General features: G+C 41.4%; 4 protein-coding genes and 1 long non-coding RNA gene across 9 annotated transcripts; 2 read left to right on the forward strand and 3 right to left on the reverse strand.

Annotated features, from left to right (window-relative positions):
- Positions 1-17932: 17932 nt before the first annotated feature.
- On the reverse strand, positions 17933-23219 carry LOC115164505 (uncharacterized). The gene is made up of 4 exons (XR_003869938.1): positions 22895-23219; positions 22670-22772; positions 21326-21957; positions 17933-18688 (listed from the first exon to the last, which is right to left on the reverse strand). It is a non-coding gene; the product is annotated as an uncharacterized LOC115164505 (long non-coding RNA).
- Positions 23220-24553: 1334 nt separating this feature from the next.
- On the forward strand, positions 24554-27257 carry zgc:153044 (dual specificity protein phosphatase family protein). 2 transcript variants are annotated; one of them, XM_029717053.1, is made up of 2 exons: positions 24554-24610; positions 26461-27257. In XM_029717053.1, exon 2 carries the CDS (start codon positions 26540-26542, stop codon positions 27080-27082), a length of 543 nt encoding a protein of 180 aa, XP_029572913.1. In that variant the 5' UTR covers positions 24554-24610; positions 26461-26539; the 3' UTR covers positions 27083-27257. The 2 variants fall into 2 exon arrangements, with proteins under 2 accessions (XP_029572913.1, XP_029572914.1); XM_029717054.1 differs by having other exon boundaries at positions 24560-24636.
- Positions 27258-27368: 111 nt separating this feature from the next.
- On the reverse strand, positions 27369-36866 carry LOC115164506 (accumulation-associated protein). Of its 2 annotated transcripts, none has more exons than XM_029717052.1 (4): positions 36665-36866; positions 31225-31811; positions 30096-30179; positions 27369-29908 (listed from the first exon to the last, which is right to left on the reverse strand). In XM_029717052.1, the coding sequence occupies exons 1-4, from the start codon at positions 36711-36713 to the stop codon at positions 29906-29908; spliced, it is 723 nt and encodes a 240-aa protein (XP_029572912.1). In that variant the 5' UTR covers positions 36714-36866; the 3' UTR covers positions 27369-29905. The 2 variants fall into 2 exon arrangements, with proteins under 2 accessions (XP_029572912.1, XP_029572911.1); XM_029717051.1 differs by having other exon boundaries at positions 27369-29911.
- A 7722-nt stretch (positions 36867-44588) lies between these two features.
- Positions 44589-91146, reverse strand: LOC115164508 (transcription factor 7-like 1-A). Of its 3 annotated transcripts, none has more exons than XM_029717056.1 (12): positions 90220-91143; positions 89969-90041; positions 89725-89852; positions 65229-65312; positions 50372-50507; positions 50073-50175; positions 48946-49029; positions 47145-47291; positions 46730-46889; positions 46504-46611; positions 46222-46273; positions 44589-45520 (listed from the first exon to the last, which is right to left on the reverse strand). In XM_029717056.1, exons 1-12 carry the CDS (start codon positions 90403-90405, stop codon positions 45033-45035), a joined length of 1749 nt encoding a protein of 582 aa, XP_029572916.1. In that variant the 5' UTR covers positions 90406-91143; the 3' UTR covers positions 44589-45032. The 3 variants fall into 3 exon arrangements, with proteins under 3 accessions (XP_029572916.1, XP_029572915.1, XP_029572917.1); XM_029717055.1 differs by having other exon boundaries at positions 46730-46892; XM_029717057.1 differs by lacking the exon at positions 44589-45520 and adding an exon at positions 45527-45982 and having other exon boundaries at positions 46730-46892; positions 90220-91146.
- Positions 91147-111310: 20164 nt separating this feature from the next.
- Positions 111311-122581, forward strand: ube2d4 (ubiquitin-conjugating enzyme E2D 4 (putative)). The gene is made up of 7 exons (XM_029717058.1): positions 111311-111562; positions 117458-117521; positions 117744-117775; positions 117884-117961; positions 118060-118165; positions 119383-119476; positions 119706-122581. The coding sequence occupies exons 1-7, from the start codon at positions 111539-111541 to the stop codon at positions 119749-119751; spliced, it is 444 nt and encodes a 147-aa protein (XP_029572918.1). The 5' UTR covers positions 111311-111538; the 3' UTR covers positions 119752-122581.
- Positions 122582-127245: the final 4664 nt, after the last annotated feature.

Here is a 127245-nt window from a genome sequence, read left to right on the forward strand (position 1 = left end):
CATGTTGCGTTTATATTTTTGTTCATTGTAAATGGAATTACATGTTTTATGTTCCCCCAGTTTATGGTCCCCCAGTTTTCAAATCAGCTTGTATGCTTCATTTACTATATGATACATTTTAAAGCTTTCCAGAGCATAACTATTACATTATTTTAGAAAAACCTAAACTCAAATCCTGTTCCCAGCAGCGGACTGAAATGTGACCTGATTCTGTGTGTTTATTTGAGTGTGTTAGCTAGTACAGTATATGTGCTTCATTTGAGAGTGTGGAAGTGTATGTGTGTATATTTTCCAGTCTCCCAGAGTGACCCATCAATAACACTGGAGCAAGATCATTACTTTTAATGTTGTGCCATGGTATTAAACCCTGTGTATTAAACCATAGACGCTTCATCATAACGTTGTTGAGACTTAGTGTACTCCTGGGTTTTTCAGGTGAGTTACAACCTGTAATGTAAAACATGTTTTGTTAAACAGCCTTGGCACAGAAACAGATACATGGACATGTGTTTATTGGCTGTTTTAGAGCACTGAGTAATGCTGCTATTTAGGGTGGTTTTGAGAATGCACCAGGGAGGATTTTATGCAATTTACCCACACTTTGCCCTCCTTCCCCCTCCCCCTAGAGGTGAATTGGGGGTAAATTTGAAATACTAGGCCAACCCCATTACCCCCTTTATTCCCCTTTCCTAGTGCCTGAGGTAGATAGATACACACGCTCAAAAACACATATGTGCTTATTCAAAACCACAGTGAACGGGGTTTCTTCCTCTCAGTCCAGTATGGAAAAGACTACAGGACACAGTCTGGGAATTGTAGGTTTCCTGGTTGTCTGATATGTTCACCAAAGTGTTAGATAGATAAACATACAGCTGATAGACATACTTGCAATCAAGACATTGGCTAAAACATTCCTACAAGCTCCCAATCACAACTGCACACAGCCTCGCACGCGCACCCTCACTGATTCAGGGAGAGCCATCACTATTCAGCCCTTGAAATGTCTTCGATCAGATTTACTATTTTAAACTGTGCATGGCCAGGCACTGTCACAATGATTAGAGCACTGTGGAAATACATATTTCCCAAGCTTAGCTTCTCTCTCCTCCCTCACCATCTTTTACAGCTTAGAGACAAATTCTGTTTGAAGCAATCTGCTGCTATTCCAGCACACAGTATCTCTGGTTATTCCAGGGAACTCCCTACTTTAGTGTTGAAGAGGAGAGGAGCATACAAAGGACAGAACTAAAAAAGTAAAAGAATTGGTCAAATCATTCTAAAACATTCTTGCAAGAGGAGTTAATTTAGACCAAGCAAAAAAAGAAATCTAGCCAACCTACTTTTCCATCTGTCTCTCTCCTTTGTCTCCCCCTTACACCAGATATATACAGCACTGCTCTCCAATTAATTTAATCTTTATAAATTTAGAAGAAATGTTTATTTACAATGATAGCTTGCAATATGACAGTGAATCCCTAAAAAGTCATGCTTACTGTGCAAAATAAACAAGAAACTCTACTTGATGAATATGAATTCGCGTGCTTACATAAATGCGAAACAGTATTGAAAATGATATCTTGTAAGCCCTTGAGTTACCACTTGATATGGTAATGAATAAAGGTGTAACGTGTAAATTCTTTCCTGGCCTGTTCTGTGAAGGGGTCCTGTGTGTTTTGACTCTGTGTGCTGAGCTCTGTGGTAAATGAAAAGTGACCCGTGAAGACCCTGGGCCCGGCCTCGCCGCTCCTACCTATGGAAACCCCTCATCTGGATCACATTGGGCTCAAATGGAAAGCATTTTTCTGATACGGCGAGAGGGGAGAGGGGAGGTGGGAGTAGGGGAGAGGGGAGGTGGGAGTAGGGGTCTATCGGGAGGTGGGAGGTGGGAGTAGGGAGGTGGGAGTAGGGGAGGTGGGAGTAGGGGGGTGGGAGAGGGGAGGTAGGAGAGGGGAGGTGGGAGTAGGGAGGTGGGAGTAGGGGAGGTGGGAGTAGGGGGGTGGGAGAGGGGAGGTAGGAGAGGGGAGGTGGGAGTAGGGAGGTGGGAGAGGGGAGGTGGGAGAGGGGAGGTAGGAGAGGGGAGGTGGGAGTAGGGAGGTGGGAGAGGGGAAATGGGAGTAGGGAGGTGGGAGAGGGGAGGTGGGAGTAGGTAGGTGGGAGAGGGGAGGTGGAGGTGGGGGCTGGGAGTAGGGAGGTGGGAGTAGGGAGGTGGGAGTAGGGGAGGTAGGAGGTGGGAGGTGGGAGTAGGGAGGTGGGAGTAGGGAGGTGGGAGGTGGGAGTAGGGAGGTGGGAGGTGGGAGTAGGGAGGTGGGAGTAGGGGAGATGGGAGTAGGGAGGTGGGAGGTGGGAGTAGGGAGGTGGGAGTAGGGGAGGTGGGAGTAGGGGTCTATCGGGAGGGAGCAGGGTGGGGGCACTGCTGTTTCTACTCAAGCCTGTCTCTATGTGTATCAATGTGCAATACAATATCTTGGGCTCTTTCTCTATCTCACACACACACACACACACACACACACACACACACACACACACACACACACACACACACACACACACACACACACACACACACACACACACACACCATGTTCTCAGTATGGAGAATGAGAGACAGGTGTGTCCTTAAACTCAGTTAACATCTGAAATGGTGTGCAAGTTTCAATGTTCTAATTACCCGAAGCAAATAAATGACCAAGTAAGAAAATAATACGGAGTGGCTGTGGATCAGACTATTCCTGGACCTTTCTTCCTGACAACTAAAGGGCCAAGAGGGCCTGCGCATGTGCAGATATAAGTAGCACAAACGTCTCTGTGGACAAATGGATACTGGTTACCATTGTACAAATGGTGGCTGCATAGCTTTATCATCAGAGAGAGTCTCTCAGTCTCAGAGAAATGCAGACAGCTGACATTTTGACCATGGTTTCCATGGCAACAAGGATGTGAGGAAGAAGTGTATTCCAGGTAAACTTTTTTTGTGAGCACTCCTGAACTGTTTTTCATTAATCGTCTCACAATGTGTATTATTACCAGTCAGAAAAGTCAGAGTATGAAAGAATCATTATCATCTACGTCATTTAATGGTCACAATTATGTGTGTGTGTGTGTGGTTTTGCTATCCTTGTGGGGATCAGAAGTCCTCACAAGGGATTGTAAAACAAGGAAAATTCGTACAACTGGGGACATTTCGTCGGTCCCCAAAAGGAAAAAGGCTATTTTAGGCCAGTGTGTGTGTGTGTATAGTTGTTTTCCTACCTTATCAGGACCCCAATGTCCTAACAATTAACCCGAATGTCCTGACAACGTAGAACTTTTTGTTCTGACAACTTTTTTCATGTCCTGAATTTGTTAAAATGCTATTTTAAGCTTAAGGGTTAGGTTTAGGGTTTCGGGTCAAGGTTAGGGTTTTTGGGGTTAGGGTTAAGGGAACATTTTATTTTTAATGGTCAAACATTTTTACTTCCAAAAAAGTCCTGAAATGTAATTAAAAGAAATCTGCGTGTGAGATCTGCTATTATGACTTGTATAGCCATTTAAGGCCATGCGATTGCATATAATATTAGTCCTAAACATCCCAGGTGGGAGGCATTACTGCAACAATTGTAACTTAGTCCAGGATAAACACATATGTTTAAAGTGGAATAAATGACTCCTATAATGTGATTGAAAATTCTGAGTAAAATAGAGCTTTCTTACATCATAATAGTGTACAAATTCACATATATCCCCAAAGTACATGCAGTGCTGGTTCAGAATGGTATTGCCCAATCATAATATATGATATCACTTCAAAGGGGCAGTCCGCATTTTAAACAAAGTGTTTCTCCACCACTGTTTTGGTAAAAAGCTGAGGGATGGGGCTGGAGAAATGTAACCACTCTCAAAATCCTAGACAGACCTGTGGATGCAAGGACTGACCATCTATGATATGAAAAGTATAGTCTTAACCATGTTGAGGCTATACAGTGTTTGGATAGCCTTGATATATTGGGGGTTCTGATGGGGTACATGAGTTGAACTAAGCTCATGAGGCATTTGTAACTTATATTCTTCAAGAATCATTGGGTACATATAACTCAATTATGTAATTTATTTAAGTCCATGTAGCAACTGCATATTTCCCCTTGACGTGCCATCTATGGAAAGTGTGTTCAATATCAAATTACAGTACTATCATCCTTATCAGCAGTGGTGCAGACCTTGGCCTGGTATGTGTATAGGGACGGATGGGAGGGCATATTGGTCCAGGAGAACAGCATAGTCTTATTTTGGCCTAATACCTAACCTGGTTGACACACCTGATGCCATGAGCTAAACCAAGCACAATCATACCTTTATCACCAAGCTGTTGAACAATCACAACCAGAAGAGGAATCTAAGCAGGCGAGGCTTCATTTGCAGACAGCAGCAACACTGTCTTACGTGGGGCGTTACTGCCCCCTGCCGTTAAACCCTAGGAATAAAATATGATAACACAACATGGAGGGAAGGTGGGGGGGACATTGGACACAAACGTATTGTAAGGTGCTACTCATATACAGTACTAGTCAACAGTTTAAACAAACTTACTCATTCCAGGGATTCTATATTTTTGCTATTTTCTACATTGCAGAATAACTGTGAAGACATCAAAACAATGAAATAACACATATGGAATCATGTAGTAACCCAAAAAGTGTTAAATCAAAATATTTTTTATATTTGAGATTCTTCAAAGTAGACACCCTTTGCCTTGATGACAACTTTGCACACTCTTGGCATTCTCTCAACCAGCTTCATGAGGTAGTCACCTGGAACGCATTTCAATTAACAGGTGTGCCTTGTTAAACGTTAATTTGTGGAATTTGTGGAATTTATTTTGTTCGTAATGAGTTTGAGCCAAATAGTTGTATTGTGACAAGGTAGGGTGGTATACAGAAAATAGCCCCTTTTTGGTAAAAGACCCGAGTCCATATTATGGCAAGAACAGCTCAAATAAGCTAAGAGAAATTACATTCCATCATTACTTTAAGACATGAAGGTCAGACAATATGGAAAATTCCAAGAACTTTGAAAGTTCCTTCAAGTGCAGTTGCAAAAACCATGAAGCACTATGATGAAACTGGCTCTCATGAGGACCACCACAGGAAAAGAAGATCCAGAGTTACACTACTGTTCAAAAGTTTGGGGTCACTTAGAAATGCCCTTGTTTTTTAAAGAAAAGCACATTTTTTGTCCATTCAAATTACATCAAATTGATCAGAAATACAGTGTAGACATTGTTAATGTTGTAAATGACTATTGAAGCTGGAAACGGCTGATTTTTAATGGAATATCTACATAGGTGTACAGAGGCCCATTATCAGCAACCATCACTCCTGTGTTCCAATGGCACGTTGTGTTAGCTAATCCAAGTTTATTATTTTAAAAGGCTAACTGATTATTAGAAAACCCTTATGCAATTATGTTAGCACAGCTGAAAATTGTTTTTCTGATTAAAGAAGCAATAAAACTGGCCTTCTTTAGACTAGTTGAGTGTCTGGAGCGTCAGCATTTGTGGGTTCAATTACAGGCTCAAAATGGCCAGAAACAAATAACTTTCTTCTGAAACTCGTCAGTCTATTCTTGTTCTGAGAAATGAAGGCTATTCCATCAACTTTTCAGAGACTGCGTGAATCATGCCTTCATGGTCTAATTGCTGCAAAGAAACCACTACTAAAGGACACCAATAAGAAGAAGGGACTTGCTTGGGCCAAGAAACACGAGCAATGGACATTAGACCACCAGAAATCTGTCCTTTGGTCTGATGAGTCCAAATTTGAGATTTTTAGTTCCAACCGCCGTGTCTTTGTGAGACGCAGAGTAGGTGAACGAATGATCTCCACATGTGTGGTTCTTACCGTGAAGCATGGAGGAGGAGGTGTGATGGTGCTTTGCTGGTAACACTGTCAGTGATTTATTTAGAATTCAAGGCACACTTAACCAGCATGGCTACCACAGCATTCTGCAGCAATACACCATCCCATCTGGTTTGTGCTTAGAGGGACGATCATTTGTTTTCCAACAGAACAATGACCCAACACACCTCCAGGCTGTGTAAGGGCTATTTGACCCAAAAGGAGAGTGATGGAGTGCTGCATCAGATGACCTGGCCTCCACAATCACCCAACCTCAACCCAATTGAGATGGTTTGGGATGAGTTGGACCACAGAGTGAAGGAAAAGCTGCCAACAAGTGCTCAGCATTTTCTTTTTGTAAATTCCAGCCCCCGTCCCTGAAGGAGGCCTTTTGCATTTGGTAGGCTGTCATTGTAAATAAGAATTTGTTCTTAACTGACTTGCCTAGTTAAATAAAGGTTAAATAAAATTTTTAAAAAACTCCATCAAGACTGTTGGAAAATAATTCCAGGTGAAGCTGTTTGCGAGAATACCAAGGGTGTGCAAAGCTGTCATCAAGGCAAAGGGTGGCTACTTTGAAGAATCTAAAATATAAATATATTTTGATTTGTTTAACACTTTTTCGGTTACTACATGATTCCATGTGTTATTTCATAGTTTTGATGTCTTCACTATTATTCTACAATGTAGAAAATAGTAAAAATAAATCCTTGAATGAGAAGGTGTCCAAACTTTTGACTGGTACTGTACATATTCCCTGATTTATTTATACTATAAGTAATTCAACCAGATGATGTCACACAAAAATGCCACTCTGATAGCAACTTTATACTATTACCCAATTCATAGGACACAAGATAATATTTCATTTCACTTCACAGGACACAAGATATTTAATTTATTGTGGACATTTTGACCATTATAACATGTTACAAATATTATACTTATGTTAACATTTGGACAATCCGATGTCTTGAAAGTATGCTTTCTTGAATTGATAAGACAAATGTTTCCTCCAATTCAAACATTGGACAGGAAATTGTTGTTGAAGTGCTCTCCACAGTTTGAGGAGGTTTGTTAAGCACAGGTGTTTTTCAGCATTGTGAATATTAAGGGCTCTGCATGTGTCAAATACACTGTGGTAGTAATCACACGCCGCTATGATTACTGCAATTAGAAGACCAAACACATAGCCCCAGTCACCTGTCTGTCACTCTACAGAGGCAGGCTGGGGTGGGGTGGGTGGCATAGGGGAGCAGTGACTGGCTGGCTGAGTGAAAGCTGCCTACTGCAGACAGAATGAGAGAGCCTCCATGGGAGCCTTTCACACACTGGAGTACAGAGTGATAACGCAGTACGGTTGAGTGGCAACCTGCTGTTCTCACAGAGCGATAATATACATACAGAAAGATCATTCTTGGACTTAAAATTGGTCCAAGAAACACCAGGCCTAGAGAATGTTTAGCCGTTTTCTAAAAATAAATACCGTAGCGCTAAAACACAAGACAAAGAGGCGCTTTTCAAAATGTGTGACAGTTTATTCCACAGAGAAAAGGACATGGGAAATGTGTTTCATCAATTCAGTATTCAGTAATGCCAGTACATAAAGGACAGAGAAGCCAAGGAAGTAAGACCTCTTCTACACTGTGGTGGTCACTGATTTGTTAGGTTGGTCATCCTTAACTCCTATGACTGAGCTATTCTGAAAAATTGCTTCATACAGTAGTTTGATCAATTTCATAGTCAAGCTTTGACAGTTGTTTCGTTATCATAAAATGTGGTCTCATTTTTTGGCTAAATCCCTTGTAAATAGGGGATGAGGACAACATCGCTATGCCATAATGTTACTCAGCAGAAAACTGATAGATAAACGTTCTCATTAACACTCAGACACAGACAATCACCTCGTCATGCACACAGTTTGAGAATAAATGTACACACATGCATGCCCACACATGCACGCGGACACACACACCAAAGTGAGGTGATGGTTTGCTGAACCAAAACCTCAAAACCTTATAACTCTGAGCACATGATTTCAGTTTGTTTGTTAGATAATTAATAGGTTCGTTTTTTGTTAGATAATTAGTTAATTAGTAGGTTTGTTTGCTAGAGTTAATTAGTAGGTTAGTTAGATAATCAGTAGGTTAGTTAGTTTGTTAGATAATCAGTAGGTTAGTTAGTTAGTTTGTTTGTTTGTTTGTTTGTTTGTTTGTTTGTTTGTTTGTTTGTTTGTTTGTTTGTTTGTTAGATAATCAGTAGGTTAGTTAGTTAGATAATCAGTAGGTTAGTTTGTTAGATAATCAGTAGGTTAGTTTGTTAGATAATCAGTAGGTTAGTTAGTTTGTTAGATAATCAGTAGGTTAGTTAGTTTGTTAGATAATCAGTAGGTTAGTTAGTTTGTTAGATAATCAGTAGGTTAGTTAGCTTGTTAGATAATCAGTAGGTTAGTTTGTTAGATAATCAGTAGGTTAGTTTGTTAGATAATTAGTAGGTTAGTTAGTTTGTTAGATAATCAGTAGGTTAGTTAGTTAGATAATCAGTAGGTTAGTTAGTTAGATAATCAGTAGGTTAGTTAGTTTGTTAGATAATCAGTAGGTTAGTTAGTTTGTTAGATAATCAGTAGGTTAGTTAGTTTGTTAGATAATCAGTAGGTTAGTTAGTTTGTTAGATAATCAGTAGGTTAGTTAGCTTGTTAGATAATCAGTAGGTTAGTTAGTTAGATAATCAGTAGGTTAGTTAGTTTGTTAGATAATCAGTAGGTTAGTAAGCTTGTTAGATAATCAGTAGGTTAGTTTGTTAGATAATCAGTAGGTTAGTTTGTTAGATAATTAGTAGGTTAGTTAGTTTGTTAGATAATCAGTAGGTTAGTTAGTTAGATAATCAGTAGGTTAGTTAGTTAGATAATCAGTAGGTTAGTTAGTTTGTTAGATAATCAGTAGGTTAGTTAGCTTGTTAGATAATCAGTAGGTTAGTTTGTTAGTTAGATAATCAGTAGGTTAGTTAGTTAGTTAGATAATCAGTAGGTTAGTTAGTTTGTCTGTTTGTTAGATAATCAGTAGGTTAGTTATTTAGATAATCAGTAGGTTACTTTGTTAGATAATCAGTAGGTTAGTTAGTTAGATAATCAGTAGGTTAGTTAGTTTGTTAGATAATCAGTAGGTTAGTTAGTTAGATAATTAGTAGGTTAGTTAGTTTGTTAGATAATCAGTAGGTTAGTTAGTTTGTTAGATAATCAGTAGGTTAGTTTGTTAGATAATTAGTAGGTTAGTTAGCTTGTTAGATAATCAGTAGGTTAGTTTGTTAGATAATCAGTAGGTTAGTTTGTTAGATAATCAGTAGGTTAGTTAGCTTGTTAGATAATCAGTAGGTTAGTTTGTTAGATAATCAGTAGGTTAGTTTGTTAGATAATCAGTAGGTTAGTTAGCTTGTTAGATAATCAGTAGGTTAGTTTGTTAGATAATCAGTAGGCTAGTTTGTTAGATAATCAGTAGGTTAGTTAGCTTGTTAGATAATCAGTAGGTTAGTTAGCTTGTTAGATAATCAGTAGATTAGTTAGTTTGTTAGATAATCAGTAGGTTAGTTAGTTTGTTAGATAATCAGTAGGTTAGTTAGTTTGTTAGATAATCAGTAGGTTAGTTAGTTAGATAATCAGTAGGTTAGTTAATTTGTTAGATAATTAGTAGGTTAGTTAGTTAGATAATCAGTAGGTTGGTTAGTTAGTTAGTTAGTTAGTTAGTTAGTTAGTTAGTTAGTTAGATAATCAGTAGGTTAGTTAGTTAGATAATCAGTAGGTTAGTTAGTTAGATAATCAGTAGGTTAGTTAGTTAGATAATTAGTAGGTTAGTTAGTTAGATAATCAGTAGGTTAGTTAGTTAGATAGATAATCAGTAGGTTAGTTAGCTTGTTAGATAATCAGTAGGTTAGTTAGCTAGTTAGTTAGATAATCAGTAGGTTAGTTAGTTTGTTAGATAATCAGTAGGTTAGTTAGTTAGATAATCATTAGGTTAGTTAATTTGTTAGATAATTAGTAGGTTAGTTAGTTAGATAATCAGTAGGTTAGTTAGTTAGTTAGTTAGTTAGTTAGTTAGATAATCAGTAGGTTAGTTAGTTAGATAATCAGTAGGTTAGTTAGTTAGATAATCAGTAGGTTAGTTAGTTAGATAATCAGTAGGTTAGTTAGTTAGATAATCAGTAGGTTAGTTAGCTAGTTAGTTAGATAATCAGTAGGTTAGTTAGTTAGTTAGTTAGTTAGTTAGTTAGATAATCAGTAGGTTAGTTAGTTAGATAATCAGTAGGTTAGTTAGTTAGATAATCAGTAGGTTAGTTAGCTTGTTAGATAATCAGTAGGTTAGTTAGCTAGTTAGTTAGATAATCAGTAGGTTAGTTAGTTTGTTAGATAATCAGTAGGTTAGTTAGTTAGATAATCAGTAGGTTAGTTAATTTGTTAGATAATTAGTAGGTTAGTTAGTTAGATAATCAGTAGGTTAGTTAGTTAGTTAGTTAGTTAGTTAGTTAGTTAGTTAGTTAGTTAGATAATCAGTAGGTTAGTTAGTTAGATAATCAGTAGGTTAGTTAATTAGATAATTAGTAGGTTAGTTAGTTAGATAATCAGTAGGTTAGTTAGTTAGATAATCAGTAGGTTAGTTAGCTTGTTAGATAATCAGTAGGTTAGTTAGCTAGTTAGTTAGATAATCAGTAGGTTAGTTAGTTAGTTAGATAATCAGTAGGTTAGTTAGTTAGTTAGATAATCAGTAGGTTAGTTAGTTAGTTAGATAATCAGTAGGTTAGTTAGTTAGTTTGTTAGATAATTAGTAGGTTAGTTTGTTAGTTAGATAATCAGTAGGTTAGTTAGTTTGTTAGATAATTAGTAGGTTAGTTCGTTAGTTAGATAATCAGTAGGTTAGTCCGTTAGTTAGATAATCAGTAGGTTAGTTAGTTAGATAATTAGTAGGTTAGTTAGTTAGTTAGATAATTAGTAGGTTAGTTAGTTAGTTAGATAATTAGTAGGTTAGTTCGTTAGTTAGATTGTGGGGAGCTGTCATGTCCCAATAGAGCGATTCCATGCCAGCGGAAACTATTTTTTCTATCTCAGATTGTTCTGGCAATTCTCACAGAAACTTCATTGGGAGACGGATGTTTGACATGCTTTTTACATTTGTATCATCATTTTTTGTTGCTGTTGAAAATCATGATGAAAGTAGCTATTTTAGATCCTTTTTAGACCTTACATGCCTCCTGTAAGACCCCTTGAACAGTACATGACACAGACATTTTGGTGTCATTATTCTTCTTATAGTGTACTGTAAAATATGTATGTCTTGGTTCTGAAATAAAACCTTTCACAACTATTAATATGAATACCTAAAAACTACCTTTTTAGAATTTGTTTCATTTTAAGACATATTGTTTGGAACAATATACTTTACTACAGGAATCATCAACTAGATTCAGCTGTGGGCTGATTTTACTTGAGAGGATGGTCGGAACATAATTACAAATCATTTGTAGACTGCAAATTGACCGTAAGAAACCTAAACGGATATAATATTTGACTAAAACAATAATTTCAAACCTTGCTTATATTTGTATACGATTACCTGTCTCTCTTATGTGTGGGAATACATTTCCTAAATGAAAACTCACTTGGAGCTGATTTCCTGGTGTTTTTGCAGTATTTTATGTACAACAATGAAAATTCCAATAAAATAAAAAAAAGTAGGGGGCCAAATAATACCACCAGTGGGCCTAATTCGGCCCATGGGCCACCAGTTGGGGAACCCTGCTCTACAAGTAAATCAAATTTCCAGAGTGGACTCTGCTAATTCTGAAGGTATGGTCAATTTTATGAGCATCACTAACACAGTGAATGGGAAAAAGGAAACTCTGTCGGTGACCTAAAGGAGGACTGGAATTGTTTAGTGACCTATGTCAATATCTATGTATAAAAATGGATCATATCATTAAAAGTACGATAGAAGCCACTCTGGAAATTCGACATGGTTTGAAGAGTATATTGTTACAATGTCTAAAAATAAGCCAGACTCCAGCTACCCAAGTCATAGACTGTTCTCTCCGCTAACGCACAGCAAGTGGTACCGGAGCGCCAAGTCTGGGACCAAAAGGCTCCTGAACAGCTTCTACCCCTAAGCCATAAGACTGCTGAACAGTTAATAAACTGTCTACCCTGACTATTCGCATTGAGACCCTTTTTATTTGTGCTGACTCTCTTGCACCGGCACTATGCAGACTCACTGGACTCCACCCACACTGACACTTCAACACACACAGACTACATACACTCACACACGCATATTGATGTCACACACTCACACTTTCACATACGCTGCTGCTACTCTGTTTATTATCCATCCTGATTGTCTAGTCACGTTTAACCTACCTACAGTTGAAGTCGGAAGTAAAATTAGGTTGGAGTCATTAAAACTCATTTTTCAACCACTCCACAAATTTCTTGTTAACAAACTACAGTTTTGGCAAGTCGGTTAGGACATCTACTTTGTGCATGACACAAGTCATTTTTCCATCAATTGTTTACAGACAGATTATTTCACTTATAATTCCCTGCATCACAATTCCAGTGAGTCAGAAGTTTACATACACTAAGCTGACTGTGCCTTTAAACAGCTTGGAATATTCCAGAAAATGATGTCATGGCTTTCGAAGCTTCTGATAGGCTAATTGACATAATTTGAGTCAATTGGAGGTGTACCTGTGGATGTATTTCAAGGGCTACCTTCAAACTCAGTGCCTCTTTGCTTGACATCATGGGAAAATCAAAAGAAATCAGCCAAGACCTCAGAAAAAAAATTGTAGACCTCCACAAGTCTGGTTCATCCTTGGGAGCAATTTCCAAATGCCTGGAGGTACCACGTTCATCTGTACAAACAATAGTACACAAGTATAAACACCATGGGACCACGCAGCCATCATACCGCTCAGGAAGAAGACGCGTTCTGTCTCCTAGAGATTAATGTAATTTGGTGCAAAAAGTGCAAATCAATCCCAGAACAACAGCAAAGGACCTTGTGAAGATGCTGGAGGAAACAGGTACAAAAGTATCTATATCCACAGTAAAACGAGTCCTATATCAACATAACCTGAAAGGCCGCTCAGCAAGGAAGAAGCCACTGCTCCAAAACCGCCATAAAAAAGCCAGACTATGGTTTGCAACTGCACATGGGGACAAAAGATCGTACTTTTTGGAGAAATGTCCTGTGGTCTGATGAAACAAAAATGGAACTGTTCGGCCATAATGACCATCGTTATGTTTGGAGGAAAAGGGGGGATGCTTGCAAGCCGAAAAACACCATCCCAACCGTGAAGCACAGCATCATGTTGTGGGGATGCTTTGCTGCAGGAGAGACTGGTGCACTTCACAAAATGGATGGCTTCATGAGGAAGGAAAAGTATGTGGATATATTGAAGCAACATCTCAAGACATCAGTCAGGAAGTTAAAGCTTGGTGGCAAATGGATCTTCCAAATGGACAATGACCCCAAGCATCTTGCAAATGACCCCAAATGGATCTTCCAAATGGACAATGACCCCCATTTCACATTCTTAAAATAAAGTGGTGATCCTAACTGACCTAAGATAGGGAATTTTTACTAGGATTAAATGTCAGCAATTGTGAAAAACTGAGTTTAAATGTATTTGGCTAAGGTGTATGTAAACTTCCGACTTCAACTGTACATGTACATATTGCCTCAATTACCTCATATCCCTGCAAATTGACTCGGTACCGGTACTCCTTGTATATAGTTTTGTTATTTTGTGTGACTATTTCCTTTTTTGCAAATGTTTCTTACTTTTTACCTCTGCATTGTTGGGAAAGGACTCGTAAGTAAGCATTTCAAGGTAAAGTCTACACCTGTTGTATTCACCGCATGTGACAAATAAAAAACATTTGATTTTATTTGACTAAGATATCTGTATCATGTACGGTTCACAGATCATACGTCTTACAGGAGGCATGTATAGGTCTAAAAAAAAAGGCTTAAAATGGCTACTTTCATCATGATTCTCTCAAACAGTTTGTGATACAAATAAAAGCATTTCAAACATCCTTCCTCCCAATGAAGTTTCTATGTGAGAATTGCAAGAACAATCTGAGATAACAAAAATATTTTCTGCTCCCACTGGCGTGGGATCGCCCAATAGTTAGTGTTCTCACTCCATTTCAGGAGGTTAGTAAAATGTCATACGATCAAGGACACAAGGATGTCTATCCTCATGATGACTCAGGAAGTAAAGACAATATACTGCATGGCCTACTAGATGCTGTTTGATCTCACCAAGGGGCAGGGTGGAGTGGGTGACAGGATTAAAAGAGTCACATATGAAAAAAATACTATAGTATACTATGCTCTAAATACTGTAGTATTACTGTATTTATATACTATCGTATTCAGTGTAGTGTTTTTACGGAAGTATATTATAGTTTTCACTGTAGTGTTTTTGCAGAAGTATACTGTAGTATTTACTGTAGTGTTTTTGCAGAAGTATACTGTAGTATTCACTGCGGTGTTTTTGCAGACATCACTCATATACTATAGTATTCACTGTAGTTTTTGCAGAAGTATACTATAGGTTTTCACTATAGTGTTTTTGTGAACATAACTCTAGTATACTGTAGTAAAGCTTACTACAGTATAAATACTGAAAATATTACTATAGTAAAAACAATAGCATATAATATAGTAATTAGTGTCGTTTTTATGGATATTGCTCTAGTATTTACTATGAGGTTTTTTTGTAGTATTTTTTGTACTTTTTACCCCTTTTTCTCCCCAATTTTGTGACATCCAATTGGTACTTACAATCTTGACCCCTCGCTGCAAACTCACGTTTGGACTCGGGAGAGGCTCATAGAAATGGAGCATTTCACCTTGAGGAAACCTGCTGGGCAAAAATAGCAAATGTTCCATAACCTGTAGGTAGGTAGATAGAACTGGAGTCTGATCAGATAGTTCAGAGCATCTGTTCTTTTTTATAATCTGTAGGGAAGACAATATATGGTCTATACGTGGCATGTAGGTATCTCACTCATAGTTAGCACAAATTGAGATATGGGGGCAATGATGAAATAAGCACCAAATATTCATACTTGAGTAAAACTAAAGATACCTGAAAAGAAATGACAAGTAAAAATGAAAGTCACCCAGTAAAATACTACTTGAGTAAAAGTCTAAAAGTATTTGATTTTAAATGTACTTTAGTATCAAAAGTAAAATAAAAAATATTGTAAAATTCCAGATGGCACAATTTTCTTTTTTTTCTTTTTTATTTACAGATCGCCAGGGGCACACTACAACCCTCAGACGTAATTTACAAATTAAGCATGTGTTTAGTGAGTCCGCCAGATCAGAGGCAGTAGGGATGACCAGGGATGTTCTCTTGATAAGTTTGTGAAATAGACAATTCTCCTGTCCTGCTAAGCATTCAAAATATAACGAGTACTTTTGAGTGTCAGGGAAAATGTAAGGAGTAAAAAGTACATTATTTTCTTTAGGAATGTAGTGGAGTAAAAGTAAAAGTAGTCAAAAATATAAATAGTAAAATAAAGTACAGATACCCAAAAAAACTACTTAAGTAGTACTTTCAACTATTTTTACTTAAGTACATTACACCACTGTATGGGGGATGGGAATGTGAAGCATACGCAAATTAAAATAATCTAGTATAACTATAGTTTTAAAAAACTGTTTTTGTGGACATTACTGTGGTATTTACTAATGTTTTTTTCAGATAATGCTGTATTATTTAATCTAGTATTATACAGTATACAATAAAAATATATAGTAAGCACTACACATGATCGAGGGATACTACGGTGTGTAGTATAGTATTCTACAGTATACAAAAAAATTATATAGTTAGCAGTACACGATAGAGGGATATTACAATGTGAAGTGTAGTATTCGCCAGTATACTACACAATCCAATAGTAAGCACTACACAGTCAAGAGATACTACAGTGTGTAGTATAGTATTCCACAGGATACTACAGTGTGTAGTATAATATTCCACAGTATACTACAAAAGTATATAGTAAGCACTACACAATCAAGGGATACTACAGTGTGCAGTATACTATTCTACATTTTTACATTTTAGACATTTAGCAGACACTCTTATCAAGAGCGACTTACAGGAGCAATTAGGGTTAAGTGCCTTGCTCAAGGGCACATCGGCAGATGTTTCACCTTGTCGGCTCAGGGATTCGAACCAGTGTCTTTTCGGTTACTGTATACCGTTATAGTATAACACAAAATGATATAGTAATTCTACACATGATCCAGGGATACTACAGAGTGTACTATAATATTCTATAGTAAAATGTAGCATTGTTTTATGTGGGAAGATACAGTATGTTAGTAAAAGCAATGAATCAATGGCCAAATTGTTAGGCCTCATATGGGGTGGTTAGTATACCAGTCACCACTCAGTTAGTAGTAAAGCAGGAAAGGGTTGCTATTTCCTTTGGTTTATCTTATAAGATAATACACACCAGTGTCTATGCAGACTGCAAACCAAGCACTGAGCTGCAACACCTTTTGGAGGTTGGCCACACAATGGACAGAGGGACAAAATGTTGTCAGCCATTATTTCTTAAGATAGAATACTACAGCTTTAATGAAATACAATTATTTAGCTTTAATTAAATACAATTCTCTAGCTTTAATGAAATACAATTCTTTAGCATAGTTACTGTACGATTTGTAATATATATATATTTTAAATCAATCGTCACCCTGAGCAGAAGTGTGTGGTCAACCTAGGTGCGCTTTTTCTTTAAATCTATTGGTTGATCCAGTTTTCCATCCCAGATCCTGGAATCACTCACCATTGTGCATTAGGGGGCCAAAAGTAACATGTCTCAAGCAACATATCACACTTAAGGTTATAACAGATTGATAAATACATAGTTCTTGTATATGATTTTGGGTGATCTGTGTCTGGCGGGAGAAGGGTTTCAGGAAAATGTGAGAGGACTCTGTCTCAGACTCAGGGCACAAAGCAAAGGGTTAGTCAGTGTGTTAGAAATCACAAGTCCAGCCAACATCATCCATAGTACAGTTGAGTATTAGTAACAATAGGTCTGTTAGCAGACGTTAGTACTGTTAGGTATTAGAGAGGTATTGTTAGTGTATTTATTAAGGAATGCCAAGAGAGCTGTTGACAGTTGGGGGTTTGGTTTCAGAGTGTAAGAATATTAATGACAGTAACAGCCCCACTCTTAAACACACAATGTACACCCCCCCTCCCCCCCACACACCCACACCCCCCCACACACACATCCACCCACCCACACACACACACCCCACCCACACCCCCCCACACACATATTCACCCACACACACACACACACACACACCCCACACACACACACCCACACACACACAGGTTTTAACAGACCATTAGGTTTTAACCAGGGAGAGTCAGACAAGGCACTTCTCCAGTGCTTGGGTTTCAGTTTGGTTGATTAGTGAATGTTAGACTGTTAGTCCAGGTTAGTAAACCAGGATTACCCCAGTGTTGGTTAGTTCTTTACGACTCCAGCTAAGGTTACTCAGAGTTACCAGTACATGCAGCAATCACAAGACAAACCAGGCCTCAGGAAACCATCTAAAAACTAGGGCGGTAAGATTGAGAGACACCTCCAACACAAACACAGCTACACACACTGACACAACTGTAACATCCTCAACACTCCTGTAACGTTAGGGTAGACTAATGTTACCAAACCAGCCGCACAGGCTTGTCATGGGTATGCCCCCTGCTAGCTTGGTTAGGAGCACATCATTGAAATGAACAGCAAGGCCATCTCAGCAGACTCAATCTTGTTAGTCATGTTAGACGTCCGAGATAGGAGGAGGTGAGTAAGGCGTTAAAGTGTTGCCAAGGTTACAGAGAAGAGAAAGGACAGTGCTGACAGCATGAGGAGAAGCAGGCATCAGAGAAAGGTGTTAGTCAACTGCAGTGTCAGTGCTTTGATCAGCTGAACAGTGTGGAAGGGGGATCAGAACGTGTTAGAGTTATTTTACAAAGGAGGGGAGAGAAAGCATCCCTCAGTTAAACAGTATTTCAGGGAGGGAAATGCAAAGCACCAAAGCGTCAGACACACAACACTACAACCCCACCCCTTATGAGTCTCTCTTATGGCATGAAATGTGGTCCTATCCAATAAAGTCCTGAACAATGTGGCATAAAAGACTACAAGTAGCCCTTTGCTGCAGTCAAATTACCAAATCACCCTCTAGTGGACTCATGGGTGGAATGTTATTCATATCTTTCATCATTAATAAACATTATTTCAAAAACCCGCCGAGAATTCTGTGTTTCTATGGTTTTGTAATGTTTCAGTCTTCTTTGATGTATATAAACTGTAATATTGGGATGCAAACTCACAATTGAATACATTTCAAATGTATATCTGATATGGTACAGGTCTTTTTTCAAGCCCATAACCATGTGTGTGAGGTGTATACTCTTGTTTCATAGCAGATTTGTTTAAGACAACCAAGAAACACTGTGACTGATTTAGCTCATTACAGTAAAAGGTTAAAGGGGAACCAGCAATGTGCCAATGACACTTCCATTTTAAGTAGGCTAAGTAAAATATCCAAATAATCACAGCAAGGTGATACACTTCTAACACATATTGATAGCTAAAGAAGTGTGGCTGTGCCCCATCAGCAGTGGGTGAATGCCAATGTTGTGCCCCTTTCTCAGTGGGTGAAAGCCATAGGTCCCAGTTCCCGTCCCAGTTCGGTAAGGATGAACCGCGTTGACAACTGCAGGGGGAATGACATGACAACACAGTCACTGAGTTCTGTTCTACACAACACAGTAAGATGTGTAGAAAACTGAGCAGCAGAGAAAGATGAGGATGATGAACTGAGTAGTAGACTGTTTGACAGGCTCTGAGAAATAGTCATTGTGGCAGTTGTACTGAGGACACCTCAACTAAGACAAATGAAGGGAGCAGAGAAGCAGGCATTGGTTCAGGCTGACATGGTGCTATGGTGAAGAGGACAACAGACATTTAGTCTGCACTTTACTGTTTCAGTCTGCACATGAAATGTCACTCATTTTGTCACAAACTTCAAGTCATAAGCAAGAGGGCTTGTGTGTGTGCAATCAGGTTTTTGCCAATGGGCAGGATTCTAAGAATTACTACAGTTCCAGGACATATGTATACCTTGGTAAACCATATATGTAGGCTACCCTTCCAAATGCAGCCGCTATTTCTCTCTAGCTCTTGGTTGACCTGACCCAACCAAACATTTTATAGGCCGATCTGGCATACGTCAGACATTAAAACTCATCAGCCATGAAAGCAGATTAGATTCATCTGATTAAGTTATGGTTCTGCTTTCAGGTTGTTTTGTTCTCCGCCTTTTTTCTCTGGCAGTATAGGTTGACTGCACTGTTAAAATGCGGTGGATTTACAGTTGAATTCGGGAATGTTACATTCACCTTAGCCAAATACATTTAAACTCAGTTTTTCACAATTGCTGACATTTAATACTAGTAGAAATTCCCTGTCTTAGGTCAGTTACGATCACCACTTTATTTTAAGAATGTGAAATGTCAGATTAATAGTAGAGAGAATGATTTATTTCAGCTTTTATTTCTTTCATCACATTCCCAGTTGGTCAGAAGTTTACATACACTCAATTAGTTTTGGTAGCATTGCCTTTAAATTGTTTAACTTGGGTCAAACGTTTTGGGTAGCCTTTCACAAGCTTCCCACAATAAGTTGGGTGAATTTTGGCAAATTCCTCTTGACAGAGCTGGTGTAACTGAGTCAGGTTTATAGGCCTCCTTGCTCGCACATGCTTTTCTGCCCACAAATTTTCTATAGGATTGAGGTCAGGGCTTTCTGATGGCCACTCCAATACCTTGACTTTGTTGTCCTTAAGCCATTTTGCTACAACTTTGGATGTATGCTTGGAGTCATTGTCCTTTTGGAAGACCCATTTGCGACCAAGCTTAAACTTCCTGACTGATGTCTTGAGATGTTGCTTCAATATATCTATAGAATTTTCCATCCACACACTTTTCCTACCTCATGATGCCATCTTTTTTGTGAAGTGCACCAGTCTCTCCTGCAGCAAATCACCCCCACAACATGATGCTGCCACCCACGTGCTTCACGGTTGGGATGGTGTTCTTCGGCTTGCAAGCCTCCCCCTTTTTCCTCCAAACATAACGACGATCATAATGGCCAAACAGTTCCATTTTTGTTTCATCAGACTAGAGGACATTTCTCCAAGAAGTACGATCTTTTGTCCCCATGTGCAGTTGCAAATCATAGTCTGGCTTTTTTATGGCCGTTTTGGAGCAGTGGCTTCTTCCTTGCTGAGCGGCCTTTCAGGTTATGTTGATATAGGACTTGTTTTACTGTGGTTATAGATACTTTTGTACCTGTTTCCTCCAGCATCTTCACAAGGTCCTTTGCTGTTGTTCTGGGATTGATTTGCACTTTTTGCACCAAAGTACTTTCATCTCTAGGAGACACAACGCGTCTCCTTCCTGAGCAGTATGACGGCTGTGTGGTCCTGTGGTGTTTATACTTGCATACTATTGTTTGTACAGATGAACGTGGTACCTTCAGGCGTTTGGAAATTGCTCCCAAATATGAACCAGACTTGTGGAGGTCTACAATTTATTTTCTGGGGTCTTGGCTGATTTCTTTTGATTTTCCCATGATGTCAAGCAAAGAGGCACAGAGTTTGAAGGTAGGACTTGAAATACATCCACAGGTACACCTCCAATTGTTTCAAATTATGTCAATTAGCCTATCAGAAGCTTCTAAAGCCATTACATCATTTTCTGGAATTTTCCAAGCTGTTTAAAGGCACAGTCAACTTAGTGTATGTAAACTTCTGACCCACCGGAATTGTGATACAGTTAATTATAAGTGAAATAATCTGTCTGTAAAAAATTGTTGGAAAAATGACTTGTGTCATGCACAAAGTAGATGTCCTAACCAACTTGCCAAAACTATAGTTTATTAACAATAAATTTGTGGAGTGGTTGAAAAACAAGTTTTAATGACTCCAACCTAAGTGTATGTAAACTTCCGACTTCAACTGTATAAACACACTAAACTAATCCCTTACTTTCTGCCTCACCCTCCCTTTCATATACCCCCTCTCTCAGCACGAGGAGATACTGTACAGCAGTACCTCAATGGTAGCACTGTTCTTTGTGTGAGTATAAGGCCCTTGAACCAGTGTGTAACGAGATGTCTCATTGCTCAAACGCCTAACAAAGCCTCAGTCATATCTAGAGAACAGAGAAAACAGTCTACCTCAGTGTCGGTTACCAGTTGGTCTCCTTAACAAGGTCATTTAGCAAAAAATAGTGCCTTCTTAGTCAATGACTTCAATGGAAATCTACATTAGCTTGATAAATAGTGTTACCTGTTTAAAAACAGCTTTGTTGACAGCCTTGTCAGTCAGGACATGTTGTTGACTCGTCTAAATAGGCTCTGAGGGCTGGCACCATCCCAGCATCTTCCTCAGGATATATCTGGAGATAAACACAGAGCAGAGAGCAGCAGAAAGTGGAACGCAACCCCCTGGAACACCTGTCCCCAAAACCCTACCAAGGACATGCTGGTTGACTACTGCCAATAGATACTATGAACTGCAGTAGGCCAATATACTAAATTAATCTGCAAAATCACCAAGAATCATAGGCGTTGAGGAACAGTATCTAATGGACCTGAATAACCTTTTTTTTGTAACTTATTTGACATTTTTTACCTTGAACTAACCTAATTTAAATGAATAACTTGTTACGGCAGCTCCCCTAATACCAACAATAGTCAATAAAAAATATCAAGGAATGGAGCACACAAGACAAAATGACCATCAATAACGGCTGTTAAACCTCTGCCTTTACAAGAACCCCCTCCACAGTATGAGGATATACTGGACACATACCCATTTGTCTCTCCCAACTCCTGTATTCACCAGTCAGTCAGGGACACCAGGGAACCCCAGTCATCATGGGGACTTGCATCCCGCCAGCTGGGCTGTGGGTTTGGCCACTGTATACAGAGGGCATCCATTAGCCAGCAGCACTATTTAAACAGCAGCAGTGGAGGTGGACAGGGTGAGATAAGAACTGTTTGTAATAAAACTAGATTGATGCACACTACCCCTACATCATCACATGCTGATGCCATAGAGGGGCTGCAAGAATAAATGTCTGCCCAAAGAAAAATACATGTTGATTATTCCTATCCTATGATTACATTTTTAAACTCCATCGTGGAACAGCAGATTGCCAAAACGGACAAGGCATAGGATGCTGTGGTGGCTCACTCACACTCACTGCGCTGTTGCTGCATTCAAATGTCTCAATTATTAATGTAGGGTTAGACTAGTTGGTCCTGCGGAGCTTTGTGTGTGCGTGTCTGCTTGTATTTGGCGTTTGCCTTTAAACTTCACTGAAATGAGTATTGAAAGAGTATTTAGCTCTTATAAATCTGTCGAGCTACACGAGCGCATCATAAAACATCATTTCAAAATGTACCTCGCAATGACGATTTGTCAAACCGAGCTTGAATGATTAAACACCATACATTATGATTGTTTTACTCATCTTATTTATACCCTATGTTCTCATACGCGTGATGTAAATGCGACAACAATTGTATGTCTGAGGCTACGGTCTTGGAAGCTAATCACATATTAAAATGTTGAATGAAATGTCATGTTATTAAACGAATATCAGAAAATCGGTCAGTGGACTCCTACCTTTTGCAATTATGTAAGTTTGACCACCAGTCCAACATGCACCAGTCTCGCAGCATCTGTGTCAGAAAGGGTGCGATGAAGCGCTCGAGCTGTGTCCGATCCTCTTCGGGTAGGATGAGAGATGTGCAAAATTATCACTCATATAGTGTTGATATACTAAATTAAAAGCGAATCCTTACCAATTGTTTTGTGATGCGCAGTGCACAAAAACCTATTCCAACTTACCCATGCATCGATCTCCTCTAAAATGAAGACGTGCTGTGGAGTGCGTCACGTTGCTTGAGCAGAGGTCTGGCGAGCAGCTGCCTTTGATGGGCGGTTAAAAGAGAGTAAATAAAAAGACAGAAGCCTGGACAAAGGAGTGTTTGGATGGCATGAGGAATTAACCAGTATGCAGATGTCTATTTTGTATGCAAGCGCGTGTAGGCTACGGACTCCAGCTGCCATAAATATACGTCCTATTGTTACTGCAAACTCGTGACAGAATGCCCGTAGGTCTCCTCCACCATCTGCGTCCCCTCTGTAATCGAAACGTGTCTGTATGCGCTGTCACAACCTTTTCAAATGGGCTACAACAACAACATAATCTCTGCGGTGAGATAGAATAGAATAGAATAGAATGAAGCATACTGTAAATACGGGGCCTATCCTATGCCACAATGTAAACCCAGTGTCCAGTTTGGTAAAAAAAAATAATAATAATGAAATGATCACATTAATAGCCTTGCCTGCACAGCGCCATGGAGAAATTAAATATAAGCACACTCCTGTCTGTGACCCCCTATAACCTAATCTAAATAAGAGCTTAATCTCATACAGAAAGCAATTATATGCACATATACACACACACACACACACTACCAGTCAAAAGTTTGGACACATCTACTAATTCCAGGGTTTTTCTTTATTTTTTACTATTTTCTACATTGTAGAATAATAGTGAAGACATCAACACTATGAAATAACACATATGGAATCATGTAGTAATCCAAAAAAAGTGTTTTGGAAGAATCTGAAGAATCTTATATTTGAGATTCTTCAAAGTTGCCTTGATGACAGCTTTGCACACTCTTGGCATTCTCTCAACCAGCTTCATGAGGTAGTCACCTGGAATACATTTCAATTAACAGGTGTGCCTTGTTAAAAGTTAATTTGTGGAATTTCTTTCCTTCTTAATGTGTTTGAGCCAGTCAGTTGTGTTATGACAAGGTAGGGGTGGTATACAGAAGTTAGCCCTATTTGGTAAAACCAAGTCCATATTATGGTAAGAACAGTTCAAATAAGCAAAGAGAAATAACAGTACATCATTACTTTAAGACATGAAGGTCAGTCAATATGGAAAGTTTCAAGAACTTTGCAAGTTTCTTCAAGTGCAGTTGCAAAAACCATCAAGCGCTATGATGAAACTGGCTCTCATGAGTACCGCCACAGGAAAGGAAGACCCAGAGTTACCTCTGCTGCAGAGGATAAATCCAAGTCAAAAGGCAAAGAGTGGCTACTAAACACTTTTTTGGTTACTACATGATTCCATATGTGTTATTTCATAGTTGTGATGTCTTCACTATTATTCTACAATGGAGAAAATAGTAAAAATAAAGAAAAACCCTTGAATGAGTGGGTGTGACCAAACTTTTGACTGGTACTGTATATACATATACACACATATCAACTGTTGCTACCAAACTTAACTATTGCTAATACTGTACAATTGAAACACTTGCCCCCCCCAATCCCCCCTTCCCTGATACATGTGTAAATATTATACTATAAATTGGACCTTCCTGTATTATACATGATCTACTTCATTCATCGCACACACAACACTTTGTAATTTGGGTGAACTATCCCTTTAAAAGAAACGCGTTGTATGATGTGGTCACTTCGGGATTCCGTAGCTGAGGAAAATAAACAGACGTCACTTTGCTTCTTCCTGAAAAGAATGTGAGCTCGCGCACTGAATTGGGGTGGTTTGTATTTATTTGTTCAATGTTTATAATTGGTAAAGGATATTTTGGTATAACTATTGAACTATTTTAATAAACCGAGAGCTATGATCAAGTTGCTGTTGATTAGCCGCTTCCTAGCAACTGGCTGGCTATGTTAGCTGCATGGAGATATTTTTCCATCCCCCCGGCGGCTCCCCATTTAAAGCTCGTTAAAGGGGCAACCGACGCCCTTGCAATTGAATGAAGCATGTTTTATGCAGAGCCGGTCGCCACGTGTGTGTGTATAGTTCCAGTTGGACGCAGATGACAAACGACGTAAAAAGGAATCGCGCAGTCAGCCGTTCGGTTGGGGCTAGAGATTCTGGCTACGTTCCAGGCAGTTAGCTAAATATTTCAGACTCGTTGCACAAATTATTACGAGGTCAGTCATACAGAGAGCTGATCATACATTTTGTTAGTATTTGGGATGCAAGGTCAGGGGATTTGTTTATTAGTGATTCTGCTCAGCCCAATCCCCTCGAACATGGTGATAAAATAATCAGTTAAAGCTAATTTCCTGAAATTCTACACTTGCCATGTTAATGTTATCTGAGATGAGTGACTAAATCAATGGGGGTCCCAAGCCCGGTCGGTATTCGGCCATAATTACTTCAAGTTTAGATAGATGGCTAGACTAATTTACCAATCTAAAATATTGTTGAGTGACTGACATAAGACCATAACCACATCTCGAAATTACACCTTGTGTAGTCTACTATTTTAACTCAAAAATAAGTTGAGACACCGACTGAGTTCCTAAATATTGTTTAAAAAGTCGCAACATATATACTTCAAGGCCGACTTACACAGCTCTAGCACAATATCAGCTCTAGTGCCCCAAAGCCTGTTTTAGCATGGGCAGTGCCAATGAAGACTTGTCAAAGGGATCAGCCAATGAATTATACTCCTGAATAAACATTCCATAACTGAAGACTGCAGTAAATCAGCAACCTTGTCTTTTATACCTGTTCAGACAACACACTTCAGGTGGCAGTAAACACCCTTGACTACTTTAAAAATGGAAAAAGCCCTCAATGGTGCTGCTCATTTTAAGGCACAGCTGCAAAGAAAGGCCCCCAATATGGTAGGCCTACCTGTGATGTTCAACACCTGGCATGTATTCATTACGCCATTTCTGTTGCAAAAAGTTTCTTAAACGAAACGGTGAGGGGTCTACCTGAATTTACAAGCTGCGTGACGAATGGCGCTTTGTCTCCGATCTGCAGTTGCACTCAGCTCAACGCTAGGATTGCTGTGGAGTAAGTTTGAGGGGTGAATGTAGCACATGGGGATGTTCACATGCACTGCTGAATAACTAGCTTTTTGCGTGGCACAACTGGCAAGACACTTCGGGCAAGCGGTCACATGTGCTAACAAGGCAGAGGTCCTGGTTTCGAGCCTTGGCGTGAGCCTAATCAGGAGTAGGCGGTACTTGCTAAGCAGGCAGCGTGATGTCCGCTACATATGGCCATGACACTTATTTACTTCCCTTCAATAATTTGAAAGGAAATGACTGGTCTAAGAAATCTAGTGGAAACTTCCCCTTGCCCAGCCCATTTGTGTGTTCCAAATGGCACCCTATTAGCTGCCTTTTATAGGTAGCTACTTTTGACAGGAGCCTTATGGGCCTTGATCAAAGTAGTGCACTATATAGGGAGATTTGTGGAAGATGGAACCCATGTCTCCACCAAGCCAATGCTTTTAGATTTGTGTTAAGTAGTCTGCAGGTGCTTGGAATGCAGACAGATTATTCTATCAATTCATGTGTAGTTGCCTAACAAGTGTCTTTCTCCCATCTATTTTAAGTGTCATCTTGTCTGCCAGTCAGCTATCCATGGTCCACACACAACACTGCCTACGTACTTCCTTTGGTTAACCTGTTTCCATGCATCAATCTGGTGAACAGAGACTTGCAGGTTTGTGTCAAGTTACCGAACACCTTTTCCTCAGCAACGGCAGAGCTGCAAATGATAAGGCTGTCATATCTCGTTTCAACATCACCTGCATCATCAATGCCACACAAAACATCACAAACACTTCCACTGCAGAGGTGGAATATGTCCATATTCCTGTTACAGACTCTCCATCTTCTCCTCTGAGCGACTTCTTTGATGAGGTAGCGGATAAAATCCAGCTCGTTGGGGAGCAGTGTGGACGCACATTGGTTCACTGCAATGCAGGTGTGAGTCGCTCAGCTACGTTATGCTTGGTGTATCTAATGAAGTACCATGGAATTACACTTTTGGAGGCCCACAAAAAGGTCAAATCTTGTCGACCTATTATTAGACCAAACAGTGGATTCTGGAAGCAACTCATCCAGTATGAACGCAAGCTCCGTGGTTGTGCCACGGTCACAATGATCACGTCCCCCGTGGGTGAAATACCTGACATTTATGAAGAGGAGACCAAAGATATGCTTCCTCTTTAACATGCACTGTTTGTTAAAATGATTGTCAACCCCATTGTAAAAATGCATTAGTACTCTTGTTTTATATCCAGTATGTTGAGTTGGAAGTGGTCCTCTCAAATGTATTTGTAAACTTTGATTCAGAAATAAAAATGTTGTAGTACAATGTCACTTTACGATTTACAACTAAACATAAGGTTTGTCTGTTTTGTAAAGGCTACAACTTCAATAGTGTCATCCAGGGTAAGAAGTGTCCACAGGTAGAAAAGTTTAAAAAATAAAATAAATACATTCAAATGACAATGAATATTGTTAAATACATTTTATTAATTTCAACTCCCACCGAAAAAGAAAAACATTTGCATTGTTGTGTGACAGTGACCAAACCACAGCAAGTATAGTATAAAATGTCATTTCTAATCCAATTTATCTTAAATTGGTCCCGCATACAAAAAGGATCTGTGCAAAATGACTACTTCCATTTGCCATATACTCAACTATTGACTATTGAAAAGCACATTGTACGGAAAGATCTCTAGGAAACAAGGCCCTGGGAAGAAATATAGTGATCATTTAGGACGCAGGCACAGGAGACAAATATACACTGGCTCAGTCTTAAAAATATTATCCAATAGATATTCTTCAATCTTCTACATTCCTCGGAATGTTAATCAATACTCTTAATTTTGTCAAAACGTCTACCCTACCTACAGCCCTCAAAGGACAACTTTGTTGAGACCATGAAGTTTGGGACAGATCAGCTATTTTTGGGTCCCGAGTGGCGCAGCGGTCTAAGGCACTGCATCTCAGTGCAAGAGGCATCACTACAGTCCCTGGTTTGAATCCAGGCTGCATCACATCCGGCCCTGATTGGGAGTCCCATAGGGCGGTGCACAATTGGCCCAGGTCATCCGGGTTTGGCCGGTGTAGGCCGTCATTTTAAATAAGAATTTGTTCTTAACTGACTTGCCTAGTTAAATAAAGGTAAAATAAAAAAATAATTTTGTCCCTCTTTAGGAAGAACATAAATTACATAATGCCACCCTTCACATGCTAGATAGCTCAAATCCTGGGCATGAATTTTAGCACTTACCAAGCCCGCCACATTCAGGCACTACCCTACCCAGGCCCAATTACTTTGCCAAATTTAAAGGCCCAGCCCTGCACGAAACCAGAAATAACTTCCTCACTTAGTAAATCCATTAGCTGCTCCTCTCTGTCCATCTCTCGCTCCCTGCGCGCAAGCAGCACGCTCTGCATGCGCTATGCTCATGGTGGCTCAGTCTGTGTAACCACAGCAACGGCTCCGTTTGGGCTGCTCTGCTCAATGACGAGACATGCGAGAAGTGTTAAAGCCATTGATCCGGCAATGTCGTCAACCAATCATGTCAATGCAGAGCTATACAAAGCTATAGGGAGCCCTCCGCATTGATACAAAATCTGGGAGGCGATGCGGCCTCCGCAAGACACCGGATGAGCCGCAGCTGCATCACACCCTCTGTACAGAGCCTCCGGAGGCCGCATGTAACAATGCTGGGAGCGCCGTACAGCTCCACATTGACATGATTGGTTGATGGTAGGTGGGGGCGGTACATCCCGTATAAACACAAACACACTTCCTTGACAACAACTCTGCTCTGCTCCTCAAGAAGTATGAATGCCCTGACTTCTGCAGAGACCACATCGCAGTAAATGCTCTACGGCCAATTCAGATGCCAGATTAACCATACATCGGCTTTTAGCTACTTTTTGTCACTCTAAACTTCTACAAAACTCAAGGAACATTATTTGTGAAATAAGCTCTCCTGTTATATTTGAAGCTCTTCTGACACCATGTTATGATCTTAGATATGACTGTACGGAGCAGAAAAGCACAAGCAAATGGCTCAGCTTCAAAATGTTACTGATCAATTTAGTGATACCCGAGCCCTGCCCGTACCCTAGTTATTGATGGGGGAAAAAACAGCCGATTCAAATAATCAAAGCTTGATGATGAGTTGGGGGGGGGGGATAGGACAGAGTTTGGGAAACCCTGATCTAATCGAATGCTAGACAGTCAGAGAGCATCAAAAATTACCAAATTGATGGATATGGGAATATTTCTTTCTGATTCTGACAGCTAGGAAACATAACATTTTACGTGTGGCCCTCCGGACCTTGTGAAGATAATGCTTTTGACACCCCTGCTCTAATATATTTGGAACTTAGGCCTAGGTTAACTTCAGTATCATTCCTCCACATGTATTATCAGTCACACAATCACTTTCACTGTTTTCCACTTACTCCACTCCAACCAACACAACACAACTAAAACGTCCCTTTCCTCTGCCATCTCAGAAGGGATTAAGCTAAAAAGAAAATACAACACTCCAAAACATACAAGAAGTACATTTACATTCATCTGGCCAACATTGTGGTCATCATAGCAGGTGTCCAACTACTGTTCAATAGTACTTGCAAACACTAAGGGACCAGTTGGAATCCTCACAATATAACAACTTCTTCTGTGACAAAAAAAATCCTCCTGAGTCAGTACATCAAGGTATTATATCAGTCAGATGGACGGACTGACTGAGAACACAAAGGACTCCCCAAAGTAGCACAATAACACAGGAGTGCAAACAAGCATGCTCATCTTTCTCAGCAACAGTATCCTCTGCATAGTCATGCAATAAGCATCCAAAGACAAACATCTATTAAGTAATACCCATTTGTTGAAAAAAAAAAATCTATATTGATTAAACCAAGCAAGTCTTCTTTCACCAGGAATCAGTTTGGTGCCTTATTTCATCTTAACACCTATATCCAGTTTTCTGGCAATGACTTCATGACAGTGATGCACCTTCACTACTGAAGAAAATAAACAAAATTAGTGCCAGACAGGGAAAGAACATACAATCTGCTTCTGAAACCCTGCAACACACATAGGGAGCGTCATATCTTTATTCAGAACCCTCCATGTATGGACAGAGCAATAAATAAAACAATAAAAGGGGATTGAATTGACTATGGAATCCATATTTTTCATACTTACATTCTGTTCCAGCTTGGTGTACTCTGCGCCTTTGGGCCGACGTCCCGATCTCGACCTCTTTCCCTCGACGCAATAGGCAATGATCTGACAAAAACAGACAATAATAGGCCTGTGTCACAACTTGTTTCATTGACTGTTCTCTTACATGTTTTTAGCGAACACATTCATATCACTAGTGTCTTGGATGTGCTTGTTCTGGAGGTATCTTTTTATGGACTAATTCATATACTGAATTAAAATATAAAAACGCAACATGCAACAATTTCCAAGATTTGACTGAGTTACAGTTCATATAAGGAAATCAGTAAATTGAAATACATTAATTAGGCCCTAATCTATGGATTTCACATGACTGGGCAGGAGAGCAGCCATTGGCCCACTCACTCGGGACTCAGGCCCAGCCACTGGGGAGCCAGGCCCAGCCAATCATAATTAATTTTCCCCCACAAAAGGGCATTATTACAGACAGAAATACTTCTCAGTTTTATCAGCTGCAGGTGGCTGGTCTCATAATACTGCAGGTGAAGGAGCCGGATGTGGAGGTCCTGGGCTGGGGTGGTTACACATGGTCTGTGGTTGTGAGGCCGATTGGACGTATGGCGGCTTATGGTAGAGAAACATTCAATTCTCTGGCAACAGCTCTGGTGGACATTCCTGCAGTCAGCATTCCAATTGCGAGCTCCCTCAAAATTGAGACATCTGTGGCATTGTGTTGTGTGACAACACTGCACATTTTAGAGTGGCCTTTTATTGTCCCCAGCACAAGGTGCACCTGTGTAATTATCATGCTGTTTAATAAGCTTCTTGATAATCCATCCACCTGACAGGTGTGGCATATCTTGGCAAAGGAGAAACACTCACTAACTGGGATGTATACAAATTTGTGCACAACATTTGAGAGAAATGTGCTTTTTGTGCATATGGAACATTTCTTGGATATTTTATTTCAGTTCATGAAACATGGGACCAACACTTTACAGGTTGCGTTTATATTTTTGTTCAGTATAATAATGAATGTATTTTATATAGCGCTTTTCATTACATAGAGAATCTCAAAGATGCTCATTATGACCCAGATTATGACCAAGAATCAAAAGCTGTAATGTGTAAATCGATATTAGCCAAGTACCTTCCGCTTGTTGTGGTAGCTAATGTAGAGCACTGCCACCAACACAGCTGTACACACAAGATAAGCAAAGAAGTGACTGCTCTCTGCCTCATCACGTGTGCCGTGGGTTTCCTTTCCAGCCGGGTCTCCTGGTGCCGTTTCCTTTCCAGCCGGGTCTCCTGGTGCCGTTTCCTTTCCAGCCGGGTCTCCTGGTGCCGTTTCCTTTCCAGCCGGGTCTCCTGGTGCCGTTTCCTTTCCAGCCGGGTCTCCTGGTGCCGTTTCCTTTCCAGCCGGGTCTCCTGGTGTCGTTTCCTTTCCAGCCGGGTCTCCTGGTGCCGTTTCCTTTCCAGCCGGGTCTCCTGGTGCCGTTTCGTTTCCAGCCGGGTCTCCTGGTGCCGTTTCCTTTCCAACCAGGTCTACTGGTGCCGATGTCGTTTCCTTTTCAGGAGAGTCTACTGGTGCCGTTGTCATTTCCTTTCCAGCAGATACTCCTGCTTCTGGTTTATTTCCAATAGATACTCCTGGTGCTGACATGTCCTTTGCAGAAATGATCTGTGCTGGCATATCGCTTACACGTAGAGAATTTGGTGACAGATCCTTTGATTCTCCTTGAAGAGCAGATAGATTATAGATTTAACAGATTAAATGAACATTTTGAGCTGATTTCAAATGTTTTGAAAAACAATTTGCTGAACTGCCTAGTGAAAACTAAACTGACTGCAGCACTTATTTATAGTAAAACCTGGAGCGCCCCCAGGAAGAAATCTGCAGCAGAGTACAGTGTTTAAACCAAAATGTGAATAAAAAAACTAATGTGGCACTGGCAGTATAGTGTCTGATTTAGCTAGCTCCCTCCATTCAACAATTATTTGATCAGATTAAATAGCCAGTTCAGTATAACATTAGGACACTAGCAAATCTAGCTTTCAAAAACCCTTCTCCGCAGGGTTTTCAGCTGTTAGCGTTGCCCACGGTTGCCTGTGTGTGAACTACAATTCAGACGCTGTGATTTAACGTTTAGAAACATCAAAAATCACCACTTGCGAAACATGCGCTGATATGCCCCTTATCTTTCATATCAGCAAGAAAGATACTTTCAAATAAAAAAAATAAACACTTCATGTAGCAGTTTTGTACAGATCCACAAGCTGTGTGTGCCTCCAGTTGACAAACACTTCCTCCCCAGTTACGCTTACACACAGGTGTTCGGAGCGCGCTAGATAGTACAGGTGAGCACCTCTCGTGAATCGCAGACTACTGCCTTGCCCCTACCAAGTCTCTCAGAGAGCCCTCTGTTGTCACCTGTTGCTGACGAAACTCTGAGGGTAACTTCCAGAGAATGGCAGGGATCAATAAACCCATGACACACTCGTGACTTAAATGATGCAATTCATGTTCCACTTTTAAAATCATAAAACGAGCATGAAACTCAAATGAACAAATATCCTGTCGTTTTACAAAATATAAAACTCAGTAACAGTTAAACATTTAATTTGGGAGGTATTTATCTTTTACATGTGTCAAGTCTCGACATCAGACAAAAAAATGCGTGTGTCATAATTAGGCACGACCTCTCCATTATTTTGCATCAAGTAGTACAAACTCATGGGATTCCACTTTACTAAGAAGCCGGCAGCGTTGCAGGCTCAGTCAAAGTTCATACCGGAGGGGCTAATTAGTCCTTGCACCCTTAATAATTTCCGCGCCCTCAGCTTTCGCAGATGCCTGAGTGAATGTGCAAATGGAGGGGCGAGGGTGATTTGGGATTCAGCCACCGTCTTCAGTCTGTCCGCAGTAAACAAGCACTGTAACATGATATGGCCAGTGTGGGAACAAAACCCTATAAAAAGGGGCAACCTGAGTGGCGCAGCGGTCTAAGGTACTGCATCACAGTGCTAGAGGCGTCACTAGACCCAGGTTCGTTCCCGGATTGTATCACAACCGGCCGTGATCGGAGTCCCATAGGTCGGCGCACAAATGGCCCAGGGTCATCCGGGTTAGGGGAGGGCTTTACCTGGCTCACCGCGCTCTAGCAACTCCTTGTGCGGGCCGGGCGCCTGTAGGCTGACCTTGGTCGTCAGTTGAACGGTGTTTCCTCCAACACATTGGTGTGGCTGGCTTCCGGGTTAACCGGGCAGATGTTAAGAAGCGTGGCTTGGCGTGTTTCGGAGGACGCATGGCTCGATCTTCGCCTCCCAAGCCTGTTGGGGATTTGCAGTGATAAGACAAGATCGAAATTGGGGCAAAAAAAGGGGGTAAAATACAAAAACATATAGATATAATACAAAAATATATAAAATGACGTAATAATTTTTGCTTTTTCAAAATTGTTGATTTGAAAGATACATTCCTTAATGTTTCCAAAACCGTACCGCAAGCGATGCGTTTTAACGTTCAGAAGGAGCGTCTGGGCTGTTAACAAATTTACACTGGACAGAAGAGACTACAGATGGGTTAGCTGACATCACAAAAAAGATGTGCGCTTCCATCGGACAGAAGTCAGCGTGTTGTTATTCTGGTTGGCCAGATTTCTAGCAAGAATGACAAGAAACTGTCATGTGGGAAATCGTAAATTGCTCGTTTCAGCTCGTTATTGATATCATGTCTTGTTTTGAGGTGTTTTGACTGATTCTATGTCAAAGCTAATATGGCTAAAATTCGCTAGCTTGCTAACTAACAACTGTGACAATGTATTTTAGAGGCGTGCTCATTGTGCAAATGTATTTATGTTTTCAATAAATATTGGAGAGGAAATATAGCTTACATGTTGTCAACAATCTAAAGGTGTGTTTGTAAATTCACTCTGTAGAGCCAGAGTGCGCTCTGGGCGTTCGTAAATTCAGAGTGTTGTCAGATTGTCCATTCATAAATTCTGTGTTTCGCTTTAAGAGAGCACACTGGATGCTCTGGCTGAGGAGTCGGGTTGATCGAGGGTTCTAACCTCACAACAGCAGTCAAGCACCCAAGCTAACTGGTTAGTTAGCTACCTTGCTACCTACCTACTTCCAGACAAATGAGAGAACACCTCACTCTGGCCATTTTACTACCCCTAGCAGAGGTGGTTCATGTTATCTACAGCGTTGGTGACTAACTGTGTTGCTAACAACAATAGAATTACTTTTTTTGCCAGTGTTTACTCACACCAGCCATATTCAACAGGTGTTGTAAATTCATCAGTTATTCTACGCTCTGGCACACTCAAGTAGGCTGGACACATTAAATGTTTAACAATGCTTTTTTCTAATAAAAAGTAGTTCATTGCATCCGCGGTGAAGCTCAGTTTCATAATATTACCATATATCCCAGCTGCCTGCCATAGTTTTGAAGTAATCACGAAAAAAAACAGGCCTTATTTTAGGGCATTTTTCACCCTGCCAGCTCCTATTAGTTCTATTGAGCACTGTGGCACCAACTCGCCTTCCGAACGTTCTAATCCAATTTTGTTGTACTATGTAACAATGGCAGCGTCGCTATAGTTGGCAATGGAGACCTGCTCACGTTGTTTATAGTTCAAATGTAAACGAAAAATTACTCATGTTACTCTGAGGTCGGAAATATAGGTATGTCTGTCTATTTTGCCAAATATCTCGTAATGTGTATATTTTGATTTTAATTAATTGGACACCATTTTAATCATGAGAATCTCCTCTCTAATTATGTGAGGCTGGGCAGTGTATCTCGTTGTCATCAAACGCTAGACCAGAAATAGTCAGAAGTTGCAATTTTTTTCCCTACTTCCTCGTTATGCAGACATCAGCACACTTGGCACCATTGAGGTGCGGATGTTTACTTTCTACACAAGTTGTTATTTTTCAGTTTCATCCTAAGAACAGATTGTAGTGGTAAAATAAAAAGGGATACATGTTTTGGTGCCATTTAGGCTAAATGGAATTCTAAGCTTCACTCCAGTCAAAACAGGCCCTGCGAACGTTCCATTCCATTCATTTGCTATGGGCTCGCACTAGTGTTCCAGCTTAGCCAACGTTCTAAAGCCGTTTTTCAGCCGTGGGTGAATTTTGACTTATTCTATTGTCCAGCCTAACTCAAGCTTCATGTCCAGCAGATGCGTTCGACTTTTTGCGTTCCTGCGGAAGTCACGCCTCGATCACCCCAACAGCGATTTTACATTTTGGTACACCAGAAGTACATTGATTTTCAATGGAACGTTACGTTTGCCTTGCATTGCAGAAGCAGTTGTTCCGTGTGGTGCATACGTTGTATTTATCAAACATATGCATCAAACGGCTTGACAGAAACGGTAGAAGGTAAATGTTGAACTTTTGTTGCACACATATCCAGATGATGCTGTGTACCACTTTGCGTAATGATACTGTCAGTGTGATCAAGGCGTCATTCATTGTCAATGGAGCAGTCAGCAACGCTACGTTTGGGGGCGGTGTATTCCGTGTACCGCATGCATTCAATCTTTTCAACTTGTGCGCTGCATGACTTTGCGGTGGTACAAACGCATGATCATAAAAGTTCCCATGGCGGAGGTGACACCATACAGAGGCCAAATGATGATGACTATTGTGTAGTTAGAGAAGAGACCGGCTGAACGACTGGAAAGTTGTCTCAGGTAAGAATGACAGACAATTCATCATTACTACACTTGGGTAGTGCGCCCTATTGGCTAGTGTTCAGGAAACCAGCAAACAGAATGGTGTGCAAAATTAATTACGCACAGAACTGTCCTGTGCACTATTTAGCCTGCCATCATGCAGGACAAGCTAGTGATTTGAAATCAGTACTCTGAACAACCAGTTTAATTTTATTATATCTCTAGTGATGAGTGACAAGAATAGAAACAAACTAGATGAATTGTTGCATTGCACCCTTCTGTTTACCAGCCTGTTGGTAGCTCTACCAGCATAAAAAAAAACTGTAGGTGAATTGGATAACAACTTTCATCTGTTCTAATTATTAGTTTTGGTCGAACAGGGCGAAAATTATTTCATCCATGTTTCAAACCGCTCTGAAGCCTTGTGAAGCACATATGCAGCAAGTACAGACATCTGGCAAAAACATACAACAACACGCATGTGCCTCTGGTGGGCATACGGCATCAGACGAGAGTGCTCTGAAATTGAAGTAGATAGCCAGAGTCAATTTAAGAACGCACCCTAAACTAACCCAGTCTGTTTGGCCCCAACCAGTGTTTGGGGTAGCAAAACTATGTCATTGGCCCACGTCATTGGGGTAGCTAGCTAACGTTAGCTAGCTGTGTCATGTTCCAATATCCCTCAGATCAAATCGATTATCTAACGTATAGCTAGTCTCGGTACACAAAACACATAAAAACAAAGATTGGCTGCTCAAAGTTATTGTAACGTTACTTGAGGTAAAACATTTGTTTAAGTAACGTTATATAGGAGGTATGGAATGCACCTGGTCTAAGATTAGCAGATTGAGCGCTAAATTAGCTAGCTATCTTTTTTAAATATTTGACAAAAACTCTCACCTCTGACACCACCAGACAAATAAACCAGGACGATAAATATAGTTCTCATTGTAGCTTTGAGGCAACACAAACCTAGTCAGATATAAGAAATTACTACGGAAAGATTTCCCAATAATGCCTGGCTCACAGGTGATGACTCAAATCCTGATATGAACACTTCCTCCTTCTACTGTTCATGTCTGCCAAAACCAAGAGTGTAATCCGGTGTAATCATTAGTCCAAACAGTTCCGTTTTGCGAGTAAAACGACAGTTTCTATTGGACAAATTCAGCTAGATCCCGCCCGTTTCTTTCCGTTTGCTTCCGTCTAAGAAACGTTTTGCAACAGAATAGGCGTAATGAATACACCTCTGATTTTACGTCACAGATTGAATCATTGTCAAATAAAACTGAGATGATAAACTCACGATTTCCAAAATCCGATTTTTGTACATTAACAGTTGTCTATGCAACAATGTGATGTGCGTTCACACAACTCCAATCGCTCCAAAATGTCGATTTTTTTTTGTCGGCCAATTGCAATATTTAAAGGATTCCAGCAGAGATCAGTACAGGCCTACTGATGATGTGATGAACCTTGAAGTTGATCACCAGTATCACAGAATATCACATTAAACCATATTTTCCAGTATGTCTTAGAAGTGGTTTATATTTATACCGGTCTGTTTAGACGCCTATATATACAGATTCATATTACATTTGTGATACATTTCCAATCAGCATAGGCCTGCTAGCTACTAGAGCCTGTCACAATCTGTATAGGAGAAAGGCCAGTTTGCAGCTAAGGTCTAATGGGAGATGTTTACAGACCAAAATGCTACCTGGTCTCAGAGCATTTCGTATTATTCTGTATGTAAATCCGAGACACTCCATTTAGTATGATATGTTACATCTGGTATGGTTACATAAGACAGATGTTTACTTGGTCAGGGTGGGTGGGTGGATGGGTGGATGGCTGGCTGGCTGGCTGGCTGGGTGGGTGTATGACGCAAACATCTAGTAACCCAAAAGTTGTGAATTCAAATTTCATCACAAACAACTTTCCCAACTACTTTTTAGGTACTTTGCAAGTACTTAGCAAGTTAGCTAACCCTAACCTTAACCCTTTTAGCTAACCCTTCACTTTTATTTTTTTTCATGTAACCTTTATTTAACTAGGCAAGTCAGTTAAGAACAAATTATTATTTACAATGGCGGCCTACCCCGGGCAAACCTGAACGACACTGGACCAATTGTGCTTTCTATGGTACTCCCAATCACAGCCGGATGTGATACAGCCTGGATTCAAACCAGGGACTGTAGTGACACCTCTTGCACTGAGATGCAGTGCCTTAGACTGCTGCATCACTCGGGAGCCCAAAACCTAACCCTACCCCTAACCCTTTAGCCTAACTCCTAAATGTAACCCTAACCACTAACCCTACACCCTAGCTAACGTTAACAAGCAAGCTAACATTAGCCACCTAGCTAGAATTCGTAACATACCATACATTGAACAAATTCGTAACATATTGTACAAATCTATACTGATGAAAAATATAAACGCAACATGCGTATAAGGAAATCAGTCAATTTAAATAAATTAGGCCCTATATCTATAGAGTTCACATGACTGGGAATACGGATATGCATCTGTTAGCATCAGATACCTTAAAAAAAGGTAGGGGTGTGGATCAGAAAAACAGTAAGCATCTGGTGTGACCACCATTTGCCTCATGCTGTTGATTTTGGCATGTGGAATGTTGTCCCACTCCTCTCCAATGGCTGTGCATTAGTTGCTGGATTTTGGTGGGAACTGGAACACGCTGTTGTACACGTTGATCCTGAACAACCCAAACATGTGTAATGGTTGACATATTTGGTGAGCATGCAGGCCATGGAAGAACTGGTACATTTTCAGCTTCCAGGAATTGTGTAAAGATCCTTGTGACATGGGGCCTTGGATTATCATGCTGAAACATGAGGTGATGGCAGCGGATGAATGGCACAACAATGGGCCTCAGGATCTCATCACGGTATCTCTGTGCATTCAAATTGCCATTGATAAAATGCAATTGTGTTCGATGTCCGTAGCTTATGCCTGCCTGCCTGCCCATACCATAACCCCACCACCACCATGGGGCACCCTGTTCACAACGTTGACATCAGCAAACCGTTTGCCCACACGATGCCATACACGTGGTCTGCAGTTGTGAGGCCGATTGGACGTACTGCCAAATTCCATAAAATGATGTTGGAGGCGGCTTATGATAGAAAAATAAACATTCAATCATCTGACAGCTCTGGTGGACATTTCTGAAGTCAGCATGCCAACTGCACGTTTCCTGAAAACTTGAGATATCTGTGGCATTGTATTGTATGACAAAACTGCACATTTTAGAGTAGCCTTTTATTGTCCCCAGCACAAGGTGCACCTGTGTAATGATCACGCTGTTTAATCAGCTTCTTGATATGCCACCCCTGTCAGGTGGATGGATTATCTTGGCAAAGGAGAAATGCTCACTAACAGGGATGTAAACAAATTTGTGCACAAAATATGAGAGAAGCTTTTTGTGTGTATTAAACATTTCTGGGATCTTTTATTTCAGCTCATGAAACATGGGACCAACATTTCACATGTTGCATTTATATTTTTGTTCAGTGTATATCAAGTTTTGCAAATTCCTAACATATAACACAAATTGTAATTCGTAACATATCATACAATTTAATACATAGAAATGTAAATATCATACTAAATGGAGTGTCCCGGATTTACGTACAGAATAAAACGAAATGTGTTGAGATCAGGTTGAACAATGTTGTTGGTTCAAATCCCATAAGGAGCATTTTTTGATCCTTCAAGGTGGTTTGGTTTAAGAAATCCATTGTTTTTATTAAGTAAAGGTTTCTTATGTATTTTGTCAGCAGAGCCTAGCGGTTGGAGTGTTGGGCCAGTGAACGAAAACTTGCTAGTTGCGTGAAATAGGACAAATATAATTATTATTTTATGGTGTCATATTAAATTACATTGGGATCCATGCCGATCTTACTGTGAAGACATTCATATACAAATGCAGAGAGATTCAGTGGGGTCTGACTACTACCGTGGAGCTGTTTGTCAATTTGTGCGATAAAAAGCTCTAGATCCTCCTAGGCATAGCAAAATAAACATATTTCAATATGTGCAAAAGCCTTGAGATATTCCTCCTTACGGAATCATCAATAAAATGCAACTTGTTTGAGCACATGACCTAAGATTGTGGGAGTCATAATCATCCAAATGTTGATGAGAGGTATTTTACATCTCAGCTGGAAACGAGAGACCTGTGGATTCTTGTCATGAGTGTGTCTTCATTATGGTGTTTGACATTTAGAAAGTTGGATCATCTATCTCATTCTTGAGTTACATTTGCATTCCCTTCTTTAAGGTCAAATGGGTATGAATAATACATTAAGCAGGGGGTTCTTAAGCTCACAGCAAGTGGTACCTGTCTTCATAGAGGTGCCAGCTGAGTCTTGTCAAACTGGGGGGAAACAATCAATTAATATCACGTTGAGAAAGCAGGGTAGAAGCAAACACACTGGAACCTTCCAGACACTTCCAACATCCTGATATCTATCGATATGAGCACCAAGATAATGATGGCAAAGGAAAAAGCAGGCGTGATTGTATAAGTACAGAAATAATTACATATTTGAACCCATATTTGAACCCTGTATGCATGTATTACTTTAGTTGATAATCTGGTAGACTCTTTACGTTCTGTCTGTAGACAATAGCATAATTGAAATTTGAGATAAGCAGCACTACATTTATTTTTTGCAGCCCGACCCCTCCTAGACAGTCCATGTAGAATGTGGATTACTTACTCATTCTGACTGTTATTATGGCTCATATATCAAATCAAATCAAATTTTATTTGTCACATGCGCCGAATACAACAGGTGTAGACCTTACAGTGAAATGCTTACTTACAAGCCATTAACCAACAATGCAGTTTTAAGAAAATACAACAACAAAAAGTAAGAGATAAGAATAACAAATAATTAAAGAGCAGCAGTAAATAACAATAGCGGGGCTATATACAGGGGGTGCCGGTACAGAGTCAATGTGTCAATGTGCTAGCCAGACCTGAATATTGTAGCCTATAAGCCACTACTAGGATTGTATATCCTTTTGACAGCATGCTACCTGCATATAATAACAGGATGTTAGTGTCTCCTGAATGCCAATCTGAATGGATCCTTCTCTATAATCCAATAGTATTATTTATTTAATTCAAGAATGAACCACTGATATTCTAACCTGAGAGGAATCGTATTAACTTCTCTGTCTAATGGGGTTCTTATTTGGGTCTCTACAGTGGAGACTTGTCTATGCAATGTCTCCATGTCATGCATTTGAAATATCAAAGGGTTAACCTGGAATGAATTTGAGATCAAAGGAGGGCCCAAAAAAGAACCTTGACAAGAGACTGCAAGAAATTAATGATCAAAATTAACATGTATTAAATCTGACCTCGTGCACATGGCAGATATCTTGTAGAGGCAACCAAATACAATACTTATTATTGGATAAACAGTGACAAGTAAGGGCTAGGGATGCACACTTACAATGGGTGACAATAACCCCCCCCCCCTTTGAATAAATATACAGTACCAATATCTGTTATTTTCAAATGGGATCAGGAAAATGTATATAGGTAGAATGCTATTGCTACATTTTTAGTTACATCATAAGATTTAATTGTCACTCTATTATAGTTAATCAACGAGGGGCTAACGATTCAGACTCTACAATGTTGTGCAAATAAAACCTAAAATACTAATATCAAGAAAAATAAATTCAGTTTCTAGCCTATATGTATGAAGCAACAAATAGGATAGCATTTGTTCAAATATGTATTTTATACATTGCAGCTACATACACTACATGACCAAAAGTATATGGACAGCTGCTTGTCGAACATCTCATTCCAAAATCATGGGCATTAATATGGAGTTGATCCCCCCCTTTGCTGCTAAAACAGCCTCCACTCTCCTGGGAAGGCTTTCCGCTAAATGTTGGAATATTGCTGCGGGGATTCAGCCACAAGAGCATTAGTGAGGTTGAGCACTGATGTTGGGCAATTAGGCCTGGCTCACAGTCAGTGTTACAATTCATCCCAAAGGTGTTGGATGGGGTTGAGTTCAGGGCTCTGTGTAGGCCAGTCAAGTTCTTCCACACCAATCTCGGCAAACCATTTCTGTATGTGCACGGGGGCAATGTCATACTGAAACAGAAGGCCTTCCCCAAACTGTTCCCACAAAAAAAAAGATTTCTCTTCACTGAAACTAAGGGGCCTAGCCTAAACCATGGAAAACAGCCCCAGACCATTATTCCTCCTCCACCAAACTTTACAGTTGGCAGTAGGCATTCGGGCAGGTAGCATTCTCCTGGCATCCGCCAAACCCAGATTCGCCTGTCGGAATGCCAAATAGTGAAGCGTGATTCATCACTCCAGAGAACGCGTTTCCACTGTTCCAGAGTCCAAAGGCGATGAGCTTTACACCACTCTAGCAGACGCTGGGCATTGCTCATGGTGATCTTAGACTAGTGTGTGGCTGCTCGGCCAAGGAACACATTTCATGAAGCTCCCGACGAACTGTTCTTGTGTTGACGTTGCTTCCAGAGGCAGTTTGGAACTCAGTAGTGAGTGCTGCAACCGAGGACACACAATTTTTACGCGCTACTCGCTGGTCCCTTTCTGTGACTTTGTGTGGCCTACCACTTCGCGGCTGAGCCGTTGTTGCACCTTGACGTTTTCACTTCACAATAACAGCACGTTCAGTTGAACTGGGCAGTTTTAGCAGGGCAGAAATGTGACGAACTGACTTGTTGGAAAGGTGGCATCCTATGACAGTTCCATGTTGAAAGTCACTGAGCTCTTCAGTATGGGCCATTCTACTGCCAATGTTTGTCCATGGAGATTGCATGGCTGTGTGCTCGATTTTATACACCTGTCAGCAATGGGTGTGGCTGAAGTAGCCGAATCCACTAATTTAAAGGGGTGTCCACATACCTTTTGTATATATAGTGTATGAAACAAGGTACATCTAATACTATTGCCTCATCACAAATTGTGCACCTGTATTCCTATGATAATTTTGAAACAAGAATGCAGTGATGGATATTGACTGAAATTCATTGACATTGCTTGACGCAGCCATGTTTTGAAGCAGCATTAAATGGCTTGAAGCCAACCTGGAATAGCCAGCATATTTTAAATCATTCACCTGGAATCTCTCAGTTTTATGTGTTACTGACTATAGAAAATGCAACATTACAATAGATGTATAGCCTTGAGGAGACAGTTTTATCAGCTGTTTTTGACAACTCATTACCTGTCATTTCAGTGATGGATTGGAGAAGTAGCTGAGGGTAGGCAGGCATGGCACCAGAGACCACAGCCTCTGCCTGTGGTGAAGTAAGACAGAGGAAAACAAGGAGAGACTAATAATTAGTTAAAACATTGCTGGGAGACTGACATCTCAGTATCTCACCGCAGGGCAAAAATGGAAACAAATCCTCTGTGTGCACACGTCCGTCAGTCTGTCGTTCGCAGTTCAGGCCATAAAGAACCCAGTCTGAGAGAGAGCGAGACACCCTCGTCTGAGGGCATTGTCCTACAGCTGTGTTGAGGAAATGGTTCAAGTTATCGATTATGGACAACACTAATGAATGAAAGCTATTGGTATTGGTTGCATACATATAGAATTAGAATAAAACTCATCATTTTGTGTACAGAGCCATATTATTTTACTCTGTTCCATCAGAACTAGGCTAATCTGTATGTTCATAGCCTCTCAATCAGAGCTGATAAGGATGCTGAGCATGGTAAGCAAATGAGTGTGCATGTTGTCAACCATTGTTAGTGTTACACAGGAGGGGATACCCTGGGGAAACCAACGAGGAGTGGATTTGGGACAGGAAGGCTGGTCAGTCTCCTACCATCTGGATGTTGCAGGAATACAATGACTAATTGCTTACTTCTTCTATTTGATTTTTAGAATACCCAAACTACCAATTATCTCAATGGCAATCTAACTGTAGCTCTCCTCTCTCTCTTCTTTGTGCGAAGTGTGGGTAAGGACAAGGTAAGGTCTAAAACATAGTCACAGGGCGAAGGAACTTCAATGTGCTCGTCCAGGCTAGTACCACAGCTAGAGGCTAATTGGACCATCCCTGGCACTGGTCCTCATCTCCAAAGCCACCAACAACTGTAACCTACCTTGTGTATTTTTGACTAACTGAATAGCCTAATGAGGTCCCAGGAGCTACATCCCATTACCTCAGAGTTAATTAAGCCTCAGCACTGTGCCAAATGGTGAATAAAGATGCAGTAAAACTGTGCGAGGGAAAGGGGTTTGGTGTGCTGGGGAGGAGGCTGACCTGCATGTTTGTCGTTGTTATGGAACTCTACATTCCAGGATGTCTTTTTATTTGTATTTATATTTGGCTTAAAATGTTGTTACCTTGGCACAGGTTCTCATTTTCCAGCGTGGTTAGCCTAAATTCACCCTATTAAAGATCAACTATTGAATCTTCCCCCACTATCGTCATGATATATTTATTATCCACAACTAAAGTGCCCAAAATACAACATAGCTGTTACTAACCGATGAATGACCACTTCCAATATTTATCTTGAAGAACTTCATAGTGTCTCCATCAGTTGTTGCTAAGTTTTAACTCCCAGCAAATAGGCTCCTTCCAACTTAGCATCTGCACCTGTATTTACATCTACCCGGTTTGAATCTGTAGGAAATGTGTACATTGCTTCAAAATTCATATAATGTGACAATTATGTTATTGATTCTTATTCAAATGAATGTGCACGATCAGAGAGTGATGAAAATAACACTCGTCTTGCAGAGTGCATGGAAGAAAAGAGAAGCAGGCATTTATAAGAAACAATCTCAAAGGTTTATTTAACATGTCAAAAGGAAGGTCACACACTTGGGAATTTAAAAGGGATTGTTGAAATTACTGAAATAATTGACAAACTATGAATTAAACTCAATACTAACATTAAATCAGGTTTTGGTTAAAAGGAGAGGGTGTTTTTTCTTTTCCTTGTTTTTTCTTAAAGAAACATTTTATACATGGGTTATTTTATACAACTGGTTCATTGGATAAATGCATCAAAAAGAGAAACCAGTTCTGTAGTAAACTTTACAAAAAAATACATTTTGTTTCAATGAGAGTAGAAAAGGACGGGATCAAATATTGACCAATAATATTTCTTCCTTTTCATCATTTAAAAAAAGTTGTTCTAATATCTATTTTTTGAAAAGTAAAAGCAATATACAGCACAATAAAAGAGAAAGGAATTGCTTTTGTAGATTTAGTCAGACGATTTGGTTACCAAGGAGAGGGGCTGTGACTGGAACAGGGCATGATGGGAATGCAGGGCTGCTTGATGGAAAGGAGAGGGCGGGGAGAGCATCGAGTGGTGTAGGGAGCTGAATGGGATTGGCCGAGAGAAAATTGGTGCAGAGTGGCTGGAGTGGCTGCCTGAAGTACCAATAGGGATAGATATGCTTGGGTGGGACGAGGAGGAAGAGGAAGAGGATGAAGATGACGAAGAAGAAGCCGATCCAGAGGGCTTGCCAGTTAGGAAATGATGGTGCAGGCGTCCCTCTGGTTTGGTGGTGAGGGACAGGGGCTGGGCCTGCTCTGAGTGGGTGGCGGCGGGCGCAGCCGGGGAGGCCAGAGCTGCAGAGGGTGTGGCTGGAGAATCCAGCATGCTGCCGTGAGACGAGGCAGGGCTGTCACACATCTTCTCTGAGGGTAGGTACTGGACACACTGATTCTTGTTCCTGATTGAGAAGTCTGGGTAAACAAAAGGAAGGGGCTTCGTCAATATTGCTGTTAAAGAAGCCGACAATCGTGTCCTTCAACAGTGCCCGTTCTCTTGTACACATGATAGTTGGCCAAAAAATACAAAACATTCACAGACAATGTACAGAACATGGAAAATCAAAAGGTCTGGGACAAACGGATAAACTTTGAATTAATGTATAAAAAAAGGTGAAGTTGCTGAAGTGAAATGAACAACAAAATAGTATATGCTTTTATAAATAAAACAAATCAGGCGGAAAAAAGTCTGTGCTCATATAAACAAAGTCGATGACACGTTAAATGCCTGCATGTAAATGAGGTTTGAGTGTTGTGCTGCAACAGACCAAACCACTGCGGGTGGAGTGGAGAGCAGTGGCCTGCAGTTCAGCCACACTGGTTCATAACAGCAGACATACCTGCCACAACGTCACTATTAGCACTGAACCTCATATGCTGCTTGTCAAAGTATAGAGGGAAGAGAGGAGTTAGTAAAGAAGGAAAAAAACTGAAGTCAAAAACATAAAAAGGTGTTATTTTGCATATTGCATGTTGTATTGGACCACTGCCAAGTCACATGACCAGCAAAGTGAAGCTTGAGGTACTATTTCACACAGGCCTATAGATGGAGTTCTTTCTGCCCTAAACCGAGAAGAACGGTCCAAGAGAAGGACAGAGAGAAAGGGGCCCCTTACCCTCTGGTGTTGAGTCTGGCTTATTATCTCTCTTCCTCTTTTTCCGCTTTCCCTGAGCAGATAAACAAAACAATGTATTTAGAAAAAAACTGGTCTCTATCCAAGTGACAGCAACATGCTTCATCACTACCTCATACAACTTCAGTGTATGAGAACAACAGTACAGTTATTATTACAGATACAGTATTGAATCATTTTCAAACCAAGTGGAAATGAGGGGGCGCTTAAGCAACCCACATTTCCCTCATTGTTAAAAGATCCATGGAAAGATGTCCTACTCACATAGTTATCTCGTGCTGACCAGCCTGGGTAGAGTTGGGAGTGGAGTTGCCTCTCCTTCCTTGCCAGCTCATAGTATTTCGCTTGCTCTTCTCTCGATAGTGAGTGCCACTGTGAACACAAACATGACAAAAGTCAGAGAACTAGTCGAAGCATGTACAGAATTTACATCCACAAACACATTCCAAAACTGTTGTGTTTGTGTGGTCAGGCATTGTGCTGTGCTCACCCTTCGGCCCAGTATCTGGTTGATGGCAGCGCTCTCCTTCAGGGTGCACTCAGCCACCACCTTGGCCCTCATCTCCTTCATGTACAGCATGAAGGCATTCAGAGGCTTCTTGATGTGGGGCTTTTTGTCCTCCTCCTTCTTCGCCGGGCCAGGAGACTTCCTGCTGAGACAACAAAACACACATTCAAATGTCACTTAAAATAGTCCTTTTGTGTGAGGTCTGATTCCCTTCCAGAAGACGTGGCTGACCCATTACAAAGAGTCAGGATATTCTTGAATCCTGGCCCTTTAAATGGAATTATGAATAGAGACTGGATACTCAGTAAATAATCCATTTGAATAAGATCAGAGTATAAAGAGTTTATATGTTTGGCTATAAGTAAATGTGAAGAATCTGTTAGTTAATGGTCCTTACGAATGCATAGAGGGGCTCATGTGGTCATGACTGTTGGGCTCCTGCTTGATGGCTGGTGATACGATAGCAGGATGAGGGATGCCAGTCTGGTGCATGCCGTGGGGGTGGTGGGGCATCATGTGGGGGGAGAAACGGCTGGACACCAAGCTGGAAAACAACAAAGACAAACACCTGTTAAACTTTCACAGGCACTTTCTGTCTGCCCTGTCAAGTCAACTTCGACCGCTTTGACTGTCTGTCTGGAGTCTAGACTAAAGTAATGTCCAAAATTAGCTACATATTTTTTTTTTTTTTCTTCTTCAAATAAAGGCTCAAAAGCCCCTTTATCCGACCATGCCTGGAGAAAAGTGGAGTGTGTGGTAACCATGGTGACCAAGGGGCCCTGACACCTGAAACCACTTTCCTCCCTGTGTTTCAAACCATGGAGGGACTTCCACAGCTACCAGAACAGAACATTCAGATAACTGTCGGAAAATGAGAGTGGTGCTAACACAACACAATGGTACATTGTACATGACAAAGGGGGATATTAAGGTCTGTGCTCCTCTGCCACGCATTCCTGTTAAATACATGATTGAATGGAAAATCCTTTAACGCTTCATAAAAATCTCATAACATTTAAGACAGATATGGTCCATGATTTACTATAGCCTTGTACTGTAAGTTTGTGAGTGTGCACAGACGCTTTCCTTGCTTCACTTCCCCAGAGTCAGGTGAACTTGTGGATGACATTTTTATGTCTCTGCGTCCAGTATGAAGTTTGAGGTTGTTTTGCAAGCTGTTCCCATAGACTTCCAATCATTGCGATAATGCTAGTTAGCAATTGCGCTAACGGTAGTTAGCAACTTCCATCAAACTGCACCCAGATAAAAATGGTATCCACAAGTTTATCTGACTCCAAGGAAGTAGATAAAGGGCTTCATTGCCAACATTCCAAAGTATCCCTATAACAGTAACAAGTCAAACTGAGGATAACCCAATAGGGTAAATTTGATGAAAATAATCTCTCCAATATTTTTTGACTCAAACTATAATATCATACGTAAGAGGGGCCTCTTCAACCATTACCAACCCAGCAGCCCAAAAAAACAATGTGGAAAAGAAAAATATAAAAAACATGAAAAGTCAAGCCGACATTTTGCTACATACTGTTTGAGATACAGTACATAAAGTCATATATTTATGACGAAACTGTCAAATATTACCTGACACACGTATCAAGTCTTGTTCAAGGGGGGCGGATGGTAAGACAAACTTTGTAACAATGTGGCAGGAACTGAGAGTACTATTGATCCCATTGAGACCCTGATGAATATTTCATCCCATACTAGCACCGGAAGGCTCGCTACAAATCTTTCACATTTTGACAGTGGGGCAGAGTTAAATCAGATGGGAGTTGTCGGTTCAGATTAGCTTTGATTTGTCCTAATCGATCCTTAGCCCTTTCATCTTTGTGTGTGTGTGTAGCAGAGTAACTCAGAACATTGGCCTGAGTGAGAAAAGACAGTGCCGTCTACGGGGTAGGGTTTTGAATGCCAATAGTCTGTTCGCTTTCTCTTTGGATGGAAGGCTGATCTCATCTTTAGAAGACTTAGCCCCCACATTCCTTTGTAGTCCCTACCCCACTGGCTGTCCATGGTTGGATACCCCTGTCCTAATACTGTTAAACTAATTAGCAATGACAAGATCAGAAACATGACTACAGAGTGTAATGTAACCACTAGATATTGAATGTCTCAATTTTTAGGGAGGGTTAGGGGTTGGTGAGACTGGGTGACAAAAAGCAGAGAGATCGACTCACCTGGACATGGATGCATTCATTGCGAGGGCGGGATAGGGGTGACGGAACCCCCCTGGGGGGATAGAGTACATGTGCTGGCCCTGCCTGAGAATGAGGGAACGAGAGGGAGGCAACAGTGAGAAGAGGATCAGACACAGCTGAGAGAGAACAGCACTAATCCAGCCCTCATCAACTGCAATCCCCTGCGTGAGGAACAGCACCATTCAAATTGATTACAAGACCCATGGCAAAACCCATCGAATGTGAAGTATTTATCGTATATATCTCAAATATGACAGTGTTTTAATACTTTAATATCAGAACGTGCTTTAACGTTTAAGAAATGCATCAGACTGTAGTCAATGTTTCTCCTATACTACAGTTGAAGTCGGAAGTTTACATACATCTTAGCCAAATACATTTAAAAACTCAGTTTTTCACAATTCCTGACATTTAATCCTAGTAAAAATTCCCTGTCTTAGGTCAGTTAGGATCACCACTTTATTTTAGGAATGTGAAATGTCAGAATAATAGTAGAGAGTGATTTATTTCAGCTTTTATTTCTTTCATCACATTCCCAGTGGGTCAGAAGTTTACATACACTCAATTAGTATTTGGTAGCATTGCCTTTAAATTGTTTAACTTGAGTCAAACGTTTTGGGTAGCCTTCCACAAGCTTCCTAAAATAAGTTGGGTGAATTGTGGCCCATTCCTCCTGACAGAGCTGGTGTAACTGAGTCAGGTTTGTAGGCCTCCTTGCTCGCACACGCTTTTTCAGTTCTGCCCATAAATTATGTCAATTAGCCTATCAGAATCTTCTAAAGCCATGACATCATTTTCTGGAATTTTCCACGCTGTTTAAAGGCAAAGTCAACTTAGTGTATGTAAACTTCTGACTCACTAGAATTGTGATACAGGGAATTATAAGTGAAATAATCTGTCTGTAAACAATTGTTGGAAAAATGACTTGTGTCATGCACAAAGTAGATGTCCTAACCGACTTGCCAAAACTATAGTTTGTTAACAAGAAATTTGTGGAGTGGTTGAAAAACAAGTTTTAATGACTCCAACCTAAGTGTATGTAAACCTCCGACTTCAACTTCAATATGAGATTTGGACTGTATGATTTAACGCTGTGTGTTACTCACTGTGGTACCAGCCAGCCCAGAGGATGAGGGATCTGTCCCACTGCACCTGGAGACAGGGGGTAGTACGGAGAGAGCTCTGATGGGTGGGGAGTGCGAGGAATGCCTGAAGGGAACACAAAAGGGGACAGTTTAAGCATCTAGGTCATTTTACTAGTCCCAGTCAAGGTCGTTTTCTCTAAGAAATTAGCCAATGATTAAGTCAGACATACCTCAGTTAAAGTTGAATGCAAACCATGTAATGCTTTTGGATCAGAGGCTGTACTAGGCAGCAACATGATATTCCATGAGGTTATGTGTACCTGTCTTTGGGTCAAGGATCTCCGGGGAGAGGTGTGAGGGAGGGGTTCCGGGGGAGAAGTGTTCATTGCTGTAGGTGATGAGGGGGGTCAGCGGGTGGACGTGGTGAGCATGCTGCACCACTGGGACCTTGTTGGACTGTAGGAGAGACAAGAGGAACACACAGAGGGACTTTAGACATGGGAGAGAGAGGATAGGTTAGAGCAGGGGTTTACTGGTATCCTGGGTCTCCAAACACTCTCACAGAAATAGGCTCATTCCTAACTTACAGATAACACAGTCTGGCATTTGTAACACATTATGCATGATGCTTGACATTTTCATTGACATACATGTATAGCATTCTGCATCATAATGTTCCAAATCCACCATGGAGCCAGTGAGCATGAAGGTACAGTGCATTCGGAAAGTATTCAGACCCCTTGACTTTTTCCATATTTTGTTGCATTACAGCCTTATTCTAAAATGGATTCAATTGTTTTCCCCCCTCAATCTACACACAATACCCCATAATGACAAAGCAAAACAGGTTAAGAAATGTTTGCGAAAAAAAGAAAAAAAAATCGTAAATATCACATTTACATAAGTATTCAGACCCTTTGTTGAAGCACCTTTGAAAGCGATTACAGCCTTGAGTCTTCTTGGGTATGACGCTACAAGCTTGGCACACCAGTATTTGGGAGTTTCTTCCATTCTTCTCTGCAGATCCTCTCAAGATCTGCCAGGTTGGATGGGGAGCATCGCTGCACAGCTATTTTCAGGTCTCTCCAGAAATGTTCGATCGGGTTCAAGTCTGGGCTATGGCTGGGCCTCTCAAGGGCATTCAGAGATTTGTCCTGAAGCCACTCCTGCATTGTCTTGGCTGTGTGCTTAGGGTCGTTGTCCTGTTGGAAGGTGAACCTTCACCCCAGTCTGAGGTCCTGAGCACTCTTGAGCAGGTTTTCATCAAGGATCTCTCTGTACTTTGATCCGTTCATCTTCCCTCGATCCTGACTAGTCTTCCATTCCCTACCGCTGAAAAACATCCCCAAAGCATGATGCTGCCACCACCATGCTTCACCGTAGGAATGGTGCCAGGTTTCCTCCAGACGTGACGCTTGGTATTCAGGCCAAAGAGTTCAATCTTGGTTTCATCAGACCAGAGAACCTTGTTTCTCATGGTCTAAGAGTCCTTTTAGGTGCGTTTTGGCAAACTCCAAGCGGGCTGTCATGTGCCTTTTACAGGGGAGTGGTTTCAGTCTGACCACTCTACCATAAAGGCCTGAATGGTGGAGTGCTGCAGAAATGGTTGTGCTTCTGGGATGTTCTCCCATCTCCACAGAGGAACTCTGGAGCTATGTCAGAGTGATCATCGGGTTCTTGGTCACCTCCCTGACCAAGGTCCTTCTCCACCGATTGCTCTGTTTGGCTGGGCGCCCAGCTCTAGTCTTGGTAGTTCCAAACTTCTTCCAGTTAAGAATGACGGAGGTCACTGTGTTCTTGGGGACCTTCAACTGCATTTTTGGCACCCTTCCCCAAATCTGTGCCTCGGCACAATCCTGTCTCGGAGCACTGTTGGACCTTACACACAGTACGAGTCAAAAGTTTGGACACACCTACTCATTCAAGGGTTTTTCTTTATTTTTACTATTTTCTACATTGTAGAATAATAGATGACATCAAAGCTATGAAATAACACATACGGAATCATGTAGTAACCAAAAAAAGTGTTTTAAAAATCTAAATATATTTTCTATTTGAGATATTTCAAAGTAGCCAGCATTTGCCTTGATGACAGCTTTGCACACTCTTGGCATTCTCTCAACCAGCTTCATGAGGTATTCACCTGGAATGCATTTCAATTAACAGGTGTGCCTTGTTGAAAGTTAATGCGTTTGAGCTAATGAGTTGTGTTGTGTCAAGGTAGGGGTGGTTTACAGAAGATAGCCTTATTTGGTAAAAGATCATGCCCATATTATGGCAAGAACAGCTCAAATAAGCAAAGAGAAATAATAGTCCATCATTACCTTAAGACATGAAGGTCAAACAATCAGGAAAATGTCAAGAACTTTGAAAGTTTCATCAAGTGCTATGATGAAACTGGCTCTCATGAGGACTGCCACAGGATAGGAAGACCCAGAGTTACCTCTGCTGCAGAGGATGAGGTCATTAGAGTTACCAGCATCAGAAATTGCAGCCCAAATAAATGCTTCAGAGTTCAAGTAACAGACATATCTCAACATCAACTGTTCAGAGGAGACTACATGAATAAGGCCTTTATGGTTGAATTTCTGCAAAGAAACCACTACTAAAGGACACCAATTAGATGTAGAGACTTGCTTGGGCCAAGAAACATGCGCAATGGACATTAGACTGGTGGAAATCTGTCCTTTGGTCTGATGAGTCCAAATTTGCGATTTTTTTGGTTCCAACCACTGTGTCTTTGTGAGACGCAGAGTAGGTGAATGGATGATCTCTGCATTGTGGTTCCCACCGTGAAGCATGGAGGAGGAGTGATGGTGTGGGGGTGCTTTGCTGGTGACCCCGTCTGTGATTTATTTAGAATTCAGGGCACACTTAACCAGCATGGCTACCACAGCATTCTGCAGCGATACACCATCCCATCTGGTTTGAGCTTTGTGGGCCTATCATTTGTTTTTCAACAGGACAATGATCCAACACACCTCCAGGCTGTGTAATGGCTATTTGACCAAGAAGGAGAGTGATGAGTGCTGCATCAGGTGACCTGGCCTCCACAATCACCCGACCTCAAACCAATTGAGATGGTTTGGGATGAATTGGACCGCAGAGTAAAGGAAAAGCAGTGCTCAGGATATGTGGGTACTCCTTCAAGACTGTTGGAAATGCATTCCAGGTGAAGCTGGTTGAGAGAATGCCAAGAGTGTGCAAAGTTGTCATCAAGGCAAAGGGTGGCTACTTTGAAGAATCTCAAATATAAAATATTATTTGATTTGTTTAACACTTTTAGTTACTACAAGATTCCATATGTGTTATTTCATAGCTTTGATGTCTTCACTATTAATCTACAATGCAGAAAATAGTAAAAAAAATAAAGAAAAACCCTTGAATGAGTATGTGTGTCCAATCTTCTGACCGGTACTGTATATTTCCTGAGTTTTATAATATCTCCTAGATTTAGGACAGACACTTGTGTTGTTTTCGCATTGTTATTATGGGGTATTGTGTGTAGATTGATGAGGAAAGTAAATAATTTCATCAATTTTAGAATAATGCTGTAACGTAACAAAATGTTGAAAAAGGTCAATGGAACTGAATACTTTCCGAATGCACTGTATGTTGTTGGTAGTCACCGTGTCACTGAGTCATGTGTGTAAAGGTGATGGTGAGCCCCTATGTCTGTGCCTGCCTGTTTGGCTGTCGCTCTTCTTCCCTGGTAAACAAAGCAGGCTGTGGCTGTGCGTGTGATGGGCCCTATGATGCAATCTGGATCCCTACCAAGGCACAGTGAAAGCCTGCGGATACATGCCAACACCATTACGGCCATTTAGTGGCGGAGAGAACTGTTTGTTCAGCCTAACAGGCAAAACAACAGGGCCCAAGATCAAAAAGTCACACCTGTAAGTACTCTAGGTACCTCAATGCCCATACACATGACTGGATCCCTTATCTCACGTCGCTAACTCACCCACACAATATTCAGCCCTCAGTTGATCAGAGTGTAGGATGACTTTACCCCTAAACAGATTTTTAGGATCTCTCATTGATTTGGTCTGAGTACACTACACTGGCATTAGATCTATCTATATGGTCTACGAGAATAAAATCCTATATACACTCAAAGCACTCACAATACAGCATAAATCACAATGGGAGTTGGGATATACACTTCAAGAAGTTAGACTTTGATTTTGTTGGAGCAGACTCATTGTTATTTCAGCTTTTTTAATAGAGCTGTGTGGTGCCAAAGAAACTCCAGATCCCCATAGCCTGCTAGCTAACTTCACTAGAGCTGGCCAGGACAGCCAGGAGGACGATGATGATGATAATAATAACCAGCGTCTCTACTTTCATTAGGCAGCGTTCAGCCTCAGTCATTTCCCCTGGCTGCCCCGCTCAATGGAACGCTTGTTGGCCCAACTCGTCACATGGGAGGGTCAGGGGTGGGGGGGGGGAGGAATCTTGTTCCTCCAACCTAACCTTTCTTCAGTATCCCTCCCCAACTCCTTCTCAACCTCTCGTCTAACCAATGAGGTGCAGGAGGGAACAAGGTTTGCATTGAGACGGCTGTACACTCTTACTTCACGCTGCTTAGAATTGTTCCAAATATCAGGCATGCTTTTCTGCCCTTTTTTATATCAGTTCCAACCTTTCCCCCTTTTTAAGTCTTAGCAAACTTATTTCTCCTGCTTCCAAAGCCTGCTTTGATTTCTGAAATGCCAGTTGTGACGAGGATAATATTTACAAATGCAAAGCGAGATAAAATTAACTTAAAATGTTTAACGCCTTGTAAAAGGTGAAGTATACATTTTTTCAAAGTGCACATTAGGTGTAAACAACCAAAGAACCCATGATACGGATAAAGCTATCATATTATATGACGGTTGCATAAAGCATTATGTAGAAAACCCAGTGCTCAAATGTCATGTATACTTTATGCAGGCTTTGTTGTTCTACTTCATGTACAATGTGATAAAATTTCCCCTATATTGTGGATGCTGTTTGAGACCTCTGGACCTGAGTGCCAACACATTTTGGGAAGCACTTCAGTGAGAATTGGAAATGATCGGCATTAATAATTTGTACTTTGGAATACACCAATCGCGTGTTCACTTCGAACGGATTTTTAAGTTTAACAGCGCCAGCTTCAACATACCAGACTCTCCATTTTAGCAAAGCGTTGCCAAAAAAAGTGTGTAACAGAAATATGTACTGTAGGTGTGGGCTGTTCACATTCAAAACCTTTTTGGCCATTGGCCTACCTGCTTAAACCATCTCCAGAGGAGAGGTCCCTCTGTGGTCTACCTTAAGGGACATAGATGGTTACCTCATTAGCTTCGACTGGCTTGTTAGGTATTGACTGAAAAGTAAGTCCCTCCCTCTAGATCTGAATATTATGAGTGGCTACAATTAAATAAAAAAACTTTTAAAAATGAAGGCAATGGTATTACGCTTCTTCAGTCACCTGAACGTTCAGCTGGAATGCAGTTCAACAGTAATTACCAGTTAGTAAATGTGAAATTCCCACAACAACAAGTCGTCTTAACATGTAAAAGTGATTCAAGAAATACTGATTAAGTTAGTTTAAGACGTTGGGGGGGGGGCTTTCTAAGCTGACATATGGAATTGTTTTATGAAGGTCATACCATGGATCATTTAGCCATTTGATTTTGAATTTTAGGACCCCTTTAAGTAGGCCTCAAAAACATGAATTTGATAAAATATTGAATTTGGCCTTTACTACTATAGCCCATAGAATAATACATTCATGAATTGCAAAATAGACAGTCCAAAAATACATCATAAAGTTGAAGGTCTTGAAGTGTCTGTCCTATATCTAGGAGATATTATAAAACTCAGGAAATATACAGTACCGGTCAGAAGTTTGGACACACCTACTCATTCAAGGGTTTTTCTTTATTTTTACTATTTTATACATTGTAGAACAATAGAAGACATCAAAGCTGTGAAATAACACATATGGATTAATGTAGTAACCAAAAAAAGTGTTAAACAAATCAAAATATATTTTATATGAGATTCTTCAAAGTAGCCACCCTTTGCCTTGATGACAGCTTTGCACACTCTTGGCATTCTCTCAACCAGCTTCATTAGGGATGCTTTTCCAACAGTCTTGAAGGAGTTCCCACATATGCTGAGCACTTGTTGGCTGCTTTTCCTTCACTCTGCAGTCCAACTCATCCCAAACCATCTCAATTGGGTTGAGGTCGGGTGATTGTGAAGGCCAGGTCATCTGATGCAGCACTCCATCCCTCTCCTTCTTGAATCAAATAGTCCTTACACAGCCTGTTTTGGGTCATTGTCCTGTTGAAAAACAAATGATTAGCCCCACGAAGCGCAAACCAGATGGGATGGCGTATCGCTGCAGAATGCTGTGGTAGCCATGCTGGTTAAGTGTGCCTTGAATTCTAAATAAATCACAGACAGTGTCACCAGCAAAGCACCCCCACACCATCACACCTCCTCCATACTTCACGGTGGAAACCACACATGCAGAGATAATCCATTCCCCTACTCTGCGTCTCACAAAGACACGGCGGTTGGAACCAAAAATCTCAAATTTGGACTCATCAGACCAAAGGACAGATTTCCACCGGTCTAATGTCCACTGCATGTGTTTCTTGGCCCAAGCAAGTCTCTTCTTCTAATTGGTGTCCTTTAGTAGTGGTTTCTTTGCAGAAATTCAACCATGAAGGCCTTATTCATGTAGTCTCCTCTGAACAGTTGATGTTGAGATGTGTCTGTTACTTGAACTCTGAAGCATTGATTTGGGCTGCAATTTCTGATGCTGGTAACACTAATGACCTCATCCTCTGCAGCAGAGGTAACTCTGGGTCTTCCTTTCCAGTTGCGGTCTTCATGAGAGCCAGTTCATCATAGCACTTGATGGTTTTTGCGACTGCACTTGAAGGAACTTTCAAAGTTCTTGACATTTTACATATTGACTGACCTTCATGTCTTAAGGTAATGATGGACTGTTATTTCTCTTTGCTTATTTGAGCTGTTCTTGCCATAATATGGACTTGGTATTTTACCAAATAGGACTATCTTCTGTATACCACCCCTACCATGTCACAACACAACTGATTGGCTCAAACGCATGAACTTTTAACAAGGCACACCTGTTAATTGAAATGCATTCCAGGTGACTACCTCATGAAGCTGGTTGAGAGAATGCTAAGAGTGTGCAAAGCTGTCATCAAGGCAAAGGGTGGCTACTTTGAAGAATCTCAAATAGAAAATATATTTTGAATTGTTTAACACGGTTTTGGTTACTACTACTACACCATTGTGTTCAAGAGTGTCACCCCTTTCTTCAGTGGAGTCATATTAGTTTGTAGCCCAAACGGTTCGGACGCAACAGACAAATGTTGGTACATCAACATTACCAACTTTAGATGAGTCCCGTGGGGCTTGCAAGAGCAAAACGGAGAACACCACCGTGTTTGTGAGAGTCTTCCCTTTCTATAGAGTCTTTCTATAGAGTGGTCATATCAGTTTGAAGACCAAACCGTTTAGACGCTACAGTGCTTTTTGTGAGAAGACCAAGAAGTCTCCTCGTCTGACAAACAGCGCTGTAGCTCTGCCACTTTCCACCGCAGGAGTGGAAGGGCGACATATGGGGATGCAGTGGATTGAGATGCAGCCCATTCAAAAAGCTAGATACTGTATTTCTAGCTTAAACTGACTGATTTTGATGGGGATTTTTTTTCTTATGCTGCGTTTAGATGGTACGAGGTAGACAGCAAACCAGATGTCATTCTTTTCAATGAGACCCCGAATGTGAATGCTGTAGAGGATGGCGGCGGAAGACGAGACTTGCCCCCAGAGTTAAAATATTTAAAGTTTTGCCATCTGCTGCAGCATTGTTTTCTACCGGATGTTGATTTGCACTGTTTGTTTACTGAAATCTCCATAGCAACGCATACTGTCGTGCTGGCTTGCTTTTGCTGTCACCATCATTCTTGCTTTCTTGTCCCGCTTTGCCAACAGGTGGTTTTGCATCCCTAAACGCAGCATTAGATTCCAGGTGTGTCAATAGACTCTAGGTCAATAGACTCTAGCCCATCAATACCTCTATTCATCCTCTAATAACCCTCCTACCCATGACAGCTTGGCTTCATGATCACATGGGCATTGCATATTAAGGAAACCACATGGAACATAAGCTATGTTTCAAATATAAACATCTACGTGACGGCCGGGACAGAGAAAGAGCAATCTGGAGCCAGATGGGCTCTGCAGTGACCTGCCTACATGTTGAAAACTGCCCAATCCACTGTACCAAAACCCAATGCCTTCACAAATGGCGTGTGGCAACACTGACTAATGATATTAGATTTGAGTCGACACGGTAACAGGAAGAAAAGTTGCTGAGCCAGTGCAGATGGGTGTAGGGGTGGATTTCATTCAAGCAAACATGTTTTTGGATCCTGCACATCTGAATTGAATTACTACGCAAACAGCCGATGGGGAAGAGAGCGCAGAACAAACTTTGTGTATGCCTTTCTACTACGCAATCACTTCAGGTTGGGAAGTTCAGAGGCCTTTCAAAACTCCAGGAAAGAAAGAGTGAAAAGATTGCATGGCATGCTGAGAAATCCAAGCCTTGTTTGTCAATGACAAAAGGAAACAGACGTTAAGAGTTGACTGACCGTATCACATGATTTTAGAATCAACCCACCAAATACTATGCAATTAATCACAGAGAAGCTACGCCAGTTTGTCTGACCAGTCATCCCCTCTGAAAGGGTCAATGGCAATAATGTTTAAGGTTAAGAAAATGGCTGTGTCACTTTGCAGTGGCTAGACACCAATAAATCATTTAGTGTTTCACCTAGGTCACCTGAAGAACTGAGAGGGCAAGCTAAAAACATGGTGAATTGATTAACTTCACTAGGGTAGGGGGCAGCAATCGGAATTTTGGATGAAAAGCGTGCCTAAATTAAACTGCCTGCTACTCAGGCCCAGAAGCTAAGATATGCATATAATTGGTAGATTTGGATAGAAAACACTCTAAAGTTTCCAAAACTGTTAAAATAATGTCTGTGAGTATAACAGAACTGATAAGGCAGGCGAAAACCTGAGGAAAATCCATCCAGGAAGTACTATTATTTTGAAAGGCTGTTTTTCCATTGAAAGCCTATCCACCATACAAAGACTTAGGACCCAGTTCACGATCTCCATGGCTTCTTCTACATGTGGCCAGTTTTTAGGCATTGTTTCAGGCTTTTACACTGAAAAATGAGGGAGATACAGCACTTTCAATGAGTGGACAGTGGAAATTTCCAGACATGAGTTCAGCGCGTGATCGGAAGTGCGCCTTTCTTGTTTCTCCTTTTCTATTGACGAAGCTTTTGTCCGGTTGAAATATTATTGATTATTTATGACAAAAACAACCTGAGGATTGATTTTAAACATCGTTTGACATGTTTCTACGAACTTTTATTGTACTTTCTTGACTTTTCGCCTGGATGTTGAGAGTGCGCTTTGTGCCTTTGGATTACTGAATTAAACGCACCAACAAAACTGAGGTTTTTGGACATAAAGAGGGACATTATCGAACAAAACAAACATTTATTGTGTAACATGGAGTCCTGGGAGTGCCACCAGATGAAGATCGTCAAAGGTATGTGATTAATTTAACTTTTGTGAGTCCTCTCCTTGGCTGGAAAATGTCTGTATGGTTTCTTGTGGCTAGGCGCTGTCCTAACATAATCGCATGGTGTGCTTTCGCCGTAAAGCCTTTTTTGAAATTGGACACTGTGGTTGGATTAACAAGAAGTTTATATTTAAAATGGTGTATAATACTTGTATGTTTGAGGAATTTTAATTATGGGATTTCTGTTGTTTGAATTTGGCGCACTGCAATTTCACTGGCTGTTGTCGAGGTGGGACGCTAGCGTCCCAATGAAACCAGAGAGGTTAAAAGAGGTAGCAGAGAATAATTATTCATCAACGTCTAAATCATTAACATGGTATATAAACAAATAATATATAATTATATAATGAAATTCCTATACGTTTGACCTTTTGATAAAGATACCTTCTATGCAATGTTCCCTCTAATCTGTGGGAGGGCGTGCAGCTCCCCTGGGACTGCCTTTCAGAAGAAATATCAGCCAGCACAGAGAAGCACGAGGTTGAACTTCACTCAACTTTCTAGTTTTCCCCTTTAACACTGTCAACGTCTCCCTCTACTGTGGGTATTGCGAATATTAGCCACTTTCAATGAAACATACCGAAACAAAAATAACTATGCAAGAGATTTTCTTGTAGGCAGAACGCACCGGAGTAGGATTCTATTGCATTGACAGGCACGACTCAGCCCATACTCTACAGACCAGTGATGCATAACCAATGTGTGAAATTCACTTTTAACTGGACAGTGTTACATTACAGCATTAATGGTGGTGAGTAAATGCGCTTGTTTTGAGATCAAAGCGAGAGCAGCATGTAGCCACACGTGCACATTTGTTCATATACATTGCTAGTAAGTGAGTTATTAGCCCAGTTATAGATCATTTCTAAATCAGCAATGGGGGAGTGGTTGCTTCCTACAAGAACACAAAAAGTATGCATTTCTATCCATCTTTGAAAAGCGAGTCAGGTAAAGAGCATTTTTTCTGTCTTAAAGGGACAGTGTTGTACTTTGAGACTAAAGTAGCCAATATGCAGAAGGAATCATAATTTTTCTGATTCTCTGTAATAATGGTATGGGAATAATAATTAACTTTATTTTGTAAAGTGGTTTCTTGCATCAAACAGCACATTTTCAGTCACCTCCTTGTCTGAAGGACAAGTGGATAAATGTCAAGCCCTGCATATTTTTTCCAAACATATTACGGAATGTTTGCCTACAATGAACACCCCACATTGGCTGCTACTGTAGGCTGAATGATAGAACAGCTATTTCCATGTTAAAATGTTATGGGATGCATTTTCTCTATTGTTTTTGATGGTGGCCACTTGATAGGCCTACATTATGACCACAGTAGCCTACTTGGCCACTGTTATAACTGTAACTTAAAGCAAGTACAGCCTCAGTCTTCACAATAAACGCGTCCCAGAAGATGCACTGAATTTTCACAACGTTCAAGTTTGCGCTCAGCAGACCTGAAATTTGCTCAGTGCCCCCAAATATTGAGGGAACAAGTGCACTTTCTTGTTTATTAGTGGCTATGTACTTGGATATTGGGCCCTGATTCCTATCAGTGTGTGTCTATAAAAGCAGTGTTTCCGCAGAGCCATGGAAGGACTGCAGCCTTCCCATCAGTATTCAGTTCAAGCTTCCCAAAGCCTTTGATTTCATGATGGACTCTGGTTGTTCAATGCGTAATGCAACACTGGCAAATCTCAGAGGACACCCAGTCAAAGGTCTTTCAAACTATTTTGGACTGCGAGCTAGCAGAAAGTATCTTTGGCAAACCCAACCTGTACCGTTCTCTGTCGACGTCTTTACAAAAACTTCTACTCAGTCTAATGTGTTGAAAAATGCACGGGCACTTCATGGAGAAGCCATCTTTGGAATGGAAATCCATGGCAATGCTGAGGTCTTACCACTTCAATTCAATTAACAAGCAACCAGGTGACCGTCATACTCCACTAAGTGAATTATGACATGCTGCTGACACACGGGGACCAAGGCAGCGCTCCTGTCATCATGACTGCGCTGTAATGGGGCATTGAAACACAGAGAAAACAATTATTCTACCTTTGCCAAATTCAGAACAGGAGGCCATATTTGAGCTGTGAGTGATGCTCATCTGAAGACAGAACTGGGCAGATAGACACTGAAGTCAGGACTATAAGACCTCGTTAGGAAGTCACATTACTTCGTAAACTTGCTTAACAGTGAGTCACTTGTTACCAACGACATGTCTAACATGGAAAAATCAGTAGGAATGGTAGAATGACTTGAATGAGCGGATGTGTGTGCTATTGACACAGCTTGATCACCATGGTGATGATTAGGCAGAGTTAGTCTAGTCTGAGGAGTGTGTTATTGCTGCTGTGAGCTGAGGAGCCAGAAGGCAGGCGGCTCTCTCCCTGTCCAGTCTAGTCCGGCTGGCATACCGCTACTGGTGACTGACAAGGCTGAGGCTGACACCCACAATGCATCACCTGGCCTTCCATCGCCTTTGATGTATAATGCATGAATAGGCAGCTCTCTGAACACAGGGTGTGATATTGGGGCGGTGGGGTGGTATTCACAGACAAGCTTGTTCCCTTCTCCATATCCAGCCCCCCACCCCAACCCCAAACCCCGCCCCCATACTTCCAAAAGCAATACTAACTGAATGCTAAATAAACCTGTCTCGTGAATAATTGAGGATCTCGGCCGGAGCAGGCTCTGATTAGCATACGGGCCTTATGGACCCAATCTGCACAGCAGCGACAGGACAGACAGCCTTCCCTGTTCCCGGGCTTCTCAAATGCACAGAAGGGTTTCATTTCTATTTCAGACTCCTCTCACTCCTGGTCCACTAACACAACGAGAGGAGTCCTAGTGAGACCAGCTCCATCATTCATTACAATGCACATTGTTGTCTGCTGCAGGCCAGGCACCGTGAGGGACAATTAATGATCTGAGGCACCAGGAATCTGATCATAACCAACGGCATCATCATCTCATTACTGCTGTAGTGCTGCAGCTAAATATTAAATCAGCAAAGACACTAAGGGAGGAGAAGGCCTTTCAACAAACACATTCGAGGGCAGATAAGTCATATCAATTAAGAGCCATATGTGCATGAACAGTGGAAGATACTTGACGGTCATCCCCAGAAGTCCCACATAATCAATACCAGACAAAAACTCGTCTCCACACCAGCCGTCATGAATATACAATTATAACATGTAATGAGTGCTTGCAGAAGAGAGCAAGAATACATAAAGATGCTGCTGTCCCCCGGCTCCCTCTCCGCAGGTCCCTCTGGCCCCTGGCCCTGGCCCCTGGGCAGTAATCCCTGGACCCCCACGGACCCCATCCGCTCCCCCTGCTCTCATTAGTGCAGTGCTGGGGCCCTGCAGGCCTGGGGAGCCTGCCTCCTGCTCCCCCTCTCTGCTGCTGGGGTAATGAGCACATAATCAGCCTGGCTCCCTGGCAGCAGCTCACCAGAGGGGCATGTGGGCTTATGGCCATGGTGTGTGTGTGTGGGTGGGAGGGAGGTGGTGGATGGTGGGGGTAAGGGCACAGTGGGGCGTTTCAGTCTGAATGGCCTGGGTATCAGAGGACGCTTCTGCTCACACATCTGATGACCTTGTCTCTCAGATCACCTGATTTTCTCTTGGCTACTTCCTCTTCTGGTTAACATGACCACTGTAAAATACGCTGTTGCCAGAAGAGATGTAGCTGAAGGGCAAGAAAATATAAACGAGAAAGGAGACCGTGACTTGAAATGAGAACAAGCAAACTGTCCACTACAAAATCTAAAGTTAGGCAATTAAAATAAGTAAAATATTCTCCTTCAAAATCAACTAAATCCTTCACGTCTGAATGTCAAAGTCCTGGTCCTCATTCACTATAAGTCTCTCTCTATCAACCTTCCTGGTTCAATGGACATTCAATAAAGACGAAGGTTGCACAGATATAGAAGGCTCGTCGCAGAGAAACATTCGTAGGTTTCTTTTATGCAAATCTTGAGTTCAGCCAAGGTAGGGCAGCATGGAACCAAGCCAAAGACCTCAGGTTCCTCGTCAACTCTTCAATAGCACCTTTCATTTCCTCCTAATTCAATTGCAATTACTCTGCTCCTTATTCACATTTTTTTGCTGCCCTACAATACAGGCCCATGCATTGCATTATGTCATATATTAAGTAAATAAAATAAAATCCATTGGCAGGAACAACGGCCTGGAACACACGGCCCTGTGTCCCGCAGACAAACGAGCCATACTCACAGAGAGTCACTGACAGGTCATCACTGACAGGTCAGCACTGTAATAAAATATATTTAATTGGCTTCCAATTGAGAGGGAAGTCAGCCACAGAGAAGCTCTGGATTCCCCAGGGCAAGACCTGCACTGCTCCCACTGACAACAGCTTCCCATTGACGCCACTCAATGAAGACTTTGTCAAGTGCATCATTGTGTTTATGCGATCCGACAAACACACCACAAACTAAACAGACCCGTCTAGCCGGAATCACTAAGGTCACAGGCTGAGTCACTGTGATTATTTAACCACAGTGTGGTAACCATGGGTGGCTGGCTGAGCACAACTACAGATCACTTCCCTAACCCCAGATATGAGGCACGATACGCTGCTCTACTTCCTCCCCACTTCATGGTATGGAATAACTAGATGACTGTTGTAATGATGTAGTAGTAGTAGTAGTAGTAGTAGTAGTAGAAGAGGGTGCTGGGAGCCTTTACTAGACACAGTGAGTGGCTGGATAGATGGTGTGGTGTACTCACTAGGTGTCCTGGGGTGGGGGAGCGGGGATGGCTGGATGGATGGTGTGGTATACTCACTAGGTGTCCTGGGGTGGGGGAGCGGGGATGGCTGGATGGATGGTGTGGTGTACTCACTAGGTGTCCTGGGGTGGGGGAGCGGGGATGGCTGGATGGATGGTGTGGTATACTCACTAGGTGTCCTGGGGTGGGGGAGCGGGGATGGCTGGATGGATGGTGTGGTGTACTCACTAGGTGTCCTGGGGTGGGGGAGCGGGGATGGCTGGATGGATGGTGTGGTGTACTCACTAGGTGTCCTGGGGTGGGGGAGCGGGGGTGGCTGGATGGATGGTGTGGTGTACTCACTAGGTGTCCTGGGGTGGGGGAGCGGGGGTGGCTGGATGGATGGTGTGGTGTACTCACTAGGTGTCCTGGGGTGGGGGAGCGGGGGTGGCTGGATGGATGGTGTGGTGTACTCACTAGGTGTCCTGGGGTGGGGGAGCGGGGATGGCTGGATGGATGGTGTGGTGTACTCACTAGGTGTCCTGGGGTGGGGGAGCGGGGATGGCTGGATGGATGGTGTGGTGTACTCACTAGGTGTCCTGGGGTGGGGGAGCGGGAATGGCTGGATGGATGGTGTGGTGTACTCACTAGGTGTCCTGGGGTGGGGGAGCGGGGATGGCTGGATGGATGGTGTGGTGTACTCACTAGGTGTCCTGGGGTGGGGGAGCGGGGATGGCTGGATGGATGGTGTGGTGTACTCACTAGGTGTCCTGGGGTGGGGGAGCGGGGGTCTTTGAGTCCGGCAGCTCCAGGGACATCCAGTAGAGGCCATTTCATCTGCAGGTACTGTGGGGTGAAGAATAAGTAACATGAAACACACATGTCTGGACACTGAAATAATACAGTAAGGACAAGCATACAAAAACACGTTAGGGGGAGGGGGATGGGGGGGTGAAAAGGCTTTGCTGTAATGTGTTTAGACCAACTCGCTAATACTTGTTGAGACTGAATTGCATGAAATATGGTTGAGCTATTCCAGAGCAGACCATGTCATAAATGGTGTGGGAGCCAGCAGAGAGCCAGAACTCTGACAGACACCTGTATGAGAATCATGTTGTTGGAGTCAGACACCGGCTTTCGGCAGCGCAGAGGAGAGGGAAGTGAACACAGCAGACTGGAGGGGGACTGTGAAATCGCCCTTTGTCAGAGAAAAAAACGAGTCCAGCTGTGGGCGCCCATCGACTAGCGGGTGGGAAGGGACAGCTGGAAGGAAGCTCCATCAGAACGGGAGGGAAAGGCAGGGGTGGGGTCTCAACACTAAGCCTATGGCATCCTGGTGAATTGTTTTGGCCTTTTGACCCAAACCAAACTAATCCACTTTCCTTGTTATCATAGTTATCATTATATGGAGCATTAGTGTTTTCCCTTCATTTTGGGGGGAAAGGAAAACACTAATTGTTATTTTATAGCAGCCCAGCCCATGCATCCTCACTTTGGAACATGATCATGTATACAGGAGTTGTTTTATCTCCTGAAAGCAACATGTTTCAAATATATTTTCCCTATCAGTCTTGGTGCTGTGTGGAGCTGGTGCTGTGTGGAGCTGGTGCTGTGTGGAGCTGGTGCTGTGTGGAGCTGGTGATCTGTTCGATGCACAGCTCCACCATCTGGTTTGTGAATCAGTTTAAATACCGGATACAGCAGATTGTCATGCATGTGGATTTTCTCCATGGTATCCAACGACTTCAAATTCATTAAAAGGGTTTTCATTTCAGCGTATGCTGCATTTGTGCGAGCACACAGACATGTGGTGTCAAAGTTCATCTGGATACCAACATGATTCCAACACCTCCGCATGTGTCATTAGTAATGTAGCAGCATTGCTGTTTAGTCATGGATCCACTAGTTGCCAGAAGTTTAGCACATTACTCAGTAGTTGAATTTATGTTGAGTGTGACACTCCCCAAAATGGCGAGGTCAGAAGCAGGCTCCATAGAGAGAGAATGATGGTAAATGTAATCAACCTCAGCCACCTATGATTAGGTCTTATCAGTGGACTGTTTCACTGCACTGATCTAAAGGTTAAGACCATTTTAACAGCGCAGCTGTTTCAGGGGCTAGTGCACTTAAACATACATGCCCTCTCTCTCTCTCTCACACACACACACACACACACACACACACACACACACACACACACACACACACACACTTGACTAATACCCTCATTGTGTCCTGCTGTTTAACTTCTCAAATCCACATCCCAGAATCAAACAAATGAAAAATAGTATTTTGCATGGGAAAAGGCCATATTGTACAATAAGACAAGGCACGTTTCCTCATATTATATAAACCAAGGCTGTGCGCTTTCATTAATAAATTATACTGTTGCACAAAGTGATGTATATATGGTGGGGAAAACTCACTGCATGCATGTGAAAGATGGCAAAAGCCAATTCAAGGCTTTAAAGTGTTATCAATCATCTGTGCAGGATTTGATTTTTAAAGCTTCATTCATCACTCCGAGTTTGTAGAGAGGAAGGAAACTTGGATGACTGTGGGTTAAAAATGGAACAGACATTATAGCAGCAGGGGGAAAGGGAGAGAGGGGAAAAAAACATTCAGGAATGAGTTTGTCGGAGCAGGCAGAGGGTATTGTTTCCTGACAGCTGGGGTCCAATAGAGTACTGAGGGAGGAGGGAGGGGGACCCTTATTCCCATCTAAAAGGGGGGGAATTCTTGGAGTTGACATCAGCCCTTTTCACCACACTGCTCAAGGCTGAATCGCAGGTTCCAACTAATGGGCCCTAGTCCATACAACTGTCAGAAGGACCTTGCTTTTAGAGGCTGCTAGCTCCCCATTGAACATGTATTATGCGCTGTGCATACTGCCTAATGAATGCTGCTTTCTGGAGAAAAAAACCAAAAAACAATACAGTTTTCACTGTCTAATCTATGTCATTCACGAGTCCCTCCACAAACGAAACAAGCCCTATTGTGAGCGTTTGGTCTACCCTGACCATGCCTTCCCCCATCTCTCCCACCCCCTCCTTCCCTTATTTGACAGCTTCTGCCAGGACTGGGGAACATGCCCTAAGGCACTTTTATATTCAGAAGAGTCAGCCTCCTTTAAATAATTGCCACTGTACTCTATGGAGCGGCTGGTTAGAGAAAGAAACCCTGAAACTACCATCTTCCACTACCCTCCCTACAAATGTCTACTCAACCTTACACACCCTACCTCACTGTAGTCAACTACACACAACTCACTCACTAACAAGAGAGCAAGAACAGTCCAGTGGGCTGTGGTAGGGGAGACAAGGAGAGCAAGAACAGTCCAGTGGGCTGTGGTAGGGGAGACAAGGAGAGCAAGAACAGTCCAGTGGGCTGTGGTAGGGGAGACAAGGAGAGCAAGAACAGTCCAGTGGGCTGTGGTAGGGGAGACAAGGAGAGCAAGAACAGTCCAGTGGGCTGTGGTAGGGGAGACAAGGAGAGCAAGAACAGTCCAGTGGGCTGTGGTAGGGGAGACAAGGACAGCAAGAACAGTCCAGTGGGCTGTGGTAGGGGAGACAAGGAGAGCAAGAGGGAGAAAAACAACTCTGGGATCAACTCAGAGGAGCCTAAGTTATTCAAATGCTTCTTGTAAATCTTTCCTGACACACTCTTACACACACACACACACACACACAAATACAGTACATTCGGAAAGTATTCAGACCGCTTAACTTTTTCCACATTTTGTTGCGTTACAGCCTTATTCGAAAATTGATTAAAATGAAAAAAAAACAGAAATATCACATTTACATAAGTATTTAGACCCCCTGTACTTTGTTGAAGCACCTTTGCCAGTGATTACAGACTCGATTCTTCCTGGGTATGACGCTACAAGCTTGGCACACCTGTATTTGGGGAGTTTCTTCCATTCTTTTCTACAGATCCTCTCAAGTTCGGTCAGGTTGGATGGGGAGCGTTAATACACAGCTATTTTCAGGTCTCTCCAGAGAGGTTTGATCGGGTTCAAGTCAGGGCTATGGCTGGGCCACTCAAGGACATTCAGAGACTTGTCCTGAAGCCATTCCTGCGTTGTCTTGGCTGTGTGCTTAGGGTTGTTGTCCTGTTGGAAGGGAAACCTTCGCCCCAGTCTGAGGACCTGAGCACTCTGGAGCAGGTTTTCATCAAGGATCTCTCTGTACTTTGCTCCGTTCATATTTCCCTCAATCCTGACTAGCCTCCCTGTCCACACCGCTGAAAAACATCCCCCAGCATGATGCTACCACCACCATAGGGATGGGGCCAGGTTTCCTCCAGACGTGACACTTGGCATTCAGGCCAAAGAGTTCAATCTTGGTCAGACCAGAGAATCTTGTTTCTCATGGTCTGAGAGTCCTTTAGGTGCCTTTTGGCAAACTCCAAGCGGGCTGTCATGTGCCTTTTACTGAGGAGTGGCTTCCGTCTGACCACTCTACCATAAAGGCGTGATTGGTGGAGTACTGCAGAGATGGTTGTCCTTCTGGAAGGTTTTCCCATCTGGAAGGTTTTCCCATCTGGAAGGTTTTCCCATCGGGTTCTTGGTCACCTCCCTGATCAAGGCCCTTCTCCCCCGATTGCTTGGCTTGGATGGGCGGCCAGCTTAGGAAAAGTCTTGGTGGTTCCAAACTTCTTCCATTTAAAAATGACGGAGGCCACTGTGTTCTTGGGGACCTTCAATGCTGCAGAAATTTTTAGGTACCCTTCCCCAGATCTGTGCCTCGACACAATCCTGTCTCAGAGCTCTACAGACAAGTCCTTCCATCTCATGGGTTTTATTTTATTTGTATTTATTTTTTAGGTTTTGCTCTGACTTGCACTGTCAACTGTGGGACCTTATATGGACATGTGTATGTCTTTCCAAATCATGTTCAATCATTTGAATTTACCACAGGTGGACTCCAATCAAGTTGTAGAAACATCTCAAGGATGATCAATGTAAACAGGATGCACCGGAGCTCACTTTCGAGTCTCATAGCAAAGGGTCTGAATACTTATGTAAATAAAGTATTTACATTTTATTTGTTGCAAACATTTCTAAAAACCTGTTTTCGCTTTGTCATTTTGAGGCATTGTGTATAGATTGTGTGTAATTTAATACATTTTATAATAAGGCTGTAACGTAACAAAATGTGGAAAAGGGAAAGGGGTCTGAATACTTTCCAAATGCACTGTATATTGGCAAAAGATCAGTGTTCCTCATGAAGAACTTTACTTTACTCTAAGTACGGGGAGGAAGCTTCAAATGGGAATGACATGTTCTCTCTGCAAAATAACAGAACATTTAGGCCAGAGGTTGCTACAATTACCAGGAATTCTGTTAAAAATCATTTAGAAAATTGGTTCTCAAGTATTCCCACGAAAAAAATGAGACAAGTGATCATGTCTCAATGTAATCTAGTTATGAAATGATTCTTATGTTCAAAACAATCTATTTTGGGGCTAAGGTGTAGTCAATTTGCAGTGAACAAATGATTAGAATTCTGTTCCTGCCCCCTGACCATCCGCCCGACAGAAATCAGCCCGCGGCTGAATCTAGTGCGTCCCCGATTTAGGCTAAGAATCGAGCCCCTCCCCCCATTCAATCAAAATCAAATCCAAATGGTGTTTTTGACTATAACACAGAAACCTGGTTAGGAGACGTCATTAAATCCCCCCCAAATAAAAAAGGTACTTAAAAACCCAGAAAGGAAGGCACGGTAAATAGGAAGATACAATTGAAAAGGAGGTTCCCATGGCTGCAGTCTTATTGAATAGTCTGTAAAAGATTGAAAACACTGACAAACTAAAATCAGCAATTACATTTTACAGTAAACTTCAGGCAGTCCTGTAATGCTTCGCAGATGTCCTTAATTTCATTAGAAACTATTTGAGCAGGCCTATGGTTGGCCTCCATTGAGACGCTGGTTTCACTGTAGAGACTGCTCTAGAGAAGAGTGTCAGATAGAAAGCTGTGAGAGCTGTGCAAATAGTCAACTTCTGCAAATATCTGATCCATTTCCATGCCTCTCTGTCTTCCAGCCTCCAGAACTCAAAATAGACATCAGTAGAATACTGTGCTACATGTCAGGGACCCAGATGCAACAAAGGTGGCAAAGTTGCCACAGAAAATTTCCAAAAAGCCAAGATTAACTCTTTGGTTTTTCGAACAGAGAGAATACAGCATATGCTCTGGGGCATGCTGACTGCCAGAGTTGGGTTCTAATTGTTAAATTTCTCTCACAGAGCAGGGGGGAACATGGCCAAGTGTCTTTGTCATCTCTGAAGTGTGTGGTGCCATACTGCTGGCCAGGCAACATCAGAGCATGGAGGAGAGGAGAGGCAGATGTCTGGACATTTGTTGTCAAAGTAAATCAGACACTGCCAGAGAGAGAAAAAAACAGGCCAAAACTTTTCCACCAACTATCTGCAGACTTTGGAGTGTTTTAAAAAGTGTTATCAATCTGATGTCAATCTGACACACCCTCAGGGTCTTCTGTTCTAGTCAAACAAAACTACAAAAAATTTGTCTTTGGAGTGTCTACAATGTCTATTTTAAAGAGCAATCTTGACTAAAAACCCTATTGTAGACCCATTTTTATGGTTACAAATTACTAACCAAATGACTTTAAAATGTTAATACACTGTTCTAAGAGTCCAATGGCAAAAGATGAATTGGCAGTGACAGTCCAGCTCAGACCTGCCTTAAAGCTGCCTTGCACTGTGGCATCAAGCCCCCTCCCACCCCTCTCCTCTCCAAACAGCAGGGCCAGAGGAATGCTTCCAGGGATTGCTCCAGCAGATAATGTCAATCACCTACTGTGTGGTGAGCCCCTCCCTATGGTTTTCTTTTGCCCTCCAACAGAAAACAAATGGGCCACACAGCTTGCTGTTAGAGTTAGGTGTTAATGATCCTCTACCCATATGAATAGCAGCTCCACACATTTGCCTTGTCAAACCTTACACCATAGTCCCCCCGTTTCTCTCCGCTCAAATCACCTGCTTATGCGAGCCATTGACATCTCCACTTGATCTATGCATGACATACAATTATAAGCTTGCAGAGCAAAGACAATTGCTGTAAGTAGTCCCACCTTGTCACCGAGTTTGAATTAAGACCCATTGTTTGCAGACATTGCGGGCAATTACATAGACATAGGCAAAGTCCAGCCCTCATTGTGCTAATTAGTGGTTAATTGATGGGGAAACGACAAGCAGTTCCGCTGGTCAGCTTGGCTGCTACTGGGCACAGAAATAGTTGTTAGTGGGTCGTTCCACCTCAAAAAGCACAAGAAAGAGGACCCACCATCTCAGATTGTTCTGAAATTGTTTCATTATTTTGATGAAACATAATTTGATCTGAGAAGCTAATTTATTGCACCCAAAATGGCCATTTAAATGTATAGGATTAATTTAATATTAATTAAATATAATACCTAATATCTGATTTGGACCAAACCTTTTTCTAACAATGAGTTAGACATGAGGAATACAAAGAAAGGGACAAAAGCCACCCACGGACCCTCCACACCCCACCCCAACAACGAGTATATAGTATCAGTTCTGAATTCTCTGTCTCACATGTAGTATGGTGATGTTTATTTCCCCTGTTCAGAGAATTAGTCATTTAAGTTAGGTTTATGTCCCATCTTCCATCCTGATATTACCAGGTTCTGACCACTAGATGGTGCTGTTCTAGGTCTTTTTTAAAGAATCCCCACACCTCAATGTTAAAGGGATATTTCACCCAAATTCTAAAATGACATTGGTTTCTATACCCTGCACACAGTCTATGGACAAGGTATGACAGCAATCCATGTGTTGGTTTTGTTGCCCACTGTTTCAAATCCAATTAATGTCAATTGTACCCAAATGCTAAAGTATTAGCATTTGAAACAAAGGCCAGTTAAACAAAACCAAAGCATGGATTGCTGTCATACCTTGTCTATAGACTGCGTGGATGAAGGATGGGACATAAACCTAATCACTTAAATGACTAATTCTCTGAACAGGGGAAAAAACTAAATACATTACATAGGATAAATAAATAATACTCCGAGACGCATCTGCACTGAACACAAATATAAACGCAATTTGTAAAGTGTTCGTACCATGTCATACGCACGAAAAAGCTTATTCCTCTCACAAATGTGTTTACATCCCTGTTAGTGAGCATTTCTCCTTTGTCAAGATAATCCATCCACCTGAAAGGTGTGGCATATCAAAAAGCTGATTAAACAGCATGATCATTACACAGGTGCACCTTGTACACAGGTGCAAAATAAAAGGCCACTAAAACGTGCAGTTGTCACACAACACAATGCCACAGATCATGTCTCAAGTTGAGGGAGCATGCAATTGGCATGCTGACTGCAGGAATGTCCACCAGCGCTATTGGCAGAGAACAGAATGTTCTGAAACAAAGCTGAAAATGTCCCAGTTCTTTCATGGCCTGCACCAGACATGTCACCCATTGAGCACGTTTGGAATGCTCTGGATTGGCATGTACGACACCGTGTTCCAGTTCCGGCAAATATCCAGTAATTTCACACAGCCATTGAAGAGGAGTTGGACAACATTCCACAGCCTGATCAACTCTATGTGAAGGAGATGATTTGCATTGCATGGTCACACCAGATACTGACTGGTTTTCTGATCCACACCCCTACCTTTTTATAAAGTATCTGTGACCAACATATGAATGCCTTTTTTTCCCCAGTCGTGAAATCCATAGATTAGGGCCTAATGGATTTTTTTAATTGACTGATTTCTTTATATGAACTGTAACTCCGTACAATTTTGCATGTTGCGTTTACATTTCTGTTCAGTAAACATACTACTTGTCAAACATAGAAAACTGATACTGTATACTTCTTGTTAGAGATAAAATTATATTTCAACAAAATAATGTTGCGGGAATGCTAATATCTGTTTGTAACTACAGAAATGATTTCAGAACAATCTGAGATGACACCCACCAAGGCTTGCTGAAATGACATGGAACGACCCTAGTGGAAAAACAGCCCATTATCCAGTCTGACTCTCCGCAGTAAAGTGGATTACCTTAGGAGGAAGTTGTCAATGAAAACAATCCTGAGGAAAACTAAGGAACTTACAAGGAGAAATAAAACATTATGGTGCCTACATCATTTATGGAAATAACAATTCTTTACTGTGAATATATCCACACACTGTATTTATCATGTCATACCTAAACATAGATATACACTGGCCACCTTTATAGGGTTGTCAGTAAATAACAAGATGCTCTTCACATTAAAGACAAATATTGCCTTAAACCGTTATATTCTTAAACTAAACAATGTAGTGTTTACATTTATCTTGGTGTCTCCTACAAATGTATGAACTACTCCAAGGCAATACAAAGAGACATTATCAAATCCCTTTCAATGTCCTTATCAGTGTTGGTACCATAATCCCCCCAAAAACTGTCTTTTCAGGAAAACTATGTGCCAAATGCCATTAAATGGATACAATACCAACTAGGCCATTTTGAATTTGAGTAAATCAAAAATGATAGATGTGTGTGGTAGGATATATGAATAACAGAATGATATTTCTCAATGCCCCCCAGCCCAGAGCAAACATCCAGTTTATGTGTGGGGTTAACCATGAGAAGGCCGCTGTTTCCAGCAGTGTCACTAGCATCCTGCTAATGGCTAGCACATTTGAAGTATCCATTAGTAAGTAGAGGAGTGAAGTTAAGTGACTGTGACAGGGGCACTCCCTCCGCTCGTTGGGCCTCTATTGTGACCCGGTTGGTCGCCCTGCTCACTTATTCACAGCCAGGGAAAATGGGTCAAAGGTCAGCCATCCAGAGTGCACTGGTTTCTATGGCAACATGGCCTATGAAGGCCAGGCTCATTTGCCTCTTAACATGCTCTTGTACACAAAATAACTATTAGTGAAAAGAGGGAGAGAGGAGAGTGAAGAGGGGAGGCAGGCTGAGGGAGGTCTTAAAACACAGTGGAGGGGCTTTTCTGAGATTCTCAACCAGTTAGACTGTGCCAAAGAGTCCCAGATAAATCCAACATAACATCCATCGATGCTTCCTCGCAACTATCAGTCTTAGTCCAATACAGAGCTCACATCACTGCCACGGTCCTCTACAAGCTACAACAAACAACTTGCTAATTCATCCACACTTTTGGTATTGGTTTGTTACTCAACAGGGAAAATACTTCTAAATATTACACAAACATACCAGAGATTCAATTTCATTGAACTCAATGAGCTTTCGTGTCGTATGACTAGCTCATGCATATTTTGAAAAATGCCAAACTGGTCTTCAAGCCCCGAGTTATTTAGGCTGCAAACATTAGGTTTTGTTTGTAAAGTCCCACTAATGAATTTGGACTTCAGTCTCAATACACAATCTCTTTTTACATGAACATGAAGTGCAAGTCCAAGTTATGTGTTGGATTTTGCTTACTCTTATTTTGGCCTTTCTGAATAGTGCCTTGGGGGTTTTACTAGAGAGTGAGACTATGCATTTTTACAGCTCATGCCGTTATTTCAGGGTTAATTTGTATTTTTTTAATGTGATCCTGAATTATTGCTTCCTGTAGCCAGAGCTTAAAGTGTGTTGCTACGGCAGCAGAGTGAATGTCTTTTTAAGGGAAGCACAGTATAGTTTTTATTCTATTTAATTGACTTTAAGGCCATTTCAATAAGATGTGGTTAAGGAAAATAACCACTTTGTGAGGCCTTGTTGGGGTGAAAGTTTGGAATAAGTGAGCAATTGTATTACAGAACACAACAACAGGTAGGTCAAATAAAACTGAATGTATAATTAGAGCCACAAGAAAATAATAATGCGTCTGGCATGAGAGGACAGGAGGCTGCCATGCTGTTGCAGTCAGTTATGTGGTCTTCCATACCTGGGGTATCTGGTTTCAGTTGTGATAGGCTTCTCTGTTAAGCCTAGTGTTAATGCAGTCCAATACCAAACCATGCTACACCAATAACGAAGAAGACGTTGTCTGTGTTTCACATCATTTCTACTGGCATTGTTTGTCCAGTTGTGCAGGAACACAACATTTTATTGTTTGGGGAGCAGCCTACTTTCATTGAAATGCACAGCCGTAAACCTCTGTGTAATTAACTCCAGAACATGTGGTGGTTAACGGTGGTTGGCTGGATGTTCACTGTAAAGCTCAACAGAGAAATCAAATGAACTCTATGTGCATGTGTGTGCGTGCATGTGCGTGCATGTGCGTGCATGTGTGTGCATGTGTGTGCATGTGCGCGTGCGAGAGCGAGGGATGGAAATAAAAGTGCAACATCTAAACAAATGGCACATCATTGAAACCTGCATTTTTCATGTTTAACCAAAACACAGACTAAAATGGACAGCATGGGTTACCAATATAATGGAGAGTGTGGTGCCTGCCAAGCTGATTAAGACGCAATAATAAGTCCACCATACACCCTCACACAACAGGGAAAATACCACTACACAGTAATCACTTCTAAACTGAGGGAGAAACATAAAAATAAACTTTTTACAGAAAATGTAGATAAATATTTACACCTCAGAGTAAATTTGATCTTAAATCGATGATAAGTCTGCCAACTTTTCTATAAGTGCTTTCTGACAGAGCAAACAGGCCGATTTTGTCTAGTCTTTTAAAACTTCCTCAGAGCAGCTGACAGAGGCCGTTTGAAAAAGTGGGGTCAGTGGGTGGGGTGCTGGGGAGAAGGGGAGAGAGAAAAAGGGCCTAAATTAAACACATTTGTTTCTGCTCTCACATACCACAAGTCTTATGAAAACAGAGGGATGATTGTGTTCTCTCTGCAGCCACCCCCCAATGCCACCCAGCCTCCTCCACCAGCTCCACCCTCCCCAAGCCCCCCCCCACCACCACCACCACCACCACCACACACACACACACACACACAGCTGCCTGCAGATGCCTCCAGTGTTTGCACTGCAAGCAGGCACAAATCTCAGGGCCTGAAGTCTCAGCCCTGCCTTGTCTCAGTTTTACTGCCTGACATCCCTCTCACCCCACTGCTAACTTACTCTCTCTCCCTCTGAAACACACACACTGCGGGTATGCATGCCTGAACACTATGTTCCTCTTGCGGTACTACAGCCCATACATCCAAGTCACATTGTTCAAGTTTAATATGGCAGCATTTTGGACTTAAACAATCGTATTCATGTAAAAATTATTAATCAAACAAAGTTAGACTGTGTTGCTGACTCACCTTTCAAGACGAAAATGTTAAAACGGGTCAAACAACGGTTATCATACAAAAGCATTCAAATGTTCACTAGTACAAATGTAAATAAAATGACACTTTCTAAAGAAAGTCAATTTAAACCCAGACCAAGCAGTCAGCACAGACTCCTGCTTGCCGGTTCCCTAATTCCAGAACCATCAGCCTTTAGGAGGAACACGGAGCAAAACGAGCCTGGGTCATAAGGTCCTTAAACCTCTTCAAGGATCACCAAGTCGCCTGACAGCAAAACAATGGAGTAGTAAACATTTGCAGGGGAATCTTCACCTTCCTAAGCACACATTAACCTCTCAGTCCCTGTCAATACTTAGGAAAAACCTCTTGAACAAATACTTTTCAGAGGGTTTGGAGGAAAAGGGAGGCGGATGAAATTCAGTGATCTTAAAGAAATAAAATCTTTACAGGTAATAAATGTCAAATGAAATAAAATGATCTGTATCTGAGAGGAATGACTGGAAGTACCAAAGGCACAATGTTAGCCAGTAGTCTTGATGAATGCCAATGATATCATGGAGACTTTTATCAGGGAGTATGGAGGGCTACTAAATGCCAATGGAAAGATATTTAAATCCATAAAGATGCTGTAACTACACCAACATCAACTAAAGGCTGACCTTGCCATTTTGCAAAAATATTCCAGTCGCTGCATATTACTATAATTCAAATCGTTATACATTCTTATGAGAGGGGCAAGGTGATTGTGATCAGGGGCTGCAGCAAATATCAGATTCCCAGGCAGGAACAGGGCAGTGTACCAATTACACTGAGAGTGTTCGGGAATGTAGAGCCAAGACCACGCAACCACAGACCTGAACACAGACCACTCTCCACAATCACCACTGGCCATAGCAATACCGCTGTTTAGCTCACATAGTAGGTTTGTTGATGGAGAGTGGAAGAAAATATATTTATTTCCAGATATATCATTTTCAAAAAAAACTAAACCTATACTACTTTACAGTGTAACAAACTTCTTCCAAATGCAAAGTGCTCACTCCTGCAAAAAAATGGAGATGACCCAAGCACTGTAAGCTGTCTCTCAGAGTGAGACAGAAAGAGAGAGGGGGGGAGAAAGCTGATGGTGGAAAGAAGGGGGAGGGGGGAGAGAAGGGAGAGGGGAGCTTGTGCACAATTACAGTAGGGATTTATGGCCTGAGAAACAATTTATAAATCACATCGCCTGAGATAATGTGATCCAGATTGCTCTCCATGCAGCTGCAATTTTGGTCTGCGTGAAACTGCATAATAATACTGACTGGAGGACATTTTGGGGGTGGGGGTGGTGGGACGGAAAGAGGCTGGAGTTGTTGGTGGGGGCTGACGAGAGAGGTCTCTGGCTCACAAACTTTGGAGGTGTTATGGACAAAAAAGGCTGAGAGTCTTTTATATATGTGGTGTGAAATTTTGCTGAGGTGCAAAACAAGATTGTTGATCTTGAGACGGAGTGTCCTTGCGTAAACCTCACAATATGACTTTTCACATGCAAATAATAAGTCAGACGTTCATGAAAAGCTCAATAAATCTAAATGCCTTTATGTATGGAGGTGAAGGGTAATTATTGAGGGAGAGCCACAAAGTAGGCCTCCAGCAACAATACCAATAACAGTTATACAATGGCACTGGCGTAGCCTGCAATAAGACACCATATCCATATCTCAAGCACAAGTTCTAAGCCAATGTCATTACATCCATGTGAAAGTATTTAACCACCATAATCACATCAATGGATTAGAGTGAACCCAAGCATTTATTTGAGATAAATCATTGTGATATAATATATATATATTTTTAAACAATAGAGTGGCTTTTTCCCTCTCTTTTCACAGCTTAGAAATGGTCTGAAAAAGGGAACGGATGTGCTCGGTGGGGTTTGGTGCCAAGTGGCCCTGAACCTTGACCTCTCACCCTTCACCTTTGGGGGGCAAACAAAGCTCTGAGTGACATCTGAAACAGGAGACCCTATGGGGAGAGAGTGTCTGGACAGGGCTGAACTGACCCATTAACGCTGCTGATAAGATTGTGCCTTTTTTTCCCTTATGCGCATCTTAAACCATGGGTAGCACACAGCTCAATCAAAATAACGGAGCAAACAACTAATTTGAGGTCAAAGTCTTCATCTCATTTAATCTAATTTATTTGCCAACACCTCCGTATTATCCGAGAGCAAACAAAACTGTTCCCTAATGAACAACTTCACCCGCCTGACGCCAAGCGAAGCTGTGGTTACCAACAACAAGCGAGAGAGAGGTTCCATGGAGCTAGTTATACATGTTTTTATACATGTTTAACGAGGGGCTTTGCTAAGCCCAGACTAATATGAGTTATGTTTTTATACATGTTTAACGAGGGGCTTTGCTAAGCCCAGACTAATATGAGTTATGTTTTTATACATGTTTAACGAGGGGCTTTGCTAAGCCCAGACTAATATGAGTTATGTTTTTATACATGTTTAACGAGGGGCTTTGCTAAGCCCAGACTAATATGAGTTATGTTTTTATACATGTTTAACGAGGGGCTTTGCTAAGCCCAGACTAATATGAGTTATGTTTTTATACATGTTTAACGAGGGGCTTTGCTAAGCCCAGACTAATATGAGTTATAGCAAAGAAGGAGTAAAAAAATGGAATAACATGGCAAAACACATTATCGAAAAATAGATGAAACAAACGAATAATAACCAGTCTGTTTATAAGGAACTCACTGAGGCATATGCACTGCTCTTCCAAAGATTCAACACAATAGCTCACGTAAATAGCCTCCAAGCAGTAGCATGTTGTAAAAAAAAAACACTGCAGAGTGTTGATAGCAAATGTGGCATATAGAAGTGAATGTAAGCCTTGGTCTCCAGAAAGCTTAAAGCCACTGTAGTATTTAAATCAGGCAAGGAGAGAGGAACATTGGGCGAAGGCAGCATTCTGTAGCTCAGCTGTGAGGCTCGAAGTAGTTGCCCTGGGGTCTTTGTCCTGCTTTTTAGGGCAAGTCTGAGGTAGTCAAAGACCCTATTCATGACCAGCGCTCTCGCTGCCAACACACCCATACAGCCCCAGTCAACTCAGCCCACAGCTATAGATCCTTCCCATTTCACACGAGAATCAGACCTGCCCCCCAAAGCCTGCTTCAGGGATTTCCAATAGCAGGCCTTTCCAGCCCATGTACAAATCAAACAAAAGGACTCCTTGGCTTACTCCATGTCATATAGGCTTGACTAGAGTTTTTTTAATGTAGCTAACTGGTCTAACTATGCAGGACATTTTTCCAGAATAAATTTGAAGTCTTATCCTTAATTATACTATTGATCATGCTAGGGGACAACTGTTTCAAAGTTTTGAAAACATATTTTAGCCAAATAAGGACAACGGTCAAATGAACTAATTACAAGGATAATCTAAAGAATCAAAAACACAGATAATCTCACTGCTGATAGGTACTTATCACAGTAGGAGGCCATTTCTACTCTTGCTAGAACAAAAGTGATACCTGCTGCGTGCCGACCTGGTAGTGACGAATCTGCCATTCCCACTTGTAGAATTGCAATGCTAGTCAGTGGCAAACAACTTGACTTTGAGCATATCAGAGAGCACAACCCCCCACGTAGGGGAGCCAACAGGGGTGACAACAAAAAAAGAAGAGGGAATTCTCAGTACATCCACGGTTAAATGTCATGAGCCAGTCACACTTCATATTTGACATTTTAGTAATTTAACAGACGCTCTTATCCACAGCGACTTACAAGAGCAATTCGGGTTAAGTGCTTTGCTCAAGGGCACAGACAGATCTTTCACCTAGTCGGCTCTGGGATTCAAACAGCGACCTTTCGGTTACTGGCCAGCTAGGCTACCTGCCGCCCCATATGAAAATGTAGGCTATGGGATGGTAGCTAGCTAAGTGCACAGACGCATTGCACACAACACTAAATACTTCCTCCAAGCTAGCTAACCACAGTAGCTAGTATTGCCATTATAATTAAATCACAGTGTATTAGTTTCCTGGAAACAACTGCCTTTGTTAGCTGCCGAGTTGGTGCAATGTCCTTAGCTAGCTAACCAGCTATGTTGTGCTAACTAATGAATATGCTAACATTAGCTAGCTAAACATTTGGCTATGGGCTGGCACTGGCAGTATGTGATTATGGAGAGTGAATTAAATTGTTTCTTCATCATCTTGGTAGATAATTATCTGGCTAGTATCAACAAGGGCTTTCTACAAAATAGCAACATTAGCGCAGCTAGCTAACTAACATTGGAATCTAGACCATAAACTAAGCAACACAAACGGACAAGCATTTCCAAACAACGCTACAGCCACCTTCTGGTTTGGAGTACTTTAACCAGGCTGAGTGACTGACGACCAAGGTCTTTGCTGTGTGAACACAAAAGAGATTGACTCCCAACACTGTTCAGAGGTGCTAATTATTCGTGGCTGGCGAACGGTAGACAATCCTATGTGCGTGTCCCTGCTAAAAGACAGGAGAAGGGGAAATACCCAAAATCACTTGAAACCAAAGCTTGACGATCTCAGCTGGAATTCTTCAGTGTGTATTATTCATGGTATCAAGTACATTGCATAATGGTTTGAAATATTCCATGAAAGGCCATAAAAACTACAAATCAAACAATTAAAAGCTGTGACAATTTTACATCTCGTCTGACTAACTAGATCCACAAGTGGAGACAACGAAGCAACACATTTCAGATGACTTGTGTCTTTGCTTTAATCAAATGTGATGCTCTGCAGAACATTGTGACTCCTTAACAAGTACAATTGGTTTACAGGGGTTACTTGGAGGCAGCTAAGGCAACCAGAGGCAGATGGAGAATTTAAATGTTAGGACAACATCCACATCAACAAGCTGAATGATAACTAAATAACCATTTCAGTTATGGCATTACACTGAAAGCTCTGTCACAGGTCCAAAAGCGATGTTCTACCTACATGCCTTATCCAAAGAACCTTGTTTGAAAGTCTTGCATCTTCCCCAGACATCCTCCACTGAACAAGTTAATCCTCATCTCCAGAAGCTTAAAGTGATTTAATAAATGTTGACATTCAGTAAAATGGGTAGCAGCTACTCTCTTCCAAGGAACATTCCAATACATCCATCTGCTGCTTGTAAATGTATGCAAGCTTACATTACACTAGTGTACTATAAACACTAGTGTTATTACACTGTAAATATGTATGAAATTGTAATAAGAGTTGAAATGGGAGTAGCACACCAGTTCACACTTTAGTGTACTTGTTTGACATTGTATTGATTACATGGACTGCATGTTCACTAACACACGTTTCTCACAAATCTTTCAGTGTCATGTAATCACCAAGTATGTAGGTCTTTTGACAGAGGGACACTTATGTCCAATGTCCATGTATGTCCAAGACAACATGTCCTCATCTTACTGTGTTGCGGTGGTATCTAGGACCTTTAGAATGCATGCAGGTGCAACGTGATGGCTCTGCAGCCCTTCACCAGGAGACTTAAGCCGGGACCAGCCGTGCTGGAATGAGACACACTGATTTACAACTTCAACATGAACAACAGCTGCTCTGCTCACTGACAACTAAACTCATGCTGGAAAGATACCCATCCATTTCTTTATATAGTCTAGGTTGGAGTGTCTAATCTGGCCATACTAGTATATACACTTCACAAACACAATTAACCTATGGTAACCTACCAGTAGTTAGTATACTTACTTTATCCTGCGTTCCTGAAATAAAAAGTTGCAGAGTAAGCCTTAAAAAAGAATTTCCATGGCCTTTATATGAACTTAAGTGAGACCAGATTAATATCTAAGTACCAGAGAATCTAGATCTGTAGGATCTGACAGTATCCTGCAGCTCTCTGATTGGCCTGTGAGGAAAGGGCAATGCATTCTGGTCCATAGCAGAGTACTGCAGCTCTGTGGGGGAGAGAATCCCTCAAATAAGAGAGAGCCTCAAGGTCTGGAAGCTGGCCGACCTCGGGATAACAAGCAAAGGAATAGTGAGGCCTATATCTGCCCCAGTTTATGCTCCCACCACCACATCTCATCAACAATCTCTCCTCTTACCTTCTCTGCTCCCCTCTCCCTCTTCTGCTGCATGCACAACTTCAACTGAAAACAGCTGTTTGTAATGCCAGACTGATAAAACCTATTTAGATTTGATTTTTTTTGCTGTACAATCAGGTTTTATTAGTATGGAATGAAAACTTGAGTGTCCAGTTTGAGAGCTAACCTTAGTTAATGTAATATAAACACGTCTCTGCAAAGTGCGGGCCATGTACAAGGAACCCCAAAGTCGTGAGTAGTGGTGTCGTCACTGTGCCCCCGTTCCCATCAATCAGCCATTGGCCCAATCACCTGGGAGGCAGATTGATTACCCAGACCCCCTGATAAAACCAGGGAGAAAAACTCCCCCCTAAACGGAGGCTTACTCCTAATAACGGAGACCATAGACATTAGTGAGCATGAGACATACTGGCATTCATATGATATATGATCCAACCCCCACAACCTCCTGCTCATGTCATGGCAACCTTTTTACTTTCAATACAGTTAACAGCTGTATGGCCTTGCTGGGAGCTCCATTGTTTAGTGGGAGAATTCCACATATCCCGATGGTGGTGTCATGGCTTAGCCCTTACCTTCATGCCGAAGATGACAGGTTTGTCAACGAGAATCAAATTGCATTTCTACTACCTTGACTCCTCTGAAGCCCATCACGGCCTATCCTAAAGACGCTAGAAAAATAAGAGAATCTGCTAAAAGAGGGCTGCAAATATCAACACATCCATGTACACCACAGTGCTGTGCTGTCTTTTCTTTTCAGGCATGGAGAGGGTCAGAAAACTGCCTTCACAGTAACAATGTTGAAGATATTAGGTGAAATGAATGATATACAGGTATATATGATCCACGTGTGGTTTCCTGAATCCTGCTGCTGGGGTTTGATGTTGCACAACATTACATTGACTCAAGCCATTGACTCATGGTCATAAACACTTACTCAGATGCCTTGTAACCTGTTCCTAACTTAAACCTGGAAAACTAGGCCAGGTGACTTGTTCCACAAATAACATATACATTTCTACTTACTGTATCAAGTAAAACAGATGCTATCAAAGTGGATTTGAAAGGTATCCATGCTTTGGTTGACAAAATATCTATCAGGTTTGACAAAAAGTAGTCCCAATTTTTTTCATGAAGACAAGTACTGTACTACATCTCAAACTCTGCAGTAGTTTTGGTTAGACCAAAACACATATCTGGGATAAATTGATAAAAACACATTTGCACACATATTCATATTGGCACTTCAAAAGGATTCATTGATGTCACAGAACGTAGGGAGTCTGTGGCTGAGGGGGGAGTGGGTGGTTATCCTTTCCTCAAAGGGTGCCGAGATGCTCCTGATGGGCCCTGCTCTTGAGAAGCCAGCGAGTGCTATAAACAGAATTTCTAATGGCAGGCGGGAGGGAGGGAGGGTGGGTAGGTGGTGAGCTAGCAGGCGAGGGATGGCGGGAGGATTTGACGCCAGCTCATGCTTTCCACAGAGACCAAAGAGGGAGGAATAGAGACCAGGACTGGCACCATTTCACACACTTCAATACAAGTGCTGTTATGAACCGAACATGAACAACCCTGAGTCCGAAAGATGAAATACAGAGAAATATCCATCCTCCCCGAGACACAGGAAGAGATTTGGGCTAAGAATCCAGAGCAAAGACCTAAGTAGCACCTTCACCACTGCATGAAGTAATCAGTAGAAACCAAAATCAAAACAAGTGTAAAACATGGTTTATACTCTATTCATTCAATTAATATGGGTGGGTACTAGAGAAAGGTTTTCAAACCGTCTTTAAGACATATCAGAACTTAATCTGGGTTAGAGCTGTATATTAAAGGGTTAGTAGAACACCGTTCTTCAGATCTGTAGTTTACTCCAATTTAGCCAAATAATAATGCTTTTTGAGCATTTAATTTCCCCCATTGCAAACAATAAGACCATTTATGACAAATAAATCATTTTAGTTGTGAGATGTTAGCTGGACCTGGCGTTCCTGAGGGCGCGTGAAATCTTTTTTTAATCAAAAAGCTGCTACTAAATTGATGTAGATTTGTTTGCCTTTGAAGAAAAAAAAACAATTCTAAAACATAAACCTAGTAAAAAAATGTTAGCTCCGTTTACACAGTCCTTGTAAAAAAATATTTGCCAGCTAACATTGAGATTACTTTCAGCAGTCGCACAGTATCAAGGCTTGTCAGAATGAGCGCCCTGGACACTGTTCCCTCTGTAGCAGAGCAGCCACAGAACCTCCCCTGATGCTCGTCTCCTCAACCACCCCTCCACCATTGGGACTGCAAGGTTAGTGGAAAAGGCAGTGTCCTAACTGATGAAAAGACTGCTCCACACAAACACTGTTTGCTTATACAAGGAGAGGTCCTTTTATTCATTAGGACAATGCCACTGTTTACTTGTCTTTGTCTACCAATTTTTAAACACCAAAACCATCAGCAAGGCTGGAAAAATGAAGACGTCAGCGAAGCATGCAATCGTAGTAACTGACATGTTCAGACATAGTAACACCCCTATTTCAAAGCCCATTATTGACTAACATACATGCATTTGATTTAGTTGTATTCAACTGACTTTAGCCGACATGACGGACACCTCTCACACAAGAGGTAAATCACTGTTCACTGACAACATTGTACAAAGGGTGTCCCTTTAAAAAAAGAATACAGTCTTGACTAAAATATAATAGGGCCGATGAACATCGTAGTCTGGAACAACTCCTCCAGCACTCGTCACAGAGTTCTTTATTACATCTACACTAGGCCTAAAAACAACACCGTCTGACATTCTACCTCACAGGGGACAGCCTCCTTGGCCCTCCACCCATGACAAAAGTCTAGTAAAACTGAATTCCAAAAGCAAAGTTCCTCCTGAACCCTCAGCGGATTACAGTGGAATTTCAGCTCAGAACAGCCACTAAATCAGTTATGCTTCTCCCTCTAGGGATTTGTGTTGTGCTGAGCCAAAGTGTCTTACCATTGCTCACGATAGGGTTGTCATAGCCACATTCTCAAGTTGTGCCTCAAAACAATTGACATACAATACTAGATTAAACCAGAAACACTGGAAGAAACAAGGCGTATTCTGGGAAAGCATGGTGGCCTCTTGGGAAGCCTCTGTTACTGCTCTCTTCGTCTGGATATTACACTTCTTCTAAAACATGGCATATCAATTGATTGAAAATGCCCATGTATTATCATAGTATCTATATTACTGGGGGAGGCCAGAAGGGGGAGTTGTCGACAACATTGTCCCAGGGACAGAGAGAATGCACCTTGGGGAGAAAAAGCAAGACTTCCCAAACAATTCCACCTAAAAGTTAGAGATATGAAACACTCACTAATTACTGCTAAAGTTATGATACATCCATTACGCTTGTTATCAATCGATTGGTTCAAAGCAAGGAAGGCCATGTTGTTAACGTACCTTTACCGATCCAATATCTGTGTTTACATTCCTTATTCTAATTCTGAACTCTGTTTTAACTGAGCTCGAGAACAGAATATTTGCAACACCAAACTACTGTATGAAACTGATTTGAAATTGAAGACATGCTCCGGTACTTTGGCAACTAGTAAATATTTTTTTACACCTCCCGCTTTAGGCTGGGATGTGCCAATGTGTAGTTCATACATGCATAATCTATGAGCAGAATTACAGTTTTACCTCAATTAGCCACAAAATCCCTAGTTTGAAAGCAACATTTACTCCCCCAACGTGGGCCTGCCCCCTAACAATTCGAGTTTCAGCCAATGATCTTCAGCCCTCGCCATTTGAGTGACAGCTAGTAAGATGCACACACAGTAGAGAGAGAGAGAGAAAAAGTATGTGGTGCACATATCTGCACATTTGTGACGTAGTATGCAATTTTCGGGGACCACTTTTGGCTCGTGGGCGCTACTTTCAGAACTAATGGCTAAAAAGTATACAAAAGTACCGTAGAATACCTTTCTGCCCTTAATTCATTTCTGCCCAAATCTGGAGCAATGCTGTCAAACTCAACAAGACTAATTATCTACTATATGAGCCTGTATATAAGACCTCAGTCACACTCTCCAGCTAACTAACCAATTAGGAAACCTTGAAGGTATGTACAGAGCAAATGTTACTGTGGAACTCATTAGTTTAACAAACTTGTTAACCCAATGTTTGAGCAGAGACCAGTGACAAGTATTCTCTATTAAATGCAGCTGTATCCAACTTGGCATAACGGTTCAAAAACTGTCATTGTAGGCTTAAAAGATGATAAATTATCAGATTATTCGAATTCAGAGCATTTTCTGTTAGATCCCAGGCAATGAGTTTTATTCAGCTCAATGGGGCAATACCAGTAAATGTGCAGTTTAGGACTACTTGTTCAGTAAATATCCTGAGTATTCCAGCCAGCCATTGTCTCACTGTAGTTTCTCTACCATGGTGGTGCTGATTGACAGAGTGGGCTCAATACATCCCATTGACCTGATTCTGTCCTCCCCATGTCATTAAGGGGATATAGCTCCAAATTGGAAAGGCTTAGAAGGAATGTGGATCCCTCCCTAAAGCATATAACATTGAGAAAGAAAACTGACAGCTATCCTAACTAACTTTTTGTTTAAGAGTTTGTTTTTCTAAACCAAATCAAAACCATGCGGAGGTGGAGCTCTAGGTCCCAGCATGCTTTGTGTGAGGGGTCATGGAGGAACAACGTGAGGTCAAGACAGGGTTAAGTAAAATGTACTTACTTATTATTTCACTAACTCAACATAATAAATAGGCTATTTGATCACAAGTTCTGCTAAAATACCAAGTGCTGCAAGGAATACAACATGGAAGGTTATTAGTAAATAGGACCTGGCACGTTTGCAAAAAATACCCCGATTTTTTTTTCTGATATCACTGACCTTGGGTAGGATTTACATTTTGGTCAACTCACAGACAAAAAAAGAGGAAGTGATGAAAAACATCAAGAAGGAAGCAGTGAGATGGAAAATATTGTATATTTGTCCACACAATTAATATTTTTGTGACGTGAGAGAGCAGCATGGATTGCTTGCACAAACATGGCCCATACAACAGTTTGTAAAAATAATTATCTTAATTTGAAAAACTTTTTTAATCTCATTGCCAAATTCAGGCAAGAAGTGTACAAAAAATGAGTATGATTCAAACCATAGATCGAAGGAAGCGAAATTAAAGCAAGAATTGGAATAGATCTAGATAATGTCCATGAGAATGAAAATTAAACATGGAAAAAAACACAGGCATGCTAATTAAATGCAACAATTATGCTAATTGCCTATCCCTACAAATGGCTTGAGGAACAAAAGAGGATCTCCACAGTGGTATGCAACTTGTGTGTAGAGAGTAGCCATTTAGTTAATGAGCCCCAATGGAGACCTCCATGAAGCCATCAAGCGCCTGCTCAGAATAACAATGGTCAACAAACGCCTCCCTAATTGAATGGAAGGTACAGGGAGGCAGGGAGAGTTGGTATGGAACAGTGAAAAGGAGGCAGGGAGAGTTGGTATGGAACAGTGAAAAGGAGGCAGGGAGAGTTGGTATGGAACAGTGAAAAGGAGGCAGGGAGAGTTGGTATGGAACAGTGAAAAGGAGGCAGGGAGAGTTGGTATGGAACAGTGAAAAGGAGGCAGGGAGAGTTGGTATGGAACAGTGAAAAGGAGGCAGGGAGAGTTGGTATGGAACAGTGAAAAGGAGGCAGGGAGAGTTGGTTTGGAACAGTGAAAAGGAGGCAGGGAGAGTTGGTATGGAACAGTGAAAAGGAGGCAGGGAGAGTTGGTTTGGAACAGTGAAAAGGAGGCATAGAAAGAAAGGGGGTAATTGCTTTTCACTGAAATGCTTGACTGGTCCCATCCAAATCACTCACTTTTCAGGGTGAGAAGGACTGGGGGATGGAAATGCTCTTAACAACAACATTATTTCATTAAGTGGTATTTTAATGACACTTGCACTATTGTTTAGTTGATAATGATGCACATTATTTAATTGTGAATTATATACACAATGGATAACATTATCTACATAAAATGCATACAGATATCTAAGGTGATAAGTTATATTATTTCTTAAAAATATATATTTTATGCAGAAAACTATAATTTGCCCGAACAAGCAGGTCTCAGTTTTTTTTCTTCATAATATGCCACACAACCTGGAATACATTGTGGTATATGGAAATTACAGTAGGCATAATTTTAAAGAAGAAAATGACTTTCTAAGTCATGGGCATATGATTTTGGGTAAATAACTGGGCTAAAACTAATTTTGACAGGAGAGTCAACTCCTGAAAATGAGCACATTCAGAATGACAGGTTATTGGACACTAGTGTGGCCTACTACATCATGTTTTGCTCAGGTCTCTTGACTGCAACATCTGATGATGCCCTGTGCATAAAGTGTCTGTTTGTAAGAGTACATGTTGGCTATCACCCACAAGTTATCATTATTACAAAGTTTTCCTTCATACTTATTGTTGAATTTGGGCTCTATGGAACATTAGATGGGCTTTGGAATTCATGGTTCTCAATGTAGTATGTACTTAGTACCTAATAAGTTGTTAACCACCCGAATGCCACAGCTTCCGTTGAAGAATCACATTTACAAAACACTTAACTGCTCATATTTATCATAATCACTTCTGCCTCGACATAAATAGACCAACACATAGATAAATCATGCACTTCATCTGAATTAGAGATCGAGCCTAAAAATGTGCAGTTAGTACCCTACAGAAGGCTGACAGGGGGAAAAAAAATCCCAAAAGAACAAAGAACTAGTTAGCCTACTCCTTGAGAGGCCACTCGAAGGGAATATGGCGGTCTGGTTGTGCATAACCAATTTTTACACATGCCTTCAGTGGAAAGCAACGCGGATAACTGGCAACACCGAAGAGTTGCCTACATTGTAGATGAATGTTGTTATGGTCACTCACCGTTCTTGCGCTAGGGGAGAGGGCCCCATTGGATAGGTAGGGGTTGGTAAGATCTGGGATCATAAGAAACGGGTACCCAGGATAATGGGGACTCTTGAAAAAGCCACCATCTTGCTGTCTTCTGAGTGCTGCAGGGACAGCGCATGAATATCAGTAAAGAGATGGGACATCACATACATATGAAATGCATTAAACAATAGTAAAGCAAATGTAACAATGTAGCATTGCAAGTGACAGATTTTACCTTCACTAAAGTAATCCCTGGTTTTCTCGTAACTGTCCAAGTCTGGTCTTGGTTGAGGGCGCCGCTCTGCTTGCTGACAAGGACAGAGGCACACACAGAACAAAAAGGGGGAAACATGTAATAGTAGTCTACTTCAGCAATAGGCTATACCAAAAATAATCATTTTTAAATTGGAATGTAGTATAAAGCCTATAGGCTATAGACACGCTTTGCAATAGATCAGACTTCAGATCGGCATATAACGGCCTTACCTCGGAGTCTGACGAGCTACTGTTGTTTTCCGATTCGTTCACTAACGAAGACTTCAGATCATCCAAATCCCTCTCCGCTGATACATTTTCGGATATTTTTTCCTCTTGCTCGCCTTCATCTTTGAATGATATCATTTCATCATTCGCCCCCAAATCATCACCACCACCTCCGTTAAGTTGTGGCATTTTGCTGATGAAAAAGTTTCTCCCTGATAAAGTTGACAAGAATGCACGATCGCTCCAACAAACCGAAATAAATCGTCTATTTGCAAAGGGGGGGGACCGTCCAGTTTGCACACTAGAATAAACCCAAAACTGACAGTGTGAAAACAAAATGCCACGTTTTCACATCTCCATTTTGATATACTGAATAATCTCCAACTTTTCCATGATGATGAACTCTCCAATAATCCAGCAAATGCAACTGTTTTAATTTCGGCGTCAATAGCCGGATAAAGCAACTTCCCAAGTGTCTTCTTCACTCTACCCAGTGGATTAGTTGTAACCCACTCTCCCTCCGTATGGGTGCTGAAGAATGCAACTTCGATATTCTTCCCGAGACGCTCACAGGCAAACAAACTGGGCACGAACCAATTTAAATTCAAGGATGACGTCCAATTTCACTTCCTAATATCATATGTGAGTTTCAATTCGACAAGCAAAAGATGAGTCTAATTATAAGCATGGAAATCGAACCACAGCTATTGCTTTCTTCGCAGGACACTCTCGTTCAGTCAAGAGTTTCGATCAAAACTATATTTACTTCGAGGAAGTTTACCTTTAATAACCGACCTTAGTATGTTCTTATATTAACTGTCAAATGATATCCGGTGCCAAATCTATATTTTCGGGTAGGTAAAAAAAAGAACCCTCTTTCCCTCCACATTAGCTAACGGGGAATGCGCTTAGAAACTACTTGGTTGTTCAAGTGAAAGAAACAGCGCAACTTGTTCAGAATGCAAAGGAGGAGTTAACGCTGAAAAACGACACTTCATTCACTATGTAGACGGGCATGCTTAAAGGAACAGTTTGACCATATTATACATTACAACGTTACCATTCATATGGAAATAGTATCCTGTTGTTTCAACATCAGCAAGATATCAATGGTTATTATGTGACTAACAATGCTTCCGAGATCCATGACAATGTCAACTAATAGGTCTATACTTTAATTTTAAATCTTTCAAATTCAACGTAGCCGGCCTGCAGTAGCTACTTTTTGTTGTATCTTTATTTTTTAGGAAATAGAGAAAGTAATATTCATAAATATTTGTTCTAGTGGGCACTTACTGACAGAATTTCACTTTCTGACAGAGAGAGAAGTTGGGGTTTCTATCAAGCAGACCAAATATTATGAGATGATAATACTATACAGTAATCTTTAGAAATACCTAATCCTCCATCAACACTGTATTTATTTTCTTTGTGCCGCTGTATCCATCAGCAGCACTATCTCTCATGCTCATGTCATCCCATGCATCCCTGTCACCTGTCCAAGCTGTGAACCCAGCAGCAGCATGGAGCCACCATGTTGGGCTAAAGCCATGTGATAATGACAGGCTCAGTAAAAGAGTCTTAATTACACGCTGCCATGCTAATTGTGTGTTGGTGTGTTCCTGGAACAATACACTTGGAAAGGCAAGGCCCAGCAGCATGGGATAAGCATGGTCTGTTAGCAGAGCTTTAGGTTTGGTTTGGTAATGAAATCCTCTTGTTATGAGGTTGGATCTCCAGCCCTCCCACCTAGACAGGACTGTCCTGGCCATTGCATGATGTCCTCTGCAGTGAGTTGGGGCTTTTGGAGGTACCATCGAGGGGAATCTACATGTGTGATGTTGACTAATAAACAGGGATGACGCCAACACGTATACCCACTCCAGCTAATATAAGGAGAAATAAATAATTAAAGACATTTTTCTACTATACTTACATATTTCCAAAGAGGTGTGCTATATTCTCGAAGATAAATAGATTGCTTTTTTTTGTAATTTAATATATTTTTTAAATGCACCTCCCCTTCCGACCATCACCTATTATGAATCCTGTCTATAGCTGTGACTGTCAGATCAGTTCAGAAATGTGGCAAAAGAAGAAAAATTGTCAAATGATACCTGTCGCTGTGCATTAATATTCTAGTACCTGTCTGTCGCATGCGATCTTTCCCTAACCCTGGAAATTGTGCATTTTTCTAAGCTCAGCATCATATACTGGTGTAGCCTAGTGCATTTAAGTGCACAGCTGTGAAGCTGAATCTGACCAAGGAAAACGTCATATATTCATTTAAACTTTATATAGTCATTTTTTCCCTGCTTGGAATCTATGTACAGCATCTATTGATCTGTACTGAAAACAAAAATGGTGAAGTGTCAGTGAGGAAGGGCATAAATGATTATAACTGTCAGAAAAGGATCTGTCTGATCATCTAGTTGAAGTCAGAAGCAAGTTGGCCTCATCTGAGGCACATACTTCACTCTCTTGCACTGGCACTATGCACACTCACTGGACTCTACCCACACACATACTACACTGATACTCCAACACACACACACACTACATTCGCTCACACACACAAAACACACACACACACACACACACACACACACACACACACACACACACACACACACACACATGCATATTGACGCCACACTCACATAAACACACTTTCACACTGTTTATTATCTATCCTGATTGCCCAGTCATTTTTATCCCCACCTATATGTACTGTACAAATGACATCAATCACCTCAACTACCTCGTACCGCTGCAGATTGACTAGGTACCGGTACTCCTTGTATATGGGCTCCCGAGTGGCGCAGCGGTCTAACGCACTGCATCTCAGTGCTAGAGGTGTCACTACAGACCCTGGTTTGATTCCAGGCTGTATCACAACCGGCCGTGATTGGGAGTCCCATAGGGCGGCTCACAATTGGCCCAGCGTCATCTGGGTTTGGCCGTCATAGGCCGTCATTGTAAATAAGAATTTGTTCTTACCTGACTTGCCTAGTTAAATAAAAAATAAATATAGAATTGTTATTTTATTGTGTTACTATTTCCTTTTCTTATTTACCAACATTTTCTTACTTTTTAACTGCATTGTTGGTTAAGGGCTCGTAAGCATTTCACCGTTAAGTCTACACCTGTTGTGTTCGGCGCATGTGACAAATACAATTAGATTTGATTTACTGAATGATTCATAGTAAACAGATCTACAATATTATTCTGGAGGAGTAGTACAACAGAAAATACACTACATGACGAAAAGTAGTGGACACCTGCTTGTCGAACATCTCCTTCCAAAATCATGGGCATTAATATGGAGTTGATCCCTCCTTTGCTGCTATAACAGCCTCCACTCTTTTGGGAAGGCTTTCCACTAGATGTTGGAACATTGCTGTAGGGACTTGCTTCCATTCAGCCACAAGAACATTAGTGAGGTCGGGCACTGATGTTGGGCGATTAGGCCTGGCTCGCAGTTGGCGTTTCAATTCAACCCAAAGGTGTTCAATGAGGTTGAGGTCAGAGCTCTGTGCAGGCCAGTCAAGTTCTTCCACATTGATCTCGACAAACCATTTCTGTATGGACCTCGCTTTGTGCATGGGGGCAATGTCATGCTGAAACAGGAAAGGGTATTCCCCAAACTATTGCCACAAAGTTGGAGGTACATAATCCTCTAGAACAGGCCTGGGCAATTCCAGTCCTCGGGGGCCTGACTGGTGTCACACTTTTCCCCCATCACTAGCAAACACACCTGATTGAAACTAATTGCATTAGTTTTGGGCTAGTAACTGAAAGGTTGCAAGTTGAAATCCCTGAGCTGACAAGGTACAAATCTGTTGTTCTGCCCCTGAACAAGACAGTTAACCCACTGTTCCTAGGCCACTGTTCCTAGGCCGCTGTCATTTAAAATAAGAATTTTTTCTTAACTGACTTGCCTAGTTAAATAAAGGTGAATAGTTGATTATTTGAGTCAGGTGTGTTAGCTGGGGTTGGGGCAAAAGTGTGACACCAATCAGACCCCTGAGGACTGTAGTTGCCCAGGCCTGCTCTAGAATGTCATTGTATGCTGTAGTATTAAGATTTCCCTTCACTGGAACTAAGGGGCCTAGCCTGGACCATGAAATACAGCCTCCTCCACCAAACCTTACAGTTGGCACTATACATTTGGGCAGGTAGCGTTCTCCTGGAATCCAGTGGCCCAGATTCGTCCATCAGACTGCAAGATGGTGAAGCATGATTCATCACTACAGAGAATGTGTTTCCAGAGTCCAATGGCAGCGAGCTTTACACCACTCCAGCCAACGTTTGGCATTGCGCATGGTGATTTTAGGCTTGTGTGCTGCGGCTCGGCCATGGAAACCCATTTCATGAAGCTCCCGACGAACAGTTCTTGTGCTGACGTCACTTCCAGAGGCAGTTTGGAACTCGGTAGTGAGTGTTACAACCGAGGACAGACGATTTTAACACGCTACAGGCAGCACTCGGCGGTCTCGTTCTGTGAGCTTATGTGGCCTGGCACTTCACGGCTGAGCCGTTGTTGCTCCTAGACGTTTCCACTTCACAATAACAGCACTTACAGCTCTACTGACTAGTTGGAAGGGTGGCTTCCTATGACGGTGCCACCTTAAAAGTCACTGAGCTCTTCAGTAAGGTCATTCTACTGCCAATGTTTGTCTATGGAGATTACATGGCTGTGTGGTTGATTTTATATACCAATCAGCAATGGGTGTGACTGAAATAGCCGAATCCACTAATTTGAAGGGGTGGCCACATACTTTTTCCTATACTGTATAGTGTACATTTGGAGGGAAGAAAAGTTTCACCATCATCTTCTCTTCCATGCCCACAATTTCTTTCTCTCCGGCTTTTCATTCATTTTTTTCTCTTATTAATTTTTACTCTTGCCCTCTTTCCTTTTGCTTTTACTCTTCTTTCCTCATGTCCTCTCTCAGCCCTCCCTCTTCGTCTTTCTCACTGAAACTCCTATGGACTTCTGATCCCCTTCTCTTCTGATGCAATCTGACAGGCTTTTATCTGTTTGGGAAAAATATCATTGATGTTGTCGACCGCGTGTCAGCATGCAGGGGCTTGATTGACAATCCAGCAGTCTCCAAGGGCCTCATTAGAGCCCCCCGTGTGTGTGTGTGAGTGCGCGTTTTGCACATGCGTACCATATCACTATGAATTGCAGGTATGGTGATCATGAACAATAGACCCAGCTTAGAGTTCCACACACGCAGATTCATTTTTGCCCCAAGGGCTACATCCCAGTGTCTTCTTGCCCTACTGCATGCCCAGCACCTTACACAAAACCTTTTCCCCATGATGCACAGGAAACTTCTGCTCTATTGTATGTCCAAATGGATAACCTAACCACAACCACAATACTTACTCCTACCGACTGTTGGCGCTTACACTATTTTTCAGGCATAGATTATTTTACACAAGTCAATTATCATGAGGAAAGGTACAAATGATTTTCTTTGTTTTGTTCAATTATTTTCAAGGATTTCAATTTCTAATTGAAGGGCACCTTGCATCACATTACATAATAGTCCTTTGACTACTTCCAGAGTGTGTGGTGTGTGTGTGGTGTGTGGTGTGTGGTGTGTGTGTGTGTGTGGGGGTTGATCAAGCGTGAATGAATGTGTGTATGTGATTTTGATCCTGTGTCCCAGTAGACATAATTACCCTCATTCACACACCACACACTTATGAAGGATTTACCCAAATCAAATATAAAATAAATAAATTACAACGACATAGATTTTAGGTCTTAGATCCTCCTGAACCAAAAATCTCCAACACACTGACAATTCTCATGGATGCATCAATGTCACTGAGCTATGAAGTACTACTGCTGAAAAACATGCGGTTATACACGTAAGAACCAAAAGCAACACACTGCGACATAGCACTTATACCTGAATGATGAAGTGAAAACTCAAGGGAGTATACAGCAAGGTAATGATTAATACAGTAGTGCTTCATTAATACGTACTATATATTCTTGAATACAATTGAAGGCTGTTTAACCCATTACAGCACTTCTACAGTTGATAATATAATCCCTCTCTCTTCTAAATATCCACTCTTATCATGTTATTCTATCTCTCATTTTCTCCATGTCTCCCTTGTTAGTGAGCGATTCGTTTTAACTGGGAGCTCATGAGGGGTCAGGAGAGATGCGAACAGCCACAATCTTAGCCTGAGGGCAGATCGACTGGTGGCCAGAAAATGTATTCAGATGGTGCTGTCCCTGCATCTGCCTTACTTTGAAGTTGTTCTCTCAACTCTGGCTTGTCTTACGTGACTTTATGCCCATTTCTCCTTTCTGAAGAGAGAGAGCGAGCGAAAAGAGAGAAATAGAACAAGTGTGTGTGTGTGTGTGTGTTTGTGTGTGTGTGTGTGTGTGTGTGTGTGTGTGTGTGTACGAGAGAGGGAGAGAGAGAAGGGGTGGGATACTCTGTGCCTATCCATCCTTGCTTAAGCAAATTCAAGGTCATTCTTTTATGTTTTGCCGATCTTCACTCAATCAGTTTTCCATCAAAGTAATGTTTAATTCAGAGCTAATTCCAGCCTCCTAGTCAAGAATTTGCCTCACTGTTTTCTAGGTGTTCTTTTCTCTGCTCTGATCTGCAGTGTTATGTTGGGCACATTATGAGAGCCCACCTAGTCGCTGTGACATTTATATATGGCTGGATAGAGACATGTCCGACTCCACACTGGCTGTCCCCTCTATCTCAGTCCTTACAGGTTCAAGTCTCACTCCACTGTCCACAACTTCAAAGCTTGCCTAAATGTACATGTAGATCCACACATGAACGTGACACATTTTATTAACCCTTAGGGCCATTCAGTGTGTCACAAATTGAACAACGAAGCCAGTTAGCAACTGTGAATATAAAGCAGGTTGAACTTATTCAGCTGGTTTCACAGGTGGAAAAATAATAAGTTGTTATTTTCTGTCATACTGATCTTTGATTTGATATACTTCAGAACGTACACGTTCTCTCTTCAAGTGGGATTTTTCCGTAACACCTTTATTGTTATTCAAAGATCTTGTTTATTAGAATTGTTGCCGGAAGTTACTCAAGCATTTTCCCTTTGTTATTCAGAGGCAACCACATATTTTTTCCACTTCATTGAGAATGTTTTCTGATGTTTTGTTGATTGACAGGGCTACCCGCAACTCATACAGCCATGTCCCCATGTTTTTTTATTTGTCTAACTCCCCCTCCTATCTCCTCCACAGACAGGACTCTGACTTTTAGTGGGAGTGCCTCATGCAATCATATGTTTTATTAAATAACTTCATATCCGTTTTGTCTAAAGAAAGGCCCCTTTTTCAAGCTGGTAGGGCGTACGTGGTAGTTAAGACTGTATGATGACACTATATTAGATGACAGTTTTTTCTGCCAAGAGGGTGTAACTGAAACACTAAACTGTGCAAAGAAGAGAAAATAAAATACTGTTTCAGCGTTTTATTCATTCAGTTTCTCTTGTGTTGCACTTAAAGTATTCATTTTCAAAAGCTATATTTTTCAAGATACAGTAAGGTGTTTATTTCTACATTTGATTCAAACTGTGCTTTGTTCACACGCAAGATTCACATTATCTCTGTCTAAATTCAGTGAATCTTAACACTGAATATAATCCCAATTTAGCCGGTTTTAAAGCTCACATGAGCACATTTTAATTGTTCATACTGATAATCCTGTCATACATTATAGAGTTCTGCTTTATAAGACTCCCCAAAAACACGGCCAAGAGGAAAAAGAGGAAACGTGTATCAGTGCATCTTCCATTGTGTGTTTACGGTTTACATGGCTCCCTAAAATTGTGCCCAGTCCTTTGATTGTAATACCTTTTTGTGTTCTCTGTAATGCAGAGGTTTCTTTTAAGGAGCATTATTACCGAGAACTTCAAAGCCTGCCAAATGCACTCTCCTCTCCTCTTAAAAACATCCTTATATTTTCCAAATGGACAGGAAGAGGCACTCGCTGGTATTGAGGTAATGTTAATGCAGTGCAGCGCTTGTTTTCCACATAACCCTGTTTGTCCCCGGTGACTGAGCCAGTACAGTACTCAGCACTATTAAGATCATTCATATACAATTCTAGATGAACTCTAATTTCACTCTAATGAAAACTGAAAAGGGAAGAGTGCCATGCATGACAACAATTTTACTAACTACCCTGTAAAAATGACTTGATGCTTTCCACATTTGCTTGAAGCAATTCATTATTTTAAAAACGGAAAAAAGCTCTGGTACACAATGTTAAGTTTTACAATCCAGTACAAAATGTAAAGTTACAGTAGTATCAACTATACCCTCTGGCTAGTTTATTCCCAATTAGTGCAGTTGGCATGCCAACGCAAGATTACTGTAATTTACCTAAATCACTGTTAAAAATGTAATATACTCTATTGTCCCCTGTATTGGACTGTGCAAAATAAATTGAGTCTCTCCCATTCTGCCATCACACATTTTATTGATCCAGTTAGCAAGGCAAGCACTTTTTAACTGTCTGGTGTTTTGTCAGCTGATGATGCACAGCAGAGCTCCTTGGAGGATTGGAGGTCCTTTCCTGTGATTTAAACCCTATACAAGTGAAAGAATGTTGACTTTATTTAATATGTCCACCAGATTTGAGGAGTTTTACGTGTATGAGATGGTTTTCATTATGCATGAACCATACGTTGAGCAGAGGCATGCATAGCTGTAGACAGCTGGAAGTAACTCGAGACTCTCAGTCACTTATCACTACTGGCATCCCTGCCATTTCCCATAGCCATCCTCAACCAAGAAGAATTCCCCCATTGTTTTCATCTCTGTGGGCCCTGTGTTAACCCAGCAATGCCTTGCTGATTGTTGCAGAGATATTTAAGAAAATGTCTTTGTCCACATAAACCCGCATCTTGTGACATCCAAGCTGTGTGTGTGTGTGTGCGTGTGCGTGTGCGTGTGTGTGTGCGTGTGTGTGCGTGTGTGTGTGTGTGTGTGTGTGTGTGTGTGTGTGTGCGTGTATTGAGGGGGGTTAGTTGATAGGGTTCGAGAGAGCAGCTGCACCTGTCCTGTATGTCAGAACAGGGGACTGGAGCAGACACTGAAGTAGAGAGATGGTTTTCACACCACTGCCCTCACTAAAGTTGCTTACTTTGCAAAGACAACAATAACCATGTTGCTCTGCTGTAGAATGGCCAAGGCCATACTACAACACCATAAACTGGGCGCCTGGTCTGTGTGGGCCACGGATTATCTCTTGACTGAGCCCTGCTATGTACAGGCTTACTGGCCTTCCTCATGTCCCCTGATTCTTTTGGGTTTAGAGTTTCCAGGATGCTTTTTGACTGTCTGTTTTACACATAGAGACAGGATCCCCCGTGGGGGTTGTTTAGAGGTTACAGGGGTAGTAAAAGGTCAGGGAGAAACTGTCAGACTATTTCCTTTCTCTGTCCTTGGGAAACTGCACCACAAGTCTTTTGCATATTTTTAGTCTCCGAGCTGTTTTTCTCAGAATGAATCCACAGGAGAAGTTGCAGTTATTCCCAGTTTATAGGATCTTTCATTTCTCTCATGGATTACTTTTTATAGTTTTTTTTCTTTCCCTTTTTCACATAAGATCCTGTCCAATATAATGGACAGTCTGGAAGCCATCATTTTTATGTGTTAGTGTGTAAAGCTCTGGACCATAAAATTACTACACAACCTTCTTCAGGCATTTGCCTCGTGCTCCTGGGTACCAACCGTGTGTCTACAGCTGTGATTTGGGTGTGGAAGGAATGAATGTTGTGGAAAAATAGGCCCATGTTATTTCTAGGCTTTTCTCTCCACCGTCGGTGAGACTATACTAATGGGCACAGGAAAAATCTCTGTATGCTGATCTACGATAATACAGTATCTTTATTTATTAGCTCAGAGAGAAAACACTCTAGGTGAAAAATAGATACAGGGGTTATTTTCTGGTGATGTGGAATTATACTGAAGGCTCTCTTCAAATGTCGAGGTCATCATGTTTGAATGGACAACTTGTTTTTATTTTTCAGTGTTTAAGGGCCGGCATAGATATTCTGTTTTGGTAAAGAGCAAACCAGGATATTCAGTGAAAGGCTGACCCCCTTTCCCTCTGTGACGGATCAGTCCTTCCCAAGGCCTTGCCAAGTATTGAGAGGGTGCATTCAGATGTGAAGGTACTCATAAACCTGCTGAGCGGTCATGCTCATTCACATTCAACCTGTCTGAACCGTCTGACCAATCGCATGGAAGATAGTCCTACCTGCTGCTCCACATTCCTTCTTTGTGTTTAGGAATCACACATGCATCGCAATACCTCCCACTACTTCACCACGTTCTGTCTTTATCTGATGATGGACACACTGACCAATCACCCCACAGTAATAGTTGATAGTGATGGTCACACTGTTGTGTTAAAAAGAGCTACTGTAATAAAATAAATATATATATATTTACTAACAGCACAAAATACTCCAAAACAGAAGACATATTTGCGCACATTAAAATTGTCTTAGCCAGACTGTTGTTCTTTTCTCCACTAATTCTGCAACGCAATTATCACTTAGTGAAAGGGATCGTATGTGCCAATAAAAACAAGTCATTTCTGCTTAGCACTGGCCTACTTACTTTTAAATGCTTGGCTGTGCAGCTGCACCGTGCTCTGAAAAACAAACAGCGCCGTGCAGCTGGGCTCTTCAAGACACAGCAAAAGGGGAATTTTAATCCCATGTTTTTTTTGTTCTTTGGCACCGGTCAGATTTATTTGGTCATAAAGAGAGTAAAAGCACCCCACCATCTGAAGGGGCTGGGGAAGTGGGAAACCAAGTCATGCCAGACCCAGTTGTAGACAAGACACACAACGGGCCAGGAAATGTATTCTGAGGGGTCAAAGTTCACCCAGAATATTCAAACCATACATAGACTAATCAGCTCAGATAGTGGCACATTACTAGCATACCTGGAGATTTTAGGCAGATAGCACAGACCACTCATGATGATGAATACTACTCTGGGTTTGTTATCAGTGTAGAACAGATAACATGCAGAAATACGGGTTTTATAATAGTGACATCAATGACAGTGTTGTTTGTCTCATAATACATTTGACAAAGTACTGAAACCAATAGTTACATGTCTCCAAGATCCATTTCCTGCAGCCTGATATGAAAATAAACTATCCATGGACCCCAAATAAAAGCATTTCCAGCTGTCACCTCCCCCTCCAATAGTTTCAATCTGATACCATTAGGGCAAGAAGGGGTGAGGGTTGAGACTCAAGGAAAATACAAGATATGTAACTCAAACTACAAGTACTATGCTCCGAATCGCTGTTGGATGAAAAACAAGCCAAGTGTAACACCTACACTGAATCATATTTCAGTTGCATATAACTTTAAGCCTTCACACAGATACAACTACAAAGCACTCAGAATCATTTTCTGTTTGCAAAAAGTTTGAATGCTTGTTCGAAGTAGAATTTCAATCTATTGAGTAGCAATTGGTTCATAGCAGTCAGAGCTTTAAGGACTTTGAAAGCTGCAGTATTATTACACAAATATTGTTAACAAACTATTTTGCGTCTTTATAATTTACTGTAATGTACTATAACAACCTGTGTGTTGATGACACAACAGATAACATGTCAAGATAAACATGCAGTAACCTGACAATATCCTGGCCAAAGAGCATCTGGAATATCACAGAAAGCTCAAGTCCTAGTACCATAAAAAAAATATGGATGTGTCTCTGAGAATGTCCAGAGACCGCACATAGACTCGTCCAAATCCCTCAAGACACAAGGTTTGAGGACAGACTGGAGGTCTTAAATCTCTCTTTGGTTAAAGTGCACTAAGCTCAAGGGAAAGAGCATGTGTACACTGAGCAATAGAGAAATAATTCACTTATTCCCCTGTAAAGCAAGCAGGGCATTTGAATCCCACATCAAACTAATTTAGATTAGGATATGCACAACAATTTACGATAAACAATTTAAACATTGTACTCTACTGATTTAGATGTATTCTTAAACCTCTGCACCACAACCCCTCTGGCTGTCATTCACTTCTGCCACTTCTGTTTCTCTTTAGAAAATGACTCTTACCCTTGTATACTTGGCTTCCATTATTCCAATTTTAACTGAGGTGCCCACAGGTACCCACTGTGGCTAAAAAGCTCCTATGTACTTCTATCCCCCTGTACACTTCAGTTGACTGCAAGCATAATAGCGTTGGCATACGCCTCAGCTTGAAGAAAGGTCTGGGAGGATGATGCGTTATTGTTTAGATAAATGCTAATTATTGGGAGAGATCATTACATTATCATACTGTATATAGGTATGCATGACCGCAAGCAGTTACGGTCAGCTGCTGTGCATCAACCTTCATTTTGCAAAGCATAACAGTTTCAAGAGAGAGCAAGTCTGAGACATTTCTCCGATTTTTGTAATGGATGTCTGCTTCTTCTTTGTATGTAAAATTTCAAGTCGTACTATGAGATTCAAAAACTAGCTTTGTATACACAGTGTCACACAATTGTATTTAATATTCTGTTGATAAAGCTGTTAATTTATCAACTATTCAGCATGATTTTCAGACAGGACCTTCCAGTATAGACTTTGCCAGGCCTGTCGTTCTGTAGCTGAGGTATAAGCAGCATTGTATGCTAGAGAACCCAAGACACAAGCAGTCCTTTCTTAGTTGTTTTTTCTATTTAATGATCTGCGTCACCCCCAATTTGGTCAAAATGTAATTCCCATACTATATCCCCTTTGAAGGAAATCACTATATTGAAGTACCTAATTAAGACATACATAGAACGCGAAGAGGGAAGAGTGGTCTACTCAGATGAAAAAATAACTAAAGGCAGTAAAGTCAGGAAGTTTATAAAGAAATAGTCGGACGTCCTATTCTAACCAGAAACTCTACTTTAGTTCGACAAAACTCTTGAAATAACGGTGTTTCAGAATAAAAGAGAGAAAGACGAGAGCAAGAAGAGTACATTTTAATGTTTTCTTTTCTCTAGAGGGGAAGGCTCTTTATCATGCTTCACATCCAACCTCTCACCTCCCCCTTTGGGCCTTTAGAAGCATCCTGTGACCCCTGACCCCTGGACAATAGAGGCCAGGACGTTTCCCAGTGAGCAGCGACGTAGCCAACAACAGGAACATGAGGGGTGCTCCTGGGAAACAAACTGTTTATTGTGCGACAGGATGGACAGGGCCCTCACTTACTTTCACACAAACCCGTACATACACACACACACACACACACACACACACACACACACACACACACACACACACACACACCCACATGCTCACATACATACACACTCACAAATGCCTCCTGTTGATTCATAAAATGCAAGAACAGCTCCACACGTCTTGTCAGCTGATGTATGCACCGTCCAAACCTGCTGCTCTGAAATTAGCTATAGATTACTTCATGTTTTGATGTGCTATTGTTACACTAAATAGGGATACGCCCGTCACTTATCTGTGGGATTCAGTGTCTGCTCATGTGGGGGATGGTCCCTGGTAAGGAGTGTGTGGGGGGTAGGGGTTAGGGAGGGAGGGAGGGAGAGAGAGAGGGAGGGAGGGAGAGAGGGAGGGAGGGAGAGAGGGAGGGAGGGAGAGAGGGAGGGAGGGAGAGAGGGAGAGAGAGAGAGAGAGAGAGGGAGAGGGAGAGGGAGAGAGAGAGAGAGAGAGAGAGAGATGGTAGTAGATGAGGACATGGCTAGGGAAGACCATTTTGTCTCTGCTCACAAAAGATTGCATCCGTCAGAGTGCATCATCTAAACAAATTTAAGGACTTTTGTTATTTTCTTTTTTGTTTGCCTTTTGCCTTTCTTTTTGTATAGGTTGACTGTGCCCTTTTTTTAAGGTTGACTCATGAAGTAATTGGACTTTCTATCTTTTGTTGTTTTTATTCAATAAGACATAAAAAGCCCTCTGTCATGGACACAGTCAATAGAGAGGGTACTTCTTTTGTGGAGAAATAAAGTGCCTTTTCTTACCAACCCCCCTAGTTCATATAGAATATATCCAGTTGGGAACTACATTTGTCCAAGCACTACATGTGAATAAGTTGACGAATACAACGGCCAATGCATATATCAAAAATTCTGTCCACCCTTTAGAAAGAATATATACATCATATATAGGAAATACGAGTAAAGAAGTAAATAAAATCTTCCAAATTCCACACTTGTGTGGTGGTAGTATTCAGAAACAGATCTTCTTCTCAGAATGGAAGGTGAGAGCGGCAGCATGGTGTCAATAAACACACGGAAAAGTGTACTAGTACCGCCTTCTTTCTGTCTAACACCAAAACATGCCTGAGAAAATGAAGATGAGATGTACTCTGGTCCCATGTTACAGATTTTTTTATTATCACGTGGCTGGGTTGGTTCAGGTAGTCAACCGTTTACATCTCTGACTGATGTTTTTTCTGATTAGACTAGCACTTGGTACTGCCACCGTCTGTCTGTTTGAGAGGAAATCCCTTCTTTGTTTCTCTAGGAAGCTTAGCGAAATGAGAACCTGAATAAGTCATCAGAAGTCAAACGGCTGGAAAGCATTTACTAATGCTCAGGCTGTGATTGTTCCAGATACAGCAACAACTGTGTTAGTTAATGCTAAGGACTATACCTTACCTAAGGCTCTGGAGACTACTCATAGCAAGGGCAGTGTAGTAAAACAACTTTTCCAGCAGGCACGTTGTCAGCTTTGCAGTTAAAGACAGACAGAAAGACAGACACAGGGGGTACAACAAGGCTCCTCCCTAAAATGCTTAACCCCCCAAGGATCACTGGCTATGGTTGAGTGTGTTTCAAGTTTTCCTCCTTTCTCAACATGCTCAAAGTCTGCATGTGGTGGGTTGAATATCAACATAAACTACCGTTCAAAAGTTTGGGGTCACTTAGAAATGTCCTTGTTTTTTAAAGAAAAGCACATTTTTTGTCCATTAAAATAACATCAAATGTATCAGAAATACAGTGTAGACATTGTTAATGTTGTAAATGACTATTGTAGCTGGAAACGGCAGATTTTTAATGGAATATCTACATAGCCGTACAGAGGCCCATTATCAGCAACTGTCACTCCTGTGTTCCAATGGCACGTTGTGTTAGCTAATCCAAGTTCATAATTTTAAAAGGCTAATTGATCATTAGAAAAGCCTTTTGCAATTATGTTAGCACAGTTGAAAACTGTAGTGGTGATTAAAGAAGCAATTAAACTGGCCTTCTTTAGACTAGTTGAGTATCTGGAGCATCAGCGTTTGTGGGTTTGATTACAGGCTCAAAATGTCCAGAAACAAAGACCTTTCTTTTGAAACTCGTCAGTCTATTCTTGTTCTGAGAAATTACGGCTATTCCATACGAGAAATTACCAAGAAACTGAAGATCATGTACAACGATGTGTACTACTCCCTTCACAGAACAGTGCAAACTGGCTCTAACCAGAATAGAAAGAGGAGTGGGAGGAGCCGGTGCACAACTGAGCAAGAGGACAAGTACATTAGAGTGTCTAGTTTGAGAAACAGACGCCTCACAAGTCCTCAACTGGCAGCTTCATTAAATAGTACCCGCAAAACACCAGTCTCAGTGTCAACAGTGAAGAGGTGACTCTGTGATGCTGGCCTACTAGGCAGAGTTCCTCTGTCCAGTGTCTGTGTTCTTTTGCCCATCTTAATATTTTATTTTTATTGGCCAGTCTGCGATATGACTTTTTCTTTGCAACTCTGCCTAGAAGACAAGCATCCCGGAGTCACCTCTCCACTGTTGACGTTGCCAGTTGAGGACTTGTGAGGGGTCTGTTTCTCAAACTAGACACTCTAATGTACTTGTCCTCTTGCTCAGTTGTGCACCGGGGCCTCCCACTCCTCTTTCTATTCTGGTTAGTGCCAGTTTGCGCTGTTCTGTGAAGGGAGTAGTACACAGCTTTGTACGAGATCTTCAGTTTCTTGGCAATTTCTTGCATGGAATAGCCTTCATTTCTCAGAACAAGAATAGACTGAAAAATTTCAGAAGAAAAGTCTTTGGTTCTGGCCATTTTGAGCCTGTAATCGAACCCACAAATGCTGATGCTCCAGATACTCAACTAATCTAAAGAAGGCAAGTTTTATTGCTTCTTTAATCACCACAACAGTTTTCAGCAAAATGGTTTTCTAATGATCAATTAGCCTTTTAAAATTATAAACTTGGATTAGCTAACACAACGTGTCATTGGAACACAGGAGTGAAGGTTGCTGATAATGGGCCTCTGTACGTCTATGTAGATATTCTATTAAAAATCAGCCGTTTCCAGCTACAATAGTCATTTACAACATTAACAATATCTACACTGTATTTCTGATCAATTTGATGCTATTTTCAAAAAATTCACAAAAGCTCTGACGAAGGCCGTGAGGCCGAAACGTAAGCTTATTAAATATCAGTGATACTATCAAGAGCAGTGTGCAGTTTCCTTTTTCCTTCATTTTAATGGACATAAAATTAGCTTTTCTTTAAAAAACAAGGACATTTCTAAGTGACCCCAAACTTTTCAACAGCAGTGTATATAGAGAGGATTTGGCTCCCTCTCTCCTCATCCAATGTCTCATCCAATGTCTGGAGGTCTGTGTAGGGCCGTAATGTGCATAGCTCCTTGGGGGGATGGGTACTCATGTCTGTCTGAGACTATGAGGGTCTGTCAAATAATCTTGGGGGAGGGTGGGGCGGCTGGCTGCTCTAATTGTTGCTACAATGGTCTCCCTGATGAACATGCTGATGTAATCCTGCAGAGGACAATGGGCTCTTATTTAACAAAAAGGTGCTAAAATTGTTTCTGATGGCCTTGTTTGACTTGGCCCACCTCCTCTTCTGCACATCCCCTTCTTCACATTGTATTAGTCAGTTACGGTGTTATAGATTATACCTTTCAAGCAAACGGTGTGTAGGCTAGTTGTTTTTTGCAAAACATATTTGTAACACTTTGAACTACCAATGTGTAATGCATTGCCATATTATAAAAGGCCATGAGTTGTTATGATTTGTTATAAGAAGTCTTACATTGTAGTGCAATATGGGTGCAGTAGAACGCAATATAGATTCATTATACAAAGGCGGTTGGAAGAAAGTTTTACTTTAAAAAGTTATCGGAATGCTTTTGATTGATCCAATTATGAAATGGTAAGCACAAGAATTAATGAAAAGCCTTCTTAAGAAATGTCCATATTGGAATCTCCAAAGTAAATAAGATACCCCCACTCCTACAGGGGGAGCAGTCCCGCTGAAACTATGAAAATACCAGGGGCAGATAGCAGGTCTCACCCCTGAGTTATGTCTATAAATGGCATATCTGGGATCCTGGGCTTTTAACTATGTTAATCAGGTAAACAAATAAATGAGGCGTTATTGGGCAAGGACCCCTGCTTCTAAATGAGACACCCCCTCAACTGTTCACCAATTAATCCAATTAAACACTGCAGTTCACTCTGGTAACTGTTAAAGCAAATAATGCCATTTAATGAGTACATCCCTGAGGCCATAAATGTTTACACCACTGTATCATAAGATTTGAACATGCCCCTCACTCAACAAACCAATGCAGGCTAATGCTTAGTCCTGCACCAGCTGGTTTGAATTTCCATTGTCTAAGATAGGGAGTAACTACTGTAGACTTTTATATTGCACCATTAAAATGTATATATGAAAATATATACAGTGCCACAAAAGTTGTCATCTATGCCTTGGAAATATTTGTTCTATTGTTTTGTAATTGATGGTCAATGGGCCATCATCTGCCACCTAAACGTTGACAAACCAAATAAAATCAGAGTCAAGGAAATTGGCCATGAATCAGTGATTGCACTGCACATAATGCCCCTTTTTCAATAGCCTAGTCAAAGAAGGATGGGATTGTGCCCAAAGATGCTGACTTCGCTGCAAACATGAGAATTGGCTGCACACACAATTGAGTGTATAATCAAATCAAGAACATTAATACAGGGAGTGTACAAATATCTCTCTGTAAGTAGGAATTATGGATCTTTGTTCCATATAACAACCTCTGAGAACAGCCATGGACTTGGTTAAGGTAGAGCACCTCGAGGGGCTCTCAGAGGCTGAGCTCAACTTTAATTGGTTGAGCGTTTATTGGATAAATCAGACATAAGCAGGACCCATTTGAAATTATTGTGAAAATGATTGTGAACATATGTGCATTGTCACAGCAGATTTAGCTTGGGGTGCTGGCAGAGACTAACTCAATAAAGGAACATGTTAAAATATAGCTTGGGTATGAGAAATTAAATGACAAGAACCCTTCGTTCCTGACAGTGGGACAATCCTCTGATGAAGACTCTTGGTCCGAGAGAGATATGTCATAAGAAACAGACACTGCCATGCTCTCAAATTACACCGCTATATTACATTGTCTTCAGTTGAGAGAGGTCAGCCAACCCGCCACCCTACCCATATCCTACCTGTCCCTGGGCATCCACACCAAGACACATACATAACTTTAGGTCTGGGGGCACCAACGTTGTAACTAAAAACTCCCCACTACAAGGGATAGGTGGGGATTTCCCTAACCGCTAGTAATGGGTTACCCAAGAAACAAGGAAACTGTACTTATTCTCTGCCAAGAAAGTATTTTTTTTATCCATTTCACCCTGACAGACCGTCCTAGACTCTTAGAAAAAAGGGTTCCAAAAGGGTTTTTCATCTGTCCCCATAGGAGAACCCTTTTTGGTTCCAAGTACAACCTTTTTTTGGTTCCAGGTAGAACCCTTTTGAGTTTGTGGAAAGGGTTCTACCTGGAACGAAAAATAGTTATTCAAAGGGTTTCCCCTATGAGGACAGTCAGAGAAACATTTTAGGTTCTAGATACTGTAGGAACTTTTTTTTAAAGAATGTAGATCGGCTATTGGTGCAGGATGTATGATGGGTTAGGGCTCTCTAGTGGTAGTCACCCAGATAATCTAAGTTTAAAGCCCAAAGTAGCCAAACAGTGCACATTTAAATTTCTAAGAGGGAGACAGTGGTGGAATGGCTGTGGGAAGTTTTTCGAGCTGAGGCTTGACGCCAACAGAGAGTGTGGGGGAAACAACTCCATGCTGAATGTTCTTAGCAAGTAGGCAGAGTCAGCACACAAGGCCCCTGCTGCACAAGGCCTGAACTGCTACCTCTACTGCTGGGCTGGCTGAATCTGATTATAGGCAGGCCCTGAGGACAGGCAGGTCATTGAGAGCGCGGAGATGAGCAAACAATAGATATTATCTTAAGGAATCTCTAGCTTTCTAAAGGAAAATGGTCCTCAGTGTCACATTGACGATGGGATCATCAACCTGACATTGAATCATTCATTTAAGAAGGATGAACACTGCCACCCATTCATAGATACTCACTAAAATAATGAGAGCTCTTTTTTCACCTTTGTTTAAGACATATAAAGGGAAACTCATAGGGCTTTGCAAGACAAGGCTGTGCAGAAATTGGAGGATGCAGCTGACTCACAGATGAATACGCCTTTACAATGATTGGATATTGACTGAACAATCCCTTGGTCTATCACCATTGTACTTGACAAAGCTATATAGAAAAATCAATTTTAAAGCAAATGTATACATTTAAAAGTTTCTGCTATTGAATGTACGTGACTATGTAGTGTAGCCTATTGTTGGCGAAATGTTTCATACATTTATTTAGAACCTAACAACTTGCATAACTGTTGTTTTGTATCATGCTGAAGAAATATAATAGAATACATCTAGAATATAGATGCACCGAAAAATAAGAAATGTAGATATATTCTACTACATGCTTATAAATGGCAAAAAATATAAATCCAAGGTGTTTATGCAAACTCTGCAGAAAAATTACTTGCACAAATTTGGGATCCAAAAATATTTTTCTCATCCCTGTCAAACTGTGTGAGAGTGGACCCCTATACTTTTGAAATATACACAAATATTGTTGACAAACAATATGGAGCTTCTTAATAGCACTATCAGTATACTTCTGATAATGGTGGGCATGATTCGTCAGCTGAGTGAGTTTACTGCAGGGCCCTTAGATTAGTGGGCCCTGCTTATCCTTGAAGTCAAACAGGGACATCTTGTGGTCAGAGGCTCACATGTGGTTTATGAAGTTTTGTATGTGCTGCTGTGTGCTAAATGGTTGCAGATTGCCCCTGTAAATGTATGCTTAATATGGTAATTTTTTTGAGCTCTCCATTAAAATGAATTGGAATGTCTTGTACCTACCACATCTTGGCAGGATCAGACTATTTTTGGAATAACCCTAAATCATGTTGAAAATCAGCTAAAACACAATGATAATCTGCACCACACCTAAATCAAATATGAATCAATATTAACCAAAATAGGAGAAGCATATAGATTTTCTTTACTTACAAAAGTAGGGCAGTCAATAAATCGATGCTCATGTCTATAAAATAACTGCCTTCATTGTCAGATAGGTAGCTAGGCCAAAAAGCGTAGGCCTAATAATTTGGAAAAGGCTATAAGGCCACATCTGACGCCCCAAAACGATATTTATTTCAGAATGTATAAAAAATTGTTTACGATACAAATATCCATTAAATTGATCAGATACTCTAAAGGCCACTCTAAGCATGAAAATAAATGTCTTCAAAAATGGAACGGCAGTCGGGAGGATGTAAGACCGTATGGCACCTAAGTTTTTGTATGGAGGTCAATGAGTGTTTAATTTAGTTAACAAAACATTGAATAGCTTATTTGATACGTGGGCTTATTTGATCAAATATACGTTTTGTAATGATTAGGTTGTAAAGAGTGTACTGATATAGGGAGTTATCCCGCCAACCTTGAGAAAAAAACACTATATCTGCGTTGTGCCTGGTCGTCACTAGTTATTACAGCCACAAAGTCATAAAACCCGCCTATTTCTACAATTTATCTTCTGAAAATGTGATTTTAAACATCAACCTAACCACACTGCTAACATTATGATATTTGGGCCCTGTTATCCCTCTCGCTTCGCCTCTTCCTGTCTGGTTAGGGTCAGCTGTCCAATGCATTTCTCGTCTCGCGATATTCCGGAACTCCTCTCCAGCAGCAGTCTAAGGAGAGAGGGGGTGAGAACGTTCTTATATTATACCTCAGTGGGTGAGAAAGCTAGCCAACCTTCTACGGTGGATACTACAGTTATATTCGAAAGATCCCACGATAGTTGCATTATTTATATACACAAAGTAACTGGTTTGAAAAACATCGTAATTTAACCCAAATTATCTGTACCAGTGTATTAGAGAGACATCTAATTAAACGAGCAATGGCGTTGAAAAGAATTCAAAAGGTGAGTGTTTGTTATTGTTTGCTTATTTCTTCCTGTCATCCTGCGTTGCAACTAACGGTAACGTTAGTCAACTAAATAGTTATGCTTACGATCAGTAACGTTATAGTTCTCCACATTTCATGTAACACACTTATTTGAGCCCCCCTTGAATACTTCACATATAGACAAAGACGAGTAACCAATGGTGGCCTTTTGCAATTGACGCATTGCATGCTAGTAAGCTGTTAGCTAGCTAACGTTAGCTTAGCAGGACAGTAATTATTTTTTTTTGCTAGTTAGCGGTCCTCCCATCTAGTTAACGTTCGATAATGTAAAGGGGCCTGTGCCCATTGCATTTGGTTGGGGTACAAGTAATATAACTACATTGTGTGTGTATTTTCTTTTTTAGTCACTAGTTAGCTAGTCATTTATTTGTCAGACGAACCCGGTGAGAGTACAATTTAGGACTAGCTTGCTAATGCTAGCTAGCGGTAGCTATCTTTTGCCATCTTTGCCCCATCATGAATGAGTGTGCTGGAAACTAATGCGCACGCGTGACATATGACAGCTGTTTGCAGGTTGCCAAATACTGAACCCCAATGTCAATGTTGCCATATATGGAATGGCAAATGGGGCACTGGGGCAGGCAAGTGTATTTATAACAGAATGGACAGCGTTTGCATAAATAGTTAACTAACTAGTGTACTGATTTCTGTACAACAATAACAGTGATGTCATACCATATAAACTCAAATGGTACACCGCTAGTAAACACCATAACTGCTAACGTGACTTTGGTGAACAATTGAAACAGCAGTGGGCTGTTTTTATTTTGTTTGTATTCTCACTGTAATAAAAGTAATACAATTTGTAGGGTGTAACATTATCATCACTTCACAGTATGGTACAGACGGGGCCTGTGTAGTAATTGGTCATGTTAGCCTAAATGTCAAATTTGAGAAGAGGCTCTGATAGTTAATGTTGCTGTTACACCCTTCACCCCAACTCAGTGCTCAACCAGACAACCGTTGTCAAACGATGTGGTGTAGCCTATTTCACAATATCTGAATAATTTGTTACATCAATTTCCTCAGTCAGTGTGTGACTGTGTCTGAATCAGGGTCGTATTCACTATAAAACAAACAGAAGAGAACAGACCGAAACAGGTAGGGACTACCAGTCCAATAATACGACCCAGTGAACCCAGATGTGACTACCTATGCCAAGTTATTTTTTCTTCTCCAAGATATGCAGAATTGCAGAGACAACAGCAGCCTGTTTAGGAAAAATATACAGTACTTGTCAAAAGTTTGGACATCTACTCATTCCAGAGTTTTTCTCTATTCTTACTATTTTCTACATTGTAGAATAATAGTGAAGACATCAAAACTATGAAATAACACATGGAATCATGTAGTAACCAAAAAAGTGTTAAACAAATCAAAATATATTTTATATTTGAGATTCTTCCAAGTAGCCATCCTTGCCTTGATGACAGCTTTGCACACTCTTGGTATTCTCTCAACAAGCTTCATGAGGTAGTCACCTGGAATGCATTTCAATTAACAGTTGTGCCTTGTTAAAAGTTAATTTGTGGAATTTCTTTCCTTAAAGCGATTCAGCTAATCAGTTGTGTTTTGACAAGGTAGGGGTGGTATACAGAAGATAGCCCTATTTGGTAAAATACAAAGTCCATATTATGGCAAGGACAGCTCAAATAAGCAAAGATAAATGACAGTACATCATTACTTTAAGACATGAAGGTCAGTCGATCTGGAACATTTAAAGAACTTTGCAAGTTTCTTCAAGTACAGTCGCAAAAACCATCAAGCGCTATGATGAAACTGGCTCTCACGAGGACTGCCACAGGATAGGAAGACCCATAGTTACCTCTGCTGCAGAGGATAAGTTCATTAGATTTACCAGCCTCAGAAATTGCAGCCCAAATAAATGCTTCACAGAGTTCAAGTTAGACACATCAACGTCAACTGTTCGGAGGAGACTGTGTGAATCAGGCCTTCATGGTCATATTGCTGCAAAGAGATCACTACACTACATCCTTTGCACCCCAGTATCTCTACTTGCACATTCATCTTCTGCACATCTATCACTCCAGTGTTTAATTGCGAAATTGTAATTACTTCACCACTACGGCCTATTTATTGCCTTACCTCCCTAATATTACCTCATTTGCACACACTATATATATAGATCTTTTCTATTGTGTTATTGACTGTAGGTTTGTTTATCCCATGTGTAACTCAGTGTTGTTTTTGTCACACTGCTTTGCTTTATCTTGGCCAGGTCGCAGTTGTAAATGAGAACTTGTTCTCAACTGGCCTACCTGGTTAAATAAAGGTGAAATATAAAAAAGAAACTACTAAAGGACACCAATAAGAAGAGACTTGCTTGGGCCAAGAAACACGAGCAACTCAAATCACATTTTATTGGTCACATGCACATGGTTAGCAGCTGTTAATGCGAGTGCAGCGAAATGCTTATGCTTCTAGTTCTGACAGTGCAGTAATATCTAACAAGTAATCTAACAACTTCACAACAACTTCCTTATACACACAAATATAAAGGGATATAAGAATATGTACATATAAATATATGGATGAGCGATGGCTGTGCGACATAGGCAAGATGCAGTAGATGGTATAGTATATACGTATGAGATGAGTAATGTAAGATATGTAAACATTATTAAAGTGGCGTTATTTAAAGTGACTAGTGATACCTTTATTGAATCCATTTAATAAAGTGGCCAGAGATTTGAGTCTGTATGTTGCAGCAGCCTCAGTTAGTGATGGCTGTTTTACAGTCTGATGGCCTTCAGAGAGAAGCTGTTCTTCAGTTTCTCGGTCCCAGCTTTGATGCACCTGTACTGACCTTGCCTTCTGGATGATAGCGGAGTGAACAGGCAGTGGCTCAGGTGGTTGTTGTCCTTGATGATCTTTTTGGCCTTCCTGTGACATTGGGTGCTGTAGGTGACCTGGAGGGCAGGTAGTTTGCCCCCGGTGATGCGTTGTGCAGACTGCCCTAACCTCTGGAGAGCCTTGCGGTTGAGGGCGGTGCAGTTGCCGACAGGATGCTCTTGATTGTGTAGAAGTTTCGGTGTTTTAGGTTTAAGCCAAACTTCATCAGCCTCCTGAAGTTGAAGAGGTGCTGTTGCGCCTTCTTCACCGTGCTGTCTGTGTGGGTGGACCATTTCAGATTGTCCGTGATGTGTACGCCGAGGAACTTAAAACTTTCCACCTTCTCCACTGCTGTCCCGTCTGTGGATGGGGGAGGTGCTCCCTCTGCTGTTTCCTGAAGTCCACGTTCATCTCCTTTGTTTTGTTGACGTTGAGTGAGAGGTTATTTTCCTGACACCACACTCCGAGGGCCCTCACCTCCTCCCTGTAGGCCGTCTCGTTGTTGTTGGTAATCAAGCCTACCACTGTAGTGTCGTCTGCAAACTTGATGATTGAGTTGGAGGCGTGCATGGCCATGCAGTCATGGGTGAACAGGGAGTACATGAGAGGGCTGAGAACGCACCCTTGTGGGGCCCCAGTGTTGAGGATCTGCGGGGTGGAGGTGTTGTTTCCTACCTTCACCACCTGGGGGCGGCCCATCAAAGTCCAGGACCCAGTTGCACAGGGCAGGGTCGATACCTGGGGTCTCAAGCTTAATGACATGTTTGGAGGGTACTATATGGTGTTAAATGCTGAGCTATAGTCAATGAACAGCATTTTTACATAGGTATTCCTCTTGTCCAGATGGGATAGGGCAGTGTGATGGCGATTGCGACATCTGTGGACCTATTGGGGTGGTAAGCAAATTGGATTGGGCCTAGGGTATCAGGTAGGGTGGACGTGATATGATCCTTGACTAGTCTATCAAAGCACTTCATGATGACAGAAGTGAGTGCTACGGGGCGATAGTCATTTAGTTCAGTTACCTTAGGTTTCTTGGGAACAGGAACAATGGTGGCCATCTTGAAGCATGTGGGGACAGCGGATTGGGATAGGGATTGATTGAATATTTCCGTAAACACACCAGCCAGCTGGTCTGCGCATGCTCTGAGGACGCGGCTAGGGATGTAGTCTGGGCCGGCAGCCTTGCGAGGATTAACATGTTTAAATGTTTTGCGCGAATGCTGCCATCAATCCACGGTTTCTGGTTAGGGAAGGTTTTAATAGTCTCAATACAAGAGAGCCAAGGAAACGGTTAGGTATGCAAAGGGTCATAAAGTTATAGCAGCAATCTACCTCACCAAGCAAAGTGTGAAGAATAAGAGCACCACATTGAAGCTGCCCAGCAATACCCGTTGGGGTGGTGGTGTCATCATGTTTGACAGTCTCCTGGAGGGGAAGGAGTCTCCAAGAAATGGCCATATCAAGTTTGCTGATATGGACTACTGCTATAACTTTATGACCCTTTGCATACCTAACCATTTCCTTGGCTCTCTTGTATAGTGTATCCATTGTTTTCAGTACCATGATGTCCTTGAGGAGCAGATTCAATGCATGAGCAGCACAGCCAATGGGTGTGATGTGAGGGTAGGATTCCTCCACTTTAGACCAAGCAGCCTTCATGTTCCTCCTGGATGATGTATTTGGGGAAAGAGTGGTAAGCAGCCTGAAACTCCTGAAACCTATAGCAGTAGCCATTGCATGGGTTGGGGAGACAATGCCATCCTGTCTGATGTTCAGACTCCGCTTGCAGATGTAAGAGAAGAAATCCATACTGTCCTGCCCACTTCACTGTTACTCCAAGCAGAGGAAACTGCAGTTCTGAAATGCATCAAAAAGCGTGAAGACTTCTGCCTGAAGCCCACACACGCCTCCACGTATATGTTGGATCCCAAGTATGCTGGCAAGAGCATCCTGTCTGGTGCAGAGATCAACAAGGCCTATGGTGTCATCACTACCGTGTCTCGCCACCTTGGCCTGGATGAGGGCAAAGTTCTTGGCAGTCTGGCGAAGTACACTTCCAAGCAAGGGCTTGGGATGGAGATGCAATATGGCAGTCGTGCCAACATATCTCATCAGCCACCTGGTGGAAGGGACTTTGTGGATCTGAGGCTCTTTCTCCTGATTCCTCCATCATCCTCCAAATCCAACCAACATCAGCTGCCTCAGAGCACAACTGGTCCTTGTTTGGGAACACACACACACACCAAAGCACGCAACAGGCTGACCAATACAAGGCTTGAAAAATTGGTGGCCATCCGGGCAAATTTTTGCCTTTTTGAGCCTGACAATAAGCCATCCTCAACAAGGTTGGAAAGTGACAGTGAAGATGAGGCCTCAGTCTGACGTTCAAGAGGTTGACATTGAGGAGGTCCATCGAGAAGACATGGAGGCCTGAGAGGAAGAAAACCAAAGCTTTAGTTTCTAGACTATAATTTTACAGATGTATGTTGAAAACGTTTTTTGGAGATGCGATGGATCATTGGGGATCATTCAATATTCCCTTTCTTTTGTTGTTCAGTGAAATCATCCCATGTGAAGAGTCAACTCATTTAGTCCAATTCATAACTAAATAGCATTTTTTTTCTATTGGAAGGATTTAATCATTTGCAATTGTCTACTTATGATAAGGTAAAAGGTTTATGTTTCTGTCTCCGTATGGTAAATATATCCAATGCAAAAAACATCTACATTTAAATGGTATTAATTAGCATATATTTCCGTTAATTCCCATGTATTCCCGTTAAATCCCACGGAAAGTTTCCACCTCTGAATATTCCCCAAAATGTGCAACCCTAAACCCTAGAATGAGTATGTGTGTCCATGCTTTGACTGGTACTGTATATCTGTAACATATGACACAGGTATATATCCATGACATAATTTTTTTCTTTATCCGCCACATTGGCTAGAAGTGGACTCAAAAAGGTAATTTATCTATTATTGTTCATCTCTTTAGGAACTGACAGATTTGCAGAGGGATCCGCCTGCACAGTGCTCAGCGGGACCAGTTGGAGATGATTGTAAGTAACTATGGGATAAATCCTATATATTGATAACATGAAGGACATATTTGCCATGTTTTTAAAAACAGTCTGTGCCAGTCTGTTAGACATTCAGTAGTGTGAAATGCACACCTATACTACATACATTGAGGTAACTTTTGATGGGGACCCATGCAATGGGATAGGCTATGACATTGCATTGTTCTGTATTAATTGTAACCCATTTTAAATTTTATTTAGTGTTTCACTGGCAGGCGACAATAATGGGTCCGGTATGTGATTTAATTTCCCTTTTCTCTTATTAACATGTAGCTTAGCAACAATTAAGCTTTTACGGGTATTCTTCTCCTTCTAAACATGTTTTTCTTCTATTCTTTTAGAATGACAGTCCTTATCAGGGAGGGGTGTTCTTTTTGACTATACACTTCCCTACAGATTACCCCTTCAAACCACCAAAGGTGAGTTTAAAAAGCACATAAGATCAGTTTACATTAGGAAACAATTCATAGTGCTAGCAGTATGTACTGGTTGATAAAATGTTTCAATTCAATTGCAGGTTGCGTTCACGACAAAGATCTACCACCCCAATATCAACAGTAATGGAAGTATTTGTCTGGATATATTGAGATCTCAATGGTCGCCTGCACTCACTGTATCAAAAGGTAAGCCCCTATGAATGTTTGTCTATAGTAGAGCTGGGGATGATGAGTAGAAAATTGATACCGATCAAACCAATTATTTCAGACATTTTACTGATATCGATGCACACTATAAACTTATTGTTCAATTTATCGTTATTGTGAAAATTCAGTCAATTTATCATGGATTTTTGTCCATATCGCCCAGCTCTAGTCTATAGGATCTGACATGAGGTTGGAATTAAATATTTTCAGGGATTACTTCAATAGAACTTATTATTATTATTATTATTATTATTATTATTATTATGATGATGATGGAAAATATATTTAAATATAATGCATAGGACCTTTTCAAATGTTAGCATTGTTTAATGACAGAGAAACGGCATATCTCTCCAAACATGCTTATTTTAGAACTGTAGGCATACACATTTAGTTGGTTTGTTTACAAGCCGTAAGGCTTACCATTTTAAGAAACAATTGTTTGACCTAGTCAATGTCTCTCCAGGTAGTTAAGTTTTATTATTTGTATGTAAAGGATACACATGGTATACACCGTCCAACAAAATGTTTACTTGCAGGTTTCTTCTCGACAATGCAACAATAAGAAATAATAAAAGATAAGAATACGAATATAAAGTAAATGGCTCAGTAGAATGTCACTTTTTTTGCATAAGTATAGTACAGGAAGGCACAATTTATAATCTAATATTTATGTGTTTTGGGAAGGGGGTATTGGGGGGCAAGTGTTTAAATTGTGCAGTATTTAATAATAAGTCTGGTAGCAGCAGTTGTGATGTGTGTATCATGAATGTACTGTATATGGGTGTGTGTGGTAATAATGTACAAGACAATTAGTTCAAATTCAGCAATCCATTGTTATGTTCTACTTAAAATGGTTGTTAGAATAGTAAATATATTATTCTTAGACTTGAAGGGAAATCGTTATCATGTGCCACTTTGTCTCTCAGGTGAAGAGGTGACACAACAACTGTTGTCATAGCAATATGGGTAAAAGCTGTGAGCTGTGTGTAGATGTATTAAAGGCTCTTAGTTCCCCTAAAGAAAATGCATGGTTAAGAGCCGTTACAGAAGCATTTGGCCTCCTTTTTGCATAATAAAATATTTAAAATAACATTTTTATTGACATGTTGTGGGTGTGCGTGGGTGTCTGCAGTGTGAAGGGTTTCAGATGTAGTTATTGAATATTGATTATTTTTTTGTCCATTTTTTTGTAGTTCTCTTGTCAATCTGCTCTCTGCTTTGCGATCCGAACCCAGATGACCCTCTTGTACCAGAGATTGCACACACCTACAAAGCTGACAGGGAAAAGTGAGTGTGCCATAGTGTTTGATTCCTTTGCTTTGAAACTCCAGCATACTGGTATTCCTGAATAGGGCCTACTCCACTAACAGTTAAATGTATCTTTTAATGCTGACATTTTGGTCAATAGACCTTCATTTGATACCAACGTTTCAGTCAACCCTGGTGAAGGTCTAGAATACCAGTGTGCTAGTTCTGTTTTTCAGGTATAGCGCAAACCTTCCATTTTGTTTTACAGGTACAACAGACTAGCAAGAGAATGGACACAGAAGTATGCAATGTAAGAATGCCTGTGAAATGAAAACACTAAAAGAAGAAACACATGTTTAATATTAACACAAGGCAAATGAACAAGAGGGGAAACATAACTACACACTCTGGTTGGAGAAGGAAGCGATAAAATAAGGGACAGTGCAACCTGGCTGCTAAGTGCCGAGCTGCTGCCATGTGCCATTCTTCATGACTTGTATGGATCAGCTGAGCAAGGCCTAAGGGACTCCTGAAAGCACTCCCTTATGGAATACTGGAACCTCCCCATAGTCCAGACCACCACACCCTGACTTTAACTATTACTACTTCTATTGTGACTATTATCATCAGTGTTACTATTCATATTCTTATGATCACTTGTTATTATAATGATATCATTGTGTTATTCTACTGAATGCTGAAACATTGGGTTTTGAATTTGGAGGGGACTAGTTAGCAGCTTGGTTCTCACTCCTTTCAAAGGTACTTTCTTTGCCCCTCTGAATGTCTTGTATTACTGTATGTTCATGTATTCGGTGGCCTTGCTGTATTATTGTAAGAACCTCCTCTCAGACGTTAAAAGTGAAATTGAGTTGGAGTGCTCAGCACATAATGGTGCATGGCTATATGCAGCAGCCTGGTTCAATGGCTCACTAAGACTCTGGAGATGGTTCTACCCAAACTCTCACACCCGGACATAATGTGAGACGATTCAGACAGTCATTCTGTATCCCCCTGAGCCAATTGAATTTTATCCGTCAATGTATTTGGAAATGTCCCAAATGCAGTGACAGGTGGTCCTTGGAGAGCCTGGAGAGAGGTGCTGTGAAGGTGAGCTGCCCTGGGTTGGACTAGCATCTGTGCTCATGGGCAAGAGACCAGGGAGAAAGTTCTGGAACCTCCACCACTTCTCTCACCTGTGTCGTATACGTCCCTGCTTCTTGTCCTAGATCCATCCAGGGCTAGCATCTTACTTCATAAAATCCTACTGTAAGGTAGCACTTAAACCCTGGTAAAGCTAATCTCTGAGTTGAACTACTCCCAGCTATACACTTGAGTACACGCATAACTGAATGTAAACTTGTGAGATTGGGATGGTTCATGAGGCTGGCGTTAGAGTGCCACCCTGTAAATACAGTAGCTCAGGTATATATTGAACTCACCTGTCTGAAAGGGCACTGTAGTGACCTATGTTGTGATGAAAATGACCAGATCTGTGTTGCACACTGACATGCTGCTTTAATCCAGAAGTTGTCTTTGGAGACTTTATCTGACATGGGTCATTCATTAGCTTTCCCTACTCAACTTCTTGCCGTTATCACAGATTGTTTTACTGTACAACACTATGATGTGAATGTTTTCAAACAGTTTTTGTTCATACATGCTATTGCTTTGAATATGCCATTGGTTAAAACTGGAGTCATTTAGACGGGAGCTTAAAAATACGTTCTTTAATGACAGCTGTTGCAGATCTATGAATGAACATGTTTTTTTTGTTTTGTTCAAGTGGGTAACTTGAACTCATCTTTGTTTATTGTGAAGTTTCATTAGGTGTTTCACAAATGTTTCCCATGCCTTTTACATCTTAACATAACATGAGCTGTAACCTGGGTCGTGCCAGCTGCGTATTTGTTTTAGCGCAGGTCTTGATTTTGTTCTTATCATTGGAACTTTACTTTCTCTTTATTTTTAGAGGGTCTGCAATAGTGCACATAGGCAATACATTTGTAACCTAGTATTCTGCAAGCTTGATTGTAGTTTTTTTTATGCCACTAAAATGACCACTGTTGTGATTAATCTGGCATTAGTAATATCAAATTTGAAGTAAACATAATCCAGTGGACGTGCTGGACTAGTTAGACTGCATCTGTCTTGAGCTATAAATTGTCTGTTGCCATGGAATGGGAATAAAACGTATTGGGTGGGGATAATATGAGGAATTTGGTCATGGAAACGCTTCATGGATTTAGTGAAAGATCATTTAGGTTGATTGGGGTGGAGGTTCTAGTCTACACTGTAGCCTGGTTTGATTTAGGAGCCCGATACATACTGTCATTATGAATTACATTTAGAATTGGTCATGAGGCTATGATTTTGACACAATGCTCTTTCACAATTGTTCTACAATTTAGCAGCAACGGATTGAATATCCACTGAATACAGTCAATCATCTGCCAGTCAAACCATTTCTTAAAAAGACTGAGGCAGTGAGTAATGCCACTGGACAAAACATATTTCTTCAGCTTGCTTGATTTTGCTCCGTATATTGCTTTGTTTGTTTGGTTATTTATTTTTGTAATCTGTCTTCCAGTTGTCCGTTTTGTGTGCAGTCAGCCTCAATCCATCAAATGTTTCTTTCAGTATGACATCCTGGTTTGATCAAAAGAGATACAAACTGAATGATCTCATTGGTCCAATGGGTTCTCAATGGAGGTCATGATAGGCAGCTTGGCATGCTTTGCACTCTGGAGAACATTTTCACAACCATTTGTCAGATATCAGGGATTTCTTTACATTTCATTTGCCTGACACCTCTGACAAAATCTTAGCCTTAACCATCATTTTGTGTATAGATACTGTAAATTGCTATCAGGGCTTGTTTTCCCCTAAAGGGAAATCAATTTCATTATATCACTAGAGACTTGCAATTAATATGTAAATTGGACAACTAATTTTTTTAATGTACAGCCTTGCTAACTTGAAATTCAGGACCAGCCTTCATAAAAAAATGCATCTCAAATTTCTAGGTATGTTATTAAGACTTCCCATAACCAATTATCTCCCCTTGCATACACATGACAGAAAATAACAATTGGGTTGTCAATTAAAAAAAATAAAACTCTTTTTGTTTTATGTTTCTGAAATTAATTCCATACTCATTTCTTGACTCATCTAAAACTATTGTAAAATATCCGTTACCTCATCTGTGTAGTTTTCAGTGTATATTTTTTTCTCCATGTCTGGTCTGACGGGCTGTTATCAGGGTTTTATCAACTTTGTAACAAATAATGAAATATCAGAGATTAGGGAGTTCAGATTTCTACTTCATGGTTGCCTATACGGTGCAGACAAGACGGTTAAGAAAGAGTATGGCCAAAGAGAACCAGCTGAAGGCCATGTTGTATTGTCCATTTTTTCAGAAACAAGTCGGTGGATTTCACGAAACACAAACAGTATGAAGACTTGGAAAATGTGCTTGTGTTCTATGGAAAACAATGAATGACGTAGAACTGACCTTCCATGGAGTTGCATTTTCCAGAGAATGCATAGAGCCCCGAGTTGGATATGCCTTTTTTACGATGCCTATAATTTAACACATTTGCCACTAGAAATGTGTTAAACATCCACTGAATTAGTTAGCAAGATTACTAGATACCTACAGTAGTTCATTTAGCTAACCAAACCATCAGTCCTTTCTTGCTACACTGCTCAAAAAAATAAAGGGAACACTAAAATAACACATCCTAGATCTGAATGAATGAAATAATCTTATTAAATACTTTTTTCTTTACATAGTTGAATGTGCTGACAACAAAATCACAAAAAAATAATCAATGGAAATCCAATTTATCAACCCATGGAGGTCTGGATTTGGAGTCACACTCAAAATTAAAGTGGAAAACCACACTACAGGCTGATCCAACTTTGATGTAATGTCCTTAAAACAAGTCAAAATGAGGCTCAGTAGTGTGTGTGGCCTCCACGTGCCTGTATGACCTCCCTACAACGCCTGGGCATGCTCCTGATGAGGTGGCGGATGGTCTCCTGAGGGATCTCCTCCCAGACCTGGACTAAAGCATCCGCCAACTCCTGGACAGTCTGTGGTGTAACGTGGCGTTGGTGGATGGAGCGAGACATGATGTCCCAGATGTGCTCAATTGGATTAAGGTCTGGGGAACGGGCGGGCCAGTCCATCGCATCAATGCCTTCCTCTTGCAGGAACTGCTGACACACTCCAGCCACATGAGGTCTAGCATTGTCTTGCATTAGGAGGAACCCAGGGCCAACCGCACCAGCATATGGTCTCACAAGGGGTCTGAAGATCTCATCTCGGTACCTAATGGCAGTCAGGCTACCTCTGGCGAGCACATGGAGGGCTGTGCGGCCCCCCAAAGAAATGCCACCCCACACCATGACTGACCCACCGCCAAACCGGTCATGCTGGAGGATGTTGCAGGCAGCAGAACGTTCTCCACGGCGTCTCCAGACTGTCACGTCTGTCACGTGCTCAGTGTGAACCTGCTTTCATCTGTGAAGAGCACAGGGCGCCAGTGGCGAATTTGCCAATCTTGGTGTTCTCTGGCAAATGCCAAACGTCCTGCACGGTGTTGGGCTGTAAGCACAACCCCCACCTGTGGACGTCGGGCCCTCATACCACCCTCATGGAGTCTGTTTCTGACCGTTTGAGCAGACACATTCACATTTGTGGCCTGCTGGAGGTCATTTTGCAGGGCTCTGGCAGTGCTCCTCCTTGCACAAAGGCGGAGGTAGCGGTCCTGCTGCTGGGTTGTTGCCCTCCTACGGCCTCCTCCACATCTCCTGATGTACTGGCCTGTCTCCTGGTAGCGCCTCCATGCTCTGGACACTACGCTGACAAACACAGCAAACCTTCTTGCCACAGCTCGCATTGATGTGCCATCCTGGATGAGCTGCACTACCTGAGCCACTTGTGTGGGTTGTAGACTCTGTCTCATGCTACCACTAGAGTGAAAGCACCGCCAGCATTCAAAAGTGACCAAAACATCAGCCAGTAAGCATAGGAACTGAGAAGTGGTCTGTGGTCACCACCTGCAGAACCACTCCTTTATTGGGGGTGTCTTGCTAATTGCCTATAATTTCCACCTGTTGTCTATTCCATTTGCACAACAGCATGTGAAATTTATTGTCAATCAGTGTTGCTTCCTAAGTGGACAGTTTGATTTCACACAAGTGTGATTGACTTGGAGTTACATTGTGTTGTTTAAGTGTTCCCTTTATTTTTTTGAGCAGTGTATTTTGAAAATCAAATTCAACAATGTGAATCTTTTCAATACGACTTTTTCTTTCAAACCATTGTATTCTACCGTGCAAATATACCATGCATTATAGGGAAAGAATGCACTCTAGAATGCCATTCAAGCCAATTAGAAACAAGTATTCAACAATGCCATGGTATTAAGTTAATTGAGCTAGCTGACCTGTGGCATGGCAGCAGGGGCGAGAAGAAGCAAGACAGGAAAAACGGCACGAGGTGCGAACCCAAACCAACTGATAGACAAGTTAAGTACTTTCTCCTTGCCGAGACAAGTGCAGGAGAGGAAAAATACATGTTACGTGCCTGAATGCCCTGAGCAGTCGATGGATAGTGAACTTGAAATTGATCCTGACAAAAGTGAGGAGAAAGAACCTGTGTTATCAGGTGAGGTGAAGGTTTCTGAACCTCACCCCAATGATCAGGAAAATGCCAGAGAGGACTCCGACCCAGTGGGAGTAAGATTCATGGAGAAAGTGGATCCATCCCTTTTGGCCCATCTGTTTGTTGTATCAGGCTGGGTAAAGGAGTTGGGTTCTGTCAATTCGGTCAAAGTATCCAGAGATGGACTTGTGTAGAGTTTTTGCGTATCTGCTGCTCAGTGGGAGAGGACGCTGCATGTTTCGAGACTCGGGATGAAAGTGGTGTTCTGCTTTGCTCTCCGGAGCAGAGCGCTGAAGGAGTGATGAAGGGTGGGGTTGAGTGTTAAGGTGGATCAACTGAAGTTGGGGATCCCCGCCTTTGGTGCGACGTAGACCCGGTGCAGTGGTGAGCGCGAGACTGAGGAGAATCTCTCTGTTCTTTTAAGTTTTGATGTGCTTGCTGGATAAAGTCATGGTAGGGTATATAACATTGGAGGCTGCTGACGGGAGGACGGCTCATAATAATGTCTGGAATGGAGTCAATGGAATGTTATCAATCACATGGAAACCTCATCTTTGACGTGTTTGATACCATTCCATTGACTCTATTCCATACCTTATGAGCCGTCCTCCCCTCAGCAGCCTCCACTGTATTTAAGTTATCCCGTGAGAGCTTTTGTTCCGAACCCACTTTGGTGTTTCATGTGCCAAGTTCATGGTTATGTTGCAGCAGTATGTAGGAGGGAGATTGCGAGGTGTGAGAAGTGTGTTGTTTTGTTGGAAAAGATGGAGCGTTTCAATTGTGGGGGTGGCCATGTTGCTGGGGATCAGAAATGTCCTGTGCAAGTAAGACATATTTAAGTTTCCAGGGTGAGGGCAGAAAGTGTCATGCCGAAGCAGTAAGGAAAGTAGAGGATGGTGGGCAAAGGCTGAGGGAGCCTGAGAAGATCCCTGTGAGAAGTAGGCAAGTACAGAGTGACCTGAACAGTTTGTAAAGTTGGCTTGTTGCTGTTTATTGCTATGGTTATTCATTGTGCAGCACAGATGGAAAGGAAATCCCAGAAGATTGAATTGGTAGCAGCAGCAGATATGTTTTTGGGTATCAGAGATTTTAGTGCAGAAGAACTACAGGTGGTTTGGTTTTGAGAGAAGGGGTTCCAGCCTCCTAGGCTGATGGCCTGGAGTAGGTTCTGTTGGGGCCAAAGTAGTGGGAAGGTGTGGTGGGATGTGTTGGGGATAGTGGTATATACACTGAGTGTACAAAACATTAGGAGAACCTGCTATTTCCGTGACATCGACTGGCCAGGTAAATCCAGGTGAAAGCTATGATCCCTTATTGATGTCACCTGTTAAATCCACTTCAATCAGTGTAGTTGGAGAGGAGGAGACAGGTTAAATAATTATTTTTAAGCCTTAAAACAATTGCGGCATGGATTGTGTATGTGTGCCATTCAGAGGATGAATGGGCAAGATAAAAGATGTAAGTGCCATTGAACGGGGTATGGTAGTAGGTGCCAGGCGCACCGGTTTGAATGTGTCAAGAACTGCAACGCTGCTGTTTTTTTCACTCAACAGTTTCCCGTGTGTATCAAGAATGGTCCACCACCAAACTTGACACAACTGTAGGAAGCATTGACGTCTACATGGGCCAGCATCCCTGTGGAACGCTTTCGACACTTTGTAGTCCATGCCTGATGAATTGAGGCTGTTCTGAGGACAAAAAGGGGTGCAACACAATATGAGGAAGGTGTTGCTAATGTTTTCTACACTCAGTGTAGATGGAGGTGCAGTATCCTTTTTTACCCATTTCCCCTTTGCCTTTTTTTGTGAACAAATGTGTTATGCACTTTCCGAACTGAAAGGCAGCAATACGCAACATAGCGTCTAGTCTGCCGGAAAGCTACACGAAGAAGATGTCCAGTCTGCCTTGGTCCCTATGGCCACATTCACTTCAATCCTCCAGAAGAGGGAGCATGGTCATTGTATTTTTTCTTCATCCCTAATGGGAAGAGTGGAGGATTGAAATGTTCTCTTCATGATGTGGCGAATTGATTACCGTTCTCTTAGCAGCAGGATCTTATGCTGGCTGCACGATCGCAGATAAAAATAATAATAATAAGAGCCCCTACATGCAGAGCCCCTAGTGCAGCCAGCAG

Source organism: Salmo trutta, chromosome 27 (genome assembly GCF_901001165.1).
Source record: "Salmo trutta chromosome 27, fSalTru1.1, whole genome shotgun sequence".
Classification (NCBI taxonomy): Eukaryota; Metazoa; Chordata; class Actinopteri; order Salmoniformes; family Salmonidae; genus Salmo; species Salmo trutta.

Bases quoted from the DNA above. Each gene is read 5' to 3' on its own strand.
- LOC115164508 (XM_029717055.1), bottom strand. From the start codon at position 90,405: ATGCCACAACTTAACGGAGGTGGTGGTGATGATTTGGGGGCGAATGAT. The intron at 46,893-47,144 runs GTAAGGACCATT...TTGTTGTCTCAG, and splicing joins ATGAGCCCCTCTATGCATTC to CAGGAAGTCTCCTGGCCCGG. The intron at 46,612-46,729 runs GTGAGCACAGCA...TTGTGTTCACAG, and splicing joins ACCAGATACTGGGCCGAAGG to TGGCACTCACTATCGAGAGA.
- ube2d4 (XM_029717058.1), top strand. From the start codon at position 111,539: ATGGCGTTGAAAAGAATTCAAAAG. The intron at 117,522-117,743 runs GTAAGTAACTAT...AATTTTATTTAG, and splicing joins GGGACCAGTTGGAGATGATT to TGTTTCACTGGCAGGCGACA. The intron at 118,166-119,382 runs GTAAGCCCCTAT...ATTTTTTTGTAG, and splicing joins TGCACTCACTGTATCAAAAG to TTCTCTTGTCAATCTGCTCT.
- zgc:153044 (XM_029717053.1), top strand. From the start codon at position 26,540: ATGCATCAATCTGGTGAACAGAGACTTGCAGGTTTGTGTCAAGTTACC.
- LOC115164506 (XM_029717052.1), bottom strand. From the start codon at position 36,713: ATGAGAACTATATTTATCGTCCTGGTTTATTTGTCTGGTGGTGTCAGA. The intron at 31,812-36,664 runs GTGAGAGTTTTT...CTGCTCTTCAAG, and splicing joins TTTGTCTGGTGGTGTCAGAG to GAGAATCAAAGGATCTGTCA. The intron at 30,180-31,224 runs GTACTTGGCTAA...TGTTTTTGTCAG, and splicing joins GCTACCACAACAAGCGGAAG to ATCATTGCCTATTGCGTCGA.